The sequence below is a fragment of the Cannabis sativa genome, unplaced genomic scaffold, assembly GCF_029168945.1.
Source record: "Cannabis sativa cultivar Pink pepper isolate KNU-18-1 unplaced genomic scaffold, ASM2916894v1 Contig3, whole genome shotgun sequence".
NCBI lineage: Eukaryota > Viridiplantae > Streptophyta > Magnoliopsida > Rosales > Cannabaceae > Cannabis > Cannabis sativa.
This window is the reverse complement of record NW_026870039.1, coordinates 4,343,867-4,467,439: the sequence shown is the minus strand read 5'-3', so window position 1 is coordinate 4,467,439 and position 123,573 is coordinate 4,343,867. Positions and strand designations below refer to the sequence as shown.

Below are 123,573 nucleotides of genomic sequence, written 5' to 3'. Positions count from 1 at the left end.
TGAGTTAAGCGTGTGCTTTGGGCCCCCGAACACTCAGGATCTTGAAATTATGAAAAAAAAATATTAATATATAGATAAAATATTAAATAAGAAGAAAACATAACAAACATTATTTGGTGTAGTGTTAAAGGGAATTACTTTAAGTCAAGAGGTCAAGGGTTGAATTTCCAACCTAGACTTTTCTATTCTTTTTTTAAATATTTAATGTGTAGTTATGAAGGATTGAACCTTGGAGCTATTAAGAGTTTTTAAAAGATTTACCATTACACTAAAGCACTAGAACTATCATTTTGATAATGATTAAACTATATATAGGGGTCCCAAAATTTTATTTTGTCTTAGGCCCCATATATCTTAGGACTGGCCCTGCATGATTTGAATGTAGCAATACTTTAAGGCTATAAGTAGTTTTGTGTTATAGCTAGTCTCATTATAAACTTTAGTTATTTTTGGTATTCTTAGTTGTTGTTTGTCTCTGTCTAGTGTTGTTTGTGTTGTTCCTTTTCTTAGTGTCGTATAAGCTTTTATTAGTTTAGCGGCAGGTCATTTACTTGTGCACAAACGGTACAGTTTAGGTATTACATATATATATATATATAGAATAATTAGTATTTTTGTCAATGAACTTTCCGATTCTACCTTAAAATATACGGTTGGTTAAAATTTCTCCTGAAATATAATAGATATATAATTATGCCCCTTATACTAGGTTCTGTTTCTTTTACCGTTAAAAATTAGCATTTTTACCTTCTGACCAATATAAAATTTTGCATTCTTTTATTAAAAAAAAACAACTTTAAAAATTATAATGTTTTATTAATTCTGAAATAAAAAATATAAATTATTAAAAAACCTGATAAAAGTATTTAATTAATTATAAAAATATTAAGTTTACTTAAAAAACTTTGAGGGGTACGATTTGATAGTTGTCAAAGTTTAAAAGGAAAAATTGCTAATTTACAAAAATACGTGAGTATTTAAACAAAATGATGAGACACAACCTAATAGAATGACTAAATTTCTATAAATGTAAAAGTTCAGGGGGAATTTTTAACAAGTCGTATATTCTAGGGGACATAATCGTTTTTGTCGAAAGTTCAGAGGGAAAAATTGCTAATTATTCTTATATATATAATTGTTATCCATGTTTCTAGATGGAGAACACGTGTAATTTCGAGATGGTTTTAGCTCAGTTTCTCCAGGCCCAATCGTAGGCCCAACCAAGATAATGGATTGACACCACTACAAAATTAGCCTTTAGAGGCGGTTATTTTAGCTGAGTAATATAAAAAGGGTAGCCAAAGCATTTTGTTCTCATGAAAAAGCCTATGGAGTCGGTTTTTATGAAATAACCGACTCCATAGAGGACACGTGTAATTTTGAAGGGCCTACGGAGTCAGTTATTATGTAATAACTGACTCCATAGGGGACACGTGTATGTGTACCCCTATGGAGTCGGTTATTACATAATAACCGACTCTATAGGGCCTTAAAATCCCTTCAACCAACCCTAATGAATCACTTCGTCTCCTCCAACATCAATCTCCTGCCCAAATACCCAATCGAAACCCTCACCAACCATCGCCGATTCAGCCCTAAATTCCCATTTCTCCACCATTTTTTTTTTTTCATTTTTTTCCAAAATTTATCATTTTCAACACCCAAAAAGATATTACTGGTATTAGAATAACAATATTTAGTCTTATAAGTGCAAAGTGAGTGTGTTGGTGCGGTTGTGTTGGTTGTAGCTCCGACGACCGAATTTGACATAAAAATATTGAATCTCAACGTTTATTAAGGTAAAATTTTGATCTTTAATAATTTTATTGAGGTACAATGCATTATTTTTGGTTTAGTAAATTTTATTAGGGTTTTTCTTGTTAAGCTTGTGAGTTCTTTGGGGGTTGCGGTGGTGGCCGAATTTTTTATTGGTGTTGGTGGCAGATTTCGGTAATAAGGTAAAAATTTAATCTTTGATAGTTTTATTATAAATTTTTTTGGATTGGAATGATTTTTGTATTAGTGATTGTGTTTGTGTTATACTAATAGTTTTGTTACAAATTTATTATTTTCCTTTGATATTAATATGTTAAATATTGTGATTGAAAGATGAAAAGTGAAATTGAGAATGAGATAGGAGAGTATTAAAACAAATTTTAGAAATTAGGTTTTAAAAAATATGTTAGTGAGATATAATCTATTATAAATGCCCAGGTAATTTAGTTTTTTTTTTTTTTTCAAAATAGATGTAAATATAAAATGAGAAAAAAATTTAACTCTTTTATCCATTTTTTTTATGTTCATATTAAATTAAATTAAATTTTATTTCTTTCTTTTAATTTTCTATTTTCATTACAATTCACGTGTTTTTCATTTTTTCACTAGTAAATAGTTAAATCTTTTTATTACTAACTGGTTACTAATTTTACTAAGTAGTTAGTCATTAGTAATTAGTTAGTAATAAATTACTAACTTAATTAATCAGTAACTAGGTACTCATAAATTATATAACTACTAAGTAGTTAAATAATTAAATTTTTAATTTTGTATTATTTCTTTATGTTGTAAGTTATGTGGTCGATTTGCAAGGATCCGACTTATTAGGTGTTGATTGGTTTCTAGCTAGCTAGAGGTATACATTCACTAACTTTTGTTATTAATTAATTATGAATGCTTAGAAGAGTTTTAATATCTTAAATATTCATTTGTAGTGAAGTAGGTTCTACGATATATTGTACTGTGGTCGCATGGGTGGAATAATATGTATGTTAGATGAGTTAGAATATCTTAAATATTCATCCGTAGTGAAGTAAGTTCTGCGAATACATGTACTGCGGTCGGATGCGTGGCAAATTTTTTATTACAATATGTTGTTGTGATTATTTTATATTGTTTTGGATTGTTTTAAATTGTTATTAGTAGCTTTAAATTTTTTTGAACTTTAAATTATAGCCGTTATGCTGCCAAAATTTCGGTGAAATTAGGACTAGTTACTAGTTAGTAATTTAGTATACTATAATTAGTTACTAGTTAATAATTTAGAGTAAGATTAGTTACTAGTTAGTTACAATAGTTAAAATAACACAAATAATCCTTGAGTCGTAAGCCTCACAAATTATAATGAAATAATAATTTAAAATACCTAAGGATCAATAATATGTCACATAAATTTAAATTAAGAATATTTGAAATAGTAATTTCATTGAAAAGAATATTTAATTTAACTAATCTTATTCTAATTAAGAATTTAAAGTTATATTCCAAATATAAAGGAAATACATGTATAAAAAGGAGGTTAATAGTGACATAGAAAGAGAGAGAAACTAAGAATAAAAGTTGTATTAGTTTCTTGTTCTTGTTATGATGCAAAAGTTATCACAGCAAAAAGAAAAATATATATTTTGAGAGATATCAAGCGAGAAGAAGAAACCATAATCATGTTCACTGCTCGCTCGATTAATAAAGAAATATCTAAGCGCCATATAGAAGAGATTATGCCTCAAAAGTTCTTGGTTGGTAAGAAAGAGTCAAACCCATTGAACCAAGATCTCCATCATGCAATTACAAGTTTATCAGCTAAGATTTACATTAAAGATGTTCACTTTCTCATTGAGTTTATCACGCTGAGCTTATCCAAAAAGGTAATCAAAGGACAATACTCAAATTTTGTTATATTGGATTTCTGTTTTTCTACTAAAAGCTTAAGCTTTTCTTATCATTTCATTACATATAACTTATTGTTTTTCTCATCATCTCATCATTCTCGGGAAAGATGTATAACATGTGACGTTATGTGAATTTTTTGGAAGTCAAGGATATGCTTTTTCATTTGAGGTATGCTTTTTTTGACCTACTTTTATAAGAATTTTTTTTTCTTTCATATATTTAGATAATTCTTAAATACTTAGAGTAATTTTAGAATAATATTAATGTAATACATTTACTTAGAGTAATGTAAATGTGTATTTATTTAACTATTCAATTTAAATTTTATCTATGGTTATTATATATAATTTAAACACAATTAAATATATTAATAATAAAATAATATATATAAAAAATAGATTTAAAAAAAAAATATGTTATCACATAAAATTCTAAAGATGAAAAAAAACTATAAGAATCCCCTATGAAATCAGTTATTATGAAATAACTATATCCATAAGGTCCCTATAGAGTTAGTTATTTGATAATAACCAACTCTATAGGGACCTTATGGATATAGTTATTTCATAATAACTGACTCCATAGGCCCCTTACAGAGTAGGATATTTCATACTCTCTTTAGCGTCACCTGAAACAGTGTTAGTCGTAAATTTTCTCAAAACCGACGCCATATGCGCAAATAAAATGCCTCTAAAGCTTTTTTGTAGTAGTGTGGATCCATTAGCGAAGTCAAGCCTTCCAGATGTTGGACAGCTGACTCATCTAGACAAGGTACACCTTCGGCACAGTGTGTCTCCGGATGGCATTGAACAAATCTTCCGGATGTGTAATTAATGGGCATCCAGATATCTAGCTCTATATCACATCAATTTATTACTAAATCCCTTAATATCAGGGCTTTATTACCAAGATCATCTCCAAGATTCGTGTTTTCCGAATAAGGAAATAAAATAATTATCAATCAAGCATTAATGTGTCTTTATTATCCACAAAAGTAGGATTCAGTTTGACACCTATCAACATGATGTGGTTTCCACATCAGTAGAAGATCAAAGTCTCACAGACTGGGCCTCTCTTTCTCTCTCTCACAATAAAGATCGTTGGAGCACCTCTTCTCCTCACACCAGCACCAATCGTCGGACTTGAGCCCATCACACGAGGCGTACCTCAAGTCTCTCTCTCTCTTGTAATGTTTTTCTCTCTTTCCTGATTCATTATTTTTTTGCAAGTTGTTGTGTTCGATAGTCGGTGGAGCCTCGTCATTGGAGGTCCCAAGTCACGTCTCTCTCATGTTGTCCTCGCTTATATCTCTGATCAATGTCCTCAAGTATCTTCGGTGTTCATCCAGTTATACATGTAAATGATTTAAATACTAACATTTGGAAACTATTAAAAATCTTATTGTAATCACATTTGAGAATTAATGACACTTGATTTATATATATATATAATATATATTGTTGTTTATTTGGTTTTGTTCTTTTAAGTTTGGACTCTCTTTGTGGTGGATTATTTCTTAGGTTCAAATCTGAAAAAGTAGATGAGTTCTAAAAATTTATTTTATCTTATTTATTTATCTTAGCATCGGCTTTAAAGGGTCACTATTGGTAGGTTACCTTTAGGAACAGACAAGAAAAAGGTTAGTGACCATTTAAAATAGTCAGTTATAGTCCCTTGTATTGTCGTTAGTTTTTAACAGTCGGGAAACTTAATACCCGACTATCTATGACCAATGCTTATTCCATTCTATTTTGTGTCAATGGTATAGGCATCAGTGCAACGTCCCTGCTTCAAGCCTCCATTGGGCCCTTACACCCACGGACTGATGGCTCTTATACACGAGTACGCCACTCTGGCTGCTTCCTGGATTGATGACTGACCCTACAGACCAACACGAGTGTTTTCAGCGTGCTTTGTCCTCACTCGCACGCTTCCTGGGAAAACTTCCCAGGAGGTCACCCATCCTTAAAATTGCTCCAGGCCAAGCACGCTTAACTGTGGAGTTCTTTCGAGATGGGCTACCGAAAAACAAGATGCACCTTGTTGATATAGGTAGTACCAATCAATCCATTTAAGCCCTCTTCAACTGTGTAGTCCCATACCTACACAGTCTCAGAATCATCCCACTTGACCTTCCCCAGGCGGTGTGGGACTGCACAGCTTACCCAGTGTTTCCCCTTATGGATCACGGGACTACTGACTGTCACAATCAGTCTTACGAAACAACGGTAATAATATACTTGATTGTTTCAAAGAGTTGCTTAAACCCTTTTTTTTTGTTTTTACAAATCTACTAACAAAATAGCATGAAGATCACACTGACGTGATAATCACCAATAAAGTTTACACCTTCGATAAGTTGTATGTCCTTTCCAGGGCATTGGTAAAGTATACTATTATCGGATGTATGGAGTATACATCGGACTGGACTGAACTTGGATAAGACATCATAAACTTACCGTTATATCTTTCTATGTCAACATCACTTAGTTGATCTTAGATCAATAGATCTTAATCCTGAGATGGTTTTGTTCAAGCTTAACTGTATTATTTATGTTTTGACTTGTTCGTTAATGTTGAAAAAATGGATCAGCCCAATACTTACATCTTGGGAACGTGATAGTACAATTGAGTGGAAGATAGGGATCTATAGCTTCTATAATGACATAGAAATAAAATGATGATTTTCTTTGAGCTTGGCTTAAAAGAGATAAATGAAAGAGCTCTTATTTCAGTAATTATATTAGTTTACTGAAATATCATTTATAGGAAGCTAAGTGTTTTAAGGATTAAATACATTGAAGGGTAGATCGATAAATTTTTCCTTTCTCGATGTAAATCATCTATAGAGGATCTTTGATTATTTGGATTATAACAATGGATAATTAATAGTGTCTTTTTATTTGAAACATATAGAGTGTTTTATATAATTAAAAGTGCAATTCTAAATCTTGGAGTCAGGAGGAATTAATAAGTTAGGGAATTTACTCGATAAATTCTAAACTACTTATTGGAAGCTTGATTATATCGGTCTATGGTCCTCGCACTAGTTGAGATAATATTAGCTTGTAGACTCATTTAATTGGTTTTAATTAACCAATTAGAATTTTAAATTAGACTATGTCTTATTTATGAATTTTCACTAAGTAAGGGCTTAATGAGAAGAAAAGAGGTTTTAGGTTTTATTTGTTAATTAAGTGACTTTATAAGGTCTAATTAATAAATAAGTTAAATGATAATTTTATTTGATAATTAATTATAATTATTAAATAAATAGATTTGATATTTATAGGATTAAAATTAAAATATGGCATATATAGGTCTTAAATAAATGGCAAAATTGAAACTAGTGGGGCCCATTACATGGTCGACCACTTACGGGAGTTGTTAGCCATTATTTTATCTTTTTTTCATTCCATATAATTTAAATCCTAACCCTTGAAGGAATTCTATAAATAGATAATGATAGGCTTATAACCTGATACCCATTCATTAGTCTATTCTGTCAGGTCATTGAAAATAAAGAGGCTCCTCTCTATATCGAATTCTCTCTCTCTTATCTCTTCATAATTTCAAAGTCCCTATAGTGAAGAGTACCTTGTCCACTCATATCAAGTCAGTACTCAATCATAGTGTTGAAGATTGTGATGAATTCCATCAATAGAGAATATCCAGGTTCAGATAATACTCTGCGACAGAAAGGAACAAGGGTTAGAGTTTGAACAGAAGGAGCCATAATATTCCACTGCCACCAATGTAAGATGTTGTTACTGATATTTCGCAACACCAAAAAGTACAATTTAACTGGAAAAGGAGAGAATTATTTGAGAGATGACAAATGCGAGTATTCGACCTAGAATGGCGAGTACTCGAATTAGGAATGCGAGAGTAAGCAACAAAGCTGGAAAAATAGACGAGAAGGTGAATTATAGTGGTTCAGTCAGATTTCGTTCTGCTTAGTCCACTGTAGCAAGGGATTCGTAGGTCCATTTTCACGGTGGATCACCCCTTTATATACAAAGCAGGTGCCCAATCGGTTACAAGAGGATCACATTTATTGTTAATCCATTATTTACACATTGAATTGCAATGACTAAACTCAAACAACGTTAACATTAATAAATGTATGACAGTTACTGAATTCATCAACGTATGCGTCTTTCGCATCTACGAGTTGACCGTTCATGTTCCGTCTGTTGAGCTCGTAGGATCGCACATACGTTTGGAACGCCTGCGTCCTTAAGTAATCGCCCGTTGTAGACGTCGCATATTGAAACTGGTAATATCTGAACATGCGAACTTATACTGGTCTGTTAGGGCTGTTGGGTCGCTGAGACCAAAACTACCTCATAGGGCATCGGTCTCCATACTCGTCGCGGAGGTATAGAGGGGGGCACTCGCACATGTTCTGACATATGCGAGTTGGGTCTACCCTGCATGATGAGGATTATGGTTATGCGGTGTGAATTAGGTCACACCCGCAATATGCTCGCTGGTTTTATCCTGGGCGAGGTCTAAACTTCGAGAGGTCTCTCACGGACATTTCAGCTTTCATTGGGAATCTGAATACACGTGTCCTTTTAAAAAGGAGTCTGGTCTCGAGTTTCTAGGTGAGAGAAATCTCACTATAACACATGCCCCTAGTTTCGCGATGTGACTAGTGCGGTCACTGAGGGAAACTATTGCTCGAGAGACAGGTGAAAGGTTGTCACGAGGAGGTGACCTTTTGGTTGTCCCATCGAGGGTTTCGAAAAATGACGGCTGTAATGATTAATTTTCATTATCTCTAGGATGCCACGTCACAAAAACCCTTCGGTTTTCGTGTAGGCGTGGCCATAACTGGCCGTTAGATTGGGCGACCTTAGGCATTCCGACTGCCACGTGTCACGATCCCAATTAATAAGGGATATGGGTATTTAAACGCTTTGATACGAATCAAATTTCCCATTTTTCCCTCTTTTCTCCTAACTTCCCTCCAGTGCATATACTTCAGACAAAATCCACTCCTAGATTTTCTGCCATTTTCCACAACACTTTCATCCTCAGAAGTGATCGAGAATTACCGCAGGGATCAAAACTAAAGGTTAGCTTCTAAATCACTGCATTTTCGCTTTCTGTTTTTGGAGATAATGTGCTTTGTTTTCTGGATTAGGATGTTTTTGAAAACTTTTAGGAGTGTATGCTAGTGGGTATTTATGTGTTCTGGGTTCATAAAACTGGGCAACATTCATAGTGTAGGACCTGTAAACTGACATAACCGTATACAATTCATAGGCACTAATCCACGCCTCGAATGCTCGCGGACATTCGGATGAACAACTTGAATGTTCGCGGGTATTCGGTTGAACAGCTTGAATAATCGCATCTTTCCAAGACTTATTTCCGCTTTAACTGTTGACTAGACTTTTTAGAATCTTTACATTGTCGCGGGCTGAGTGGTGAGAGCATTAATTGCCATTCCAAATGGTGGGTGTGTCACAGTATTCTAATGGCTATATATGCGGATATATGTCCCTTGAGATACTGAGATACACCCAGCCATTTGTTGACGTGCGTTAATACTCGAATGATCGTATTCTTTGGTTGGTAGGTTGTCTCGAAACGGTGGGCGTCTCGCAGTAACTTCAGGGTTATGCTCGAAAATGCATACTTCTTGAGTCACTGTGATACGCCTAGCCGTTTCTGGAGGTATACCGCGCAACCAAGGATGCGTGAACTACTCGCCCAAAGATAGTTACATTTCTTCTCGCATGCTGATAGGAGGGTCAGTGTTCGCCTGACTTTCTTGTCGAATGCGACTTTTGTACTCTACTGCGGGTGAGATCACTTACTTTTATTTTTTCACACATCCATCACGCTGAAAAGATCTTCTATCTTTCAGATGAGCGATCTATCGGACAGCCAGCAGCTCGGCTCAGGAGGTCGCGCTTTTGACGGGGAGTCGTCACAAGAGAGAGACAGTTTTCTCCCTACGGACATCTCCGAAATGGAGGCTGCGGAGATAGAGTTAGGTCCGATGTCTTCTGTAGACATCGAGAGGATGGTACAGGAGCTCGCTGAACCTGGGACAATCGATATCCGGGATAGCGAATCCACAGTGTCAGCACGCGACTACCTCATCCATACGAGACACGCTCCCGACATCGAGGTCGAGGAGGTGGAGGAGGAATGGACTACTCCGGTCCGCGAATCAGGTGAGGAAGAAGAGGAAGCGGAAGGGAGTGGGACGGACTCAGTCGATGACTCCCAATTGAACGAACCTTTCTCATGCGAAGACCTAGTCTCGAGAGTCGTCAAATCTGACTTCACTACCTTTGTGAGGTTGAATTTGCTGCGACTCGCGTTTCAAAGTCCCAAACCCTCTCAGAGAGCGCATCTTCCGTTCACCAACCCTGCGATCATCCCTACGGAGGACGTGGTCATCTCAATACCCATTCTTCGATGTGGTGTATCGGTCCCGTTTCATCCTTTCGTCGCAGCGATTCTCAGACGTTACGACGTATCGCCTTTTCAGCTGACACCCAACAGTTATCGCACTGTTCTAGCATTCTATGCGATGTACATGGAATACGCCCATAGGGCTCCGTCAGTAGAGGAGTTTAGTTACTTCTATGACATAAAGAGCGTGGGTCTTCATAATGGCTTCTTTTGCTTTAGTAAATGGGCGACTTCTGAAATAAACGGTATTGAGGGGATGGTCTCGAACATGGGCGATTGGAAGTCGAAATGGTTTTATATTTTTAAGGTTCCTGGGATCAGGACTGACTTTAATCGCAGACCCAGTATGTCGCATTTTTGTTGACTTAGATAAAACCTGCTATTTTGCTTTTCGAGATCTTTTGCTAACTCGTTTTTCTTTGTTGTCATCGCAGATAGACCAGCTCGACCAACGCTTGACGTGAATAAGAAGGGGGTAGCTGAAATTCTTGGGAGTCTTCCGGTACAAGATCGCGACTGGCGATTGCTGTGTACGACTGCCAAATTGCGAGAACATAAACTGATCCCTGAGAACGCGAGTCTTCAACGGGAGCCAGTATATAAAGAACCTTCTGAGAAACAGCAGGAGCGGATAGATAAACGTCTTTCTAAGCAAACTCCTCGACAAATTTCAGGTAACTCGTCCTTTTGCTATAAATTGATGGGTAGGATTGTTATTTTTACTTATATGTTCCTTGTGTTTGTAGACATGACTTTCTTGAAGTCTGCCCCTGTCCTGAAGATCAAGCAAAAGGGTGGAACACCAGCGACTTCGCCGGTCGTTGCCCAGAAGAGGAAGAGCGATGTGATGACTTCGCTTGCTGCAGATTCCTCCAAGAAGTTGGCTAAGACTACTCAGGACAAAGGGAAGAAAGTCGTCATCGACTCTCCTGTTCGTGCTCGCGATTTTCTGGCCATGCAGGAAAAATTACTGGCTGAGATTCCATACGAGGATCTTGCTTCTCGATCTACTGAACTGGCCGTGCAATCCATGGCTTTGTTTATGAAAGCCGCGGCTACTCCTTCAAAGGAAACTGATTCGCTGAAGAGGCAGAACGTCCATTTTCAAGAGAGCATAAAGAAGCTGAAGCAGGAGGTGGCGAAGATGGAGGAGCTTAACAAGGCCAAGGAGAAGGAGCTCGAGGAAGTCAACAGGGCCAAGGAACAGGCGGAGCTCGAGCTCAAGAAGTCGCAGGACACGAACGCTGAGATGGCTCGCGACTTGGAGGCTGAAAAAGAGAGTGGGAAGAAACAGTACGATCAGGCTGTGTCTGACTATATTTACACTACTCTTTCCAAGGTCCCTGACTTCGACTTCTCGCTGCTTGGAGCCGAAGCTGCGGAAATGGCTGAAGCTTTTCGCGCGATGTCTCCTACCCAGACTCAGGGTAACCTTCTTGATGAAACCGAAGGAGTACAGGCTGAAGAGGTCGAGAATGAAGTCGTGAGCAAGATTGCAGACGAGGCTGCTCCTGATGAGACTACTCCCATCGTTCCAGGCGTTTGATTATTTGCTATCTTATGTTGTTGTTTAATTTCACTCCTACTCTTTCTTTTTTTTTATATATGCGGTACACGGGTACTCGCACTTCTGTACTTAGAGAATTTTATCTTACTTTTGGACAACTTTCTATCCTCGCAGGGATAGCTTACGTTTTAATATTTACGCAGTACACGGGTACTTGCGATTTTATATATATTTAACTTTGATCACAGCTTGGTGTGAATGCAATTATATTTAACTTTGATCACAGCTTGGTGTGAATGCGATTATATATATGCGACTTTTAATTACAGCTTGGTGTAATAAAGTAGGAAAAACTCGGTAAATTAAATTACTCAAAAAACTTAATAAGTGATTTTATTCAAGCAATCAGTAATACATGCGGGTACCATGCCCCTATACTTAGGAAGTATTTTGAATAAAAAATATCTAAGTATAAGTACTCGAATTATCATAACTGAATAACGCGAATATTACTGATAATAAAATTTCAAGCTCTCGCTATTCCATGCTCGTGGAATCGCGGTTCCATCGAGTGTTGCGAGTCGATAAGTGGCATCACCAATTTGATCTGCGATTTTGTATGGTCCTTCCCAATTGTCTCCAAAGACTCCGTGGGCTGGGACTTTGGTATTTGGCATTACTTTTCTAAGGACCAAATCTCCTACTCGCAGAGGCTTTATCTTTACTTTCGAGTTAAAGTACCTTGCTGTTCGTTGTTGATAAGCCGCGTTTTGTAGTTGCGCTTTATTACGCTTTTCTTCTAAAAGATCAAGGCAAAACAACTGATTCTCGCTGTTCCGCGAGATATCGAAAGCATCTCTGCGCAAGGATCCTGCCCCAACTTCTACTGGTAACATGGCCTCGCACCCATAAGAAAGTGAGAAGGGTGTTTCGCCAGTTGTAGATCGAGGGGTTGTATTGTAAGACCATAGGACTTGCGGTAATTCATCTGGCCATGCCCCTTTGCGGTCTTCTAATTTTCCCTTTATGGTGTGCTTAATTATTTTGTTGACTGCTTCTGTCTGCCCATTGCTCTGCGGATAAGCGACTGCAGAAAAGGCTTTTTTAATTCCTAAATCATCGCATAGCTGTCGCATCTCTTTACAGTCGAACTGTTTCCCATTATCTGAAATGAGCTTGTGCGGAATGCCAAAGCGACAGATGATGGAAGTGTAGACGAACTCACGCAACTTCGTTGCTGTGATAGTCGCGAGTGCTTTCGCTTCAGCCCACTTTGTGAAATAGTCAACCGCGACTACAGCATATTTGACTCCGCCTTTTCCCTTGGGTAACTCACCAATTAAATCAATTCCCCATATTGCAAAGGGCCAGGGACTCGTGATAAAATGGAGGTTACTCGGGGGCTGGTGTGTGTAAGTGGCTATTCGCTGGCATCTATCACACCTTTTTGCAAATGCGAGGGCATCTTGTCGCAATGTTGGCCAGTAATACCCTTGTCGCATAATTTTTAAGGCAAGGGAATTACCGCCAGTATGATTGCCACAAATTCCCTCGTGTACTTCACGCAGTATGTAACCGCAGTCTTCTCCACTGATACATTTGAGAAGTGGCTGACTAAAACTTCTGCGATACAAGCTCTGGTCATATATCACATAGCGGGCTGCTCGTTGTCGCAATTTCCTTGCTTCTATTTTATCATTAGGTAAGAGCCCCTTGTCGAGGTACGCGAGGATAGGGGTCATCCAGGTAATCTCCTGAATGTCATCGATCTCCATGATTGTTTCTCGATCTATGGTTGGATGAGTCAATACGTCTACCGGAATTACATCGAGTAATTCGGCTTCTCTAGTGGAGGCCAGTCGGGCCAAGGCGTCTGCATGGGCATTTTGAGTACGCGGTACTCGAGACACAACTACATGCTTGAACTTCTGCATGATTTCGCGAACGTTGGCTAAGTATTTAACCAATCTTCCGCCTCTCGCTAGGTATTCTCCACTTACTTGACATACCACGATTTGAGAGTCGCTAAATGCTTGTAGGTATTCGACTTTCATCTCGAGAGCCAATTTCAGACCTGCGATTAAAGCCTCATACTCGGCTTCATTGTTAGATGCAGAGAATTCGAAACGTAGAGCAGCGTGTACCTTGAAATTATTGGGACTGATTAACAATATCCCACTGCCAGAACCTTCACTATTTGAGGCCCCATCGACATACAATGTCCATACCTCTTTGTCCATCACGGCGATATCATTTCCACCCTCTACAACCGCTACCTCTGTGCTCGGGAACTCAAGTATAAAATCTGCTAGAGCTTGCCCCTTGATCGCGGTTCTTGGTTTATACTTGATGTCGAACTGACTCAATTCCATAGCCCACTTTAATAATCTCCCCGATGCCTCTGGCTTTGCCAGGACCTGTCTTAAGGGGAAGTTTGTCAAAACTTCAATGCTGTGAGCCTGAGAATAAGGTCGCAATTTTCTTGAGGATATTATCAAGGCAAAAGCTAGTTTCTCCATCTGGGGGTAACGCGTCTCGGCGTCCAATAACCGCTTACTGACGTAATACACCGGGTGCTGACGTCCTTGGTCCTCGCGAACAAGTACTGAACTGATCGCATACTCGGAGACTGCTAAATAAATAGACAAGATCTCTCCGGGCAACGGTTTTGAAAGAATTGGAGGTTGCCCCAGATGCGTTTTTAACGCTTGAAAAGCCTTCTCGCATTTCTCGTCCCATTGAAACCTCTTGTTACCCTTCAGGATCTGAAAAAACTCTTTACACTTGTCAGAGGATCTGGATATGAAACGGTTTAAGGCCGCGACTTTACCTGTGAGGCTCTGAACCTCCTTTGGCTTAGTCGGAGACGGCATTTCTACCAACGCTCTAATCTTCGCGGGATTGGCTTCTATTCCTCGCTGATTCACCATAAAACCGAGGAATTTTCCGGAACCCACCCCAAAGACGCATTTTAATGGGTTTAGACGCATCTTATATCGTCGCAATATGTCGAACATGGCCTGCAAGTGCGTGATATGATCCTCCGCATGTTGCGACTTTACGAGCATATCGTCAACATATACCTCCATTGTCTTTCCAATCAAATCTGCGAACATCATATTCACTAGCCTTTGATAAGTCGCACCTGCGTTTATTAAACCAAAAGGCATGACCTTGTAACAGTATAATCCTCGATCAGTAATGAACGAGGTATGTTCTTGGTCTGGTTCGTACATCGGGATTTGATTGTATCCCGAGTATGCATCCATGAAGCTTAAAAGTGCGTGGCCTGCAGTGGCATCGACAAGCTGGTCGATGCTAGGAAGAGGAAAGCTGTCTTTGGGACAGGCTTTGTTCAAATCTGTAAAGTCAACGCATGTACGCCATGAGCCATTGGGCTTTGGCACGAGTACCGGATTGGCTAACCAGTTGGGGTAAAATGACTCCCGTATAAAGCCGCAGGCAAGGAGGCGGTCAACTTCTTCTTTCAGCGCTTGGTACCTCGCGGGGTCCATTTTGCGGCGCTTTTGTCGGACACCTCGCACTTCGGGGTCAATGTTCAAGCGATGACACATGACCTGTGGAGATATCCCGACCATATCTCAATTGTGTCTTCTGCGGCTTGGGCTGCGGCGGTGTGATCAAGGATTCTCGGATCCAAATCCGGCTTGTCTATGTGCGGTACCTCCTCGATCCTGAGGATCTCCTGGCGAGGTGGTGGTGCGTCCAAAAGGTGGATAACATTCACTGTCCTTTTTTCTGCGAGCTTGACAGCTGCATTGTAACATTCTCGAGAGTCAGATTGGACTCCCCTTACTGACCCTACTCCAGAGGGAGTAGGGAACTTCATGGTTAGATGATAGATCGAAGTCACGATCTTCATCTCCTTCAGAATTGGCCGTCCAATTACGGCGTTATATGCTGAGTATTGATCAATTACTGCGAAGTCGGCCATCGACTTGGCAGTTATTGGGGCAGTTCCCAAAGTGATTGGGAGTTTGATCATCCCTTTGATGGCTATGACATCTCCTGTGAAACCGTAGATGCTCGATGTCATTGGCCGCAAATCTTTTTCTTGCAGCCCCATTTGCTTGAAGGCTTGGAAGTTCAGTAAATTCACTGAACTTCCATTGTCGACCAATATGCGATGGACATTGTCTCCACCTATATTGGCGACTATCACAAGTGCGTCAGAATGCGGGTGGTGGACCCATCTCGCATCGCTCTCCATAAAGACAATGTCCTCGCATTCTCTCTTGAAGAGCTTCACTGGCTGTTCACCAAGATTGTTCACATTGGTAAGCGGCTTCTCTTTGGCTTCTCTGGCATATCGTTCTTGTGATTTGCGAGAGTCGCCTGCGATGTGAGGTCCTCCGATTATAGTCAGGATATTGCGAGGTGCTCTGGAGCCACTTGCATTCTGGTTTTCTTCCTTGTCACCCGCTCGGGGGTGACTTTCCTCGCTCCTTTTATACTTGTCGAATTTTCCCCTTCTGATCAATTCTTCGATTTCGTCCTGCAAGACCCAACACTCAAGGGTAGTGTGGCCGATATCCTTGTGGTACTTGCAGAACTTTTTGGGGTCCCTTCGGTCGCGATTTCCCCTGATGGGGGGCGGCTTCTTGAAGACGCCGTTCCTTTCCTCAACCGCATAGATGTGGTCTCGAGGTACGGCAAGTTCGGTATAATTGACGAAGCGAGGTCCTCCTTTTCTTTTGGGCGAGGACTCCTTTTTTGGAGGCGACTTGGCCAACTTCGGGCTCCGCGGTTTGCGTGGGCTGCGTCTCCTGGGGCTTCGGCCCCTGGAATTCTTTCCTCGCGGGCTGCGGGACCGCGACCGCGGTATGGGTGATCGCCGCTTGTTCTTGCCCTTCTCCAATTCCGCCAAGGAGTTCTCGATCCTCTTATGAGGTTCGGCCATGGCGAAGAATTCTACCAAGGATTCTGGCCTGCGGGCCTGTAGCTCTTTCCAAAAGTCGGTTCTTGGCAAGACACCTGTTATTAACATACAAACAAGCGAAGACTCGGGGGCCTTCTCAACTTTTGTTACTTCAGCGTTAAAACGCTTGAAATAATTCTGCAAAGACTCACCAGGTTCTTGCTTGATGTTCGCCAAAGTCGTATAGGGTGGCCTATACGTCATTGTGGCCTGGAAATGTGTGAGAAACAGATCGACGAAGTTCTCCCATGTCGATATTGATGCCTCTGGTAATTGGGTGAACCAATCATGGGCATTTTCCTCGAGTGTGGCCGCGAGAATGCGACACTTCGCGAGTTGTGGCACCTGGTCCACTTCCATTATGGTGTTAAATTTTTCTAGGTAGTCTAACGGGTTAGAAGTACCTTTATATTTGAGGGATTCGGATAAACGGAACCCCTTTGGAAGTTGGGCCTGTCGCACTTCTGCGGTGAAGGGCGAGGTGCCGTGCAGCTTGTATATGGGCTTACGTTGCTGCTCGAGCATCTTCAAAGCTTGCAGAAGCATACTTTGGTCGATTCCTCCTGTCGCAGGAGGTGGAGTTGCTACAACAGTGGGGCTCGCAGCCACTGCGGCAAGGTTCGAAGGGATATTAATCCCAGTGGTCGCGATCGGCGCGATGGGCGGGTTGTTGACTGTGTTGACACCCTGATCGCCCGTATGGGGATCATGGAGCGTCTCCGTGTTATGCGGACCGCGGGAGCGCGCCCTAAAGACTGCATTGAGATGATCACGCAGATCACCTCGGTGTACACGGTAGCGTCCTCCTTGCTGTGTCTGCACAGAGCCAGACCTCGTATACCTGCTTGGAGTACGGTCATGCGAGGAGGAAGAGGCTGACTCTGCGTCGTTATCCCGAGGGTGACGACTGCGAGGGTTGCGGCGCTCAGGATCCTCGTCGGTTTGTGCGCTCTGGTTAGGTAACCTTGCGTATTGGTCTCTTGACGTCGGGTGATTCAAGTCCAAGACTTCAGGATCAGTTCGTCGTTCCCTGCGTGCATGGTTAGTTTGACGTCTAGAAACCGTTACCTGAGGATTTTCGTTACGAACGGCAGGGACCCGAGGAGGGCGTCGAGCTCGGCTCTGTCCATCCACCTCGGCTTGTAGTGCTCGCAACTGATCCTGGATTGCAGCGTATTGATCAGTCGTGAGCTGGACCACTCCTTCGGACACGACCGCCGGAGTGACAGGGGGAAAGTGCATGGTTGCTGGTGGTGTGGACGTGCCTCCGACTTGAGGACCAGTCGTCTCTGGAAATAGGTTGAGTGGTCTGATGTTGCTCCTCCCTACCCCGCCGTTGATGACGTCTACAGGTGGCACTCCGGTTCCATGCAATGGTACGCTCATCGTTCCAATGTTGATGGATTCATTGTTAGCGTGATTTCCAGCCATGTTGAGTGACGTTCTTTGAATGTGAATAGAATCTTACAGTCGAATTCCCACAGACGGCGCCAAATGTTGTTACTGATATTTCGCAACACCAAAAAGTACAATTTAACTGGAAAAGGAGAGAATTATTTGAGAGATGACAAATGCGAGTATTCGACCTAGAATGGCGAGTACTCGAATTAGGAATGCGAGAGTAAGCAACAAAGCTGGAAAAATAGACGAGAAGGTGAATTATAGTGGTTCAGTCAGATTTCGTTCTGCTTAGTCCACTGTAGCAAGGGATTCGTAGGTCCATTTTCACGGTGGATCACCCCTTTATATACAAAGCAGGTGCCCAATCGGTTACAAGAGGATCACATTTATTGTTAATCCATTATTTACACATTGAATTGCAATGACTAAACTCAAACAACGTTAACATTAATAAATGTATGACAGTTACTGAATTCATCAACGTATGCGTCTTTCGCATCTACGAGTTGACCGTTCATGTTCCGTCTGTTGAGCTCGTAGGATCGCACATACGTTTGGAACGCCTGCGTCCTTAAGTAATCGCCCGTTGTAGACGTCGCATATTGAAACTGGTAATATCTGAACATGCGAACTTATACTGGTCTGTTAGGGCTGTTGGGTCGCTGAGACCAAAACTACCTCATAGGGCATCGGTCTCCATACTCGTCGCGGAGGTATAGAGGGGGGCACTCGCACATGTTCTGACATATGCGAGTTGGGTCTACCCTGCATGATGAGGATTATGGTTATGCGGTGTGAATTAGGTCACACCCGCAATATGCTCGCTGGTTTTATCCTGGGCGAGGTCTAAACTTCGAGAGGTCTCTCACGGACATTTCAGCTTTCATTGGGAATCTGAATACACGTGTCCTTTTAAAAAGGAGTCTGGTCTCGAGTTTCTAGGTGAGAGAAATCTCACTATAACATAAGATTTTCTAGATCTTTATATGTGTTTAATTCATTGTTTTAGGAAATTCATATTTTAGGATGTTAGATTATAGTGTATAATCAAACATACATGTTAGTAAATTTAGATCCTGGTAAAATAACTTCCAACAGGTAAGCCTTACAGAGGTAGCCAAATATAAAAGAGCTAGTGCCCATCGCTTTTTAGCATGGCCTCCCATCGCTCTTCAGCGATGGCCTCTGCTTGATATCTCAGGTAGTGTTAGCCAAAACATGATTTTAAAAGCAAACACTAAGTTGTAAGCTTTTGTTACACGAAAGATCAATTATGTCTAAACCACTTGCTAACAAAGATAACTTCTTAAAGTTATTCTTTTTCAGTTCCACAAGCATACACCTGGTAGCACCCCTAAGAAATTTCCCAAGCAAGGTCTATGAAACTTGGTGAATTGTAAGTGACTAAGAGACTGTAAGTTTGTGTGCTCACTTGGGGAGCACCCACACTGTACAATGCATCAAACTAGGACAGAGAACTTATGCAAAGGAATTTTAATGCTTAGTATAAGCTACCAAAACTGCCTCTAAGTCAAGTGCAGGCATACTTCAACTTGGCATAAAAAAAAGTAAATCTAAATACTTACATGTCAAGGCAACAAGAAGATAACCAGGATAATCATATGTCCATAGTAAAAGGCTTTAAGGATAAATAAAAGTAGTATTCGAAAATAGAGTGCATGTAGGCTAAAAGCAAGAACATGAAAGCCTTGAGGCCAAATTTGAAAAAAAAAAAAAAATTGGTTCAAATGCATAAGGCCAAGGCCCTGCAAGAACCATACTGCCAAAGAAAAGCCGAACAGAGTTCCTATAGGAACCACATACTGGGCAAAATCTCTAAGGCAAGGTAGAGTTCCTAGCAGGTTCCAAGCCAAAAGGCAGAGTTCCTTGCATGTTCCAAGCCATAGACAAAACTCTGGGCAACCGTAGCCAAGGGTACTTGCCAGATAATGTCATTGTACAAGGCTGGGTAACAGCGAAGTACAAGTCTCAAGTATAACAACTGGGACAAATGTTGAGCTTAAGTTGAACATTTGACTGTAATAGACTCACTATTATGTTTCCTACAGAGCTTCTAAGGAAACCACACATGAGACTAAGGTTGTATATGCCTACAAGGCCATGATAGGATTCTTGACGAGGTCAAAAGAGGAGCAAAAACTGGTCACCCGCTTGGAAACAAGGCCTAGGTCAAACAAGGTTCCCAAGCCTTAAGAGGGTTCGCCATGGTCCCACGGCTCAGCCAAGAACTGACTAGGGCTACCGAACCCAGGCATGAATAGGCTAGCTTCCTAAGGTGAAACTCTAGAGCTGGCCAACTCCCATGACTGAATCCTAGGGCTAGCCAGATCTCAAACAAGACCCCCTAGGGCCATCCAAGGTTAGTTTTGAATCGAAATGTGTGTTTTTTTAGAAAACTCAGATGTGTTCTTCGTGTTCTCCATGACTCAAAGAGTTAAGAATCACAGGAAAGGCCAAAATTGAATCTTTTTCATCAAGAGATCACACATTATGCATTCTAAAACTATCATGTGAATCAAAATACTAAAAAAAGATTACAATCTAACGTGAAAATCAAAAAATTTGTAAAAGCTTAAAAAGCTTGAAACTTATCAATAGAAAGTTCAAAGAAGAGATGTCAAAGAAAATAAGATGAGGCATATATGGAGAGAGAAGATCAAAGATCTAAAAGCATGCCATGCAAAAAGCCAACACTTGGCTAGACAAGGTTGCTCGACAGAGGCTAATACAAGCAAGACGAAAGCTAGAAAGTCCCTATCCGACCAGATGCTCGAACAGGGACTTGGGGGAAAATGTTATCCCAAATTTTGTCCACCTGACATGGCACGTCCACGTAAGGCGAGACTGAGTACACATGGAATACAGCCTTGCCAATAGCAAGACAAAGTCTCTTTACAAGGCATGGCAGAACCATCAAGCAACAAGCGATAGGAGCTAAGCAAGCCGTCAAGAAGCTGCACAACCATGTTTGTCCATCCAAAGGGAGTACATAGGTCGGCTAGGAGGAGCTTGTATGGTCAGCCAAAGTTTGAGCATAAGCTGGCCGGCCAAAAGGTGATTATCAGTTTGCGAATGAAAAGCTGTACTGGATTTCAGTTTGGTACCCATAGCCCGTTGAAGACTCTGCCAGAACTTCGAAGTAAATTTTGGATCTCTATCCGATATAATGGACTTTGGAATGCCATGTAACATCACTATCTCTTTCACGTACAAATCTGCCTACTGATCCACTGTAAAAGGTTGTTTTTACCAATTGAAAATGTGCAGACTTTGTGAATCGATCTACCACAACCCAAATCGAATCGTACATTCCCGTGGTTCAAGATAATCCAACCACAAAGTCCATGGTGATGTCCTCCTACTTCCACTCAAGAAGTGTCAGTGGTTGCAATAAACATGTTGGTCTCTAATGTTCAGCCTTGATCTGTTGACAAATTAAGCACTAGGATACAAATTCTACCACATCTTTCTTCATTCCACTTAGTAGGCGGCGTAGGGTCCGAATTCCCAACTTTTCTCATCATAGTCATGAATAATGGCATAAATCTGTGTTTGACATTGTTGCCCTCATCTCTAAGAACGTTCTCAGTTTCATAACCTCTGGCGGAACCATTTGTCCCTTCATGTACAAGGAACAAATCTCTAATTTTAAATCATATGCCAAAGGATCAACCTCCAACTCTTTATATAAAATTTGGCGCATTTTCTGTATGGTTGTGTCAGTTCTAGCTGTCAACATCAAACAACCTTCGACTTTATAAACCCAATTAAAACCCTCAACACACCAAACACCATCGTACGATACAACAAGAAACACAGTCGATCATGCAATTTCAAACAAAAAAAGGTAAGTTAGGGAAAAATACCAAAAAATACTAAAAATAAAAATATCGACATCATATCGATATACCATCGATATTCTGTCGATAAAAACATCTACAATTCGGGTAGCAGTCTCTATCGACAAACTATCGACACACTATCGATATAGACTCGACAATGCACATCGCATGTCAGACACGTGTACAATTAGACATTTAATACTAATTAATTTTTCCTGCCTTCGCAACTATCGACTTACTATCAACATACTATCGATATAGACTCCACAATGCATATTGCATGTCAGACACGTGTACAATTAGACATTTAATGGTAATTAATCTTTCCCGCCTTTCCAACTATCGACATTGTATCGATATTCAATCGACAAATACACATTGCATGCGTTTCACTTGTACAATTACTCATTTAATGCTAATTAATTTTTCCCACTTTCCAACTACCACTCTATCGATAAGCTATCGACATAACATCGACATCATATTGATAATTTGTAGACTGATTTTCTTTTGTTCAAGTTTTATCGACATTGTATCGATATTCTATCGATAAATACACATTGCATGCGTTGCACTTGTACAATTACACATTTAATATTAATTAATTTTTCCTACATTCCCAATAAGTATTCTGCTTTATAAAAGCAAATCCCTTTCTAATTCATAAGTGTTCTTATCTTATACTTTTCTTATACTTCAAAATTAAAGGAAAATTTCTCTTATAATTCTCTTAAGTTCAATATATCTACTAGAAAGAACAAGGGCAAATACCCAATTCTAACTCCCGAAGAGATCAAGAAGGTGCCTGGTTGTGGAGAAATTACTCCTCAAATGCAAAAAGTTCTAAACGACTATAAACGTTTTGAAAAAGAACGGGTGGCGAACGAGTGGAGGTACCTACAACTTGAAAAAGAATTTCACAAAACTGTTGTATGGCTGGCTCTAGCACCAGGGTTCCCCGAAGGGTGTCGTCGTTGCAAATTAGGCTATTTTAATGGTAAACCAGTGAAGCCTGAATCTTTATGCAAGTATTGCAAGTCTCACCCACAAGACAAAGAATTTAATTTGTTATTTTAATATTTTAATGTTTGTTTTTTAATGTTTGTTTTTTTAATGAACTTTTTAGTGTTTTTTTTTTGAATGACTTTCAATGTTTTAATGCTTGTTTTTTTCATTTTTTATCTTGAAGTCGACAATATATCGACATTCCATCGATATATTGTCGACAAACATGGTCGACTTAATGTCGAAAATAAATTATGTTAGTTAATTTACTTTTGAATCGACATGACATCGACAAACTGTCGAAATCATGTCGATAAGGGTCATCCCTGACCTTTCTTCGTATAATATCGACATAGCATCGATATTCTATCAACAAACTGTCGATAACAGCTGGAAAACCCAGATTTTGATAGAAAATCAGATCTACCAAATCTCTACCATTTTAGGCTAAAAAACACCAGTTCCAACAAATACGACACATAACAAAAGCAAACTACATAATGTCTAACAAAATGCTTAAAACACAACTTACCTATTATAATTGTGTATGATTATGAGTGATTGGGGTGTGCTCCGGTTTTCCACCACCGCCCACCGAGAGAGAGAGAGAGAGAGAGAGAGAGAGAGAGAGAGAGAGAGAGAGAGAGAGAGAGAGAGAGAGAGAGAGAGAGAGAGAGAGAGAGAAACACGAGAGGGAAGAGAGAGAAACACACGAGAGGGAAGAGAGAGAGTGGTGGTAGTTTTCAGTTTTTTCTAGAGAGAGGGGTGCACGAGAGGGAAGTTTTTTCATATTTTAACAATTTTTTTTTTTTAAAAAAAAAAGTGTAAAATGGGAAATTCATATAATCAATAAAATTAATTTGTACAAATTAGTGGAGGGACTAAAATTTGATATTGAGAATTTTATTAGGGGCAAAAAGTAAAATTTCCCTTTCACTTTAATGAATACATGAAAAGCCAAATTAACAAAATTTATTCATCCCCATAAATAAATTTTATTAATGGGAAGAAATTCATACTCTTTCTCTTCTAACATCAATAAGAATAAAGACTATCCCTAAAAAGATAAAAATCAGTTTCATTACACATTTTATGCAATTTTCAATGTATTGAACAACAAATAAATAAAAATGTTAATTAATTATGAATAAGTTAGAATTTTTTATTGGTGGCATATGAGAAAAAAGAAATAAAAAATAGGAGAACAAATTATACCTACAAAGCTACAAGTCACCTCACCTAATTTCCCCCTCCCTCTGAGGTTACCTGCTTGTCCGGTTCATCAATTCTAGTAGGACTGATTTTGTTTGTGGTACCTAAAATGAAAAAAAAAACATAGATTCTATTTTAATAGATATTAAATTAAAGTATAGACTATAGACTATATAATATAATAATATGAATGACTATATACACTCATTATTATCAACTAGTGAGCTCTTTCGTTTCATTCGGTTTTCGTTTCGTGTCGAAGTAAGGACCCGAAGCTGGCTCTTGGGAAAGAAAAAAATAAAACTCTTCTCTGGTTAGTCCACTCTTGCATAAATAAATAATAATTAATAAATGGAATTGAGATTTGATACAAGATTTGTTTCAGTAAAATGCATGCATGTTTTTCTCTTGGTTGGTTTGATTTGGAGTATTATTATGGCTGCTACTGACTCGTTCTTGATCGGATCTTGAGTTTTTGGTTTTGTTCTTGTTTGGTTTGTGTGTTTTGGTGTTCAGATTTGAGTTTTAATTTTCTTAGTCAAAATGTTATTTTAATTTGCTACTAAACGATTTTGTTTGATTATGTGGCTTGTTTTGTTTTCTGTTTGGGTGGAAAAAAGAATGATAACGGAACTGAATCCTTTGAATGTTTGGTTTATATCTAAATGGGTATTGCTAGTTTTATTCTATGGGGGGAATTTCCATGGTTGAATCTTGTTTGATTATATATGGTTGAACACTTGCAGGGTGGTGAAACATTGATCCACCATATCTGAAATTCCCAGAGCTTATTATTATTAACCATGGAGCTGCCTCAGAATGGAAGTGCAAGGAGCAATGAATCGTTATGCACTGTGGCAGAAATCGAAGACATTGATTTCTCAAAATTCATGGATAGACCACCTAGACCCTTGAATATGGATAGGAAGAGATCTTTTGATGAAAGGTCGATGAGTGAATTATCAATTGGGTTCTCTCCTCGGCACTCCTCTAGAAATGCTGACTTTTCACGAAATATGGACCATGCTGATTTTGTTTATTCACCTAGTAGAAGGTCAGGGATTAACACTCCAATGTCACAGCATAGTTTTGAACCACATCCCATGGTGGGTGAAGCTTGGGATGCTTTGAGGCGTTCTTTGGTTCATTTTCGAGGCCAGCCTGTTGGGACGATTGCTGCTTTGGATAACTCTGAGGAAGAGCTTAATTATGATCAGGTTCTTTTTAAAATTAAAGTGTGGTTTTCTTTGGAGGGTGTTACTTGATTGTTTGTTGGTATGTATTAAAACTAACTTGGCCTTTTGTTTATGTCTTAAAGGTGTTTGTGAGAGATTTTGTTCCGAGTGCATTAGCTTTTCTGATGAATGGTGAGCCTGAGATTGTTAAGAATTTTATCTTAAAGACACTTCGCCTTCAGTCATGGGAGAAAAAGATTGACAGGTTTCAACTTGGAGAAGGAGTTATGCCAGCTAGTTTCAAAGTACTCCATGATCCAGTAAGGAATACCGAGACTTTGATTGCAGATTTCGGAGAGAGTGCAATAGGAAGAGTTGCTCCTGTTGATTCTGGATTTTGGTGGATTATATTGCTCCGGGCATACACGAAATCAACAGGAGACACTTCCTTGGCTGAACTGCCTGAGTGTCAGAAGGGTATGCGTCTTATTCTAAGTTTATGTCTTTCAGAGGGGTTTGATACATTTCCAACTCTTCTCTGCGCCGATGGATGCTGCATGATTGATCGTAGAATGGTATGTTCTTGCTTTTCCCATTTCATGCTTTCATTGTCTACCACCTTAAAAACATGCTGCTAACTCACGGATTCATTAATCTTGTGGTGAGGGTCATCAATAATGTGTGTTCTGCAAAAAGAAAAGTGTGGTTTCTAGTGTTGGAGCCAGAAATTTTTCCAGTGGTGGGGACATGGACTAGGAAATATCATAACAAAGTGTTGGCAAAATTTTAATATTTCACACCCAGTTGAGACATATGCCCCCACTGGGCACCAATGGGTCCGACACTGGTGGTTTCAGAGGGTATCAAACATCTTAGACAAGTACTTTAAAATTTAAATTAATTTCTTACTGAGAATGCTGACCTCGTTCTCTGTAACCTAACCACTAAGAAGTAGTTGGATGAGTTGTTTAGTGTGTGAGGCTCTCGTGGCTCTGTAAGGCCAAGTAGTTGAAAAGTATTAGTTGATGAAAACAAAAAGTGGTCACGGTTTCTTAGTGTGAGCTTTTTTCACTTTCTTACCTAAAAAATTGCCAGCCATACTCTGATTCACATTCCAGAAGATTTATTTGATGAATACAAAAATTTACTGATTGAAAATAAAGATTGTTGATCTCAAACCCACTTAGGCTGATCATTAGTACCGGTAGAATTTGATTTCCCTTAAAATTTCTTGTGGTTTCCTGCTGAATATAATTGTTTCAATATCTTTACTACAATTTTTTATTAATTATCTAAGTACATGTTTTCAGGGCGTTTATGGGTATCCCATTGAAATTCAAGCTCTTTTTTTCATGGCCTTAAGGTGTGCTTTAGTTTTACTTAAACAAGACGAAGAAGGTAAGGAGTTTGTTGAGCGGATAGTTAAACGTCTCCACGCCTTGAGCTTTCACATGAGAAGTTACTTCTGGCTGGACTTGAAACAGCTTAATGACATATACCGATATAAAACAGAAGAGTACTCACACACAGCTGTTAACAAATTCAATGTCATCCCAGATTCACTTCCGGAATGGATTTTTGATTTCATGCCATCACGTGGTGGCTACTTCATTGGGAATGTCAGTCCTGCCCGAATGGATTTTCGCTGGTTTTGTTTAGGCAACTGTATTGCTATTCTGTCGTCTTTGGCAACTCCTGAGCAATCCACTGCAATTATGGACCTTATAGAATCAAGATGGGAGGAGTTGGTTGGAGAAATGCCTTTGAAGGTCTGTTATCCAGCCATTGAGAGTCATGAATGGCGAATCGTCACCGGATGTGATCCTAAAAACACAAGATGGAGTTACCACAATGGAGGATCTTGGCCAGGTCAGTTTCCTTCCAAGTTTCAAGGAACTATATACATGTTGAGGGCGTTTGACAAAATGACATTTTTAATCACTTAAAAGGGTCTCTTTTCGATAATTCATTTCAAAATGAGTTTACTGACAAACTGTCTAACACTCACTTTGGCACTTTATAAGACCATCTGACAAAATGACAATATGTATTTTTCCACAGGTTTACTCTACATGTATATAAATGCAACTCTCTTCTTTCAAAAGAAAGTGTCATAATTTTAGCTTCCATTATAACCGAAACTAATGAACTTTTTACATACAGTGCTGTTATGGCTTGTTACTGCTGCTTGCATCAAAACTGGACGACCGCAGATCGCAAGACGGGCCATAGAGCTAGCAGAGACGAGATTGCTTAAAGATACTTGGCCAGAATACTATGATGGAAAGCTAGGCCGGTACATTGGGAAGCAGGCTCGGAAAAACCAAACGTGGTCCATTGCTGGTTACTTGGTGGCCAAGATGTTGCTTGAAGATCCGTCTCATTTGGGTATGATCTCCCTCGAGGAAGACAAACAAATGAAGCCACTTATGAGGAGATCAAATTCGTGGGGTTGTTGATCAATTTTTCTTAGTTTTCTTTCCCCCTTATTAAGAAAAAAAGAAAAAAGAAATTTTAGACTGAATTTCTTGCCTAACATTACACAAGTTTTTCAAACCAAGCTAAAGTCAGGCTTAGTAAAATAAAGGTATTTGTTATTCTGTGCTTACAAGTGCAAAACTATCCAACTATTTTTATTGTTAATTTCTTTATGAAGTTTTGTCATTTTCTAAATTTTTTAATGGTTCTTGCTTCTTCATCCTTATCGTTGTTTTTTTAAAATACAAATCCGACACACCATCCTCGTGATTATTGTTTATTTGATTTTAAGAAACGCCGTTCTATCTTTGTTCTAACTTCTTTCTAATAATTCTAATTGAAATAAAAAGCTTTTTTAAATATCATTTTAAATATTGTATTTTATAAAAAATTACAAATTGAACTTTTTATTTTATTAAATAATAAAATAAATTATGTATTTTTTAAAATAGTATAAATAGAATTTTAAACTAATTTTTTTGTCAAAATAAAACTTACTAATATTCCAATATAGAAGTGTTATGATAAAACTAACTATATTTTTTGTATCTATTCCTATTAAGAATTGTTTTTAAATTGGTTGTATTTAAAAAAAATATTAAAAATTGAGATTAAGGTTCTATTTTTATTATTTTGAAAAATATAAGGTTTATTTTATCATTTAACAAAATACAAAGTCCAATCGATAAATTTTGTAAAACACAAGGTCTAAAATGATATTTACCCTTCTAATAATTCTCATAAACCTAAGAAAAAAAAAATTAAAAGGTTTTAATTTTTGTTTTTGGTACATTATCGCATTCTTGATTTGTGTTAGACCTATCCATCAAATAATAATAATGTGATTTACAAAAGTTATCGATTGGACTCTTTATATTGTTAAATGATAAATTGAACCCTAAATTAATTTTTCATCAAAATAAAAAATAATAATCCGATCTAGATTTGTTATGAGAAAACTTGGTACATTTTCTGTATCTGTCCCTGCTAGAAATTGTCTTAAGTTGGTTATATTAAAAAAAAAAACCAAAAATTGAGACCATGGTACTATTTTGTACCATTTTGGAAAATATAGGGTCAGATTTGTGATTTTATAAAACAAAGAGTTCAATCGGTAACTTTTGCAAAATACATAGTCCAACTTGATATTAATCATGTTTATCGAGTTTTTCAAAAACCGATTTAAAAAAAAATAAAAGCTAAAGAAAATAAAAAATATATATAAGATCAAGACGAGAGTACTTTTTGGTGGGATATGGTTGTTGTCGCCAAAGTCAAGAATCTTAGGCGCTAGTGTTTGGACCATTGCCCGCTATTATTGAGTTTCAATATCATTCCTCCAAAGTAAGTGGTTAAGGTACAATGGGGGCATTGTTTTGATTATGAATAAACTTGGTCTAAAAATAAAGATTTCCATCAGTTGATTTCTGTTGTTTGGAGTCAAGGAAATCACATCAGTACACCCATGGAGCTAGGAAATCATTTTCAGACTTGTGGTACTCGTTTGGCTCGCTAGAATAACATCCAAAAGAAACAATATCAGGCTTAAACAAAGGAGCTTAAAGCACAAATGGAGTTTCTTTTAGGTTGTAACTTGATAGAGGCTTTGATTAATCTTCGTGGGGTGAAAAAGTAGCTTAATCTATTGCTCATTAAGGATGAAAGTTTTTGGACACAGAGAAGCTGAGCTATTTGGTTGAATCATGGGGACCGTAACACTAGATGTTTTAAAAGGCTTCATCTCGCCAAAAAAAGAATCATATTAAGGGTCTATTTGATTCAAATCTGGTGTGGTAGAGTTCTAAACTAGCAATAGAAAGTATCATTTGTGGCTAATTTCAAGACCTTTTCACCTCTTGAGAGTCTCATCGCCAATTGATAACTCACCTCTAACATTTTGTGCCATATCATCTCAGTCGCACTCAAAATGATAGGCTTCTTCAAGAATTTACAGTAGCAGATATCAATATGGCTTTGTCTCAGATTAGCACATTTAAATCCCTAGGGATTGATGGTCTTCCTCGCCTCCTTTATGATCACCGCTCAAACATCATTGGTCTAGATGTTAGCCAAGTTCATTTGAACGTTCTCAATCATAATATGGACTTCATCGCTCTAAATAAAACTCTAATTTGTCTCATCCCTAAAGGCCCAAACCCCACAACTATCTCAGTATTTTGACCTATTAGCCCTTGCAATGTCAGCTACCAAATCATCGCCAACTACTTGGCTAATCGAATGAAGGATAATCTTCATGAGGTAATTAATGAGAACCAAAACGCCTTCATCATGGGATAGATTATCCAAGACGAGGCGATTTCAGGTTTTGAGAGTCTCCACTGTATGAAAAAGGGTCGCTTTGGGAATGGCCAAAAAATGGCTCTCACATTGGATATGTTCAAAGCATACGCCAGAGTTGAATGACACTTTATCGAAGAATGATTATCTATGTTGGGTTTGATTCAGATTGGGCAGCTAAGATCATGAATTGTGTCTGAATGGTCTCTTTTTTGGTGCTAGTAAATGGGGACATTTTTGGTAATATTCTTACAGAGTAGGGGTAACTACGAAGAGACTCTTTCTCACTTTACCTATCCCTCATCTGTTCTAAAGGTCTTTCTTGCCTCCTTCAAGAGGTAGAGTAGGCTGACCTCCTCCATGGAATACGTTGTGGCTGAAATGGCTTAACTTTGTCTCACCTTTTTTATGTAGATGATAGCCTTGTGTTCATTAATGCCAATGCAAAAGAAGGTGGCTACCTAAAACAAATCCTAGATGAATATTCTGCTTTGTCGAGACAACGTATCAATCTTCAAAAGTCAGACCTTTGTGTGGGTCGTTGAATTTAATAGGCCGAGAGATAATTTTTGGCTAATCTTATGGGTGTCAAGCAGGTTGAATGTCATCTCGTTCCTTTGGTATGCTAGCCTATGTTAGAAAATGGAAAAAAGGAAGTATTTTATTCTCTTTGCACTAAAATTTGCAATTTTCTTCAATGATGGAAAGAAAGTCTTTTTCCCAAGTTGGGCAGGCAACACTTCTTAAGACAGTCATACATGTCATTCCTTGCTATATTATGAGTTGCTTTAGGCTTTCAAAAGAACTGATTATGAATATTCACTCAATGATGACCCGATTTATGTTGGGATCCTTAGAAAACAAACATAAAATTTATTGGGGGCGATGGGATTAATTGTGTAAAACTAAAACTAATGGTGATTTGGGATTCTGAGACTTACAGAAATTTAATCAAGCTCTCTGTTGAAATAAATCCCCACATGCCCTGTACACTGTTCAGATCTACATATACAGTTAAAAGACTAGGTGGCCTTTGGCCTTTAAATTCCTAGGATAGATCAGCAAGTTAGTTACAAAGTCTGTTAAACTTTGTAAGTAACTCTTTTTCTCTACATTCCACTACAACATATATAAAGCCAAAAATCTCAGAACAAAAATAGAAACCAGATCAGAACTTAGAAAATCAGCAGTACACACAGGAAAAATAAGATCAGCCTTGAGAATTGGAAGAGACTTACATTGGGTAAGTTTTGGAGCCCTAGGGTTAGGGCTCGGAGGTCCAACATCATTTCCAGGAAGATTGTACATGCAGAAGGAAGAAGAAGAGATTAATGTGGGCAGAGAGAAAAAGGTGAAAAATAAATACTGTAAACACCAAAACATTACCAATCGTATATGTGATTTAGAATCTACCATTGTAACTCTTTGATCTTTGAAGATCTATAGTGGAAACGAGCAATCTAAGGCGAGCTCGAAGAGGATGTACCCAACAACAATTTTTGGGGAACCTCTATAAATTCAGTGCACTCTTTCCTTTTTTTTTTTTTTTTCTTTTCTGCATTTCTATATTGTGTTTGTTGTGATTGTATTTTCTGGGGGGTTTATTTCAATCTGGTCTGGGAAGGGATTTACTCTTGGGTTTTTCTGGGTAATCGATGCTGCTCTTTAGAGAAGAACCACGAAGAAGTAGAGTTCTTTGCTAGGGTTTATTTTGTGGTTGTGCCATATATGTGTATGAATGGAAAAAGGGATTATATATTGTCTGATTGGAGTCTAGGGTTTCTTGTGTGTATAAAACAATTTGTAGTTCAATGGGTTAAATGGGCTGTCGTTTTTTGAAGTTTAACTCTAGGGAGTCAACATTGGGTTTGATTGGGTAAAAGGTCTGTTTTGACCTTGGTCTTTGATTATTTCATTGTTGTGTGTAAGGAAAAAATCCCTACAGTAGTATCAGAGCCAAACAAGGCATACATCTGCAGCAAAGATTAATCAAGAAAGCATCAAGAAACACATTCATAACAGCAAGAATTCAAATGCACATAAACAGTTCACAAAGATCAATAACAAGATTACTCTAAACTCATTATCTATATAATTTCTTTGAAATAATTTTATACATATATGATTATGAGTTCAATGAAGGTTGATATTGATAGGTTTGATGGTTCAAGTGATTATTGGATTTGGAGGAAGAAGATTAGGGCTTTATTGGCTCAAAATAAACTATTGAGGGTTCTTAATGATCCTGTGGAATGGCCAGCAGATACAACCAAGGCCCAGCAAGAAGAGTTGCTGGAAACAGCAACTGGTTTAATCATCTTCAACCTATCTGATTCTATAATCAGATTGGTTGACAATGAAGACACACCTGCCAAAATTTGGAGCAAGTTGGAAGAGCAATTTCAAAAGAAATCATTGATCAACAAGATCTACTTGAAGGAGAGAATCTTTGGATTTAATATGAGTCCAACTAAATCTCTAGAACAGAATTTGGATGAGTTCTTGAGATTGCACATTGAGTTAGCAAACTCAGGGGAAAATGAGGCCTTAAGTGATGAGAATCATGCAATTATCATTCTCAATTCACTACCGGAATCCTACAGGGAGGTTAAGACAGTCATTACGTATGGGAGAACTGAGATCACTCTTGAGGAAGTAATCTCAGCTTTTAAATCAAAAGATTCGAAATTAAAGGTTGAAAGATCGGGGCATACTAATGGGGATGTTAACCTAAGTAAGGGAAGGCATACACAAAAGAAACCATGGTAAAATAGGGGTAGAAGCACTAGTAGGGGTTCACAAAAGGGCAGCAATCATCATCACAAAGGGAGATCAAATTCAAAGGGCTCTAAAGATCCTAATGGGTGTTATCATTGTGGAAAGCTAGGGCGTTTCAAGAGAGAATGCTACTTTTACAAGAGAAGCAATGGGAAATCAAATTCAGATCATCAAGAAGAATCAAACAAGCAAAACAAGAGTAAGAATGACTATCAAAATGCAAACCTAAGTGATGGTTATGATAGTGGATGTCTATGTAACTGCATCATCTTTTAAAGATGATTGGATTATTGATTCGGGTTGTACATTTAACATGACTAACAACAAGTCTTATTTGTTTGATTACAGGGAATCTATAGGGGGCAAAGTCATTCTTGGGAATGATCAAATACGTAACATTGAAGGTTCAGGTTCTATAAATTTTTGAAATGTTTGATGGCATTATTAGAATCTTAACTAATGTTAGATATGTTACTGATTTATCTAGAAACTTAATTTCTATTAGTGTACTTGATGATCTTGGTGTTGTTAGCAAAATTGAGGCAAGTACAATCAAATTGGCCAAGGGCTCTATGACTATCATCAAAGGACAGAAAAATGGTGGTTTATACTACTTGCAAGGAAGCCCTGTAGCTTGCTGCCACAATACTAAGGAGCATGTCACAGAAGACACTAAGGCTGTCCTATGGCATAAGAGATTGGGACACATTAGTGAAAGAGGGCTACAACTCATGAGTGAACAAAAGCTACTTGGTAAGGACAAGGTAACCAAGGTAGATTTTTGTGAATTTTGTGTACTAGGAAAGCATCATAGACTTAAATTTCAAATTGGCACACACAAATCACAAGGTATTTTAGATTATGTTCACTCGGATTCATGGGGTCCTGAGAAAACCCTAACTTTTGGGGGTAGTGCCTATTTCTTATCTATTGTTGATGACTATTCTAGGAAAGTTTGGGTTTATCTGTTAAAACATAAAAACGAGGCTTTTCAAAAATTTGTGCATTAGAAATTACTTGTTGAAAACCTAACTAATAGAAAATTAAAAACCCTAAGGACAAATAATGGCCTAGAATTTTGTAATGATGAGTTTACAGGTTACTGTCAAGACAATGGAATCCAAAGGCACAGGATAGTGAGGAAAACCCCTCAGCAAAATGGTGTTGCTGAGAGAATGAACAGAACTATATTGAACAAAGCAAGGTGCATAATTTTCAATGCAGGGCTTGCAAATGGGTTTTGGGGAGAAGCAGTTGTAACTCCTACATACCTAATCAACAGAAGCCCCTCTAGTGCAATTGAAGGTAAAACCCCTGAAGAAAGGTGGATTGGTAAACCACCTGACTTGTCTAATTTGAAAGTTTTTGGATGTCCAGCTTATGCACATCAAAGTGTAGGAAAGTTAGAGCCTAGGGCTCTAAAATTTGTGTTTCTGGGTTACCCCAAGGGTGTAAAGGGCTATAGATTGTGGGTAAAAAGGAAAGAAGGTTTTAAAACACTCATTAGTAGAGATGTAATTTTTCAAGAAAATAATTTTCCTTGTAAAAATACTAATGAGCTTGATGCAGGTTCCACAGAAACTAACCCTGCAGGTACATCTATTGGACTCACTCAAACTGGCCCAACTGAAGTGGAGCTAGATCCAGATTAGGTGGAACCAATTCAACTGGAACCTCATGAAGCACCAAATCAGGTGGAACCAAATCAGGTGGAACATGAAGTTCAACATGAAGAAGACAGGAATCAGGAAGACCTCACAGAGTATCAACTTACAAGAGATAGAGCCAGAAGAGTTGCTAAACCTAACCAGAAGTACAGTTACAATGTGTGGGATGAGAGTATTGGCTATGCCTATATGTGAAAACTTGAAGCTGAGATCTATGAGCCTCAATCATATGAAGAAGCTCTTAAAGACAGAAATTACAAGGCCTGGTTGAAAGCAATGAAGGAAGAAATGTACTCTCTCATAAAGAATAAGACTTGGAGAGTTGTACTTAGACCCGATGGCAAGAGTGTGGTATCTTGCAAATGGCTTTTCAATGTCAAGGAAGGGAGGACTAAGGATGAACCTATAAGGTTCAAGCCTAGATTAGTGGCAAAAGGGGTTTACACAGAAAGAAGGGGTAGACTTCACAGAAATATTCTCACCAGTGATGAAATATAAGACTATAAGGTTGATGTTATCACTAGCTACTCATTTCGACATGGAGATTGACCAAATGGATGTGACCACGGCTTTTCTACATGGGGATCTAGAAGAAGACATCTATATGGAGCAGCCAAAAGGATTTGTGGTTAAAGGCAAGGAAGACCATGTTTGCAAGCTTGACAAGTCTCTATATGGACTGAAACAGTTCGGAAGACAATGGAACAAAAGGTTTGACACCTTTATGACCAAACATGGGTTCAATAGAAGCTATTATGACCACTATTTGTACTTTAAAGGTTCGAAAATTGCTAAAGTTTACTTGCTACTCTATGTGGATGATATGCTAATAATTACTAAGGAGAGGTCAAATATCAACAAGGTCAAGGGTTTGCTCAAGTCAAAATTTGAAATTAAGGATATAGGTGTGGCAACTAAGATTTTGGGGATCAACATTCTAAGGGACAGAGGCAAAGGGAAACTCATGCAACATTAGGAAGACTATATCAACAAGATCATAGAAAAGTTTTCTATGAAAGATGCAAAGGCTGTTTCACAGCTGATTACCAACCAATACCTTATGTCTAAGTCTATGTGCCCTAAGACCAAGTTAGAGCAAGAACAGATGGCTAATGTTCCCGACTCTAATGCAGTAGGGTCCATAATGTACTTGATGGTTAGTACTAGACCTGACCTTGCTTATGTAATCAGTGTGCTAAGCAGGTTCATGTCTAGTCCTGGAAAAGAACATTGGAAATGGCTTATGAGATACTTAAAAGGTACATCTAAGATGGGATTGGTCTATCAGGGTCACCAAACACATCAAATATTGAAGGGTTCATAGATGCAAATTATGCAAGGGACAGGGACACTAGAAGATCTACTTCAGCCTACTTTGGAATTTGTACTAGTTGGATGGTAAAATTACAACTAGTAGTGGCTTTGTCCACTACTGAATCTGAATATATAGCTACTACGAAAGCTATTAAAGAGGCCCTATGGTTAAAAGGACTTATGGAGGAACTGAAGTTAACGAAAAAGGTGCCTATAATCTACTCTGATAGTCAGAGCAGCATTTATTTGTGCAAAAACCCTGTATTTCATGACAGGATAAAACACATTGAGATAAAATATCACTTTATTAGGGATAAAGTTACACAGGAACAGATCGAGATAGACAAAGTGCTTACTGAAGTGAATCCAGCAGACATGGGCACAAAGGTTGTGTCCCTCAATAAGTTTAAGCTTTGCTTAAGCTTATTGGGGATTGACACAGGTTGGTAAAACTGTTGGAAATATTTTACCAGGATCTAGATTTACTACCATGTATGTTTCATTAACATCCTAATATGAATTCTAAAACAATGAAATAAACACATATAAAGTTTAGGAAACCTTACATTGGGTGCAGCGGAATATAATGACTCTTTCTGTTTAGATCTTTAGCCCTTGATTCCTTTCTGTAGCAGAACATAATCAAGATCTGAACCTGGATCTCTTTCTCTCCTTCCTTGATGCTGATTCTCCTTCTTGTTGTTTGGATTCTTCACAGTCTTACACACTATGATTGAGATACCACTTGATGTGTGTGGACACTACTCTGAAATGAACAATATGCAAGTCATAGTTTCCTGAAGCCAACACTTTCTATTTATAGAATGTCATCTAGGTTTAGGTTAGAATTGTATGACATTAAAATAATGGAAAAATAAATGGTAAACCTTTTGCATAGTGGCCGGCCATATAAGGGAAATGGGCCTCACTTTGCAACTTTCCCATTTTGTCATTTTTCAATCCCATTTTCTCAAAAATGCCAATTTTCCAATTTAACCATTTAAATGCCAATTCTAATTATTTAATAACTAAAAATTAATTATTAAATAATATTGTCATTTAATATATTTATTAATTTAGACACATAAAGTCTCTTGATTAATAAATAAACCTAGAATCTCTTTTCTTTACAATTTCGCCCTTGCTTAGTGAAAATTCATAAAGTAGACATAGTCTAACTTTAGAATTATAATTGATTAATCAAAATCAATTAACTGAGTCTTACAAGCAGTATGGTCTCAACTAGTATGGGGACCATGGGCCTATATAACCGAGCTTCCAATAAGTCGAACCGAATTTACTAAGTAAATTCCCTAACTTATTAATTCCTTATTGAATCCACACTTAGAACTTGGAATTGCACTCTTAGTTATATAGAACGCTCTATATGTTCCACGATATAGATACGCTATTAGTTATCCCTTGTTATAATCCTAATTTGATCAATGACCCTCTAATAGATGATCTACATTGAATATGAACTAAACTTACCGTTACACCTTCAATGTATTTTATCCTTAAAACACTTAGCTCCGTATAAATGATATTTGATGAGTCCATATTTACCTTATAAATATGATTAATTTATTTATTAATATTCTTAAATTGATTCTTTAAATTATTGATTAGTGTGATTTTAATTTGTTAGGTTATTTTAAATACTATTCATCCATTTAGAGTCTTTTCGAGGGATTTTAACATATTTTGGTGGAAAATAATGGAAGTCGGCGAGCTCGATTGTACAAGGCGGAACTTAATTGCGAATTCGGACGAACTTAAAGGCAGAATTAGACTTGGAGCTCAACATGAAAAATTTAGATCTCGTTCTTAGCTTTCCAGAACATCTTAAATCGTCCAATTCTGAGTAATATTGAGAGAGTTATAGCCAAAATACTATCAGTCGTCGCAGCAGGAAATTTCTAAAAAAAAAGATAGCGAAAATAAAGATAAATTTTCAAGAAGAGTTGCGATTTTTATCTTTTGTTTAAAAGATGAGTTATCTTTATCCGAGATATTTCCTAATACTATTATAAATAGAATCCTAATTCTAAGAGGATTTATCTATCCACTATAAATACAATCCTAATTCTAATAGGATTCAACTAACTTTCCCATTACTATAAATAAGACCTCTTAGACTACAAATGGAGAGGAGAATCCAAAAACTACAAATTAAATATTATGGTTTTTATTAATGTCTAATTCTGAGTAGTTTTCTTTTAGTTAAGGGTTATTTCAAAACCCCGAGACATGAATTCTTAATTTTATTATTGAATGTTAATTTTTAGTTTCCATTATATCAAATTGCTTCTATTCTTCTATGTTCAATGTCATGATTATTGTTTAAATCTTGTTTAGATGGCCACTAAATTAGGTGTTACTTTAATCTACCGTCATCTTAGGATTACTATTCACCTAATAGTGTAGGATTCTAAGTGTTTGTGGCAAATTACAATTTGTGATGAAGAATAGAACCTAGGTTAAATGAATTATATGCTTCATTGATTTGTTGCCTAGATTAGTCTATCTCCATAAATCTCGATGCTCTATCTAAGTTAAATAAGTTGCATGCTTCATGGATTTACTGCTTTAGGTAAAAAAGTTAATTATTGAGCGCTTCGCCTTGATTACATACAATAGGGAGATTGGGATAATTGACTGCTTCAGCGTTATCTGCGGGATTAATAGTTTGATTGGAAACTGAAAATTGCATTCTTTAATAGGAATTAGGAATGATTGTTAAGGGTGGCGAATAACCTTTAACTAGTTTCTCATATCGTATTCTTTACTTTAAATTTGTTCTTTTCTTTAATTTTTATTCTAATCTTCAAAACTCCCCTTTTCCTTACTAATTTGTGAATAATTGAATAAACATAGTCCTCGTGGGATCGACCCTTACTTACGATTATACTAAAATAATTGGAAGTATTGGAATAAAAAAAATAGTAAATTTGTTGTGGCTTACGACACGCATCAAATTTTTGGCGCCGTTGCCGGGGACTATTATTTTATTTTATTATTCATATTTAGTTTTAGTATTTTTAATTTTTTTTTTAAAAAAAATTAATTAGAAGAATAAATTATTAGATTTTTTTTTAAAAAAAAATCAAAATAAAAGATCGATATTTAACGAAAAATTTATTAGAAATTTTTTTTTTATTTTTTTTAATTTTTTTATTTTTTTTACTAACTTGTGCTTCTAGTTGTGGTCTTAATTTTCAGATCTTCCTTTAGAAACATGGCGATGTACAATCAACAATACTATGATCCTTATTATACCTCGCCACAAGAGTATCAATATAATTCCTACTATGACACTTACACATACAATCAGCAATCGGGAGATTATTCTCGCACTTCCTGCAATGAAATTAATCAATATTTTCAACCAACTTCTTACTATCCTCCTGTACTATCACCAGATCTAGAACGTGCTCTTATTGATATGAGCAACTCTTTGAAGGCTGCTACTTTGGAGATTAAACAAAATATGATACAGTGTCAGCAAAACTTTCAGAAAAATATGCAGATCTTTCAACAATCTCTACAAGAGTTAGAGAATCCTGCGGAGTCAAGGGAAACATCTACAAGTGAATATGAAATTCAATGTTCAAATATTATACCTTCACAAGTAAAGAGTGATCCAATAGAGAATGTCAGTGGCATCACTGTCCAAAGTGATATACAACTTGAATCACCACACCAAGAAGTTAATGATTTGATTCCAAGTCATGAAGTCAGAAATTCATCCCTTGAAGAGTCATCTCCACCAAAGGTTGAATCTCCTATTTTAGTTGGTCCACCATCACCGAAAAAGTCATACAAACCAATTGTACCAACTTATGTCCCTCCTCCACCTTTTCCAAGTAGATTGAAAAAATCAAAGAAAGAGGAGCCCATTGAGGAGATCCTTGAGACTCTTCCTAATATTGAGGTAAAAATTTCATGTCTTGAGGAAATCAAAGAAGAGACTCATTGTGCTAACATTCTTAAGGAGTTGTGTCCAAATGAGAAAAAGTTGAATGAAGGTGAGAAAGTAAGTGTGGGGCAGGATGAGAATGTTGCTGTTCTCAAAAGAAAGTTGTTGCCTGAGACAAGTACAATTCCATGCACAGTTAGTAAAACCAGGTTTGATCATTGCATGATAGATTTAGGAGAAATTATTAATAATATGTCTTATTCTAATTTTGCTTCTTTAAATCTTGGTCCATCAAGAAAAACTCAGGTTTTTATTCAATTAACTGATCAAACTAATGCTTATCCTTTAGGGATAGTTAAAGATATTTTTGTGCAGGCTTATGGACTTGTCATTCCAGGTGATTCCTACATAATTGAGATGGAAGATGAGGGTGATCCTAATCTTACATCAACTCTATTTGGGAGACCCTTCTTACTCACTGCAAATAAGAAGTGGAATACAAAAGCATGGATACTTAGAATGGAATTTGATGGTGAAACACTCAAATTCAATGTGTTAGATTCCATTCATAAATACATAAAGAATGTGTCTTTGTTAGAAGACCCAACGTGAAGATCACATGAGCACAACATGTAGTCGAGCTAATGACGTTAAACAAAGCGACCTTACGGGAGTTTTTCTTACCCTTTTCTTTTTATTTTGCATTGATTTTATTTGATTGAGCATTGAGGACAATGCTTATATTAAGTGTGGGGGAGATTAACTGTCGTGTCTATCCAATTTTTTTTTTCTTTAGTTGTTTAGTTGTTTATTTGCTTATTTTTATTGTTTTTTTTAGTTTATATTATTTTCTTGCTTTAATTTTAGTAAGTGTGGATTGAATGAAATTCTGTTGACAATGATTGCTCGTGTTTGATATGTGTTTTTACTTTGATATCTTATGCATGGTCTTAGGGAAAATAATTTTGTTGATGATGAAATTCTAGTTATAATTTTAGGAAAAATGATAGATTCTCATGATTTGTGTGCTTAACTCATGATTAATTACTGCTCAAACTTGATTTTTTTAAAACTTTTGCACATCAATTGAATTATCATATTTGCTAATGTTTGGAAAGATGAATGCATGTTTGACTTTTCTTTTAAAGTCTCAACCACTCTAGAACTTGTTTAATAATCATTTGAGGCGAAATTAATAAATTGTGCATGATTTTAAGATATGATATAGGCAAATTTTTTTTTTTTGGATCAATTTAGCTTTTCAAGCCTACCCTATTTGTTAAATCCCTAGTTTTACCCAATTCGAGCCTAAATGTTGACATCTTTGTTTTTTCTTTTTAACCCTATACAATAACCTTTGAGCCTAAAAAAAATCCTTATCCATCCTTTTTCACACCATAGTATATTGATGATATATGTATTTGTAAAGGTATGAGAGTTTTGTTGATGAAAAAGAATTATTATTCCCTTAGAATGAATGTTTGCAAGTTGTAAGTATTTCATTAAAAAAAAAAATCAATGAAAAAATAAATGAATACTTGCAACAATTTAAGTGTGGGAAAATAGTAAGTTTTATATATATAAAAAAAAAAGATATAGGATTGAATTGTTAAGGGAAGTGATTGAGGAATACGAATAGAATTTATTTGAGAGAATGTTGTATATGTATGCTATGGTGTGATTTGAGCCCAAATTAACCTTTTTTTTATCTACCTAGCTTTACATTATAACCCCCTAAAGTCCTATTGATTTTTAAATTATGTGTGATTACATTAGTGGAGAATGGTTTGATAATTAAGCTTATGGAGTGGATTTTGTTGAAATACACATTTATTTTGAGAAAAATATTGATTGTTGACATGCATGAATTAATTTGAATGTTAGTAGTATGATGATTTGATTGCACACACACACAAAAAAATTGGGTTTGAAAAGTAATTTATCTTGAGTTGAAATTCTAATGATTGAAGAGTTTGGATTTTCTTGGCATTATAAGTGGATGTACAATTTTTGAAACTAAAATTATTTTTCATAAAGACCGATTTGTTTAAGTATCATTCATTAACTTACTCGAGGACGAGCAAGAGTCAAGTGTGGGGGAATTTGATGAGTCCATATTTACCTTATAAATATGATTAATTTATTTATTAATATTCTTAAATTGATTCTTTAAATTATTGATTAGTGTGATTTTAATTTGTTAGGTTATTTTAAATACTATTCATCCATTTAGAGTCTTTTGGAGGGATTTTAACATATTTTGGTGGAAAATAATGGAAGTCGGCGAGCTCGATTGTACAAGGTGGAACTTAATTGCAAATTCGGACGAACTTAAAGACAGAATTAGACTTGGAGCTCAACATGAAAGTTTTAGATCTCGTTCTTAGCTTTCCAGAACATCTTAAATCGTCCAATTCTGAGTAATATTGAGAGAGTTATAGCCAAAATACTATCAGCCGTCGCAGTAGGAAATTTCTAAAAAAAAAGATAGCGAAAATAAAGATAAATTTTCAAGAAGAGTTGCAATTTTTATCTTTTGTTTAAAAGATGAGTTATCTTTATCCGAGATATTTCCTAATACTATTATAAATAGAATCCTAATTCTAAGAGGATTTATCTATCCACTATAAATACAATCCTAATTCTAATAGGATTCAACTAACTTTCCCATTACTATTAATAAGACCTCTTAGACTACAAATGGAGAGGAGAATCCAAAAACTACAAATTAAATATTATGGTTTTTATTAATGTCTAGTTCTGAGTAGTTTTCTTTTAGTTAAGGGTTATTTCAAAACCCCGAGACATGAATTCTTAATTTTATTATTGAATGTTAATTTTTAGTTTCCATTATATCAAATTGCTTCTATTTTTCTATGTTCAATGTCATGATTATTGTTTTAATCTTGTTTAGATGGCCACTAAATTAGGTTTTACTTTAATCTACCGTCATCTTAGGATTACTATTCACCTAATAGTGTAGGATTCTAAGTGTTTGTGGCAAATTATAATTTGTGATGAAGAATAGAACCTAGGTTAAATGAATTATATGCTTCATTGATTTGTTGCCTAGATTAGTCTATCTCCATAAATCTCAATGCTCTATCTAAGTTAAATAAATTGCATGTTTCATGGATTTACTGCTTTAGGTAAAAGAGTTAATTATTGAGCGCTTCGCCTTGATTACATACAATAGGGAGATTGTGATAATTGACTGCTTCAGCGTTATCTGCGGGATTAATAGTTTGATTGGAAACTGAAAATTACATTCTTTAATAGGAATTGGGAATGATTGTTAAGGGTGGCGAATAACCTTTAACTAGTTTCTCATATCGTATTCTTTACTTTAAATTTGTTCTTTTCTTTAATTTTTATTCTAATCTTCAAAACTCCCCTTTTCCTTACTAATTTGTGAATAATTGAATAAACATAGTCCTCGTGGGATCGACCCTTACTTACGATTATACTAAAATAATTGGAAGTATTGGAATAAAAAAAATAGTAAATTTGTTGTGGCTTACGACACGCATCAATATTTCAGCGAAGTGAAATGAGATCTCCACCATTTATCTCTGTTTAGCCAAGCTCGAAGGATATCATCTTTCAAATTCCTATAGAAGTTATAGACTCCATATTTATGTTAACGCTCCCACTCAATTATACTATCATGTTCCCAAAATATACGTATCACCCTAACCCAAAAGTAGGCTTAACTAACAAATCAAAGAACATGTATAATACTCTTGAGATCAAACCTAACCATATCAGGATTAAGATCATTTGATCTAGGATCAACAGGTGATATTGAATTGAATAGATATTACGGTAAATTTTAACAAATCTAATCAAAGTTCAATATCGGTCCCTTCTGATGTATACTCCATACATCCGATACTGGTAAACTTTACCAATGTCCTAGAAAGGACATAACACTTATCCAAGGTGTAAGAATACCTATCGCTGATTATCATGTCAGTCTAAATCCAGTGAACTGATAAATCAGGGAATAAACTTTCGAACATATAATTAAGATTATATTCCACTGTGCTGACAACACTATAATCATTAATAAATTCATATGTTCTGGACTTAAATAGAATTCATACATTACATATATGTAACCATGAAATAAATCATGTGAACCATGCAACATAAAATGTTATTTCTGATCTTTATTAATAAGTAAATCTGATTATATTGAAATGGGTTTTATTTAGGGCACAAAACCCAACAAAAACCTCTAGTGGGTTCAAGCTAAGACCCTCAGATACACTCAGAAAACAACAAATATATCAGTGTACAGCACATATGGGGATTAAGGTGGAAATTGTTGAAATAAATCCCCACATGCCCTGTACACTGTTCAGATCTACACATACACAAAGAGTACATACAGTTAAAAGACTAGGTGGCCTTTGGCCTTTAAATTCCTAGGATAGATCAGCAAGTTAGTTACAAAGTCTGTTAAACTTTGTAAGTAACTCTTTTTCTCTGCATTCCACTACAACATATATAAAGCCAAAAATCTCAGAACAAAAATAGAGACCAGATCAGAACTTAGAAAATCAGAGCAGTACACACAGGAAAAATAAGATCAGCCTTGAGAATTGGAAGAGACTTACATTGGGTAAGTTTTGGAGCCCTAGGGTTAGGGCTCGGAGGTCCAACATCATTTCCAGGAAGATTGTACATGCAGAAGGAAGAAGAAGAGATTAATGTAGGCAGAGAGAAAAAGAGAGTGAAAAATAAATATTGTAAACACCAAAAACATTACCAATCGTACATGTGATTTAGAATCTACCATTGTAACTCTTTGATCTTTGAAGATCTATAGTGGAAACGAGCAATCTGAGGCGAGCTCGAAGAGGATGTACCCAACAACAATTTTTGGGGAACCTCTATAAATTCAGTGCACTCTTTCCTTTGTTGTTATTTTCTGCATTTCTATATTGTGTTTGCTGTGATTGTATTTTCTTGGGGGGGTTATTTTCAATCTGGTCTGGAAAGGGATTTACTCTCTAGTTTTTCTGGGTAATCGCTGTTGCCTTCGTGTTCTTCAGAGAAGAACCACGAAGAAGTAGACTTCTCTGCTAGGGTTTATTTTGTGGTTGTGCCGTAGATGTGTATGAATAGAAAAAGGGATTATATATGGTCTGATTGGAATCTAGGGTTTCTTGTGTGTGTAAAACAATTTGTAGTTCAAGGGGTTAAACGGACTGTCATTTTTTGAGGCTTAACTTTAGGGAGTCAACGTTGGATTTGACTGGGTAAAAGGTCTATTTTGACCTTGGTCTTTGATTATTTCATTTTTGTGTAGGGCAAAAATCCTTACACTCTCCTTGTAAAATAAGGATGGAAAATCCTTCAATCCCCCATTTTATGTTGGCTAGGGTTCTAAATGAGTGTTACTTTGTTAATTGCTTATTCTTGGAGGCAAAACCAGGTGGGTATAGCTCGTTCATGTGATGTAGTATCCTTTGGTGGAGGAAATTGATCAAAAAAGGGGTTCACTGTCGAATAAAATCTGGCAACCAACTTAAGATTAATGAAGATAAATGGTTCCCTCACCTTATGACATTCACCCTCCGCTCTCTTGGTACGGTGGCCCCCAAAACAACTCTTATTACTCTTAAGAATGCAAATGGCACCTTGAACAAAGCGCTAATACGCAATAATTTTCATGGTGATGATGTCCCTCTTATTATGGGGCTGGCTCTGTGTGTTTCAAGCATTGAAATGATATAGTCTGGCATTACACTCCTCGTGGCCATTATATGGTTAGTAGCAACTATAAAGTGGCAGCTCACAATGAGTTCGCTCCTAGTAGCTCCTCACCTGAGATCTTAAAAAAAAATAGTAGAGTACCATTTGGCATCTAGAGCTTCCTCTTAAAGTGAGTATGTTTCTATGGAGAGTCTATAAAAGCTGGCTTCCAACGGGGTCTGTCTTGACTTCTCGAGGGATGAAACTTGACCCATTTTGTAGTGGTTGCGGTTATCGTGATGAAACGGTCCCTCATGCTCTTTGGTGTTTCCTAGGGGTGATCCCATTTTGGAAGAGTTTCTCTTTGTGGAAGTGTTTTCCCCTCCTCACTTAAACCTCATGGACATTTTATTTGACACCTATAAAAAAAATAGCCAGAGATGAATTTCATACTTGTGTGATTCTCTCCTGGCTAGTTTGGAAGCGTAGAAACAAGAAACAATTTCATTTATCGGTTCAACGTGATGATCGATGGATCGGTTGGGCGCAAATGGAAATAGTTGAGCTACTCCACCTGGTTCGATCAGGTACTTCTTTTTCTCTTCTTACTCCTACTTCCGTTTCTCGGTGGCTTTCCCCTTTTCCTGGTATTGCGTGCATCAATTGCAATGCTTCTATTCTTACCAAGGGCGAGGTCTATGGGCTGGGAGCTACAATTCGAGACCACCTGGGCCATGTTATTGCAGCCGAAATCCAAAGTCGCAAAGGTCATTTCTTTGTGGAGCTAGCTGAGTGCATTGCTATCCAAATAGGTATTCAACTAGCTTCCCGGTTACATCTTCAAGCTACAATTCTTCAGTCCGACAACCAACGAGCTATTAACTATTTGCAGCAGCTCGCTTTTATAGCCATTTATTGGAGTGCGTTGCTTGATGAAGTGTCTTGTCTGGCTGGTTCCTTTTATTTCATTTCCTTTATTCATGTTAAAAAGTTATGTAATTCTGTTGCTCATTGTTTGACCAATTTAGTTGTGGTCAATGGCTGTAACCAAATTTGGTATGGGGACTTTCCTGATTGTGCTTCTTCCTTAATTAGTGTAGAATTGTCTTCCCCTCTTTTGTTGTTTTCTTGTAATAAAACTCTATTTCAATAATAATAAGAGGTTTTTTATTTTTACATTTCACTTTTTTTTTTTTTTTGTATATTTTTAAGCGTAACTTAAATCCACATAACAACTCACATAACCACTAAAGCAACCCAAACTGTAAATTTAAAAAAAAAGTTAAAAAATAGTATATAAAAATTCTTTTAATAATAATAAATTGAATGGAATAATAATATTTCATATTTAAATTTTTTTAAAATGGAGTGATATAGGTAGAATTTAAAAATGTTATAAATTATATACTATAATATAATATAATTAATCAAAAATAATATAATAAGTAATGTGAGAAATATAAAATTCTCAAAAAAGAAATCCTTTTCACTTTTAGTAGTTGAAAGTGGAAAGATTAAAAGAAAAAGTGAAAAAAAAAGGATAAAGAGGACATCTCAAAAAAAAAAAAAAAAAAGGAATGTGAGTGTGATAGAATAAAATGGTATTGTGTGATTAATTTTTATAGTCTTAATTCTTAAATAAGTAAACACAAGAATGAATGGATAAGAAATGGAACACTTTCCCTATTCTTCATTTTCTTCACGACTTATTACTTAACATTATTAGAAAACACTGACTTAATTAATATCACACATATTATAAATTTGAGTAAAAAAAACAAAATTATATAATTGGAAAGAAAAATTATCCAAAATTTTCTTCATCATCCATTTCAAAAGAAGTCCAATATAGATACTAAATATATAACATTTTAGAGCTATATAAGGAAGGGAATGCCTCTAATTTGTTTGAAAGTTGAAATGCATTAGGTTGACCATTTTGGACCCAAAAATCTCTCTATTTCGATTTTCTCTCCCTTCATTATTATTATTATTATATCTCTTAGGTAGTCCTCACCCGTCATCCGCTTCATCTAATTTTTTTTTTATTATTTTTTTCCCATATTGTCCCTGTCTCTCTTTCTTTTCCCTTTCTATTCAGAAATTTTCTAGGAAAATCAAAATACTCCGAGAAAAATAACCTCATGAGGGCTCCCAAGAGACCGATCCACGCAGTTTCCACATGGGTGAGGCGGCAGCCCCCCAAAGTGAAGGCCTTTTTGGCTGTGATTTCGGGTATGACTGCTCTGGTTTTGCTCCGATTTATCGTTCACGATCACGATAACCTCTTTGTTGCTGCGGAGGCTGTGCACTCCATTGGGATTTCTGTGCTCATCTATAAGCTTATGAAGGAGAAGACTTGTGCTGGTATAACTTTTTTGACCATTCTTTTGCATGCTTTTGTTTACTCGAATAGGTTTCCGCTTGGTGAAAATCGTTCGTCAGGATTTAGGGGAAGTAAACTTTTGGTCTTTAACGATTATGATTTTAATTCGGTGACTATCCCTAAAAAATCTTTTTTTTTCTTGGGTGAATTGGGATTCATTCGATTATATCGAGATGAAATTTTAGATTTGCTTTCTTTATCAGTAATTTATTTTCACTATTTTTATCAATAGTTTAAAATTTTAATTTTTATTATTTCAGAAATCATTAGAACAAAGAACCCTTTTCTTGTTAGATTTTTTAGGTACTTTTGTTTTCTCTGTCCTCTCTATACTATTAGATTTGGATATTGTTGATAAAAGGCACTCCAACTTTGATAATTAGGATGATTTATCACACATATCATAGTATTATTTGCTGTACTGCATTTGATGAAAGTATTCAACTTAAATTCACTAAGTATCAGAGGTGTTAGAGTCTCGCTGTGTGATGTTATAGGACTTTGCCCCATATTATATTTACTACCAAGAAAGCGAGAGAGAGGGAGTATTCTTCAAGTGAATTCCCACTCTTTGTTCGTTAAGTACTAAAACTTTTTATCTTGTTACATGGATGTTTGTAGCTATCTGGTATTAATACCTTCTTTTCCGTATACTTCTCTTGGATACTTGAATTTCAGAGTTCAAGGAGTATTGTGCTTAATAAATAATGATGCTAAGAAAAGTGACCCCATTGTAACTTTTGAATTGAAGATTTATTGTCTGAGTTTGGTAATTATTTGGCTTTCAGCATAATAGAGCTTAATGAAATAACTTTACGTTAGATATCTGTTTCCTATTTGTTTTTATCATTGTATTGGGCCATGAGATTCTTTTTTTTGTCTTGTTTTGTGGATTGCACATATTTGATCATTTGGATTGGTTGAGTATGATATTTATCATCAAGTTCAATTTTGGTTTTATGCCTCTTTATATAAGTAATGGCTTTAGATCTCTTATTTGAAACTGCAAAATGACACGTCTACCAGTAATTGACTTTGTAAGAGTTATATGTTGCTGCAAATATTTGTTTCCTACACCTTACATAGTGCACAGTTGAAAGATCTTCTTTGGATCATGTGCAGGGCTATCATTGAAGTCCCAAGAACTAACAGCAATCTTTTTAGCTGTTAGATTGTACTGTAGTTTTGTGATGGAATATGATATACACACACTACTTGATCTAGCAACCCTGGGAACGACCCTGTGGGTTATTTTCATGATCCGTTTTAAATTGAAATCTAGTTACATGGAGGATAAAGACAACTTTGCAATTTATTATGTGGTGAGTATTTCCATCTCTTGTTTAAAAGATCCACCTTGGTTACTGCAGCACTGGGATTTCGCTTAGTCTTTTGGAACAACGTGAGGTTGTTTGATGTAATATGCTTATTTGCTGTTTGGATGCAGGTGGTGCCCTGTGCTGTATTAGCTTTGCTCATTCACCCATCAACCTCTCATCATTTGTTGAACAGGATTTTCTGGGCTTTCTGTGTGTATCTTGAAGCTGTTTCAGTGTTGCCACAGTTGCGGGTCATGCAGAACACAAAGGCATGATTTTACTGAAAGAAAAAGAAAATGTTTGATCTGAATTGTCAAATGGAAAGAAATAATTTTATATTCTTTTTTTTTTTTTTGCTTTTTTCCAGATCGTTGAACCATTCACGGCTCATTATGTATTTGCACTGGGTATTGCGAGGTTTCTCAGCTGTGCCCATTGGGTTCTCCAGGTTCGATTTCTCGTGTTTATTGTGTGCATTCTACTTTTATGTTAGGTTGTTTCTTGTTAGTATAGTATACAAGTGACCATACTGTTGCACGTTCTGAATATTATCTTTTATATTTGGTGTCTAGGACACTCATTGAATGATCTAGATAAGTTGATTTCGCATCTAAGGTGATAAATAATGATTACAAATTCAGGATTAGATGGTCCCTAGCAACAGCTATAATTACATATAAATTTCCTGAAAGGTTAAAAAGATAAAACTTCATGATAAAGTAGCTCTACTGCCATACTGCTTATTTATGGTGGGAGTGACATTTTTGGTGATGAATGAGTTGCAATAATTGAAGCATCTTTACACAACCAGCTTGATGTTGATGCTAATAATGAAATTAATTGCTATTTAAATTTCTGAAGTTTCCTGCTTATCACAACTAATGGTATAATAATATTGAAGATATCTCTATACATCATAATCCACTTTTTGGGTTTGTTGTAAGATTGGATTCTGTAACAGCATTCTTTCCATAATATGAAACAGGTTTTAGATACCCGAGGCCAGTTGCTCGTAGCTCTAGGATACGGACTGTGGCCCTCTATGGTTCTTATCTCAGAAATTGTTCAAACTTTCATCTTGGCCGATTTCTGTTATTACTATGTGAAGAGGTTAGTTACTGCAGCTATCAGAATTTGGTCTAAACATTCATCTTTGGCCAACCTTCATGTGTTTTCTGGAAGATGTATCGTTTCAACTCATTACTGTTGTCTGTTCTTGCAGCGTTTTTGGAGGACAGCTTGTTCTGCGACTGCCCTCAGGAGTGGTGTAAACCGATGTTTCGCTGCAGCTGTAGCCAGTGAGCAACAGTGCCGCCCCATAATTAACTTAGCTAGGCACAATGTTGCTTCTCCATGTTTAGTGCCCCATTTTGCACTCAACACAGGCCTAATTCTCTTTCATGTATCTTGGTCGAAATTGAAGTGGGGGATTTAAATTTGATATTTATATATATCGAACATGATTTACACAGTTAATTTAACACTTGCGTTGGTGTCATTATTCCGCACCATGTTTATTTTGGACATTTTGTAGTCTCCACTTTATAAGATATTGCTCAAACCACTAATTAGATTATAACAATATAGTTGGTGACCGTACCAAAACAAAAAAAAAAAAAACAAAAAAGTCTCAACTCAAGAGGATGCATATCAACACAGGTATTATTGGTCAATTAAAGTAGGGGATCAAATTCTGTACCTACCATCATCACCATGGTAGCCAGTACCCCACTAGACTTGCAACCAGCGTTTAGTTTTGCATGCTAGGAACCAACACTCTAAGCTAAAATAATAATAAGATAAATGAATATTATTATACTATTTAAATTATTATATATAATTAATATGTAGTGGTTAGGACACATGATAAATGCACCTATAATATATATATATATTTTAATATTACGTTACGAGATTTGAACTTGAAATTTTTTTTTGGTGTGAAATACTAGACTATGTTTTATAATTACAAATGTACTTATAATATTAGTTGACACTAATACAACGTTTTGTCATTAGTTAGTCATGTTATTTATTGAATTAAAATGTATAGAAACTAATATTAAAATAATATATCACCACTTGCCACTTAGCATTTCTCAACTTATAAAGTGTTGGAATTTTTTACATAGTGAATTTTTGACAAAATATGGTCGTACTAGTGTGTGTGACATGGAGAGAGTTCAACATGAGTGAGGACTAGAGATAAAAATTTGACCCGCGGGAATGGGTACCCGTGGATATCCACTCCGAATGGGGCGGGGAATACCCGCTCTGGTGGATTATGGAGCGAGGTGGAGGACAATTTTACCTAGACGAAGTAAGTTTGGGTTAGAGTCAAGGGTGATACTACCCACCTTATATTTGACCCTAATATAATTTTCATATAATTTTTTAAATATTTATTCCTATAATTATATTAAAATTATTGACTACAAAGTTAATTATTTATCTTTCTTATTACTATTATAATAAATATTTTAAATTTTAATATCTTTTTAAATTTATTACTACTTACAAACTTAGTATGAATATATATAATTGATTATGTTTCTGATTTATTTGTCTTTACAATTTTTATAATATAAATTATAAATTAGATAGAATATTTATTTCAAATTCAAAAACTCTTTAACTTTATTTTGAATTACTTTATATTATTTTATTATTATCATTTTTTAATTTACTCAATGGGTCCCCAAACTCATTAGGGATTAAGTGGGGTGGGGGCGGGGATAGGCACATAAATGGGGAGCGGGGACGGAGTTAGGAGTGCATTCCCCGCTCATTACCCACTCAATCTCCATCCCTAGTGAGAACACACACTTGATTTTATTATTTTATTTATTTGAGAAATGTGTTTAATTAAAACTAAATATTTATTTTTTTAATCCATTAATTTCTATATAATGTGATTGAACTGATATGAGAATTACATCTTTTTCATACTAAAAAAATAAATACAATTCTCAAAAACTAAAAATAAAAGCCTCCATGTGCGATATTATATATTGAAAGTGTATTTGATGATTCTGTACATATTATTTGAGATCTGATACAGTATATGAGTGAGCTTTGCATGGCAGGAACCAACACTCTAAAGCTAAAATAAGAATAAGATAAAACCTAAGGTGGTGTTTAGTTGAAGGTAATGAAATAGAAAATAAATAATTTTTATTTTATTTCTTTGTTTGGTTGCGTATTAAAATATTGAATGTCATTCCAATGAAATAATTTTTCTATCATTTTGGTGGAATGACTATTCTATTTTGAAATAGAAGGCAAAACTATTCAAATGCATGATGAGAAAAAATTTCATAATTTTTTATTAATTTTGTATGCATTTTAAATTTTATTACATTCTATTCTTATTCATATTCTTATTCACATTTATATTCCTATATTTTTATTTCTCAAAAATAAATACTACCTAAATGGTTTAAATGAGTATAGGAGCTCCACCAAAAGAAAGAAAATGTGTTATCTCTAAATTGGTGTACTTTTCTTGTCCTACCAATTATTTTGGTACATATCATTTATACTTATTTAACATATAATAAATTTATTAACAAACTCTAAATTAAATTAAAACAAATTAATATATGTAAATTAGATATAAATAATGTGTTTTATAATAATTAATGGGGACAAGAAAGACACGGGACAAGAGATTTTTTTTGCAGGGGTTAATTTAAATTGCATCTACATTTTGTTACCGTTGTTATCTTAACTTTTATCAGGTAAAAAATATAGTGTATCTACATTTTCATCGTTATCATAACTATTTAAATTATTATATATAATTAATATGTAGTGGTTAGGACATGTTTTTTTTTTTTTGAGAGGTGTGGACATATGTTAAATGCACCTATAACATTAGTTTGCACTGATATAATATTTTATAATTAATTAGTGATTTTTATGTTATTTCTTAAATTAAAATATATAAAATTTAATATTAAAAGTAATATATTATCACCTTCCACTTAGCATTTCTCAATTTATTAACTCTTGAAACTTTTTATAAAGTAAATGAATTTTTAGCAAAATATAAAAGTGTACTAATGTATGTGTGGTGTGGAGAGAGTCCTACATGAATAAGGACACACAATTAATTTTATTATTTTATTTATTTGAGAAATATATTTAATTAAAATAGAATAATAATTTTTTTTTCAATCCATTTATATCTATATAATGCAGTCGTATACTCTATCTGCAATATTATATTTTGAGAGTATATTTAATGTTTCTTAACATATTACTTGGAATGTGATATAGTATACAATTGTGTTGTTTTATCTTGGGAACAACCGATAATTTTTCAATTGCTTGCACATTCATGAATAGTATTGCGAACGTCTTAAAGAGAGCTACCTAATCTGCGACTCAACCGAGAAATTTTATTTCAGTAATATTGTTACTCTTTTATTTTCAGTAGCAGCGTTTACAACAATTTGAAGATGTTATTACTGCCATGACTACTGCCGTTGATTTTTTTTGGTTCTATTGCTGAAATGAACAAGTATTTTTTCGTTTTGAGGGTTTGCATTTTAAGCATTGAAGACAGAAGATATTATTTTTTTTCCACTATGAAAAAGGTTGCGTTTGTATTGACTATTTTGAAATCAGTTGTGTCTGAGACTCCACCTCCTGCAGAGAAAAAGGATGAACTCGAGAAACATGAATCGCAGGTTAAGGAAAGGGACTCTTGAGTAGAGAATAATTTTCTTTTAAGAATTTTATTTTGAATGGTCTGTCTGATGATTTGTATGATTATTATAATTTTAAAACACTTCCAGTTGCCTCCAAGATAAAACAGGCCACTTGCATACTGTATTAGATCCCCATTGAACTGTAGAGAACCGTTGAATACACCCTCAAAATATGATATCACAGATGGAGTTCTTTGTTTTTTATTTTTGAGGAAATTGTGTTTGTTTTTTAGGTATGAAAATGATGTCATTCTCCTATCAGTTCAATCTCATTCTTGGGCAGTGTCACGAATGTCTAAAAGAGAGCGACCTAGTCTGCGACTCAACCTAGAAATTTCATTCGGTAATATCATTGCACTTTTATTTTCAGTAGCAGTACTTACAACAATTTTAAGACATTATTATTGCCATGACTACTACCGATGATGTTAACTCGGAAACTTTCCATGGTGACATGGACATCAATGTTTGACACATGGCAAGAAGGATGACACAGAGTTGAGTAGACCTGAATCATAGCAGTTGACCTGGGAGAGAACCCTAGCCCTGCGCCCATATTGACTTCGAGAGCTCCGGGATTGAAGTTTGGACTTTAATAACTTGAATCCAACTCATTATCTTTGATTATTCTATACCATTAAGACATGAAGCAACCCAATCCAAGCCCCAGGAGCTAAAACTACACAAACCTGCAACCCAAAAACTAACCTGGGCACCTAGAGTTTCACCCAATGCCCAAGTTGACATTCCAACTAGGGTTTCAGTTTCTGGGACTGTCTTAGTGCAAATGGGTTAAAATTTGCATAAGGACATCAACTACACACACCATAAACATATTTGAGGCATTAGAATCAAATTCAAAGTAAGTTAATTTTTGAGCACCCGGTGCTCGAGAACCTAGCGCCCAAGTTGATAATTTTTCAATCTGGGTGCCTTCCAAGTATCAAATTAATGATTCGACTTTTGCATCTTCATCTTCTTATCAAAAAGGAGGAAATAAGTACTTTCAAGGAAGAAACAACACTTCCAGGGTGCCAAAAGTAAGGCCCAATGCCCAGGTTGACATTTTGTCAACATGAGCATCTTCTTTGCTTTTAGAAAAGATTAAGATTCGACTATTTCTAGGGACCAAACACTACATTTGAAGGGCCATAACTAGGACCCAACGCCTAGGTTGACACCTGGTACTAGGCCCAGCGCCCAAGTTGACACCTGAAATTGGGCCAAACGCCCAGGTTAACACCTGGCAATGTCCCAACGCCCAAGTTAACATATCGTCAACCCGGGCTATTTCTAATCAAGTTCACGAAGAAGTGTTTTAGGCATTTTTTTTCTTCATCAGAAATAATAAAGATTCAAGCAAACTCAGGGTGAAAACTACAAGCATGAGCTCCTGGAAACAGGGCCTAGCACCCAGGTTGACAATTAACCTGGAGCATTGCTTTCAATTGCTCAAATGTCGAATTTGATTCAACCAATGGATCCATATTGGTCAAAAATAGGGTAAGAGACCTCGTCCTCAAGTTCACGAACCTTGGAAGTATCATAACGAGATCTCAGGAATGAGTGCTCAGTGGCCAGGTTGACAAATGGTCTAGTGCGCTAGGTGTTGGTTTTTATGGTCTATATTAGAGTTATAAAAGCAAAAGCAAAATTTTGATAAAACAATTTTTATCTAATATGAACTATAAGTCCAAGGATCTTAACATAATGTACATAGATTAAATCTAAACTACTGAAAGAAAATTAATTACCGCTTGATACCTATCAGTGTATCCTTTATTCTTTTTGTATAACAATCAAACATCCAATCCAAGAACTTGATTGAAGAATCCAAACCTTGATCTTCCAAGTTAGCCTCAACACTCAAGAATAGAGTGGGCTATTAAATCTTATAGGATGAACATATTTGGGTATTACAGTATGTATTCAATTCATGAGACACTGTAATGAGATTAAGGTTTTTGATCTCACACATACTTTGAGTAGTGTGGGCATGTGAGAAGAGAGAGAGAGAGAGAGAATAGGGTTGAGAAAAAACCAATTCTATTTTCTCTTTAATTTTTCTATTTATTGGCTTGTTAAACTATTTAATCGTTGTTATTTATGATACTATATATCCTTATATATAGTTGTTTACCGAGACTTTCAAAAACTAATAAACCCGAGCTTAAGAAAGAAATAAAATAGCAAATAATAGACAAATAACTTTTACGTGGTTCGGGCATTAATAATCCCTGGTCCATGAGTCAGTTGTATTGGCCCTTTGGACAAGTATTAGGATAATACAAGTGTTTACAATATAAACCCAATGACCTTGATAACGAGTTGGAGCTTTTTCTCCCATCTTTTTGAGGTTGATGACGTGCACCTCGTTGTTTCTTTGCTTGAAGGCATAACACTTCATTTTGACAGTCACAGTTCTTTACGACAAAAAGAGTACTTCAGCGGCCATCATTCGAATGTCAGCTTCTGACTTGTCAAGACTATAAGTCTCACTGAAAGGTGTGAAAATGATTGGTGAAAGTAACAGGAGCATGCCCTCCTATAGCGAGATAGGCACCTCGCTATTAGTTATTTGGGTTCACCCAACTGTTATACGTAGTTTGCATATTATACGCTAAGTGTTTTCATAGTCATTATACCTTGCTTTCGTCTTCCCAGGTGTAATAGAGTTGATGTCTCGCCTTGCGCATCCAATGTCGTATGGTTCCTGGTTAACACATGAGGCAACAGTTTGTATATCTTTATCTCGTGTAAGACTTTATAGTCAGCAAGTTACCAATATACTCTGTCACTTCCGCATCTAATGAGTTACTCCATTAAATGTGATTACCGTTACACGCATCGATCTATCTTCCCCTTAAATGGACATGTGTCCTCCATTAAAATGGTAGCCGAATTTTGGGTATTACAATTAACAACTTAAAAAACACAAATAACAATCTTGAGATCGAACCTAACCATGTCAGGATTAAGATATTTTGATCTAAGATCAATCAGTGATATTGACTTAGAAAGATACAACGGTAAGATTATAATATCTTTACCAAGATCAATATCGATCCCAGCCCAATGTATACTCCATATATCTGATACTAGCATAATTTACTAATGTACTGGAAAGAACAGAACACTTATCCAAGGTGTAAGTAAGCGTTATCGCTGACTATCACATCAGTGTAAATCTAGTGCACTAATGAATCATGGGACATTATCTTTTGAAGCATATAATCACAATCACCTTCCACTGTGTTGACATCACTGTAATTGTAAATAACTATATGTTCTGGACTTAACAGAAATTGTATACATTAAACTATAAACATGAAAACTACATGTAAACATAAATGACTTTTAATCTTCAATTGATAACAAATCAGGTTATATTGAAATAGATTTTATTTAGGGCATAAAATCTCAACATATCAATAGTTATATTTTTTTCAAGATAGTAACGATTACAAGTGAGATACAGTGATGATAACTTTAAATATAGTGACAAGTGAGATACATAGATGACAACAATTTTAAATTTGATGAGTTTCCTATAGATTTATCAATTATTATATTTTTTTTCCCCTAATTCTATTTTATATATAAATTTAATCACACAAAAATAAAATTTATCCAATTACTAAAATTCTATAATCTAATTTAATTTATGGAAAAGATATATATTTAAAAACCGACTTTATAGACATATATGTATATTAAATTGATTAATAATTATTATTTATTGAGTTTAAAATAATTAAAAAAAAGGGAAATTTGAATTAATATGCTTACATTACCTTATAATTTTTCCCCTAAACTTATACTTAACATAATTTGTTATATATGACATTTTTTTTTGTTTTCCCCATAATACCCCTAATTACATGTACCCACCCCAATCCTCTCTTCTCATCAATGCCTTCTCCACCCAAACTCCTACCTTCATTACCACCAAATTTTTTTTTCTTCTCTTCACTCAGTAATACACTAAACCTACAACCTTCCACACTACAAGGCACCACACTAGGGATCCCCCACACTAATCCACCACGTTAGAACCTAGAACACTACAAGCTCCATTAATGGGTAAGTAATTAATTTTTTTTTTAAATATTGTTTGTTGTTGTTATATTTAATTAAGAATGTTATTTTTGTTGCTTGATCTGTCTATTGTTGCTGTTATTTGGGTATTTTTCTGTTAAAATGTTTGTTGCATGTGAAAACTGGAATTTTGCTGGTTTTCTGCATTTTTTGCCGTCGGGCCCGATGGGGTCTGATGCTGGGCCGATGGGGGCCCGATGTGTGGAAAAATTTGGTTGGCAGGGGTAATGGCCCGCTGGGTCCGATGGTCCATCAAGAGGGTCTGATGGTCGGACCCCATCGGACCCGAGGCTATTTTTCCTTTTTTTTTTATGTTTTTTTTTATTTTTTGATCCTGGCCCGAGTGGGTCCGATGGTCGGACCCCCATCGGGCCTTATGTCTATTTTTAATTTTTTTTTTTGAACATGGTCCGACGGTCCACCATGTGGGTCCGATGGTCGGACCAATCGGACCCCCATCGGACCCGACTTGTTTTTTTTTTGTTTATTATTATTTATTATTTATTAATGTTTATTTTAGTTAATGTTTTAAGAATTATTTTATTTATTATTGAGTTATGAATTTAATAAATTATTGGATTATTAATTGTTAATTTTTTTATTTGTTTTATCAACAAATGTTTTATTAATTTTTTTATTAATAATTGTTTTATGATTAATTATTAATTATGAATTATTATTATTAATTATGAATTATTATTATTAATTATGAAATATTATTATTAATTATTAATCATTATTAATTATTAATTAGTATTAATAATTTTTATTTTATTAATTATTGTTTTATTAATTTTTGTTTTATTTTTTATGGTTTTAGTAATAATTATTAATTAAGATTTTTTTCCGGTGAGATTTTTGTTGTAAATTATAACTGTATTTTTTTTAAATGTATGTGACAGGTTCAACTGTAAATGCGTGTGTTATGTATAATGGTGTTTGGGAGTTTGATGGTAGAGATTGGGTTTATAAACGGGGTGACAATTTGACATTTGACATTGATCCGAACCTAAGCTACTCAGGTTTGGTTGATGTTTTGTACGAAGAACTGGATGTCGACAAAGTGGAGTATGACTTGAAATTGGAAGTACATTACAAGTACAAGAAAGGCTTTGAGTATCGCCCTGAAGTTATTGGAAATGATAAGCGTGCAAGGTACTTTTTATCTACACTTGCGAAGAAGCCAGATGAATTTACTCCTTTGTTTGTGACTTTGTTAAAGAAGAATGTTTGCGTCGATCCTAGTCCCACACCAAGTTCTGTTAAGGATAATCGTAGCGAGGTTGGGAGTTTTGTTCCAGAAACAAATCCAGAGGTGTTGGTGGCGGATGTATTACCTGAATTAAACAATATGATGCCGAGTGCTGATATTGTAGCACAAATGCCGTTCATCGATGGTTTTTTTAATGGTCCAGACCCTGAATGTTATGTTGAGGGCAATGAGGGCGTAAGAGACGACCAAGGTACAGAGGCCCCTGCTGCTGTACCTTTGAACTTGACTCCACTATCGTACCAAATACCACCGAGGCCACCGACACGGAAAAGAATGCCCCGTAGAGAAAATTACCAAACACCTGGTACTAGTAGTAGTCGTCCAGGCGAAACCAGTCATGCTAGAGGAACTACAGACAGTACAGGTCCTAATAATGGTAGAGAGACCAATGATATTAGTGGTCTTACTGATGCTCGAGGTACGAATGTGACTGGATGGAGCGATCCATTTTCTTCTTCGACAAGTTACGGTAAATTCAAGGAGAAAATGTATACAAGAGAAGACATCGAGGATCATAGTCATTATATATCAACGGGTGGCACACCAGGCGGGGAGTTACATGTGGGAAAGTTTTTTAGAGACAAAGAACATTTAAAGATGGTTGTTGGCCTGTATGCAATGAAGAAAGGGTTTGACTACTACGTTAGGAAGTCCGGTACTGATATTTGGTACGTCACATGTAAGGATACAGATTGTGGGTGGAGATTAAGAGCGAAGAAGAACGTACTTTCTAACATGTTTGAGGTGACTACATTTCATAATGTACATATATGTTCCCTTGATCTTCGAGGAAAAGATAATCGTCAAGCATCACCTGTAATAGTTGCCCATCTAATTAAGGATAAGTTCGCAACTGACGGCTCGGATCAGTTGTCCTCTGATATAAGAAAAAGTATGCACAAGGATTACGGGATCCAAATGAGTTACGAAAAGGCATGGAGGTGCAGAGAGAAGGCACTACACCTAGCTCGGGGTACACCTGAAGACTCGTACTCGAAATTACCTAGTTACTTGCACATGCTACAGTTGCGGAATCCAAGTACCATCACGGATTTTGTGGTAGAAGATGGTCGCTTCAAGTATTGTTTCTTCTCTCTGGGAACTTCTATTCGGGGGTTTAGGTTTTGTCGACCTATTGTATGCGTTGATGGGTCTTTCTTGAAGACTAAGTATGGTGGGAAAATGCTGTGTGCAGTGGCTTTGGATGCAGGGAGTCATATCTTTCTGATAGCTTTTGCTATAGTTGACAGTGAAAACCATAATTCCTGGACCTATTTTATGAGAAAATTGAAAGAAACGATTGGTGATGTTGAGAACTTAGCTTTTGTTTCGGATAGGCATCAAAGCATTGTTCGTGCTTTAGATATCGTGTTCCCTAATGCACACCACGGTGCATGCTACCACCACATTATTATGAACGTCAACCACAAGTTCAAGACTGACGTCTTCACGAATCACATGTACATGTGTGCCTACACGTATTCAAGATCAGAGTTTCACAGAGAATTTGAGAACATTCGGGCCATGAATCCAGCGGTTGCACAATATCTTGAGGAAATTGGATTTGAAAAATGGGTCCGGTCGTACTTTCTAGGGGTACGTTACAATGTAATGACGAGCAACTGGGCTGAGAGCTTCAACAACACAACTAAGGATGAGGCTTCCCGATCACTGCTGCTGTAGCATTCCTGAGGTCCAAAGTCCAGAAGTGGTTTGCTTCACGAAAAGAAAAAGCTGACAAGTGGACAAAACCCCTAGCACCAGAAATGGAGGACTTGACATTGCATTTTGAAAAAGGTCGGTATTTGAACGTTGAATCATGCGGGCCTTACACGTTGCAGGTTCACCGTGGAGGAACAGTTATGACCGGTGGCGTAGTGAACTTGCAGGAACATACTTGCACTTGCGGCTTGTTCCAGTGCATGAAGTTTCCTTGTCCTCATGCATGTGCTGCATCTCAGGAGCGAAGTATTAGCGCGTACACACTATGCTCGCCATATTACACGACTGAATATTGGAGGAGGACATATGAAGGAACAATTATGCCAGTTGGTGACGAGGATGATCGGGAATTGCCTGATGACATCAAGAACATGACAGTTGGAGTGCCTGTTGAGAAGCAACAAGTAGGGTGTAATATCCCGAGAATTATATTGATATTTATTTGGCCATATTTTATTAAATATGTGATTAAGTGGGTATTAGAGTAGGATTATAATCCTACTTAAACTAATCCTGAGTTGATTAGGGAAATATGAATTAATGAATAATAAAGCGTAATTTATTAATTACGGAGATTGTATTGGAATATGTGGGTATCGTAGATACCATATGTAATATCCCGGAAAATAAATAATATTTAAATAGACATATTTTATTAAATATGTAATTATTTTGGAAACGAAGTAAGATTATGATCTTACTTGGGATAATTATTGAGAATTTATTTAATGAAATAAAATATTTTCGGGCCTAGCAATTGTGGAAATTTAGCGATGTGGTTAGTAATGTCACGACATTAATGGAAGAATTATTTTGGGAATATTTCGGACTAGGTTAGAAATATTAGAATGTCGGTTTAATAGAATTAGCAAAATTACCAATATGTCCCTAGGTTATTTTGGAGATTATTTAGTTGTTGAGGGTAATTTTAGTTACCTCTTTTATTTTATTTAGGGGGGCTGTAGCTTTTTTAAAAAAAAAAAAAAAAAAAAAAAAAACAAAGAAAAGAAACTTTTCTCTTCCTATTTAAGTTACTTGTGAGTTAAGTAACTTCATTTTTTTTCAAGCTCTTCCTCCTCCTCTTCCTTCGAGCAGCTGGAACCAGCCATTAGGGGGACTATTTCTCTTCAGCAATCTTCTATTTCAGAGCTAAACTTAATCCCCAAGCTAACCTAGATCTTGAGGTAAGTTCCTCCTTATGTTTTGTTGGTGAAATCCTAAGTTCTAAGGCTAGGTTTTGATAATTTTTGTAAGTTTTCAGGGCTGTAGATTTAGTTGAGGTTTGAGTGTGATATTCTAGTTGAATTAAGTCTAAGTGTGTATGTTTTAATTGAATTCATGGCTGTTGGGATAGATTTGTGAATGAGGAAGCTAAAGGAACTTAGTTTTCTTCACTTGAGCATGTGAATTTGAGCTAGAGATTGAACTACTGTAATTTGCAGCTTGGGATATGCTATATTTATGATATTATACTGTTCTGGAAAGTTTGGTTAGGTTTGGAGGAGTTTTGGGTCGAATTTGAAGGAAAGAACCCAAGGGAATCTGGTCTGCCAGAACCGGTCGACCGGTTGGTTCTGCTGTACCAGAACCGGTCGACCGGTTGCTTGCAGGGGAATTTTTCCGGGTTTCCTTCAGGTTCAGTTTTGGCCCGGGAAGTTGTGTATCGTCTGTTTTAAATTTAATATGGAATGCTTGATCTATTTTGGAGTTGTTGGAAGTTAGGTTATGTTTGATTTTTACTAAGGTTTTAATCCAGAATTTCGAGTTAAGGTATTTATTAAGTTTCGATTTGTCGTGACATAGGACTGGGATCGCCTAGCTTGTTTTCCACCCAGGACGGCCCGTACACTTAAGTTCTGAACCAAGGTAAGAAAAGTATTAAATACTGTAAAAGATTAATGTTTTGATTGTTACAGATTCGATTAAGATCGAAATCTTGTTAAACGTTGTTGTGACTTAATCCTAATCGAGGTTAACGATATGTACTGGATGTGACTCGATTATGATCGAGGGAAATAATAGGAAACGATTATTATCGTTTGACTCGATTATGATCGAGGGAAGTATTATGAAACGATTATTATCGTTTGACTCGATTATGATCGAGGGAAGTATTATGACACGATTATTATCGTTGTGGCTCGATTATGATCGAGTAAAAGAAACGGTTATTACCGTTATGAGTAATTACTCCTGAAACCGCGGATAGGTTTCTTACTTATCGTTTGTTGTATCGGACAACGATAGTGACATATACAGCTCGTGGTTAACGAGTGGTAGGGGTACTTTATGAAGTACCTAAATTATGTGGTTATGAAGTTGTGGAACGATCAAGCGTGTTATTATGTGATGAGTTGTAACTAAATTATTGTGTTATGGTATGATTGAATGAACGTTACATTATTTATGAAATTAGTCTCTGTAACTGTCGGGGGTAAAAAAAAAATACATGTTGTAGGGATGTAAGAATTGAGTGCTTTATGAAACAATAAGATTATGTGTTTGAGTGCTTCATTAAGCACTGAGATTATGTGGTTACTGTAATATATGAATTAGAGTGATTTATGAAGTACTGAAAGTGAGTGTTTATAATGATGTGTGATTAAGGTACTTAATAAACCACTGAGATGGTTGATTATGAATAGCTATAAATATTCTTTATTATGTATTAAATTTGCTTACATAAGCATTATGTTATTTTTGTATATGTAGATTGACATATGTAAGACCTATCGGTATGTATATTATATTATTATGAAATCTGCCTGCACTTTCCATAAAGTCTATTTAGTAGCTTTTCTTGCTGAGTCATTGTGACTCACGGGTGCTTCGTGGTGCAGGTATGGAAGTTGGAAGCTGTGTTCGGCCATGAGTCAGAGGTCTCCAGCAATGTACATATCAGCCTGGGGTCTTGGCTTCTGGGAAGCAGGATCGAAATTCCTTTCTATGTTTGGAAATGTAATTTATTGTAAAAGAATATTTTTATTTTATAAACAGGGGATCCCTATATTACGACATTATTTAAAATGAAAGTCTTTATGTTGAATTTAATTAAGATTTAAATTAAACCACACTTTTCTAAAATTTATAGATTAATAATAATAAGTTTATAAAAGCACACACGTGGCGTTCCTGAGGGTCAGGGGGTTACAACATGGTATCAGAGCGACCAAGGTTTAAAGATCCTGAAGACTGGTTTGATATGTACATTGGCTGCGAAGATTCGTTCGACTCATGGCTTAGTAAGTGTAAATTGATAATTGATTAATACAGTAATTGTTGATTGTTTGAATTGCATGCTTATTTTAAATGTGTAAGCTATTAGAGAAGCATGAGAAGTTTGATATAAAGTTGTTAATTATGTTTATGCATGCGCGGTAATGCTTATTAGCATTAATTCTAGTTAGAAAGATTTTAACTATGAGAAAGGAATGATCACAAATGTACTAGGAGGTGTACCTGAGGTGATCTAGTAAGTAAAATTTAGAGCCTGTTAGGCTCGGGGTAGGTGGTGTGGGTATTAATCTTCCACTACCTCAGGGCTGAGAGCAAATGAATGCTATGAGGCAAGAGACTACCTGAGTGGCCAGGTAGTAGAATTTACATAATTGGTCCCGGGCAGCGCGGTGATGGAAACTGACACTAAGCTGGACCGATTGGCAAAGTTTCGTTTTGGATGGAGTAGTTGCTAAGGCTGCTAGAAGGGTTAAATCTAATTGAATGTGGAAAAGAGTATATCATTCAGAATGTAGATATAATGGCGAAGCAACTAGAAGTTGTCTGGTTTTATGCTCAGGTGGTTGAGCTAAACCTTACTTCTAAGGGTGCAAGAACTAGATCACGAAAGACATAATATGAAAGGAGATTCATGAAAGTAAATGTCTAGTGTTGGAGTGGGTAAAAGGTGTTAACCCTAAAGATTTTTAAATAAAAGAAAAAAAAAGTTACCAACCCACCAGTTATGGGTCCTAGTGGGAGAATTTAAAGTAACCAAAGTTTCCGACATGGTGGGAACAAAAGATTTGTAAACCCATATAGAGGGTTGAGATGCAAGGGACACCAGTAAAATGAACGCTACATGAGAGCCTACATTCAATGTGGGGTAGTAGGTCATTTGAAAAGAAACTGCCCATGGTTACAGTAGCGGGAATGGAAGAATGATTAAGAGTTTGTGTAAATTTAATAGTGTGTTACTGAGTAGTTCTGGTACCTTTTCGTTTACTGGAAAACTGGTTATTTTCCAGTATGTGGTCTGAACCCTTCCCAGATCGTGAGGGCAAGGAAATAGTTTGTTGTTTCAGTTGTGCTGAATTTAGAGAAATCTAATACTATACTAGGGTTGAACTAATTTGCAAGGTATAATAAAACTATCGATTGAAAAGAAAGGTGGCAAACTCTTGAATTTAAAAGTGAGGACCCATTTGTGTTCTTGAGCAAGGTTCAAAGGTCCTAAAATCCAATGATCCCGGCGTCTAAGGCTGAAGGGATTATTATGGGATGGATGTATTAACTTTTCAGTTAATGGCCAATACTATAAAGGGAACATTAATAAAAGTGGGGATACAATCTTGTGGTTCAAGGTTTCTAGATGCATTTAGAGGAGCCACCAGGGTTCTTGGTTAAGCAGAAAAAAAAAATTGATTCTGGATTGAATGTTAATTGTAGAATTGAAAGGAGTGAAGATTCAGTTGTAGGAAAGGTTGGGTTTGAAATTATTAATCTAAGTATTTCATTCTGGAGTACACCAGTTTTATTTGTGAAGCATAAGTGTCCTTTAATAAGGACAGATGTTATGTTGAATAATTTAGGGAAGGATTACTTTTCTCTAGGGTCGGTCTTCGATCTGGTTATTACCATTTAAAGACTCCAAAGGAGGATGTTCCTAAAGCAGTTTTCGTACCAATGACTTTGTAATTGTTTTCATTAAAGGTATTATGATTTCTTTGGATCCAAGGGAGGCAAATGAGAGACACCCTTGGATGATTTTGTAATGTCCCTAGAAGCATAAGTTTTATACTAAATGTAAGAAATGTGAGTTTTGCTGATCCTAAATTTACAATGAAGGTTAGAGATTTTCCAGAATTAACAGGATACTATAGAATATTTGTTGGGGGTTGTCAACGCCCTTAGTGGAATCAAATTGAAAGAATTGAAACATAGATTAACCCTTATACCAATTTTAATGTTGTTAGTTAGTGAGGGAAAAGTGATTAGATGTGATACTTCTATACAAGGATTAGATTGTATTTTGACACAGCTTAGAAGAGTTGTTGCTTAATTACTTAGACCAATTGAAGGAATATAAGAAGTGGTATTTTAGTCATGATATTGAATTGGCGATAATCGTTATGCACTGAAAGTTGGGCACCATTTTCTATATGGTTAAAATGTGAAATTTATACAGATCATAGAAGCCTCAAATACTTTATCTTTTGGAAAGATTAATTAGGAGGCAGTGACAATAGTAAGTGTTGATTGAAGATTATAACGGTGTGATTCCTTATCACTCTAGGAAGTAAATTAGTAGTAGATGATGTAAATCGAAGAGGTCTAGGACAAGTTTGTAAAGAGAAAAGATCTCACCAAAGGTTGTTAAAGATATAACCAGAACAGGGATTGAGTTCGTGGTTAGAGAGCTTATTAATATCACATCGTAGCTTGTAACTTGATTTACTGGAAATAATTTAAAATGGCCCAGCAGATTGACTCTGAACTTTAGAAGTACGAAGAAAGGTTTGGAACCGGCTTGGCAAAGGACTTTTGATTTTGTGAGAGGGAAATTTTATGATATAAATTAAAATTAGTGTATTAGTCCGATAAGGATACTGAATGGAAGGTTTTAAATGAGTTTTCATGTAATAACAGTTATTAGAATACTGTTAATGTGGTACTGATGCAGATTAAAGATTCAAGTTTGTATATTGCTTATATAATGGATGAAAGAACTATGCTGATCTTAAGTGTAGAAACATTAATTTCAAGCCGGGAATTTTATCTTTCTTCAGGTGGTTCCAATGAAAAAAAAAAAAAAATAATTCAGAAATTGGTGAGAAAAGGGAGTTAAGTCCCAGGTTAATCAGTATGTTTGAGTTTTCAGAAAGGGAAGGTCGGGTAACTTATTAGCTAGCCATACTCCCTGTTTTATTTAGAGTTTACAACATATGCTTCAAGGTTTTAGAAATACAAAGTGGAAGAAATCCATATACAAACCTGGGAGAATATTGAATTTCAAACAGATTTGTTATATGAGGAACAATCGGGACAGATTTTAGAACAGAAAAGAGAAAGTGCTGCGGAACCAAAACTATAACACTAGTTCCAGTGCTGTGAAAGAACAATAAGATTGAAAGGCAATTTGAAAGATGAAGTCACAGTTGCGAGAGCTGTGTCTCGAGTTGTTTGAATAAATTTCGAGGACGAAATTTCTATAAGGAGGGGATAATTGTAATATCCCGAGAATTATATTGATATTTATTTGGCCATATTTTATTAAATATGTTATTAAGTGGGTATTAGAGTAGGATTATAATCCTACTTAAACTAATCATGAGTTGATTATGGAAATATGAATTAATGAATAATAAAGCGTAATTTATTAATTACGGAGATTGTATTAGAATATGTGGGTATCGTAGATACCATATGTAATATCCCGGAAAATAAATAATATTTAAATAGACATATTTTATTAAATATGTAATTATTTTGGAAACGAAGTAAGATTATGATCTTACGTGGGATAATTATTGAGAATTTATTTAATGAATTAAAATATTTTCGGGCCTAGCAATTGTGGAAATTTAGCGATGTGGTTAGTAATGTCACGACATTAATGGAAGAATTATTTTGGGAATATTTCGGACTAGGTTAGAAATATTAGAATGTCGGTTTAATAGAATTAGCAAAATTACCAATATGTCCCTAGGTTATTTTGGAGATTATTTAGTTTTTGAGGGTAATTTTAGTTACCTCTTTTATTTTATTTAGGGGGGCTGTAGCTTTTTTTTAAAAAAAAAAAAAAAAAAAAAAAAAAACAAAGAAAAGAAACTTTTCTCTTCCTATTTAAGTTACTTGTGAGTTAAGTAACTTCATTTTTTTTTTCAAGCTCTTCCTCCTCCTCTTCCTTCGAGCAGCTGGAACCAGCCATTAGGGGGACTATTTCTCTTCAGCAATCTTCTATTTCAGAGCTAAACTTAATCCCCAAGCTAACCTAGATCTTGAGGTAAGTTCCTCCTTATGTTTTGTTGGTGAAATCCTAGGTTCTAAGGCTAGGTTTTGATAATTCTTGTAAGTTTTCGTTTGTAGATTTAGTTGAGGTTTGAGTGTGATATTCTAGTTGAATTAAGTCTAATTGTGTATGTTTTAATTGAATTCATGGCTGTTGGGATTGATTTGTGAATGAGGAAGCTAAAGGAACTTAGTTTTCTTCACTTGAGCATGTGAATTTGAGCTAGAGATTGAACTACTGTAATTTGCAGCTTGGGATATGCTATATTTATGATATTATACTGCTCTGGAAAGTTTGGTTAGGTTTGGAGGAGTTTTGGGTCGAATTTGAAGGAAAGAACCCAAGGGAATGCAGTGCCGGAGCCTGGTCGGCCAGGTTGGTTCTGTGCACCGCAACGGGTCGGCAGGTTGCTTGCGGGGAATTTTTCCGGGTTTCCTTCGAGTTCGGCTTTTGGCCCGGGAAGTTGTGTATCGTCTGTTTTAAATTTAATATGGAATGCTTGATCTATTTTGGAGTTGTTGGAAGTTAGGTTATGTTTGATTTTTACTAAGGTTTTAATCCAGAATTTCGAGTTAAGGTATTTATTAAGTTTCGATTTGTCGTGACATAGGACTGGGATCGCCTAGCTTGTTTTCCACCCAGGACGGCCCGTATACTTAAGTTCTGAACCAAGGTAAGAAAAGTATTAAATACTGTAAAAGATTAATGTTTTGATTGTTACAGATTTGATTAAGATCGAAATCTTGTTAAACGTTGTTGTGACTTAAACCTAATCGAGGTTAACGATATGTACTGGATGTGACTCGATTATGATCGAGGGAAATAATAGGAAACGATTATTATCGTTTGACTCGATTATGATCGAGGGAAGTATTATGAAACGATTATTATCGTTTGACTCGATTATGATCGAGGGAAGTATTATGACACGATTATTATCGTTGTGGCTCGATTATGATCGAGTAAAAGAAACGGTTATTACCGTTATGAGTAATTACTCCTGAAACCGCGGATAGGTTTCTTACTTATCGTTTGTTGTATCGGACAACGATAGTGACATATACAGCTCGTGGTTAACGAGTGGTAGGGGTACTTTATGAAGTACCTAAATTATGTGGTTATGAAGTTGTGGAACGATCAAGCGTGTTATTATGTGATGAGTTGTAACTAAATTATTGTGTTATGGTATGATTGAATGAACGTTATATTATTTATGAAATTAGTCTCTGTAACTGTCGGGGGTAAAAAAAAATACATGTTGTAGGGATGTAAGAATTGAGTGCTTTATGAAACAATAAGATTATGTGTTTGAGTGCTTTATTAAGCACTGAGATTATGTGGTTACTGTAATATATGAATTAGAGTGATTTATGAAGTACTGAAAGTGAGTGTTTATAATGATGTGTGATTAAGGTACTTAATAAACCACTGAGATGGTTGATTATGAATAGCTATAAATATTCTTTATTATGTATTAAATTTGCTTACATAAGCATTATGTTATTTTTGTATATGTAGATTGACATATGTAAGACCTACCGGTATGTATATTATATTATTATGAAATCTACCTGCACTTTCCATAAAGTCTATTTAGTAGCTTTTCTTGCTGAGTCATTGTGACTCACGGGTGCTTCGTGGTGCAGGTATGGAAGTTGGAAGCTGTGTTCGGCCATGAGTCAGAGGTCTCCAGCAATGTACATATCAGCCTGGGGTCTTGGCTTCTGGGAAGCAGGATCGAAATTCCTTTCTATGTTTGGAAATGTAATTTATTGTAAAAGAATATTTTTATTTTATAAACAGGGGATCCCTATATTACGACATTATTTAAAATGAAAGTCTTTATGTTGAATTTAATTAAGATTTAAATTAAACCACACTTTTCTAAAATTTATAGATTAATAATAATAAGTTTATAAAAGCACACACGTGGCGCTCCTGAGGGTCAGGGCGTTACATAGGGCGACCCAAGAAGCAAAAGGTTGGAAGAATTAAGAACAACCGAACTGCTTGTAACGGTGAAAGGATTATCAAATCACGAAATTGTAGCATGTGCGGTGCCAAGGGGCACAACAGAAGCACTTGCAACTACCGAGGTTAAAAATGTTATTTTAGTTTATTTGTATCGTGATGTGTTGGACTATTATGTATTGTTATTGAATTAATGTTGGACTATTTTAAACATTAGAATTTGTGATATTTTATGTTTACATAATTATTATAATTTGTTGCATGAAAGAAAGGCGTAAAATTTGTATGAACTCTTGAAAAAACATAAACATACCAATAAAACAAACCAGTTACATTGTTATCTTAATAAATACCAAATAAAAAACACATTTGTTCATGCTAAATTCTGGTAAAACAAATCTACACACCACCGCTCTCTAAATTTCTTCATATTCTCATCGTGCACATTATCAAACGTAGTCTCCAGCATACTATGCTCGATGTGCTCTATCACGTACATCCCGCAGTTACCGCTGTATGAGACAATAAAAAGTAAATAAATAAAAGTATGCAAATTAAATTCAAGTTAAATAAGAAAAAAATCAATTGTAATTAAGTTACCTTGTCTTTGTCTGTGGAACAACGACCCGATCCATGACTTTTGAAGTGAAATTTCTGACCTGGCTCTCTGAGGCGGTAAGTTGAGGCACGAGGATCATGTCATGACTCTCGAATGGGCCAGCCTGCAGTAGCAAATTTGGTAGTAATTTTTCCCACATTGTCAGGTGACGGTTCAATTCGTTCGGGGAAATCGATCCGAGGCTCGAGTCAAATATGTTCAACAACCAATGATCCAGATCTACCTCTAGTGCCACCCAATGCTTTGCTCCATCGAAGAGGAGGGCCATATATATTCTCTCCTTGTTCTTCCAACTGGCCAAGAATTGACTTTCATCCCCTCGAATCAAATCTCATATGCTCTCGTCCCACTGATAGTTAGCCTGCCCATCACCCGCAGCTTCCTACCGAGCAATAACTCTTGCTGGGAAAATACACGGCATTATGACACATCTACTCGGGTAGGACTCGGGATAAAAGTGTTGCCGCCTCCTCATCAAATGGAATGCCGCATCCAAATGCTAAAACATGAAAATTAAATATGTCAGAGATTAAATAAAAAAGAGTTAGATAAAGTCTATAAAAGAAAAAGCAGTAAAAAAATCTTAAAAACTTACATCGTTCCCAAGCTAAAACTTCGGAGTATGCAGTTCGAGGAACCAAGACGAATGGTATCGACCGGTGAAGCACTCTCTCGGGTAATTGTTCCCAATCTGGCCGAGTACCCAATTGTGAAAAGTCTTGAGCAGCTTCCGATCAACCACTCTAAGTGGGTCCGCATTCACGAGTGTCGAAGTAGCCCTAGCCTTCTTCTTCATTTCAGTGTACTCAGCGAACCACCTAGGCCGCCTTCTCTTCCTCCGGTTCTCCATGACTTCTGGAGCTGTCTCTAACACCTGCACCTCAGAATCCTGAGTATCCCCGATGCTGGTGATATTCGTCTTCTCAGGTGTACAGAACATGTCATCATCATCCGGTTGGTAATCATTTGGGAGAATGAAGTCATCTTCCGGTGTCCGAGCCTCCTCTTCCGGTTGTGGGTGTGGGTGTGGCTGTGGCTGTGGCTGTGAATCTGCTGCCGGCCTTCCAGGATCTTGTAGGAGCGTCATTATGGTCTTCAACTGATCCATAATCGCTGTTTGTCCTCTTAGCAGAGCGGCCTTCCCCCTCTCCACAGTCTCCAACCTTGCCAAAATGGCAGGGTATACTGGATCGCGAGCCTCCAAGGTGTTGGGAATAGAAGCTAACGGGGGAATAGGAGGACCCTATGACGCTGCAAGTGGGTCAACACCACACTGATCTGAAACTGAAGCTGCAGATGGGTCAACACCAGACCCATCAGGTTCTAAAGCTGGAGATGGGTCAACACCAAACCCATCTGGAACTGCAGGCGGTGCACGTGGAGGAGACGGTGGAGGTGGTGTAGAGTCTTTAAATATTCGGGCTGCCTCCGCTCGTTCTTCCAATGTGGAGGCAAGCTTTTCGGCCTGGCTTCGCAAAGCATCCCGTGTTGGTTGCCCATCCTCACCCAACACAAGTTCCTCCAAGTCAACAAATAACGGAGGCTGACCCCCGATTATGTAACTCACAAACTCAATCTCGTTCGGCCGAGGACATAACATGGAGTACACTGTCAACTGAAAAATATAACAAATATATTAATATAATATATGGAAATTAACATGAGTTCAACATAAAGCGTAACAAACTTACATTTTTAGCAAATAATCTGGTCACTTCATCCTTCCTGAGTGTAGTGTTCGGCTTACTCTCCCAGTTGACCATTCTCGGAAAGCGATGCGACCTCCTCACTGCATACTCGTTGCCCAGCTGTAATATGGCCTCGTATGCCCAATACTACAACGCTGCAGCATAGCCGTAGGCTGAGTATTTTGCCTCCTTCTAAGTGACTCCCTTCTCAATCTTTTTCAACATCTTATTCTTCACATCCAAGTAATCCTTGTTACAAGTTTCCATCAGCTTGGTGTAAGAAATCTTTCCCCATGGGTACTCGTAGAAGAATGGAAGGTTATCAACCATTCTTATCACAAAAGGAGGAACGACAGTCTTTTCCTCCTTACCAGTGAGGACGCCCATTACAAACAAGGCCATCCCCAACTTGTAGACATCATCAGCTTCTGTGCAGCTCTCAAAAACTCTGCGCAGTTGGCCGAAGGTGATCGAAGCACTACCGTTGAAATATTCCTGAATCAACCGGTCAGAGCTTCCATTTTGTTTGATGTCTTCCTCAGTAGGGCCGGGCAACAAGTTTAACCCGGTGACCAAGCCGAACTCCACCCTCCCAAATCTACATCTCTTCCTTCCCACATAGAAATGCACCTCGTCCAGCTTGTCAGATTTTATTTTGTGAAGCATTAACTGATGAAAAAATGCTCCAGAAATTTTTTTTGAAAGGGGATTCCCTCACCCTGTCCAATAGGTTGAATTCTTCAAATTTAGCCTTAATCTTCGGGTAGTAGTAACTACCCCCGCCCCATGTGACACGGTCAGTGTAATGGTCTGACACTGGAATTATAAGATGTGTAGTTCCCTGAAAAAAAAAAGCAACAACGATAAATAATTAATAATAAAACCATAACCAGTAATTGATAAAACAATAAAAAATAAAACAATAATTCATAATTAATAATTAATAATTAAACAATAATCAATAAATCAATAATTCATAACTAATTTATACTAAAATAATAATTCATAAGTAATAAACAATATAAGATAAAATAATGATTAATAATTAATAAAACAATAATTAATTATTAAAAAAACAATAAAAAATAAAACAATAATTAAAAATTATTAAAACAATAAAAAATAATACAATAATTAATAATAAAATAACAATTAATAAAAAAACAATAATTAATAAAACAATAAAAAAATAATAATATAACAATAATTAATAATTAATAAAACAATAAAAAATAATACAATAATTAAGCATTAATAATAAAACAATAATCAATAAATAATAAAAAATTAACAAGACAATAAAAATTAATACAAAAATTAATAATTAATAATAAAACAATAATTAATAAATAATACAAATTTATAATTAATAATTAATAATTAGTAAAAAAATAATCATTAATAAAACAATACAAATTAATACAATAATTAATAATTAATAATAAAATGTTAATTAATATTTATAAAAATTAATAATTAATAACTAATAATTAGTAAAAAAATAATAAATAATAACACAATACAAATTAATACAATAATTAATAATAAAATATTAATTAATAATTAATAAAACAATAAAAATTAATACAAAAATTAATAATTAATAATAAAACAATAATTAATAAATAATATAAAACAATTATTAATAAAAAAAAATAGAACAATCACTAAATACTTATTAATAATTAATACTAAAACAATAATTAATAAAATAATTAAAATTAAAACAATAATTAATAATTAATAATAAATTAAAAATTATTACTTACCAATAATTAATTAAAAAATACTTATTAAGTCATTAAAAATAAATTAATACCTAAAACAATCACTAAATAATATAATAATAAATTAATACCTAAAACAATTACTAAATCATTAATATTAAAAAAAAAATTAAAAAAAAAATAATCTCGGGTCCGATGGGTCCAATTGGACCGATAGGGTACCCATTGGACCCATCGGTCCAATCGGAGCCATAGGGCATAACTCCCTGCCCATACAGAACACTCCGAGCCCCCACCCCATCGGACCCCTTAAATCGTACCATCAGACCCGACCCTAAAGGGACCATCGGACCCATACTCGAACCCACAATGGGACCATCGGACCGACTGCACCCCATCGGGCCGGCCTTCTTCCCCAGATCCGAAGGCCATTTTCACAGTCGGAATCTGAATCCCATTTTCACAGTCGGAATCCGAATCCCATTTTCACAATAAAACTTAAATCTAACCAATAATATCTCACAAACAATCTCAAACAAAATAAATCTTTAAATCCTTTCTAAAAAAACAAAAAAAAACCATACCTTTGACATTTTCGGAGTGGGTCGATGTTGAGAGTTCGTCGGAGTGGGTCGGGGTTGCGAGCGTTCGGGTTGTGAGCGAGTTGGTCCGAGTGTGTGCTCAACGTTTGCGTGTGACGGGCCCGGCGACTGTGTGGGTTTTTTGGTTTTTGGGGGTGTGGGTTTGGTGTTCGGTTGAGAGAGACGAAGAGAGAGGAAGAGAGAGGCTGATTACAAATGAGAGGGGTAGTTTAGGAAAATTGGTAAAATGGTCATATATTACCAATTTTAATAACTTTGCATTTAGGGGACAAATTTTTAGGTAATGTAAGTATAGGAATTCAAATTTCCCTTAAAAAAATGAAGATTCTAAAATATTAATTTATTTTTCTTTTATTATTAAGAATTAAAAGGAGGTAAGTTCCGAGCCAAACTCTTTTATAACATGCATGTGGAAGCTCAGGAAGAGAAACATAGTAGAGCTGTCTGGAATAAGCTCATTGTTCCAAAACACAGGTTTATTCTTTGGCAGGCTAACAATGCTCAACTCCTTACCCGAGATCAATTGAGCAAGTTTCTAAGTTTACTCTCGAACCTTTGCCCGGTTTGTGAGAGTGACATAGAAACACACTCCCATCTCTTCTTTGACCGTGTGTTAGCCAGGAAAACTTTTGTTGAAATAGGAAGATGGTTGGGATTTGTGGATTGGCCGATTGATGCTGAGCACATTCAGCAATGGTGTATCTGGGGCCCCCTTGATTTCAAGAACCGAGTGATAAACAGTGTTTTTGCAGCAGCGATTTACTTGTTGTGAAAAAGTAAAAATGGTTGTATATTTGATTTAGTTTGTACTTCTCCTTTTAAGGTGAGCATGGAGATTAGGAAGATTTCTCAATCTAGAATCTTAAGTATGACTTGTACCACCCTTAAAAAGCAGGATAAATACATTATTAATGTAATTAGGGGCTAATAGCTTTATCTTTTGGTCGCTGCCTTGCTTGCAGTCCTGTAGGCTCGTTGAACCTTTGTTGTGTTTTGCCTTGCTAGTTTTGAATAAAGCTCCATTTTGTTCAAAAAAAAAATAAAAAATAAAAATTTTAATAGCTACTCACATTATATAAAAATGTCAAATTTTAAATTTAATATAATATTATAATTTAATTATCAGTAAATAAAATATAATTATAGTTCATACATAAGAAGAATTAATTAAATCTATTTATACATAAAAAAAATGGTATAAAATAAAAAAGTAACACCTACTAAAAAAAATATCTCTATGTCTATATTTTGCGGTGACTCTACTTAACCATTTTCTTAAATTTTTATAATATAAATAAGAAATGAATGACTCACGAAGAGCAAAGTAAACAAAATGACTAACATTAATGTTTAAAAAGTGAGTCTGTTAGGTGAATAAATGAAGGAAAAGGTGGCAATCATCTTTTGGAGAGACAGGGATGGGAAACCAAAATTGGGGACACATGATTTTTTTCTCGAATTATAGCAATGTTAAAACCGGAACTGAATTTTCTTTTGGGCATGAAACAAATCAAACCTTTGTCCTGACAAAAAATAAAAACAAATCAAACCTATTGAAATTGCAAATAGAAAGAAAAAAAAAAGGAGAATTTTATTTCCAACTGACTAAGTCTCAAACAAAAGAAACAAAATGTCCAATACACTTCATTTGTCTTACAATTTATTTATTGTTTTTTTCATGAAAATTGTACGTATAGAATCATTGTGTAATAGTAATAATAGGAATAATAGGATCATATTATGGTTGGAAAGAAGTAAGATTCCTAGCTAGAATACCCTCAAAAGTAATGCCTGGTCCAAAAGCCAGAACCAAACCCCATTCATTCTGCTCTTCCTGGGCAAGGCCAAGGCCATGGCCATGGCCATAGCCACCCTGCTGCTTCTTCTTCATCATCATCATCTTTGAGCTCTCTTCAATCATATATTCCAAAACATACACAATAGTATTACTACTGGCATTCCCATAATCCATCAAAGCCCTTCTACTAGCAACCAATTTCTCCGGCACCAAATCAAGCCGTTTCTCTATCCTATTCAGTATAGCCGGTCCTCCAGGATGAACAGCCCAAAACATCTTATTATAGTACTCTTTATCAAATCCAACCACTTCCATTAATTTCTCACAAAACCCTTCAACATTATCTTCGATCACTTGGGGAAGCTCCCTATCGAGCTTGAAGCTGATCCCCTCTTCAGTCAATCTTCCATCAATGGCTTTGTCAGTTCCAGGTAAGAATTCCTGTGCAGCAGCATGAAGCTCGAACAGAGGCTTCTCTATACCCAAGTCAGGGTCCGACCCGATAATCATGGCTCCAGCACCATCTCCGAACAGAGCAACGCCAACCAAATCGTACGGCCTATCTGGGCTGGGAGGTTTGTAGCCAATAATTGTGGTTTCCGAAGTGGCGAGAAGAACACGGCTACCTGGGTTGTTCTCGGCAATGTCTTTTGCGACCCGGAGACCGGCGACGCCTCCGGAGCAGCCGGCGAAGTTGAGCATGAGTCTCTGGGTGTGGCGGTTGAGGCCGAGTCCGGCGGCTAAGTAGAGGTCGCCACCGGGGAGTCTGACTTCGCTGGATGAGACGTAGACCAAGTGGGTTATGTGGGAAATGGGTCGACCCCATTGATTGATGCAGGATTGGGAAGCTTCTATGGCCATCTCTGTTACGGCGTCGTTGCAAATGTCGAGCCTTTGTTTGACGGTGGGTTTTCCTTCGAGAGCAAGCTCTGGGTATTTTCTTAGGATCTCCTCCGACATTACTACGTATCTGGTTTTCACTGTCGTTGTTTTGCCTGTAAAACCCATCAACAAAACAACTCATCATATTCATTCAATTTCAAGGTACATATCTTCGTACACACTTAACACAGTACACAAAAATCACCGCTCAGCTACTCATTTCTTTTATTCTGTTTTTCTCAAGTGTAAAAGTTATAGACAAAATTCTTTTATATGAAGTATGAACATGTTGATCCTAATTATTTATTACATGACTTCATGCAAGTTTTCATGACATTTTAAAAAATCAGGGTATCATGTAAGAAAAATCAGAAGTTTTCTCTTTTTGGAAGTTGCACCTATTATCCTATCATTATACAAAATGTCATAATAATTCTAATTAAACCTAAACAACAAAATGAATTTCTTTTTTCAAATATTTTAAAGCTCCTATATAATTTTTTTTTTCTTTTTATCAAAAAATACAATCTCTCAAATTTATATTTAATATATACCAAATTTGTACTACATAACACCAAACTTAAAAATAAAAAAGTGATAATGAAAATAATTACTTAAATATATATATATATTTTAATAAATTCTTAATAAAACTCATACTAAATATAGTTTAAGGAATTATTATATAAGACACCATTTTTTTTTGTAAAAGATTTATATTTTTACGTTCAAAGAATGTTTTTTTATGTTTTTACGGTGTTCCAAAAATTAACACGAAAACAACATAAAATTAACAAGAAAACTACATAAAAGTAACATGGAAATAACATCAAAATAATAACAAAAAATAACAAACAAATAACAAAAAATCAACAACAAATTAACAAGATTACAACACAAAAAGACCGTATTTTCCGTAAATAAAATAAAAAAAAAAATCGTAAAATGTTTAAAATTTCGTGAAACTGTATTTTTGTAAATTTTTTTGTTGTTTTTATGTTTTTGTGAAATAATCCCTTATAATAATTCATAAAAAATATAGTTTATAATGATTCATAAAAAAATATAATTTATAATAAAAAATTATAAGAATATCATATTCATTGACTCAGCACCAATACTAATGCAATGTGAATTGAAAGCATAAAGGTTTAAGGTAGTGTATTGTTGATTGAAAAAAAAAAAATCAGCACTGCATATGTGATGTGAATTGATATGTAGATATGTTGAATTTTAGTGTGTTTGGGGTTATAAGTGTTTTTAAAACCGAAGATGAACAAGGGAAGCGAAGGACTTACAAAGTCGAGTGAGTTTTCTTTTGAGGTCAAGATCATCACAATTGGTATCTCTGAAATACCCATCCACCAAATATTCTTGCATCACAAGTTGGTGAGGGAAGGCCTTGCCTAGTGCCAAAATGGTGGCTTTGCCTGGGTTGGCCTTTTTTGACAAAATCACTTCCCCATTATCTTCGCTGCCCATTATTAGCTTTTTAGTGAAAGATCGGCTTAATTGGAAAATGTGTTTGTTTCCTTGCCTTGAAACAATGAAAGATTGGGTTGTTCTTATATATATATAGTTTTGGTTCAATGCTTCTTTCTGGGCATATCAATCAAGTTCAAGAAGATGAGTTATATTGTATTAAAGAGATAATATGAAGTGGGCAGTACTTAAAACAAAAAACAAAATTTTCAGTTGAGAAACAAGCTTTTCATGAAGGTATGTAATGTTTAAGGTGCAGTGCTGGTAGAGATTTGTTGTGGGGTTTGGGTGAGATTATCTGTCTGCATTGATAGCATGAACCTATACCATTTTTATCACTAGTCAAATATATCTTAGCTAGCAATATCTGAATAATATTGTATTTTATAGCTAAATAGTAAATATGTAAATCAATTTCTAGTGTTGTATACATTATTATGTCATTAAACATAATAGCCATTTCAAATATGAGGGCTGGTTCATGTGTTACGTTCATACTTATTACTTGTCATCAATCTCTCTTCAACCCTTCACCAGTCCAAAATTTCAGCCAAAAACAGAATGAAGAGTTTATTGAAAGAAAAACACCTGTTTGCAAGGGAAATTATCGAGCACCCCAAAATTATTGCTATCATGGCAAACAGCCTCAAGCACAAGGGGGCAAAAAAGATTACAGAGTTTAGAATCGGCTAAAAATATGTCAATATACAGATTTTGAAGACTAAAACCACATAGTTGTGAGTTGTTTAAGAGATGTGCCACTGAACCATGTTATTATTTTGGCCTGTTGGACAATATGAAAGGACATATAACCGATCAATTCTAATATTTTTGGAACTGAATGTGTATGAAACGATTGCAAGTAAGACACCCATCAAAGTTCACAGAGGCTCTTTCCATTGATAAATTCAATTACTTGGGTGACTGACTGCTCAAGGGCTGCTGTAACTGCGGCCAAATTCTGCAAGAATTCTTCTGCAGTTGGCTTCTCTCCATCCACTATATCAGTCACAGCCTTAACAAATATTGTAGGAACCTTGAAAATATCAGCTACGTATGCAACAGCTGCACCCTGAAACCCCATTGTAGAGAATGAGAGGACATACTAAGGGGGAAGTTGATATGCCAATTGAAAAAGCTAAAAGAAAAACTTACTTCCATATCTTTGATTGTAGCATCATTTGCAGTGATTGATGCTTCATCGTGTGGGCACATGTCTAAGGAGTCACCAGTAGACAACTTTCCAACCTGAAGTGAGCAAATGTAATCAATATTCTCAATAGTGTTCATCAAATGAAATTTACATCAATATCATGAGTCATGACTCAATAGAGGAGGGCTTGAGGTATCAAAGAAAGTAGTTCAAACTTCAAACTTCCAAGTTTAGGGGTCAGAACAATAGTCACCTTTAGATTAAGCTCCTTCAAAAGTTTGGGTGTTGAGCAGGCCTGCCGTAAACCAACTCCATAAAGATCAAAAACCTGCAGGAACGGGAGATAGAAAATTTCAGTGTTGCACACGTCTAAAGCAGCAAATAGATACATCAATAACGGTGACAATTAAATTATAGGTATATCCGTGTAGTTATAAAATATAAGATTTCATTAAACAGAAACCTTGTTGAGATTTGTGGGATCAACTCTCAAAGCCACATGCTCTCATCCTATAGAATCTTTAAACATATAATGTGGTGTGAAGATTATGCAAATACTCACACCGGGTAATTTTGTTGTCTCACCTACTTAAAGCTTTTGTCCAAAAAAATAACCTACAATAGGAAGATCTACTGAAATACTTGGAGTCGTGGAACTTATTCAACATTCTAAGCACATAGTCGCAGAAAATGTCCATTTTCCTAATACAATTCATTGCAGTTTTTGGCCTTTTAATTGGTAAAGGAAACAGGTACTAGCTTTAATCTTCTGAATAACTCTCTGCAGCATCATGCCTAGAAAGAGTTTAGGCTTCTATATAACATAAAATCACTCTTCTGAGTCCCGCCAGTTAAGCACATATTTACAGAGACTTTAAAATATAGACTGCTTAATGTAAGTATGTACTTTCTTAATAAAGCAAGATAAGTAGAAGCATGACAAGCTAACAAAAACTCACAGGAATAGGGATCCTTCTGTCATGGAAAGCTACATCAGATGCAAGAAAAACATCACCGATGCCTGCTCCTTTGGCCTGAAGCAATCCATAATATATCATTATTATAAGTTGGAGTCTAACACTATAAAGTAATCATAGCAAATAAACTTTGATTTTTATGAAACTCATACGTCCTAGTATACATCAATGATTATAGTAATGAATCAAATCAACACAACTAGTTTTAGTCAATAGTCGATAAATGAACTTTCAAAACATATACAGAAAAACTAAGGAGAAAAAAATGGAAGAAATATGGTGACTAGGAGATTGGATCACAGTAATTACAATGTTGAAACTAAACTGAGTATGAGAGGCATACTTTAAAGCCACCAGCTGTTCCAGCATTTATGATAAGGTCTGGCTTTAATGCTTGGACAGAAGCATATGTCACAAGAGATGCTGAAATAGTGCCAACACTGTCAACCCCTGGAAATAAATTGCAGGAGTCAGTAACAGAAGTTTGGAAATGAAAGTAATTATTTCATCTGGAAAACAGGCCAGTCAATTTTTTGCGATAATAATATAACAAACACTCTAATAGGGATGATCAGATCTAAGAGTAAATCTTTATTACGCTAGAGTCTAGAAACAGGCACATTGGAACTATATACATCCACGTAAATTGATGTGAATATGAATATACAGTTGCAACAAGAAAGAAAATTCCTAGATTATTTTTGGCATGAGATCAGGAGAGAATTGCACGGGAAAAATCATAACTCGGTGCGCTCTTTTGATTTTAAAAATGACTTATGTATAAAACGGACCAATATCAATTATCAGAATGTGGGTTGCTACATGGCTAGATAGACTTTTCTTATATTAAAAATAATCTAACAAAGAATTCAGCCACAAATATTGAAATCCGACCAGAAAGTTTTTATTAATTATCCAAGATTTACACAAAATAGCTCTTGGAGAGGCTTTCTCTCCTATTCTAACCTTTCAAGAGGGCTAGATCTCTCCCAAGGAATTTCTCTCAATTCTAAACTTTCTTCAACATATCTCAAACTGAGTTCGACTTCTCTATGTATAGAGAATAAAGCTTGCCACATCAGCAACCTAATTAAAAGTTGCTAACCAATACAAACAGAACACCTCAGCCAAAAACAATTAACCAGCTAGTACAAATTACATAAAATAAAACTCTCAAAGACTAATCGTTTGGTAAACAAACTGAATAGGAGTCTTATCATGGCTGTTCAAAGTTAAGGGTTCAAAGACATTTTCTTTGCTGATCTTCCTCGGAATTAGCAGAGTATTTTGTTTCTGAACTTTCTACTGAACGCTTTGCCTTTCTATCAGTTTTGTTAGCAGGAAAATGGTATTTCTTTTTCATGTGTATTTTAATTTTTGAGGTGCAAGTTTCCTGCACCCTTCTTCAATACTTGTAGCTTTGTTTTGATTAAAATATATAAGTAAATTCCACTCGCCAACCTATTGGTATCAAGGTCACACAATATCAAAGGGAAAAGGTTAAATACAGAGTGGTTTTATTGCTTTGGATAGCAAAGAATTTAAAGATGTCATATTCTCATACTTATGCAGATATTGGCCTTTTTTCATGTAATGTGCTCTTTTCCTTTTCTTTTCTTTTTTTTTTTTTTTTTTTTTTTTTTTTTTTTTTGAGTGGTAAGTACTAAGTAGTATGGGGTTCCATTCCATCTCCGGAAAAAAAAAGGAAGTGATGAGTAGAGTAGCACATTATCATATAAACGGTATTAATGTGGACCCTCTGAAGCTAGAAGGCACAGGTGATAACATTTCATTTAAAGTAAATTCGACAAACAAAAGCGAAACTCAGTTTAGTTGAGAAACTTACCCAGAGATAAATCTTTTCCTGGCCAAACTACATTAATATGAAGATCCTTGTAAATACCATGATATCGGACCCAAGGTACCCCTGAAGGGAAGCTGAACCAATTTCAAGGTAACATGTCAAACTCAAGACCAAGCAATATCAGTGGAATTTGTTACAGCAAGATGCATATGAATTTCGATACATTATATACCAAACTAGTCAAAATCAAAATGCATCACTAGTAATTCAGTACAAACCCAGTAAAGAAAAGAAACAGTACTTCAAAAAATGAAAAGAATCGGTTGGTATTCATAAAAGACCGTTCACTACTACCATGGGCATTTCATAGTCAAAATTAATGACGGAATTAAATTTAGACCAAGTACGCACACAAAATACTCAAACTTAAATTGGGTGATCCAAGAGACCTGGTCAATGACAATCCAAGAAACCCAAGAAAAACTCAGAATATTGAGAAAGAAAGTAGAAACTCACGCCGAGCGGGGATCTTCTGTAAGCTGGAACTTGTTCACCACAGGAAGCGCTTCAGTTTGCATAGCTGTGAATTTAATCCCAAATCAATAACCACAAGAGCCCAAGAAAATCAGAACAACACAAATATCAATATTGAGAGAAGGAATACCGATGACGATGAGGATTGTGGAAATGGGGCTGTTTTCAGCCTGAGAAACTGCGGCTTCCTCCGCAGCATGAGATTTGTCGCCATGAGGAGCCATTAGATTTCTCTGTTTACCGTAACTTTTCCAGGAAAATATAAAGGCAAGCCGAGAAAATGAGAGTAAAAAGCGAGAGAATATGCTTGTTTGTCTTAACCAAAACTCTAATTTCTTTCCTTTTCTTTTCAATTGTTAATTTGCAATTAGTTGTGGGATAATAATGATATTATTGGTATAAACTTATTATATAGCTCTAGTCTAAGCTATTTTATTTATTTATTATTTTGCCCGAAATTAGAAAAGAGAACTATTTATAAAATTATGTAATTAATATTTCCATAATTGGAGTGTTAAACTCGTAAGAAGAAAAGTTGTGATTTCATTTTAGGCGCATGGGATTTTCCAATCAAGTATGCTAACGTGGGGTTTATTTATTTATTTATTTATTTTATGTCATTGTGTGTTGATTGATTGTTGGCTTGATTGAATTGTTTACTTAGAAAATCTTGCCAAGATTAACTTATTTCATATGTTGAATACTTGAATTTTCTTAGTGGCACACACAAACTTCACAAGAGAAAATTAGAGCACTTGACTAGAAGAAGCTTCAATATATGTGTACAATTATTTCAACATTAGCTTTTTAGATTGTAAATTTTTCAAAATTTGATAAGATATATTAAATAACTAATATATACAAATATATATAAAAAAATTAAAATATTCTTTTAAATAATAGATAAAAGATGCATCTTTTAATTTATTTTTTTTTCGTAACATGTGTTTTAATATATATATATATACTAGATGAGAGTTACGTGGCGAGCCACGTAAATATTAGTTTTATATAAGTTTTAGTAGTTTTTGTTTAAGAATCCAGTAACTGAGCAACGGCAACAACAATGGTAGATAAATCTATTTAAGTTTTTCATATTTGTAAAGATTATAAATCTAAACTTTTAATTTTCTTGATTTGAGATTTTGAATTGTTCTGATTTATTTGTTTATGAATTTATTGAAATACTTGAATATTTATTGGTTTTGATTTTGAATTGTTATGATGTATTCATACTTGAATATTTATATTAATGTTAAATTTAACAGAATATTCTTTTATTTTTAAGGTATATTCTGTTAAACCAAGAAATGCCGTTAAATAGGCACTTTTAATATATAAAGATATAAAAAAAATTAAAATATTCTTCTAGATAATAAATAAAAGATGCATCGATATTTCTTTTAATTTATTTTTTTTTCGTAACATATGTGTTTTAATTTCTTAAAATATTTCTGTAAAACTTTAAAAAGTTTTAATAAAATTCACACTTGATATAGATAAATGAGTATTGTTGATCAAAAGAAACTATAACAAATTAAGTATTATTAATAGAAATAACAAATTCAGAACTTTATAGTAATTCCTCTTTTATAATAATTTTTGTTCACTATTGTAGTTAGATAAACTTAGGAATTAGAAAAGAGTAAACTCTTATAGAGAAATCAATCCTTTGTAAAGATTGAAAATTTGGATAGACGAACCTTTCCAAAGTTCAATATTGTAATTTTTTTATTGTTTTCAAAATATGTATAAATTGAGAACTTTATTGCTGTATTTATTTTGAAAAATAGCTAATAAAATACTTCTACTATTAGATTATTATATCAACTTATAAATGATATTATGACATGAATATGCCAAGAATATATGCTTTGGTATTTGTCTTGTATATTTTGGTTTCTTTTTGACATGTTTAACTTACTATGTATAATAAGTGCATGTTCACCCGTTCACATATATCAATAAAAGTTGGACCAGTTCATATGAGTTACAAATTGTACAGGAGGAATCAAGAGATGAAGACTATCCAAAAAGAGAAAAGAAATAGAAGCTTGTGTTGCTTATGGTTAATTATTCATTAAAGATGTGTCCTGAAAGCAAAAATAATGAAAGGAAGGACCAAAGAGAGCAATGGTTTATGTTTGGAGCTACCATTTGGCAATATTGGGAAGTCATCTGGTGGGGGCATTTGACAGTTCTCACCATTGAAGTATATTCTTCTAGGGAAAGCCCATCCATTTCTTAAGGTAAATGATTCAAAGTCTTTTCTCAATAGAATATCTGTACTCACTGAACCCACCTGGTTTTTTTCATCAGCACTCAACAATAAATCATTGTAGTACTTTTGTCCCCAAAACAGGCCCACCTCATCTGAAACATCAAAAGCTTAATTAACATTAACATTTACAAGAATGAGTGAACTAAGCTAATATTTCAATATTTGTTGGAACTAAGAAGTACCTCCCAATCCAACAGCTGGAAGCAAAGTACTATTGAAACTATAAGCTTTTTCCAATTGTCTGAGACTTGGATGCTGAACTAGTACATTCCAATCTGTGTAGTTTCTTTGATAGTTGTAGTTTGAAACTGTAAGCTTTACCTTCCAATGGTTCATGTAATTTGTTTTAACATGCCAATGAACTCTAACTGGGCACATATGATCACTACATTTCACTATGTTATTTACTGAATTTGAGCTTGATAGATGGCTTCCTTCTCTGTTATATATCATATGACATTAGAAAAATTCTTTATGAGACAAAAGAAACTTTTATTAAACTTGAATGAATCAAATGAGTAAACTTGATTGAGATTAAAGAAAGCTATTCATAGAGTTATTAAAAGAGACCAATCAACCAACCAACCAACCTCATGCTCATGCAAGAATCAGTACTTTTGTCAGCCTCCCTACATCCACAGCTACAAGTTGGACATGCAGTGATGGTAGGATTGTAAAATGTAGAAAGTGAAACACAACACATTGGTGTTTTGTTAGCCAAAAAGCTCGAGTAAGTGCAGGTTGATTTCCATGTTCCTGTGAGCCATGATAAAAAGAAGAGCTTAGAAATCTTCATACTAAAATTAAGCTTCTTGGCAGCTGCCTAACTCTACAATATTTAGAGACCATGAAACTATAGTAATTGACTCGAACCTTAGACTTCACTTGGGCTTTTTGTAACACTTAATTTGGTACAAAGTACTTACTAAAAACTTGGACACGTCTTCTGCCTCCAATATCTGAAGAAACTGTGGGATTAACATCTGAAAGGGGGCCACAAGTGTAGCCAGGACCCGGTGCAAGTAAGATAAGATTCTTAGGTGCATGTGCAGAAGAAGCATGCCCTTCTGGAGTGCCAACTTGAACTTCAAAGGAAGAGAATGAGTTTGAAGGACTAATGGTTTGAGGGTAAAGCGTGCCACCTCTACAGCAGCCTGCCGTCATGCTTTCTGGCGAAGCCTGTTCAAGCAGAAGGTCTGCTATAACAGGGTCTTTCTTGCAGGAGTGTGGTATTTGGGAATTGAAAGATGAGCAGTTTCCCATATCTGTGGCAAAAGCACCCCTCATTGACCAAATCACTTCATTATTTGCCCATGTCCAGCCTATATTCCAACCGGGTTTGTCCACATGGCGATACTGATAGTAGTTTTGGATTGTCACCCTTGCCTGCAACACAAAATTGCTTATGATTTTGTATTGGATAAGGTTTTTATCACAGTTGTTATTGACATATTGTACTAACCAGATAGCCACCTGGATTTGATGTCCATTGGAGAATATCAAAAGTGACAGTAATGTTTCCATTAGGATCCATTGGATCATAGCAATCTAGTACAAAGCATAGAAAAAAAAAACATAAATTTAGCAAACACCAAAAACAACATCTATTTTCTAGGGGAAATGGAAATGAAAGAAAATATTAGGAAAAGTGTGGTGCCTGATAAGCTGCAAATTGCAAGTGACACTACTGATATCAGTTGAAAATACCATACTAGAGAAAGGGCAGTTGCCATTTTTATTGGAGATAAGCTGAGTAAAGAAAAAAAAATACTTGTAGTAGGAGGAGACAAACCTTGTAAATTTCCTTTACTTATGAATTTTATTATCAAGAAATGATTTTTTTGTATCATTCTAGATTAACCGACTTATGCTAACTCATTCATCATTGACATCCTCAAATCAAACAAGAACCATTGGAAATATCAATAGGATAGGAGCAGACAAACCCAAATGATTAGATTCTTTAGTGACTTAGTCTAAGTAATCATATGATGCCACACAAAATGAAAACAAACACAATATGTTTGGAATTACCCTTTGTCTTATTCCACATCTTTAGTGTATGAGAATGTGAAAATCGGCTTGAAGTAGTTTCACTTACATATGGAAGAAAAACTCAAAATGTTTGATTCTTATTTAAATAAATAATTAACAAGATAAAAAAATTGCTTTTACAATCATAGAACAAACAAGATAAAGTTATTACTTGGGAAATTGATAGCTGGGATCAGTGGATAACAACCTCATTTTTAACATTAAACCAGTAAAATTTTGATTTGAGAAAGCAGTATGTTTTCTGGGGAAACAAACGGCTAATATATGAGACAAACACTTAGTAGCGCTAAGAGTTTAAGAAATTTGGTCTCTTCTCCTCAACACATCCCATGATGCAAGAAAATATTATTTTTCCTAGTCTAATTCATCATAAGTTTCTATTAATCTAATCTGACATGACATTTTTCAATCTGGCATTGTTCTGTGCTATCTTAGATTGCATAATTGAGAAGCCAAATGGTTGAAAACCCAAGAAAGAAAGACTCAACTTAGGGACAATGCTGCTATGTACTAAATAACCCTCAACTAATTCAGTTCACATTGAAGTTTTACAGAGCTGGACAATTTTTCAAATTTTGGAGAATTTGACTTCTCAAGTGACTTTAGCTCAGTGTGAATCCCAGATTTAGTGGGTGCTGACTTTCATTACTACACAATAACATTAGACATATAGGCCAACTAGGCTTCCATCAACTTGGAGATACCATTTTCCTGACTATGATGCATAGAGATCATGTTATCCTGTCCATTTAATATTCCTAACTTCCCAACCATTATTGGAGGGAGACATGGTTTTTCAAACTTTAATATCTTTGCTCAAAGAGTCAACTCTTGAATAAATAAATAATAAAAATGATTCATATCATTTGTGTATATTTTACCCTCCAAATTATCAATCATCAATCAATGAATGTACAATCAATATCAATATCAATATCAATATAATTATATAAAAGAGAGTTTAAGAATAATAGAGTGACATATTATATTTTTTTAATGTATTTTTATAATTTTTCGGGAGTTTCAAATTTTCACTAAATAAAATGGTCATATGTTTTGGTTTGCGAAAAGCAACCCTGTTCTCGTTTGCGAGGAATATATTTTCACGTGTTTCGTTCAGCTCGGTATACACAGTATAAATTGAGATGTACTTTTTATATTTTTTCTCTTCTTTTTATCTTTGGATGATTCCTTAGATTCATTGTTTCTCTTCCCATGTGGCTCATGCATGGATCTTGCTTGTGTTTGCAACGTTTCTTTCTGCATTGCTTGAGCTGGGTTTATTCCTTGAGCTATCTTTTAATACCTTTAGTTCAGACTGAGTTTCTTCCTTTCGAATATATATAAGTGCCATGTCGTTAAATTATCCCATAACTCGCCTCCCGCAGTAGACGAGTTAGTAGTTATTCTAGCCTAGAGCGCTGTCAATTGGATATTGTCATTTAGGTTTTTCACCTTTGCCGTGGTTGTGCTAAAGCGACTCAAAAAAGCCATTAGGGATTCCCCAAGTTGTTGCTTGATATTCGTCAAAGATGACGCTTTTGGTCTTCTGTTCCTCGCTGCCTGGAATTACTTTTTGAATTCTTTAGATAGTTGCTCCCATGAAGTAATGGAATGATTTGTGAAATTATCAAACCATCTACTCGCTTTCCCTATTAGGGATGTAGGAATCAATATGCAACACAAGTTATTAAACACATTACTTGATCGCATTATTGTGTTAAAGTTATTTTAATGTGCAACCGGGTCTGTGGTCCTATTATACTGCGCAATAAGAGAGTTCTTAAATCCTTTTAGAAATTACGAATTCAATATATCAGGGTGGAAAGGTTATGCATCGTCATTTGAGTCGTACCCTAGAAGCTTCTCATACTCTCCATCCTAACATTTCCTGAATTGATCTTCCTGCTGAATTATCCTTTGTTGAATGGAGTTATTAGCAGGTTGATTGGTTTGTTCATTTGTCCGTTGAGCATTTTAATTTAATCTTTCTCGAAGATCTTGTGCATTCCTATTTATCTGCTCGTGTAGGCCAGGATACCTTTGATTTAGATAGTCTTTTCAGATCAGGCTGGTCATGCATGTTTTGGTGTCGATCTTGTCTATTATTGTAATTATACTTACTGGCCGACTTGGGAAAATACTTTTTGATTGGTAACTTTGAAAGTTACTCGTATTTTCTTGCTCACCCAAATATTCATATTGTGGCGTTCTTTCCCCTCACGATGGGTTTTCCCATGTGTGTGACCTCAAGGATTGAGTTTGCCCCTGACTCCTCAACCTACTTTGGGTTGTATTAGTCTCTGATTCTTGTGGTGAATCTTAGGCTGGTCTTCGCCTTTCAATTAAGTTAGCGAATCTTCCTCTGTTTAAGTATGTAAACATACTGTCCCTTTCTTCCCTCCTAGGTCCCCATGGTGGACGCGGAGGGCGAGCGAATTGGTTAGGTGGTTGATCATTTATATTTTTGTTATTTCTTTGTCCCCTTGGTTGCATTTTCCGTGAGGTTGTGGCACCCTGATTCTGGGGACCTTGACCATCAATAGGAATGTCCCTTATCTCCTCTAGTTGTTGTTCTTGGGGGCGAGTGGGATTATTTGGCTCATGTTCTTCGATGTTGGGTCCTTGTGCCCTTCTGGTTCATGAACCACGGGGTTTTCCTTGTGGTCGCTGGACAGGTTGCTCTTTCTTTACTGGCAGTGCATCATTTTGAGTCGTTTTGGCTGTAGCCATGGCCCGTTCCAACTCCTCATTTCTTCGGTTGGACTCTCTGAGCCTCTGACGGAGTTGTCGATTTTCTAACTCCACAATGGGACGTATCTCATGGGGTCGTATGCATTAGACTCTCTTCTCTCAGGAACTTCTTCCTCAGGGTCACTTCTCTCGAAGTTCTTCTCAGTAGGACCTCTTCCCTTGTTTGGTCTAGTTTAAGTTTGTGCTCCCTGGGGCTCTTTTCCCGGTCAACGTGTTGTCTCTTCTTCCACGACTGGTTCATCATGTTGAGTATTTTCCATGACGAAATGGTCTGGTTTAAACAGGAGGAGATGTGCTTCAAGTTCTTTTTCCAAAAGCTCTCAATGAAGGCACCAAACTATTAACTCTGATTTTTGTTAACAATAAATGAAGCCTTGAAAATAAAAATTAATTATTTATAATTAATAAATATATGCAAAACATTAAGAACTTTTACGTGGTTTTGTAGTTAAAATCTACATACTTCACGAGTTATTATTATTTATGAGTATTCCCTTACAATGTGTTTAGATTGTAAGAGAATTTCTCAAATATCCACTCAATCTCACTAGGTCATTCCTTCCCAAAAATGATCGATCTATTTTCCCTTAGGTTCTATCCTTATTTATAGATTTTATAACTGCTCATAAAATGTGGACAATTCCCACGTTTCATATTTACAATATCTGGATAATATGAAATAATAGTTGATAACCGCCTCGTTTTTATAGTTTTCATTGCCGAGATAATATATACAAAATATAGCTCGCATTCTTCAAAGATTTTTGGGAATGTCTAGTCGTATTCTGCGAGACACTAACTAGTCAAGATATTTGTCCTCGTTGTTACTATGTCAACTCCTAAGATTAGTCTTTTAGGAATCCTGATATAAGTCACATTTTGCGTATTTCCCTTAGTCTTTCACCATACTCACGAGTATATGGGTTAATGAGTTGCAAGCTCTTAAAGAACTCGTTATCTACCATTTCCAGTGATATTGTTTCAGTTCTTGTATGCTTCTGAGTGACCCCAATTAGCTCCGAGATGACCTCTGAAAGTTGTTATCTCGCAATATTGTGTACTTTATCATCGCCATGTGTGTTAGTGATGTTGTAGCATAGCACGAGGTTGGTATCTATTTATGGTTGCTTCTCTCGAGGCAAGATAGGCATTGTAATTATGATCCTCTTTTAATATTTGAGAATAATGTTCACGTGTCTTGTCCATATTTATGGCTCAAAATATGGACATAATATTTTTTATATGACTCTAATACCATGATAGAATTTAGGATGGAAGTGAATATATCGTAAGGTGTCTAAGGTTCCATCTCAAAGTGAATTGACAATGAAAGGAGTAGCACATGTATCTATATAGTATTATCTTTCTACACATTAACAATGTGAGAAAGGTATTATTTATTTCAAAAATATAATTAATTTAAAAGGTAATAAAATAATATTAATTAAATAAACTAAAAAATCTGTTCATTTCTCTGTTAATATAAATAAAATTAAAAAAATAAAGTTAAAACCAAAAATTCTACTACATAGCCACTTTTGGATCATATTTTGCTCATAGTGCACCTGATTCGCACTAAGTGTGGATTTTATATTTTAGATCCAATCCAATCCGCATAATAATTTAAATCTAATCCAATCCAATCTGTAAAAGTACAGATTAGATCGGTTATTTTAGATTGGTTACTTTTCGATATTAAATTATTTAATATATGTGAAAAAATACATTTTTTTCACATAAATATTAATAAAATAAAATAAATCATTTTTATTTTATATCTCCAACAACAAATTAAAATAAATAAAATAACAAATAACAAATTCAAAGGAAGAAAAAAAATTATATGTATAAGGAAATGTTTAATTTTATTTTAAATTATATATAAATATATATATATAAGAATAGAATATACATTTAATCTATTATGTTTTGAAATATATTTGTATCATATGTATTAAATTTTTAAATTACTATTTTCTTAACATTAAAATGTTAATTGTATGGATTGGATTAGATCGGTTACTTTTACATGTCAATCAACATCTAATTTTGAATTTTTCAATCCAATCTAATCCGCACAAGTGCAGTGATATCCACACTTTGCAGATTAGATTAGATTGGATTAAATTGTGCGGAATAGATTGGATCATCTACTTTATAAACACCCTACACTTACATATATTTTGTCAAATGTGATTTTGTAAAATATTATGGAAAGAAAAAAAAAATATCATATGATTGATTGCCTATATAAGATTATCTCCGGAAGATGTAAAACTTATGCTATATTTGATACAAAATTAAGTGACTGTGTGATATATTTACATTAATTTTTAGTATTGTGCTCAATACACAATTATAAAACTTGATGTAAAATTTAATGTTAAATTAATGTTTTTATTAAAAGCATAAAAAATAATTTTATTATTTATTTTATTATATAAAGTAATAAAAAAAATGTATAAGATTTGAAATTTTAAGCAATAACTAAATTTAATAATAAGATATTAAAAATGACATAAACATAAATATAAAAGAATGGGTAAAATACCATTTTAGACCCTCTATTTTACAAAAGTTATCAATTGGACCTTGTATTTTATTAAATGACAAAATGGACCCTGTATTTTATAAAATAGTACAAATAGGACCCTGAATTGATTTTTTGTCAAAATAAAGTTTAATTATAATCCGATCTAAAAGTGCTATGACAAAATTGTTTATATTTTTTGTATCTGTTCGTGTTAAGCATTGTCTTCAAGTTGGTTGTATTAAAAAAAAAAGTTGTCAAAAATTAAGCTCAGGGTCCTATTTTTACTATTTTAGAAAATACAGGGTCCATTTTGTCATTTAACAAAACACATGGTCCAATTTGTAACTTTTACAAAACACAGGGTCCAAAATAGTATTTACCCTAAAAGAATTGAGTTATTGTGATATAAATTTTACATCTTATATTATTATTGTGATTTTTTTAAAAAAAAAAAAAAAAAAAAAAAAAAAAAAAAACTTATATTATTGTGATTTAAATTTGAGTGAACTTCTATTATATGACAAACTTGTATAAATTTTTGGTACATTATTAGAACAAAATTTTTACATAATGAGCTGTATTTTAGCAATGAATTGAAGATGCTATCATTTGATCAAACTTGACGGTTGATCAAAGCTTGATTGGAAGTATGTTAAATATAATTTAATAATGTATATAAAGTATTGATTTGTATCATGTTAAGATCTAAATTGGAATAACCATATTAAATGTTTCAAAATTGTAGTTTTGTGGCTATGCTCAATCCTCGTTACATCATTTGAACGTCATTGTAATTAATCAAGAGATAGTTGTAGTGTTGTAAACTCATATATACATATATTTAAAAATAATAAATAAATAGAGATACGATGTGATGTTTGGGTATCGCATAGCCAAATAAAAATAATTAAAAAAGTGTTTGGCCCATATATATTTATTTTGAATTGCAATGTGCAGTTGAAATTAAATTCATCGACCACTCTCTAGCCATAACTAATTTATATATAATAAATAATTGAAAAAAAGTACTATATAAACACACTATATAGAAACAAATAATATAAACATTAGCTTAAATTCAGTACAAGGTAGAAAATTAAGAAAGCAATAAATTAGTGGCAACTTCATGATCAATGGCCGGAAATGTAATGGAAGATGAAGAAAATGTGTACACTGGCTCTGGCAGAAGAGTTCAACCTTTCTCCACAGAAAGGTACCACAAACTTATATTATATGTTAAATATATACTAAAGTAGCCAATAATATATATGTATTTATTTACATTTTATTATATGATGATCTTCTAACAGAGGAGAAGAGTCATGGATTAATGTTGATGAGGAAAGTAAGAAGCAGTCCAACTCTACCACCCTTAGTGGTCTATTGGGTTTAAACGAGTTAGTCTCCTTGGAGGTCAGTTCTAGTTTTGTTTATTTAAAATATAATAAAATGGTTATGGTGATTAATTTAAGCTACCATCTTATTCGCCTTGTGTCTTAAATCATAACAAGGACGTTTTTTTAAAGAATTGCATTATTCGGACCCTTTTTCTTCTTTATTTTGTTAGACATGAGGGAACAAGTGAGGGAATTGTTCCATAACAATTAAAAAATAAGTTTTATGTTTAATTAATTAAAAATCAAGAAGAAATTAGTCCATTCAAGAAAAAGGGAGTAGAAAGTGGAAAATCTTATTAACATTATATTATTTATTGATACATTTAGCACGATTTTTTTTTTTAAAAAAAAAAAATTGCATTTTATGATGAAGGTAATTAATTACAAATATACAATAACTGAGTTTTTTTTAATAGATATTCACAAACATATAAAAGTTTTTTACAAACTTATGGAAATTTATGTAGTTAACTCTATGTAGACCTACATATTTATTCTGGTATATTGTTGAAAATAAAATTCAAATAATTATTTATTACGTAAAAAAATTGTACGTGCAATAAAATATTTAAATATTATTTTTAGTATTGTAAACTACTTATAATTTTTCTAAAAATTTACAGGCAATCTTAACTATAACATGCACGATTATTAAAAATATTGGACTAAAAAAGAATTTTTACACCACATACTGAAATTTCTAACTTTCTTTTTTATCGTGGGGCGGAATTTTTTCAAAAATACCGTGTAAGTTTTATACTGTGTACTGTGTTAAGTTTTCACGATTGTTCCACGGTTGTGTTTTAGTTGTTCCACTGTTGTTTTAATTGTTCTGTTTTATTATTTTACGATTGTTTTATAAAAAGAAAATATTTTAGTAAAAAAGTTTTATGTGACAGTAAAATTGTAAATTTTTGTCTAAAATTCAGTATTTTTATAAAAACCCACTAAAAAACTCTTTTGGATGCCGAAATAGATCGGCGGTCTAGTGAATCACTCTTTTAAGAGGTGTACTATAGACTTACCCAAAACTTATAGAAGTTATAAGAGTTGTACTTTTGTAAACTTATAAAAGTTATCATATTTTTAATATATTCTTTTAAATTTTGGTAATTTAGAAAATTATATAAAGTTACTTTTTGTTGTTTTTTTTTATTTACAAAAATATGGTAGTTTTATATTTTATTTTATTTTTAAAATATAAATAACCTCACATTTAAAAAATATTATTTCTAAGTGAAATATATTTATAATTGTATAACTTTTTGAGAAGAAAAAAAAACTATTATTTTCATAATTTTAATTTTTATAGTTTATATAATAGAGTTTTGGGGGCTAAACTCTTCCAACTGCCTTTTTATTTGTACTCAATCCTCCAAGTTCAAATTTTGGCAGAAAACTCTCCAAACTACTGAACTGGTAGCAAATTTAAGGTGTCATCCGGTTAAGTGTCACTATGAACTACTTATGTATATATTCTTGTACACTTAATACGTTTATATTGGTACACCTAATATTTTTATTTAAAAAATATAAAAATTATTTTCAAAATTCATTTTGAAATTAAATAAAATTATAAAAATAAAATATTTAAGAAAATAAAAAATATTACAAATTTTGAAATAATTTTTATATTTTTAAATAATAATATTAGGTGTACCAATATAAATGTGACACATGTACAAAAGTGTACATATAAGAATTCTATATTGGTAGTTAACCGTGGAAAATGGATGACACCTTCAATTTGCTCTCAGTTCAGTAGTTTGGAGGCTTTTACCGTTAAAATTTGAACTTAGAAGATTAAATGCAAGTTGAGTGATAATTGAGAAGGTTTAGCTGAAAAAAAAAACTCTATATAATATACATATTTACGATCTAACAAAATACCCATATTACTGCAAATACGGGTAACTAGTTACTTATATTACAACAACCATATAATTAATGAGCTTTGACTTTAATTTCCAAGTAACTAGTAACCCATAACTCTAAGTATGAGTGATAATTCTTCTTGAGAGGCTTTACTAGTTAATGTGAGAGAGGTAACGGTTACCCATTTTATTATACAAAATTACAAATGATCGTACTAGTTACAAAGAGAGGGGTAACAAGTTACCCATATTACTTCACAAATGAGTAAGTAGTTACCAAAAATTGTGAAAAAAATACAAATCTATATAATTGATTGATCGTGTATGTATTTAATTTATAAGTCTTTACTCATATCTCAGCAAACAAATACGAGTAACCAGTTACTGTGAGAAAGGTAACCAATGTCTTTGACATAGTAACTTGTTGCGTATACTTTCTATCAAAAAAAAAAAAAACTTGTTGCGTACACAAATTCAAGCAAAAGTAAGTAGTTACCAAACAAATTTTTTAATGGTAACTAATGTGATGGTTATAGGAAGTTTTCATAATATGAATTTATCTTTTTATTTTTTTTAGTGTTACTATGAATTTATCATATTGGCATTATTAGTATTTTTCTTTCTATTACGATTATTTATAATTTTTTATGCAATTTATTGTCAATTATTTTGATCTAACAAACTATTCAAATTATGAGTAACCAATTGCTTTTAATATTGGTAACTTGTTACTTAGATGAGAATATTCAAATTTGGACGAAAGAAAAAAAAAAAGAGATATCTAAATGTGAAAAACTAATTTATCATCTAACTAATTACTTAATAAAATTATAATGATAATAAATAATAAATTAATTATATAATTTTTTTTTTTGAACACAATTAATTATATAATATTAAAATATGAAATACTCTCTTAAAAACTGCACGTGGAAAAAGAAAATAACAAATGAAAGAGAAAGACAAAAAAAAAAAAATAGAAAGTGAAATAATAAGTAGAAAAAAGATGAAAGAAAAAATAGAAAAGAAAATAAGAGGTGAAAAAAAATGAGAAAGAAAGAAAGAAATGATGAAGTAAGAAAAACTGAGAGAAGTGCCCTTATTTTTATTTTTAACTCTCAAATTTTGTTCAATCTATAATTTTACTAACTATGAACAATATGAAAAGAATCAAATAATATTACATCACTATTTGTAATATTTGGGTTCGTATGGTGAGACATGTCACGTATCATTATTACCTTTTATATTAGCATGTCATAAATTACTTCTTGCTGTATTTGATCATGATATCTCTAAGTGTTGATTAATAATAGGTTTGGAGAGCATCATTGGCAGAGCTTATAGGCACTGCATTGTTGGTGTTTTCACTTGATACCATTGTGATATCTTCATTTGAGTCCAAAGCAAGCTCACCAAATCTTGTCATGGCCATCCTAATCGCCATAATTGTCACAATTCTCCTTCTTGCTACCCACCCCGTCTCTGGTGGCCACATCAACCCCGTTATCACATTTTCCGCCGCACTCGTTGGCATCATCTCCTTTTCACGTGCAACCATCTACATTTTGGCTCAGTGTGTTGGAGCCATGTTAGGTGCACTAGCACTAAAAGCTGTGGTCAACAACACTATTGAGGAAACATTCTCATTAGGTGGATGCACCCTCACAGTTGTTGCACCAGGGCCTAATGGGCCCATTGTGGTAGGCTTAGGGATGGAGCAAGCTCTATGGCTAGAGATTCTTTGCTCCTTTGTATTTCTTTGGGCTTCAGTATGGATGGCCTTTGATCGTCGCCAGGCCCAAGACCTTGGAAAAGTGGTAGTCTTTATAATTATTGGGTTGGTAGTGGGCCTGCTTGTTTTTATCTCGACAACAGTGACTGGTGCTAAAGGCTATGCTGGGGCTGGAATGAACCCAGCTAGGTGCTTGGGTGCAGCTTTGGTGCGCGGGGGCCACCTCTGGTATGGGCACTGGGTGTTTTGGGTTGGACCCTCTATTTCTTGTGTAGCATTTTACTTATACACCAAGCTCATTCCACATAATCATTTTCATCACTCAGACGGATTTAAGCACGATTTCTTTAAAATTGTGAAATATATATTTAAATAATTTCAGGGGAAGGTTATATGTAGTAGAAAACAACAAATAATTTATATATGTTGGAGAAGAAGAATTCGAACTTGGGGCCTCATTTTGTAAGGAATTACTAAATTGTGTCTATAACCACAAATAATATTTCTACTTGATAGGAAGGAAAAAAAGGTTAAAGTGAAAAAAAAAAATGTCATTGTAAAAAATAAAATTATTGATGGGTAATTGTGTTGGCTGTAAGAGGAAGGAGCAAGGAAATGATAATATTTATTCGAGCTGTTACCATTATTCCATATTTAGTTTATAAATGTATTTGTCATGCAATGAATTTCATGACATGCATTTTCTATGTTATATATAACACTAGAAGCTCAATTTTCTTTTGCATGTTATTTTTGAAACATTTGAATTTGATAGTGGATTTGCTTCACTTTTGGACAAAACCACCTAGATGTACATTATCAAGAGTAATTTTGGACAAATTATGTTAAATTTAGGGCTCGTTTGGAATGCCGTATTAGGTCGTATTGTAGTGTATTGTATTATATTGAATTGTATTTTATAAAATATTTTTATGTAAAACTATATGTGGTAATAACTTTTATGGACACCTAAATACATAATATTTTAGTATAAATTAAAGTTTAACATAGTATTATATAAAAATATGATATATAATCCAATTCAATATAATACAATACAATACAATACGACCTAATACGGCGTTCCAAACGAGCCCTTAGTGTGTAATTTACTACTTTATCTTAATGAGCTACATAAGGAAACAGGTTGTTGGGAGTTATGTATATATTCCAATTTTTCCTTAGAATCAATATTTGCAAAATAATATAATACAAACCCTGAAATTATTTTTCTGTTAAAGATCAATAACAAATGGAATTATAAAGCATATTCAGAGTTTTTAAATTTCTTTCAATATAAATAATTATGCATAGTAATCAAAGCACTAAATACAAGCCACTAAATTATTTTATAAAAAATAAAAATCACTATAAACCTTCTACTATAATAATAATAAGGGAAATTTCAATTTTTGGCCTTAATAATACAAGTCATATCAAAATTTATACCCTTCCTTAATTTGTACAAATTTAGTCCATTAATTACATGAACTTCCCATTTTACCCTTTTTTTTAAAAAAAAAAATAGCTAAAATCTGAAATGATGTTTCTCTCTCTTCCCTCTTCCCTCTCTCTCGTGCACCACTCTCTCTCTCTAGAAAAAAACTGAAAAATTTATCAAAAAATTTCCCTCTATCCGTCCCACTCTCTCGTCACTCTCTTTATTTGCTGTTGAATGGTTGTTTTCTCGGTGGGTGTTGGTAGAAAACCGAAGCACAACTCAATATCACTCAAGAATCTTACACCATTATAATGGGTAAGTTGTATTTTAAGCATTTTGTTTGACTTTATGTAGTTTAAAATTGTTATATGTGTGTTTTTTGTTGGAACTGCTGTTTTTTGGTCTGAAATTGTTGAGATCTGGCAGATCTGGTTTTCAGTCGAATTCTGGGTTTTCCAGTGTTATCGATGCTATGTCGATGCTATGTCGATGGTTTGTCGATGATTACAAAAGGAAAGGTCAGTGACGACCATTATCGACGTTATGTCGACATAATGTCGACATGTTGTTGACATCATGCAACCAACATGGTATTAACTATTTATTAACTATTTGTCGACATTTTGTCGACAGAATGTCGACAACAAGCATTTTTCTTTTTTTTTAGAAGTTGTCGATATTTTGTCGACATGATATGCAAATGAAAAAAAAAACCGTGAATAAAACATAAACATAACATAACATTAACATGAAATAAAGTTCATTAAAAACATAACATAACATAAAAAAAAACAGAAAAAAAAAACAGAAAATAAAGTTCATAAAAAAAAAAAACAAACATTAAATAAAACTCACCACAAGCCATAACATAAGAAATTATTTTTTTTTTAAATTCTTTGGCTTGTGGGTGAGCCTTGCAATACTTGCATAATGTTTCAGGCTTCACCGGTTTACCGTTAAAGATGCCTAGTTTGCAACGACGGCATCCTTCGGGGAACCCTAGTGGTGGAGCCGGCCATACACCAGTTTTGCAAAAATGTGCTTCAAGTTGCCTGAACCTGAACTCGTTCCCACATCGTTCTCTTTTGAAAGCTCTTTAGGCGTCAAAAACTTTCTGCATTGCAGGAGTAACTATGCCAACATCAGGCTCCTGCTTCAGCTCTTCAGGAGTTAAGATGGGGAATTTGCCGTTCTTTCTTGGGGCCATATTTAGAACTTAAGAATAAGAGAAATTTTTAAGAGTAAGAGAGAAGTAGAAGACAAGAGCACTTATGAATAAGAAAGGGATTTGCTTTTATAGAGCAGTAAACATGTTGGGAATGTATGAAAATTTAATGGTCATTAAATGCGTAACTGTACAGGTAAAACGCATGAAATGGTGTATTTGTCGACTGAATGTCGACATGATGTCGACAACATACCAATTTAGTGTCACTGCTAACACATTTGTCGATTCCATGTCGACGTCATGTCGACATGTTGTCGATAGGACATGTGTCTGACATGCAACGTGTCAGTTGGGAAGGGTTGTTGGGAACGTAGGTAAAATTTATTAACATTAAATGTGCAACCGTTGTTAATTGTCGATTGAATGTCGATGATATGTTGATATTATGTCGATGGCGAGCATGATTGGTGTGGTTGTCGACTGTATGTCGATAGTATGTCGACACAATGTCGGCAATCAGTGCCCTAATTTCTGATGTTGTGATTATCGACATTATGTCTATTGATATCGATGGGATGTCGATTTTTATTTTTTTTTTTTGGGTGTTTTTTCCTTTACTCACCTTGTTTTTTTGGTTTGCAATTGCAGGAGACAAAGTGTTCCTTGTTGTATCGTACGATGGTGTTTGGTTATGTGAGAATTATAATTGGATCTACAAAGCAAATAGCAGCTTGACGTTGAACCGATTACAACCGAGACAACCCTACAAGAACTGCGACAAATTTTATATGAAGAGTTGGAAGTTGATCCGGTAGCGTATGATTTAAAGTTGGAGATTTGTTCCTTGTACATGAAGGGAAAAATGGTTGCGCCAGAGGTTATTAAGAGAGAACGCCAACTGAGAACGTTTTTAGAGATGAGGGCAACAATGTCAAATACAGAGTTTATGCCATTATTCGTGACCAAGGTGAGAAAAGTTGGGAATTCGGAGCCTACGCCGCCTACTAATCTTCTCCCTCGGAGTGTGGTAGGGTCTTGCGTTCCCGAAACAGATGTTGGGATTGGTGTGAATGAGGAGGTTCCGGCCAATTTAGAGGTTCCGACCAATTTAGAGGTTCCGACCAATGTTGGGCAAGAACAAGAAGCGACAGGATTTCATCAGTTTGAAGAGTTCGATACACCCTTCTACAATAACGATCCTATTGTAGATTTGAATATGGACGATGAACATGATTTAGCAGTCGATGAACCCGTAGCGGGACCATTGTTGAGGTTAGAGTGTGTACCGAGTAACCAAGGTACACAGCGAGAACGACAACCTCGTAGTGAAAATTGCACTACACCTGGAACTAGCAGTAGTCGACCAGGCAGAACTGAAGAACATGCTCGTCATGCAACGTTCTCAACGTTCTCCTCTTTTGAAGTTTGTACCAAGTTCAAAGCTCCCATGTGGACAAAGGAAGATATAATGGAAAATCATGAGCTAACTACTTGTTTACAAAGTAAGGAAGCAGGGGTGATAGAGCTTGGTAATTTTTATCAAAACAAGGAAGAACTGAGACAAGTTGTGGGTAGGTTTGCACTTAATAACAATTTCGAGTGGATGGTGAAGAAGTCATCCCCTGATGTGTTGTATGTTACATGCAAGGCTCCAGATTGTAAATGGAGATTGAGGGGGAGGAAGAAGATGCATTCTGACAACTTTGAGGTCACTGTATTTCACAATGAACACACATGTAACTTGAATGCGAGACGTTCAGATCACCGTCAAGCAGCACCATGGGTAGTTGGCCACCTTATTAAGGGGAAGTACACCCAAGACGGAACTAAGTACAAGGCTAAAGACATACAGAGGGACATGTTTGACAACTACGGTATCAGTATGAGTTATGTGAAGGCGTGGAGGTGCAGGGAGATGGGACTTACGTATGCTAGGGGTACGCCTGAGTTTTCATACATGAAGCTTCACGGGTACTTGTACATGCCGGAACGAAGAATCCAGTACCATTACCGACTTGTACTTAGAGGATGAGCGGTTCAAGTACCGTTTTATATCACTCGGTGCATGTAGAAGGGGCTTTTCTTTTTGTCGTCTGTTTTGAGTATCGATGGCACCTTCGAAGACGAAGTACGGCGGTATAATGTTAGTTCTTTGTGGCATACGATGCGAACAACCAATTGTTGCCGGTTGCTTATGGTATCGTTGACAGTGAGAATAACGACTCCTGGACGTATTTCTTACAGAAGTTGAGGGTAGCAATTGGCGTGGTTGAGAACTTAGTGTTTGTGTCAGATAGGCATCAAAGCATTGATCATCTTTGTTGAACTCGTTTTTCCGAAGCAGTCCAACGTGCATGCTATCACCACATTGTTATGAACGTGAACGCCAAATTCAAGATCGATGCTTTTCACAACCAAATATATAATGTTGCTTACGCATGGTCGAAGACTGAATGCGATAGAGAGTTCGAGAAGCTTAGAAAGATGAATCCGGCCATTGCTGCATATGTGGAGAGTATAGGGTTTGAGAAGTGGGCTCACCCTTATTGTTTGGGCGATAGATACAACATCATGACGAGCAACGCTGCTGAAAGCTTCAATAGTGTCACAGAAGAGTTCATGAAATATCCAATCACTACTTTGGTTGAATTTATCAGGTTCACACTCCAATCGTGGTTCGCTGATCGCCTCGAAAATGCTGACAAATGTGCCACCCCTTTGGCCACGCTCTTTGAAAAAAACTTGGCAAAAATTCATGAAAATGCAAGGTACAGGCGCGTCCAACGAAATGGAGCCAATTTGTATAACGTTGGTAGGGGACCTAACGGTGAAAGAGGTGGTGATGTGAATCTAGTTGAAAGAACATGCACCTGCGACGTGTTCACGTTATTGAAACTCCCTTGCCTTCATGCATGTGTCGCGGCATTGAAAATGAACACAAGTGTGTACACGCTTTGCTCACCTTATTATTCAAAAGAAACGTGGAGGAAGATTTACGATGATACCATCAATCTTGCTGGTGACGAGGATGATTGGGTTCTCCCAGAACACATCAAGAATATGAAAGTTGGGGTACCTGTGGAAAAGAAGCCTGTAGGTCGTCCGAGAAAAAGCAACTTATTTGGAAGAAGACGGGAGAACCGTTTCCGTCCGAGTGATAAAAAAAGGTTCGTACCACGAGCTTGCGGCCATTGTGGCGATTCGAGCCACAACAGAGCAACATGCAAAGCCCGCATCTGAGGCGTCTTGTACGTATTCGTTGGGAAATTTGATATATTGTAATGATGCATATTTTGTCATAGTTATTTTTGTTGAGGTTGAATATTTTTCAAATATTTTAATTATTTTTAGGTTTAATAGTTATTTTTGTTGAATAATATTGATATTTTATATTTGAAACCACGAATAATTATCAAAATTTGAACGAAAAGAAAATCTATATATACATAACTGTAATGTTAATTACACAAAATATACAATGTCCCAATAATTACACATATAATCAGCCGACATTTTGGTAAAATAAATCGTCACACCACCGTTGACGAAACATAGCTATCCTGATGCGGCGTCACATCGGTCAATCCACGCTGCATCATGAGATGCTCCACATACTCAATGCAATAGATGCCACAATCACCACTAAATGCAAAATAAAATGTAAAGTCAGTCTAACGTAAAACATATTTTAATACTATAGTACTTTTTTATCGCTATGTACCTGGTTGCTGACTTCGAAACTAAGTCGTGAGTGGCTCGAGTCGCGTGCATTTTTGGAAGCACCGTGATGTCACAGTTAGCTAACGCCATGATCTGGTTGTTATGTGGAAATTCCCCGGTTGCAAGGATTAGCGAGGGCAGCAGTTCTGCCCAAACCTTCAGGATGGGTTCCAAGGCGGTCCAATGACAGACGCTGGAATCACAGTCGTAGACATTAATTTTCCACAGCTCTATGTCGACTTCAACTGTGACCCAGTGCCTTGCCTCGGGAAGGTTCAGAACGAAGTAAATAAACTCGTTACCCCTCCATCTCTCAAAGACTTGGGACTGTAATTGCAGAGAACAACGAAACAATTAACAAACCATAATAATCTTCCCAAACAATTAACATTTAAAATCTTACTAAAACAATACCTTATGAGCCCCTCTGCAGTAGTCCAGGATATAATCCTCCCATTTAAAGTTTTTCCTCGGACCCTTGTGGCTCGTCCATGCACTGCTCATCATGGCGGTCACGAATGTGGAGAGAATGATACCCTTCTGAGGAAATGTCAGTTGATAGTCAGTGCGTCGCCTCCTCAGCATATGCATTGCTGCATCTATATGCTGCATATAAAGGGAAATGTCAGTTAGACAAAAAAATATATTAATTGCACATAAAGTTGTAAAGTGAAGTAATATTATAAAATACTTTACTTACGTCATCTGTAAGCCATTCCTTTGGTGTGAGCATTATCCAAAAGAATCCTGGACCGTAATCACCACTTCTCAAATCCCGAAGTCGGTTGTTCAGAATGAGTCCAACACACCACTTTCGGAAAGTGGTTAACAATTTCTCATCCGGTGGCTCCAGGGGATCAAAAGTCGAAGATGGCCTATGTCTCCTCTTCATCTCCGTATAGTCACCGAACCATACAGGAGGCTTTCTCTTCCTCTTCCGACTCTTAACCACTGCAGGTTGTGCCTCTATGGACAGAATCTCACCCTGCGACTCGGTGTCATGTACATGGATAAGAGGTTGTGCCTCGATCGGAGTCGCTGGAGCTCCCTCATAAGGATCGTAATCGTCGGGGAAGACCTCATCCTCTTCTACTGGGGGTGAAGCAGCTGGTGCTGGGGTAGATGGATCTGCTGGGGCCGCCGGTGCTGAAGCTGTCGTTGGCGGACGATTCAACATGGCCAATATGTGTCTGAGCTGCTCCATAATTACGTTCTGACCACCCTTCAGCTCTACATGGCTGGTCTCGTATGCCTTCTTCAGCTCGACATGAGCAGCATACAGACCCTGAGTGTCAGCCTCGATCCTATCCAACCGAGCCACTAAATCAGTGTACTCGGCACCCCGAACGCCTGATGAAGATGGTGCACTGGGCTGAGGTTCTGAACCAGTGGCCTAAAAAATATCAAAAAAATACGGTAAGCATACGATAATTCCACAATGTAACAAATATCACAACACAAAAACAATAAAAAATAAAGACATAAAAAAAAAGTTCCAAAAATTGGTACCTGAGTGTCTCTTTCCTGAGTGTCTGGGACCTGAGTCTCTGGTACCTGACTACCTGCCTCAGCCTCTGTGTCATCCACAACATCATCAACCAGGTTCTCCACACCATCGTAAGATATGGTCCTCACAAATGCCTCCTCCTCTGTCCGTGGAAGTAGCCCCTTCACCACTTCAAGATTCTGTTTATGGTTCAAAAAATATCAAAATAAAACCATTTAGCATTTATTACAAGCATTTATGTTAAATAATTATTCTGAACATAAGTGAAAATCATACCCGTCTAGAAAATAATGCGCTGACGTCTTTCTTCCCAATATCGCCTTTGGTTGTCCAGCTAAGCATCCTGGGGAACCGAATCCCGTGGTTCGTGCCATACCTCTTCCCAACCTCCAAAATGGCCTCGTACGCCCAATATTGTACTGCAGGTGCGAAGCCATATGCTGTGTATTTGCACTCGTGCTGAACATCCGAACTCAGCTTCTTCTCGTAGTTGGCCTTCTGTTTCAACATGTCTTTCTGAAGCGAGTGCATGAGTCTGGCGAATGAGTGCTTCCCCCAAGGAATCCGGAAGAAGAACTCCAGGTCTTCCACATATCTAAGTATGTGAGGCGTGATCAGCGCGTTTGCCTCGCGGCCCAGAAGCACTGACTCCACAAACAAGCACAAGTCGAGCTTGTACAAGTCTTCCGGGTTCTGGCAGTTTGTGAACTGAAGTTGGAGTGCTTCTGTCTTCACACTATCAGACCGGTTGAAATATCTGTTGATCAATCGGTCTGACCCCGAGCGCGCGACCTGCGCAGCCTTCTCCTCTTCTGTTGGCCCCGAGGAGAAGTCCAAACCCGTAATGAGTGCAAACTCCAGCACCCCGAATCGGACCTCCTTCCGACCAACATAAAACCTCATCCTCAACTCCTCCTGAGCATCCACTTTCATTTAGTGGAGCATCAGCTGGTGAAATAACATCGAGGAGAACGTCAAGGGTACGACATTCCAGAAGTTCCCGAAACGGCATTCCTTCGCCGTGTTATTAAGGTTGAACTCCTCAAACCGAGCTTTGATTTTTGCAAACACTCCAGTGCCCCTATATGTGACGCGGCCAGTAAAATGCTCGGTGGCTGGAATAATGAGTCTGGGAGCCATCTCAAAAAACAAAAAACAAATAAATAAAGCTGCCAAAAAAATGTAAAAATATGTCGACATTATGTCGACATTCCGTCGACATTATGTCGAAATTATCAAAAGCATACACAACACTATTATGTCGACAAAATATCGACATCCTGTCGACATTCAATCGACAATACAAACATAAATTCAATCAAATAACAATTACACAACATATCGACATACTGTCGACATACAGTCGACATTCAGTCGACAATATAGGGCAGAAATACATTTAAACTACCAATCGACATCCTATCGACATTCAGTCGACAATGCAAACATAAATTCAACGACGTAATAACAATTACACAACATATCGACATACTGTCGACATACAGTCGACATTCAGTCGACAATATAGGGCAGAAATACATTTAAACTACCAATCGACATCCTATCGACATTCAGTCGACATTCAGTCGACAACACAACCTAACAATCAATTAGTTAGTTTAATCGACATACCATCGACATACTGTCGACAAATAGTCGACAATATAGGGCAGAAATACACTTTAACTACTATGTCGACATCCTATCGACATACAAGCGATATCCTATCGACATACAAATTACAGCAAAATTCAAACAGACACCCAATCTATCGACATCCTATCGACATCCTATCGATATGTCATCGACAACTCTGTAATATACACAGATTTCATTGAAACACTAACATCTACAACCTAAAGATCACAAAAGCTACAAAAAATCCACTAATCTAAACAACATGCAATAATTGGCATCCAAATCTATGAAAAATATATTTTTTCAAAAAAAAAAATCTTACCTTTGACTGAATTTCGTGGTGTAGGCGACGGTTTTTGCTCGTGGGTGGTGACGGCAGTTTCTCCTCGTGGTGGCGACGGCAGTTTCTCCTCGTGGTGGTGACGACAGTTTCTCCTCGTGGTGGCGACGACAGACGGTTTCGGTTCGTCGATTGGGTTCGTGGGTTTGGTTCGTGGGGTTGCGTTCGTGGGTGGTCGACGGCGGCGTTGGTTTGTTGGTTTCGTGGTCGACGCCGTGGGTACGTTGGTCTGGTTCGTGTGGGTTCGTGAAGTGAGCGAGAGAGAGGGAAAGTCTTTGAGCGAGAGAGAGGGAAAGTCAGAGAGCGAGAGAGAGAGGGAAAGTCAGAGAGATAGTGAAAATTTTATTTTAGGGGTATTTTAGGAACTTTTTCAAATTAGAGGAATCAATTTGTTCAAAAAATTAATGAGTCTAAATTTTGATATTGAGTATTTTATTAGGGCCAAAATATGAAATTTCCCAATAATAATGGGTATACTATACATTTTCAAGTTTCAGCAAATACTTTAGGAATATACATTCAAAACTCTCACATACTATTGTAGTAATTTCATCAATTATTTACAAAACATTTCTTACAATTTTTTAGGAGCTATCTTTTTCTTTCTTTCTTATATTTCTCTCACTAAGAGGTAGTTAGGACCGTGTCAAGGCTATTAGGAGGCTAGGGCAAAATTTCAAAATGGAGCCTTTTTTTTTTAAGAAAATTCAATAAATATTTAAATTTTAAAAATAATTAAAAATATTCAAATATAAAAATTCTGAATGTAATTTAAAAAAAAAAAAAACCTTAAGCAACATTATTCAAATATGTAGATCCATTCATCCAACACAAGTGACTTTTTTTCTTCACATGTTTCTCAACGAATAATCTTCAAATCATAAAACTGTTGTCGAGTGAATTTCGCAACACCAAAATGTATTATTTAATTAATATAAAAAGAGAATTTTCAGGGAAGTGACAAGTGCGAGTATTCGACCTAGAATGGCGAGTACTCGACTGGGAATGCAAGAACAATCAATAAGACTGGAAAAATATCAATAAGACAAAGAATTATAGTGGTTTAGTCAGATTGTGATCTGCTTAGTCCACTGTAGCAAAGGATTCGCAGGTGCCATTTTCATGGTGGATCACCCCTTTATATACAAAGTAGGTGTCCAATCGGTTACATAAGGATCACATTCATTGTTCATCCATTATTTACATATTGAATTGCAATAATTAAACCCAAACAACGTTAACATTAATAAATGAGTGACAGTTACTAAGTCCATCAACGTATGCGTCTTCCGCATCTGCGAGTTGACTGTTCATGTTCCGTTTGTTGAGCTCGCAAGGTTATTATCGCGTTAGGGACTGTCCGAGTCTTTAAGTAATCGCCTCTTGTAGACCTCGCATATCGAGCTGATAGAACCTAGACATGTGAGCCTATAGCGGTTTATCAAGGCTATTGGGTCGTTGGGACCAGATCGCACCATAGAGAGTTGACCTCTATGCTTTTGCAGAAGTATAGAGGGGATACTCGCATATGTCCTGACACATGCGAGTTGGATCTACCCTGCATAATGCGAATTACGGTTACGTGATTCGACTTAGGTCGTACTCGCAGTATCTCGCTGGTTTTATCCTGGGCGAGGTCTAAACTTCGAGAAGTCTCTCACGGACATTTCAGCTTTCATTGGAAATCTGAATACACGTGTCCTTTAAATAGGAGTCTGGTCTCGAGTTTCTAGGTGAGAGAAATCTCACTATAACACATGCCCCTAGTTTCGCGACGTGACAGGAGCGGTCACTGAGGGAAACTATTACTTGAGAGACAGGTGAAAGGTTATCACGAGGAGGTGACCTTTTGGTTGTCCCGTTGAGGGTCTCGAAAAATGACGGCTGTAATTATTACTTTTTATTACATTTATGGTGCCACGTCACAAAACTCCTCGGTTTTTGTGTAGGCGTGGCCATCGTTGGCCGTTAGATTGGGCGACCTTAGGCATTCTGGCTGCCACGTGTCGTAATCCCAATTAATAAGGGATATGGGTATTTAAACCCTTTGATACGAATCAAAAACTCCCATTTTTCCCTCTTGCTCTTAACTTCCTCTTTCCCTCCATTACAGAGACTTCAAAAACCCATTTCCAGATTTTCTACCACTTTTTCTACAATATTCTCAATCTCAGAAGTGGTCGAGAGCAATTGCAGAAATCAGAACTAAAGGTTAGTTTTCAAGTCATTGCATTTTCGTTTTCTGTTTGGAGAAAATATGCTTTACCTTCTGGGTTCGGGTATTTTAAAGGCTTTTTAGGAATGTATGCTTGTATGTGCTTATGAGGCTATGTGTTTTAGGTAAGAAAACCTGGGTAAATTCATAGAATATGACCTGTAAACTGACATAACCGCACACGACACATAGGCACTGTTTCACGACTTGAATACTCGCGAATATTCGGATGAACAACTTGAATATTCGTTGGTGTTCAGATGAACAACTTGAATACTCGCATATTGCCAAGATTTACTTCCATTTGACCGTTAGCTAGATCTCTTAGGATTTTTATATGTCGCGGGCTGAGTTGCGAGGGTATCAATCGCCGTTCCAAATGGTGGGTGTATCTCAGTATTCTAATGGTCATATATGCGATTATATGCCCCTTGAGATACTGAGGTACACCCAGCCATTTGCAATATGCGATGATACTCAAATGATCGTACTCTTTGGCTGATAGGTAGTCTCGGAACGGTGGGGGTCTCCCAGTAACTTCAAGGCTATGCTAAAAAACGCATACCCCTTGAGTCACTGGGAAACTCCCAGCCGTTTCTGGAGGTATACCGCTTGGCCGAGGATGCGTGAATTACTTGCCCAAGATAGTTTTATCTCTTCTCGCATATTGAGGGGATGGTCAGTATTCGCAAGGAGGCTGACCATTCTGTCGAGTGCGACTTTATAATCTAATGCGGGTGAGATCACTTACTTTGCTTTTCACACATCCATCACGCTAAAAAGATCTTCTATCTTTCAGATGAGCGATTTGTCGGATAGCCAACAGCTCGGCTCCGGAGGCCGTGCATTTGACGGTGAAGCTGACCAGGAGGAGGACAGTTTTCTCCCCACCTCACTTTCCGAAGAGGAGGCCGCTCCAATAGAACTAGGCCCGATGTCTTCTGTGGACATCGAGAAGATGGTGCAAGAACTCGCAGAACCTGGGACTATCGATATTCGAGACAACGAGTCCACGGTGTCGGCACGCGACTACCTTATATATTCGAGGCATGCTCCTGACATCGAGGTCGAGGAGATGGACGAGGAATGGACGACTCCAGTTCGAGAGTCAGGTGAGGAAGAGGAGGAGGCGGAAGGGAGTGGGACAGATTCGGTCGACGATTCCCAGCTGAACGAGCCCTTCGCGTGTGAGGATTTAATCTCGAGAGTTTCCAAATTAGACTTCACCACCTTTGTGAGGTTAAATTTGCTGCGACTCGCGTTTCAGCGACCTAAGCCATCTCAGAGAGCGCATCTTCCATATACTAACCATGCGATCATTCCCACAGAGGATGTGGTAGTCTCAATACCCATTCTTCGGTGTGGGGTATCGGTCCCCTTTCACCCCTTCATCGCAGCTATTCTCAGGCGATATGATGTATCGCCCTTTCAGCTAACTCCAAACAGCTACCGCACTGCTCTAGCCTTCTATGCGATGTACATGGAGTATGTCCATAGGGCTCCCTCAGTAGAAGAATTCAGCTATTTCTACGACATAAAAAGCGTAGGTCTTCATAATGGCTTCTACTGCTTTAGCAAATGGGCGACTTCTGAAATCAATGGAGTTGAAGGAATGGTGTCGAACATGGGGGATTGGAAATCGAAGTGGTTTTATGTCTTTAAAGTTCCTGGGATTAGGACTGACTTTAATCGCAGACCTAGTATGTCGTGTATTTCTTGACTTAGACATTTTTTTGCATTACTTTTGAGATCTTTTGCTTATTCGCTCTTTGTTGTTATCGCAGATAGACCAGTTCGACCGACCCTTGACGCGACTAGTAAGGAGACAGCTGAAATCCTCGGGAGCCTTCCAGTACAAGATCGCGACTGGCGATTACTGTGTACAACTGCGAAGTTGCGAGAACATCAGCTGATTCCTGAGAACGCAAGTCTTCAAAGGGAGTCAGTATACAAAGAACCATCCGAGAGGCAGCAAGAGCGAATAGACAAGCGCCTTTCTAAGCAAACCCCTCGACAAATTTCAGGTAATTCATCTCTTGTTACAAACTGACGAGTAGGGTTTGACTTATACTTATCTTTCATTTATATTCGCAGATATGACTTTTCTAAAGTCTGCCCCTGTCCTAAAGATCAAACCAAAGGGTGGAACAACGACGACTTCGCCGGTTGTCGCCCAAAAGAGGAAGAGCGATGCGATGGCTACACTTGTCGCAGACTCTTCCAAGAAGCTGGCCAAGACCACACAGGACAAGGGAAAGAAAGTCGTAATTGATCCACTTGTTCGAGCTCGCGACTTCCTAGCCATGCAAGAGAAGTTTCTGGCTGAGATTCCTTATGAGGATCTTGTTACGCGATCTGCCGAGCTGGCCGCGCAGTCGATGACTCTGTTCATAAAAGCTGCTGCTACTCCTTCGAAGGAAGCCGACTCGCTGAAGAGGCAAAATGCTCAGTTTCAGGAGAACATAAAAAAGCTGAAGCAAGAAGTAGCGAGGAGGGATAAGGAGCTCGAGGAACTCAGCAAGACCAAGGAGAAGGAGCTCGAAGAACTCAGCAAGGCGAAGGAACAGGCGGAGCTTGAGGTCAAGAAATTGCAGGCGACGATCGTGGAGATGGCCCGCGATTTGGAGACTGAGAAAGAGAATGGGAAGAAGCAGTATGATCAGGCAGTGTCCGATTATATCTATACCACTCTTTCCAAAGTCCCAGACTTCGACTTTTCTCTTCTTGGAACAGAAGCCGCTGAGATGGCTGAGGCTTTTCGTGCCATGTCGCCTACTCAGACTCAAGGTGGGGGAGGGAACCTTCTTGATGAGGTCGAGGGCACACAAGCTGAAGAAGTCGAGAACGATGTCATCAGCAAAGTCGCGGATGAGACTGCTCCGGATGAGACTACTCCTGCTGCTCCAGATGCTTAGTTATCCTCTAATTTATTTTAATTCTCTTCGTTTTTTTTATATGCGGTACAAGGGTACTCGCGCTTTTGTACTTGGACAAATTTCTTTTCATTTTGGACAAATTTATATCCTCGCGGGGATAACTATCCTTTAACATTTACGCAGTACATGGGTACTCACGTTTTTTATATATATATATTTGCGACTTCAATTACAGCTTGGTGTAATAAGTAGGAATATTTACAAAGCTGGTAAAATTTTTGAAAATTTAACAAGTAATTTCATTCATATAATCAATAGTACATTCGGGCATATATACCCCCCTATACTTAGGATTTTTCCCTTTTGAATGAAAAATATCTAAGTATAAGTACAAGAATGAACATAATCGAATAATGCGGGCACTATTGATAATAAAATTTCAAGCTCTCGCTATTCCATGCTCGTGGAATCGCAGTTCCATCGAGTGTTGCGAGTCGATACGTTGCATCACCAATTTTATCTGCGATGAGGTATGGTCCTTCCCAATTATCCCCGAAGACCCCATGCGACGGGTTTTGGGTGATTGGCATTACTCTTCTAAGGACTAAGTCTCCTGCTTGTAGGACTTTTACTTTCACTTTGGAGTTAAAGTATCTTGCAGTTCGCTGTTGGTAAGCCGCATTTTTTAGGTGCGCTTTGTCACGCTTTTCCTCCAGAAGATCAAGGCAAAATAGCTGATTCTCGCTGTTCTGCGAGATGTTGAAAACATCCCTGCGTAGGGAACCTGCCCCAACTTCAACTGGCAACATGGCCTCGCACCCGTAAGAAAGTGAGAAGGGTGTTTCGCCAGTTGTAGATCGAGGGGTCGTATTATAAGACCATAGGACTTGCGATAACTCGTTTGGCCAAGCTCCTTTGCGATCTTCTAATTTCCCTTTTATGGTGTGTTTGATTATTTTATTAATGGCTTCAGTTTGTCCGTTACTCTGCGGGTAAGTAACTGCGGAAAAAGCCTTTTTAATCCCCAAATCGTTGCATAGCTGTCGCATCTCTTTACAGTCAAACTGTTTTCCATTGTCTGAAATGAGTTTATGCGGAATACCAAAATGACAAATGATGGAGGTATAGACAAACTCGCGCAATTTCGTTGTCGTGATGGTTGCGAGTGCTTTAGCTTCGGCCCACTTTGTGAAGTAATCAACTGCGACTACAGCATATTTGACTCCGCCTTTTCCTTTGGGTAACTCGCCGATTAAATCAATTCCCCATATTGCAAAGGGCCATGGACTTGTGATAGAATGGAGGTTACTCGGAGGCTGGTGGGTGTAAGTGGCTATTCGCTGACATCTATCACACCTCTTTGCAAACGCGAGAGCATCTTGTCGCAATGTTGGCCAGTAATACACTTGCCGCATAATTTTTAAAGCGAGGGAATTACCCCCGGTATGATTGCCACAAATCCCCTCGTGTACTTCACGAAGTATGTAACCACAGTCTTCTCCACTGATACATTTGAGAAGTGGTTGACTAAAACTTCTGCGATACAACCTTTGGTCATATATTACATAACGGGCTGCTCGCTGTCGCAATTTTCTCGCTTCTACTTTATCATCGGGTAAGAGCCCCTTCTCGAGATATGCGAGGATAGGAGTCATCCAGGTAATCATCATCATTTATCTCCATGATTGCTTCTCGATCTATGGTTGGGTGAGCCAGTACGTCTACCGGAATCACATCGAGTAATTCGGCTTCTCTAGTTGAGGCCAAGCGGGCCAATGCGTCTGCGTGGGCATTTTGAGCACGCGGTACTCGAGATACAACTACATTTTTGAACTTCTGCAGTATTTCGCGAACGATGGCTAAGTATTTAACCAATCTTCCGCCTCTTGCTAGGTATTCTCCATTCACCTGGCATACCACGATTTGGGAGTCGCTAAAAGCCTGTAGATACTCGACTTTCATCTCGAGGGCCAATTTCAATCCTGCGATTAAAGCCTCATACTCGGCTTCATTGTTAGATGCAGAAAATTCAAAACGTAAAGCAACGTGTACCTTAAAATTATTGGGACTGATTAACAAGATTCCACTGCCAGAACCTTCGTTATTTGAGGCTCCGTCGACGTACAACGTCCATGCTTCTTTGCCTGCTATAGCAATGTCACTTCTGTCCTCTATGACTCCCACCTCGGTGCTGGGGAATTCAAGTATAAAATCTGCCAAGGCTTGTCCCTTGATCGCAGTTCTCGGTTTATACTTGATGTCGAACTGACTCAACTCCATCGCCCACTTTAACAATCTCCCCGATGCTTCTGGTTTCGCTAAAACTTGTCTTAAGGGGAAGTTTGTCAAAACTTCAATGCTGTGAGCCTGGAAGTAGGGTCGCAATTTTCTTGAGGATATTATCAAGGCGAAAGCCAATTTCTCCATTTGAGGATAACGCGTCTCGGCATCCAGTAATCGCTTACTGACGTAATACTTCGGGTGTTGGCGTCCTTGGTCCTCGCGTATTAGTACTGAACTAATCGCATATTCGGAGACAGCCAAATAGATAGACAAAACTTCTCCGGAAAATGGCTTTGATAAGATCGGAGGTTGCCCCAAATGCGTTTTTAAAGCTTGAAAGGCTTGCTCGCATTTTTCGTTCCAATGAAACCTTTTGTTGCCTTTCAAAATCTGAAAAAACTCCTTGCACTTATCAGAAGATCTGGATATAAAGCGGTTTAAAGCTGCGACTTTACCTGTGAGGCTTTGAACCTCCTTTGGCTTGGTTGGTGATGGCATCTCCACCAATGCCCTGATCTTCGCAGGATTGGCTTCTATTCCTCGCTGATTAACCATAAAACCAAGGAATTTCCCAGAGCCAACCCCAAAGACGCATTTCAACGGATTTAGACGCATCTTGTATCGCCGCAGTATGTCGAACATGGCCTGCAAGTGGGTAATATGATCCTTCGCATGTTGTGATTTTATGAGCATATCGTCAACATATACCTCCATTGTCTTTCCAATGAGATCTGCGAACATCATATTCACTAGCCTTTGATAAGTCGCACCTGCGTTTATTAAACCAAAAGGCATTACTTTGTAACAGTATAATTCTCGATCAGTAATGAACGAGGTATGCTCTTGGTCTGGTTCATGCATCGAGATTTGATTGTATCCCGAGTACGCATCCATGAAGCTCAAAAGTGTGTGACCTGCAGTGGCATCGACAAGCTGGTCAATACTAGGAAGAGGAAAGCTGTCTTTGGGACAGGCTTTGTTTAGATCCGTAAAGTCAACGCATGTGCGCCATGAGCCATTAGGCTTTGGCACAAGTACGGGGTTTGCTAACCAGTTGGGGTAAAATGACTCCCGTATAAAGCCGCAGGCAAGGAGGCGGTCGACTTCTTCTTTCAGCGCTTGGTACCTCGCGGGGTCCATTTTGCGGCGCTTTTGTCGGACACCTCGCACCTCGGGGTCAATGTTCAAGCGATGACACATGACTCGCGGAGATATCCCGACCATATCTAAATGTTTCCAGGAAAAGATATCAAGATTTTGCTTTAAAAAGTTCGTTAATTGCTCTCGCAGCTGTAAATTTAATTTAGAACCAATTTTTAAAACCTTGTTATTATCTATAGGATCTATAGGTACCTCGACTGTGTCTTCCGTGGCTTGGGCTGCGGCGGTGTGATCGAGGATTCTTGGATCCAAGTCTGGTTCGTCCATGTGCGGCACCTCCTCGATCCTGAGGATCTCCTGGCGAGGAGGTGGTGCTTCCAAAAGGTAGATAACATTTACCGTCCTTTTTTCTAGGAGTTTAACGGCTGCGTTATAACATTCTCGTGAGTCGGACTGGACTCCCCGCACCGAACCTATTCCAGCGGGAGTAGGGAACTTCATCGTCAGGTGATAGATCGAGGTTATGATCTTCATCTCCTTCAGGATTGGTCGACCAATTACGGCGTTATACGCTGAGTATTGGTCGATTACTGCGAAATCGGCCATTGACTTGGCTGTTACTGGGGCAGTTCCCAAAGTGATTGGGAGCTTGATCATTCCTTTAATTGCTATGACATCTCCCGAAAAGCCATAAATGCTTGATGTCATAGGTCGCAAATCCTTCTCTTGCAACCCCATTTGCTTGAAGGCTTGGAAATTCAGCAGATTCACTGAACTCCCATTGTCAACCAGTATACGATGGACATTGTCCCCACCAATATTGGCGACTATTACCAGTGCGTCAGAATGCGGGTGATGGACCCATCTCGCATCGCTTTCCATAAAGACGATGTCGTCGCATTCTTTCTTAAAGAGCTTCTCAGGCTGTTCACCAAGATTATTCACATTGGTAAGCGGCCTCTCCTTGGCTTCTCTGGCATACCGTTCTTGTGATTTGCGAGAGTCGCCCGCGATGTGTGGTCCTCCGATTATAGTCAGGATATTGCGAGGTGTTTTGGAGCCACTCGTGTTCTGGTTTTCTCCTTTGTCATCCGCTTGGGGATGACTTTCCTCGCTCCTTTTATACTTGTCGAATTTCCCTCTCCGGATCAGCTCCTCTATTTCATCCTGCAAGACCCAACATTCTACAGTAGTGTGACCAATGTCCTTGTGGTACTTACAGAATTTTTTAGGATCCCTCCGGTCGCGATTCCCCCTGATGGGGGTTGGTTTCTTGAAGACTCCGTTCCTTTCTTCAATCGCATAGATATGGTCTCGAGGGACTGCGAATTCAGTATAATTGACAAAGCGAGGTCCTCCCTTCCTTTTTGGCGAGGACTCCTTCTTTGGGGGTGACTTAGCCAGCTTCGGACTTCGCTGTCTTCGCGGGCTGCGTCTTCTCGGGCTTCGGCCCCTGGCGTTCTTCCCTCGCGGACTGCGAGATCGTGACCGCGGTATGGGTGACCGACGTTTGTCCTTCCCCTTCTCTAACTCCGCTAGAGAGTTCTCAATTCTTTTATGAGGTTCGGCCATGGCGAAGAACTCTACCAAGGACTCCAGCCTTCGAGCTTGTAGTTCCTTCCAAAAGTCGGTCCTCGGCAAAATACCTGTTATCAACATACAAACAAGCGAAGACTCGGGGGCCTTCTCGACCTTTGTTACTTCTGCGTTAAAACGTTTGAAATAGTCTTGTAAAGACTCACCAGGTTCTTGTTTGATGTTGGCCAAAGTCGTATAGGGTGGTCTATACGTCATTGTGGCCTGGAAATGCGTGAGGAATAGGTCGACGAAGGTTTCCCACGTCGATATTGATGCCTCAGGTAGTTGGGTGAACCAATCATGAGCATTTTCCTCGAGTGTTGCCGCAAGAATGCGACACTTCGCGAGTTGGGGTACCTGGTCTACTTCCATTATAGTATTAAATTTTTCTAAATAGTCTATCGGGTTAGAAGTACCTTTGTACTTGAGGGATTCGGATAAACGAAACCCTTTCGGAAGTTGAGCCTACCGCACCTCTGCAGTAAAAGGCGAGGTGCCATGCAGCTTATATATAGGCTTACGCTGCTGCTCGAGCATCTTTAAAGCTTGCAGAAGCATGCTTTGGTCGATTCCTCCTGTCGCAGGGGCTGGAGTCACTGCGACTGCGGGGCTCGCAACTACTGCGGCTAGGTTTGCTGGGATATTAATCCCAGTGGTCGCGATCGGCGCGATAGGCGGGTTGTTATCTGTGTTGACACCCTGATCGCCCACCTGGGGATCACGGAGTGTCTCGGTATTATGTGGGCCGCGGGAGCGTGCCCTGAAAACTGCGTTGAGATGATCACGTAGATCACCTCGGTGTACTTGATAACGTCCTCCCTGTTGTGTCTGTATAGAGCCGGACCTTGTGTACCTGCTCGGAGTGCGTCCATGCGATGACGAAGAGGCTGACTCTGCGTCGTTGTCTCTCGATGGTCGACTGCGAGGATTACGGCGCTCAGGATCTTCGTCAATTTGTGCGCTCTGGTTAGGAAACCTTGCGGATTGATCTCTCGACATCGGATGGTTCAAGTCCAGAGCTTCAGGGTTAGTTCTTCTTTCCCTGCGTACACGGTTAGTATGACGTCTAGAGGTTGTTACCTGAGGGTTATCGTTGCGAATGGCGAGAACTCGAGGAGGGCATCGAGCTCGACTCTGTCCATCTACCTCGGCTTGTAGTGCCCGCAGTTGATCCTGAATTGCAGCATATTGATCAGTGGTGAGCTGGACCATTCCCTCGGATACCACCGCCGGAGTGACGGGGGGAAAATGCATGGTTGCTGGTGGTGTGGACGTGTCCCCGACTTGAGGGCCAGTCGTTTCTGGGAATAGGTTGAGAGGTCTGATATTGCTCCTCCCTACTCCGCCGTTGATGACGTCCACAGGTGGCACTCCAGCTCTAGGCAGTGGTGCACTCATCATTCTAATATTGATGGACCCGTTGTTAGCGTCGTTAGCGTGATTTCCAGCCATGATGAATAGTGTTCTTTGAAGTGAATGAAATCTTTAGTCGAATTCCCACAGACGGCGCCAAATGTTGTCGAGTGAATTTCGCAACACCAAAATGTATTATTTAATTAATATAAAAAGAGAATTTTCAGGGAAGTGACAAGTGCGAGTATTCGACCTAGAATGGCGAGTACTCGACTGGGAATGCAAGAACAATCAATAAGACTGGAAAAATATCAATAAGACAAAGAATTATAGTGGTTTAGTCAGATTGTGATCTGCTTAGTCCACTGTAGCAAAGGATTCGCAGGTGCCATTTTCATGGTGGATCACCCCTTTATATACAAAGTAGGTGTCCAATCGGTTACATAAGGATCACATTCATTGTTCATCCATTATTTACATATTGAATTGCAATAATTAAACCCAAACAACGTTAACATTAATAAATGAGTGACAGTTACTAAGTCCATCAACGTATGCATCTTCCGCATCTGCGAGTTGACTGTTCATGTTCCGTTTGTTGAGCTCGCAAGGTTATTATCGCGTTAGGGACTGTCCGAGTCTTTAAGCAATCGCCTCTTGTAGACCTCGCATATCGAGCTGATAGAACCTAGACATGTGAGCCTATAGCGGTTTATCAAGGCTATTGGGTCGTTGGGACCAGATCGCACCATAGAGAGTTGACCTCTATGCTTTTGCAGAAGTATAGAGGGGATACTCGCATATGTCCTGACACATGCGAGTTGGATCTACCCTGCATAATGCGAATTACGGTTATGTGATTCGACTTAGGTCGTACTCGCAGTATCTCGCTGGTTTTATCCTGGGCGAGGTCTAAACTTCGAGAAGTCTCTCACGGACATTTCAGCTTTCATTGGAAATCTGAATACACGTGTCCTTTAAATAGGAGTCTGGTCTCGAGTTTCTAGGTGAGAGAAATCTCACTATAACAAAAACCTTATAAGAAGATATAGCAACAAATGAATTATTTAAAGATGTATCTTTCTTGCTTTTTGAAAGACAAATTTGGTAATCAAATCATCATAATAAAGTTTATTTAACAATTTGTTTCCGATAGACAATATAGCTAATCCACTCAATCGTTCTTGCAACATGGTTAATCTTAAATACGATTTTATCAATTCTAAAAAAATTCTCTCTACAAAAGCAACAGTTACTAGGATGGTTAGTAAAATTTGATAAACAATGAATGTATTTAAAAAGGAACAAATATTTTTTATGTAATCAAGTACTTCAATTGAGTTGCTAATTTTATTTGGAAAAAATTTCCTCGACACTTTTAATTCTGAAAACAAATCTAAACCATTAATATCAGACAATCCATTATATTTCAAAACATCCTCAAGATTTAAAGAGTGATCTTTCAAACCAACTTCATCCAATACTTTTAGTTTCTTCATATTGAACAAAAAACCAAAAATATTTTCATACACTTGAAATTGTTCAAATCTTATTTTAAGTGAACAAATAATTTAGTCAATCAAGTAAAGAAAATAATCAATTCGAAATAATTCTTTAGCGAATTTAATTATAGGTGGCACCGACTCACCATTTTGTGGCATTTTCTCCTTGCGATAGGTGGCACCGACTCACCTTTTACAGCCAATTAGCAAATGACACATGGCACTCCAAAGTTTACTTATGGTAATTGCATTTTTACTCTATGTAATTTGTAATAAGTTTTAATTACACATTAGTCATGTTACCTTCCTATAAATAGAAGCTTAGGTTTTTAGAATTCAATACAGTTTTCATATAGAAAAATTCAGAGAAAACGCTCGAAGCGCTCAGTGTTAGTTTATCGCTTTTCTTAGTTAATTTTCTTATGGGTTCTAAGCTCCCTTATTATTAAGGTGAACGATGAAACCTAGCGTATTTAATTAAGTACAATATATGCTTATGATTTTCGCTTCTTAAAATAATTTCTTTCATTTTTAATATCACGTATTTTTTATAGTTAGAAATTATTAATGATTGGTTCTACATTTTATTAAAAACTAGGTAATGATACCGCGCCTCGCGCGGTTGTTTAAATTTTTTTTATTTATATATGCTGTAAAAATAAAATTATATGAAATATATTAAAAACTTATTAGTTAATTAATATGTTAATATACTAAAACTTATAATCTTAATATGTTAAAATATTATGTCACATTATTTAATTGAATTATAATTATTATTATCATAAGTTTGTTATATAAATTACATCCTATTATAAACATTTGGTTTGGTGCTGTTGAGACAAAAAACTTTCCAAAATTTTCAACCCCTTGTAGACATAAGAATGTCCTAATAATGTTATAATATTGAAGAACATTTTTTTTCAAAAAGGAATATAAATATACACAAATAAATTACACACACTAAAAAATATTTTTGTGAGCAATACAATAATTTTTATGTAATATATAAAACTATAAATATATATTAGTGCAATACAAATCTAAATAACTTCTAAAGACGAATTTGTGGACAAAAAAGAAAAAAGAAAGATAAATTAAAGTATTTTAACAAAGACTTACTTGAATTTAGTTGGAGATGACAATCATGCAAACTCTTCACTTACATATATATACTATTGTTTTACGTGGAAATTTCCTTTTTTTTATATGTATATATATTCTGATTTTTTTAAATTTTGATTCTATTTTGTTAATTATATATGATGATTCTATGATGGGAAAATTAAAAGTTTTGAAAAAACTTATTAAAACCTTAATGTATTAATTAGACTATTAGAGGACGTGAGTTACTCAATTAAGCAATTAATATATTTGATGACAATACAAATAATTATTTTTAATTATTATTACCATTTCTTGTAACTATAGCATTTACAATCAAAATGTTATATATTAATATATAGATTATTATTATTTATATGTTATATTTAGTAGCATCTATGAAATGAAGAAATGAGAAGACAAAGCTAAAGAGAGTAACTCCACACATTTATAAATCAAAACTGAAAAATAATTATTAGTCATACTTTTTGAAAAAAAAAAACATTTTAAACTATTTAAACGGTAGAAAAATTGAAAAATTAAGAAAATTAGGAATAGGAGTAGAAGCTCATCCATAATGCCACATCACCTTGATTAGCAAGAAAATTATATATAGATAAATAAATACATAGATTTTGATTCTTTCATTTAATAATAATACAAAGCAAACTATTTGTATCCTTTGAATGTTATAAATTAATGTAATAAATTTTAAAATTAGTTCATGGGTTTAAATGGTACTAATTAATTAAAAGAAAAGAATAGACTAAATATATAATTAAATCTTTAAAAATAAGAGTAAATCTAGAAAATTGAGAGAAGAAAGATTGAAAAAAAAAATGACATAGAAGTTGCCACATCAACTCTCCTAAAATAATAATAATAATAATAATAATAATAATAATAATAATAATAATAATAATAATAGTGGGAGTTATAAAAAAATAAAAGGTCACCATTGATAATGAATGATAATTATTAAAAAAAATATTAACACAAATATTAAATTTTATTCACACTAAAGATATATTTTTTTATTAGGACAACAAAACACAACTTTTTTTCTTACACATTAAAAATAATAGAATTACAACTTAATACTAAAAATATTAAAAGTACATATAAATAGTAAAACAATTCACTAATTTTTCATATATATATTTATATTATTGCCTTATTAAAGGAGCACCACAATTAAATTAACATTTACTCCTAATAGACAATTTAGTCCTTATTTCCTCAATGTATTTTTTCTGTTTGGCATGAATCTCCATGTGTATTTTATAGAAGACTTTCAAATAGAATAAAAATATATTTAAACAATATATAAGAGAGAATTATTTATATATATAAGTTATATATATAATAGATAAAAAATAGTGGTTAAGAATACTTAATTTTAATATAAGATTGATTTGTGTTGTTCTCTATTTATATAGATACTATTTTGCATGATAAGAAGCTGAAAAACATTTATTAATTATATCAATTAATTAGAAAATAAATAATTAGGAGAAAGAAAAAACTGTAGGAATTCAATAGACAAAAAAATATAAATAGTAGTCAATAAATTTCTTATTGATTTAGGTAGAAGTTGAATATGTATGGGTGATATTAATTTAGTTAGTTGTATAAATAAAGAAGTATTAAGATCTGAGTATATATACTTAATTGGGTTGTTATATTTTTTTTTTCATGAAAAAAATTATATATTTAAGGTTATTAATAACAAAAGAAACTTTTTAAATTGATATTTTTTTAGAAAGTTAAATAATTA

General features: G+C 36.1%; 11 protein-coding genes across 12 annotated transcripts; 6 read left to right on the top strand and 5 right to left on the bottom strand.

Moving 5' to 3' along the window:
* The first annotated feature begins 23,994 nt into the window (after nt 1-23,994).
* LOC115704344 (probable alkaline/neutral invertase B) lies at nt 23,995-27,879 on the top strand. The gene is made up of 5 exons (XM_030631556.2): nt 23,995-24,344; nt 24,778-25,248; nt 25,350-25,781; nt 26,517-27,075; nt 27,370-27,879. Exons 2-5 carry the CDS (start codon nt 24,835-24,837, stop codon nt 27,663-27,665), a joined length of 1,701 nt encoding a protein of 566 aa, XP_030487416.1. The 5' UTR covers nt 23,995-24,344; nt 24,778-24,834; the 3' UTR covers nt 27,666-27,879.
* Nucleotides 27,880-34,476: 6,597 nt separating this feature from the next.
* LOC133033126 (uncharacterized mitochondrial protein AtMg00820-like) lies at nt 34,477-34,925 on the top strand. Its single transcript, XM_061107734.1, has 2 exons — nt 34,477-34,573; nt 34,633-34,925. Exons 1-2 carry the CDS (start codon nt 34,477-34,479, stop codon nt 34,923-34,925), a joined length of 390 nt encoding a protein of 129 aa, XP_060963717.1.
* Nucleotides 34,926-38,979: 4,054 nt separating this feature from the next.
* Nucleotides 38,980-40,272, top strand: LOC115702038 (uncharacterized). Its single transcript, XM_030629496.2, has one exon. It carries the CDS (start codon nt 38,980-38,982, stop codon nt 40,270-40,272), a length of 1,293 nt encoding a protein of 430 aa, XP_030485356.2.
* Nucleotides 40,273-47,218: 6,946 nt separating this feature from the next.
* On the top strand, nt 47,219-50,594 carry LOC133033196 (uncharacterized). 2 transcript variants are annotated; one of them, XM_061107832.1, is made up of 6 exons: nt 47,219-47,730; nt 48,872-49,071; nt 49,197-49,337; nt 49,436-49,516; nt 50,054-50,178; nt 50,291-50,594. In XM_061107832.1, exons 1-6 carry the CDS (start codon nt 47,508-47,510, stop codon nt 50,337-50,339), a joined length of 819 nt encoding a protein of 272 aa, XP_060963815.1. In that variant the 5' UTR covers nt 47,219-47,507; the 3' UTR covers nt 50,340-50,594. The 2 variants fall into 2 exon arrangements, with proteins under 2 accessions (XP_060963815.1, XP_060963814.1); XM_061107831.1 differs by having other exon boundaries at nt 47,254-47,730; nt 50,054-50,594.
* Nucleotides 50,595-60,920: 10,326 nt separating this feature from the next.
* Nucleotides 60,921-62,836, top strand: LOC133033125 (uncharacterized). Its single transcript, XM_061107733.1, has 2 exons — nt 60,921-61,287; nt 62,793-62,836. Exons 1-2 carry the CDS (start codon nt 60,921-60,923, stop codon nt 62,834-62,836), a joined length of 411 nt encoding a protein of 136 aa, XP_060963716.1.
* Nucleotides 62,837-71,045: 8,209 nt separating this feature from the next.
* LOC133033242 (uncharacterized) lies at nt 71,046-71,850 on the bottom strand. The gene is made up of 2 exons (XM_061107914.1): nt 71,290-71,850; nt 71,046-71,193 (listed from the first exon to the last, which is right to left on the bottom strand). Exon 1 carries the CDS (start codon nt 71,800-71,802, stop codon nt 71,302-71,304), a length of 501 nt encoding a protein of 166 aa, XP_060963897.1. The 5' UTR covers nt 71,803-71,850; the 3' UTR covers nt 71,046-71,193; nt 71,290-71,301.
* Nucleotides 71,851-76,284: 4,434 nt separating this feature from the next.
* Nucleotides 76,285-79,307, bottom strand: LOC133033194 (type III polyketide synthase B-like). Its single transcript, XM_061107829.1, has 2 exons — nt 78,690-79,307; nt 76,285-77,504 (listed from the first exon to the last, which is right to left on the bottom strand). The coding sequence occupies exons 1-2, from the start codon at nt 78,871-78,873 to the stop codon at nt 76,450-76,452; spliced, it is 1,239 nt and encodes a 412-aa protein (XP_060963812.1). The 5' UTR covers nt 78,874-79,307; the 3' UTR covers nt 76,285-76,449.
* Nucleotides 79,308-79,417: 110 nt separating this feature from the next.
* Nucleotides 79,418-83,894, bottom strand: LOC133033195 (5'-methylthioadenosine/S-adenosylhomocysteine nucleosidase-like). The gene is made up of 8 exons (XM_061107830.1): nt 83,472-83,894; nt 83,324-83,387; nt 82,850-82,941; nt 81,347-81,453; nt 80,986-81,060; nt 80,280-80,354; nt 80,029-80,121; nt 79,418-79,945 (listed from the first exon to the last, which is right to left on the bottom strand). The coding sequence occupies exons 1-8, from the start codon at nt 83,563-83,565 to the stop codon at nt 79,748-79,750; spliced, it is 798 nt and encodes a 265-aa protein (XP_060963813.1). The 5' UTR covers nt 83,566-83,894; the 3' UTR covers nt 79,418-79,747.
* A 1,466-nt stretch (nt 83,895-85,360) lies between these two features.
* Nucleotides 85,361-87,355, bottom strand: LOC115704299 (COBRA-like protein 1). The gene is made up of 6 exons (XM_061107732.1): nt 87,280-87,355; nt 87,085-87,170; nt 86,549-87,008; nt 86,213-86,378; nt 85,805-86,061; nt 85,361-85,714 (listed from the first exon to the last, which is right to left on the bottom strand). The coding sequence occupies exons 1-6, from the start codon at nt 87,353-87,355 to the stop codon at nt 85,422-85,424; spliced, it is 1,338 nt and encodes a 445-aa protein (XP_060963715.1). The 3' UTR covers nt 85,361-85,421.
* Nucleotides 87,356-93,994: 6,639 nt separating this feature from the next.
* Nucleotides 93,995-98,617, top strand: LOC133033193 (probable aquaporin TIP4-3). The gene is made up of 3 exons (XM_061107828.1): nt 93,995-94,177; nt 94,275-94,377; nt 97,552-98,617. Exons 1-3 carry the CDS (start codon nt 94,098-94,100, stop codon nt 98,344-98,346), a joined length of 978 nt encoding a protein of 325 aa, XP_060963811.1. The 5' UTR covers nt 93,995-94,097; the 3' UTR covers nt 98,347-98,617.
* Nucleotides 98,618-104,323: 5,706 nt separating this feature from the next.
* LOC133033244 (uncharacterized) lies at nt 104,324-105,998 on the bottom strand. Its single transcript, XM_061107917.1, has 3 exons — nt 105,809-105,998; nt 104,714-105,692; nt 104,324-104,626 (listed from the first exon to the last, which is right to left on the bottom strand). Exon 2 carries the CDS (start codon nt 105,501-105,503, stop codon nt 104,946-104,948), a length of 558 nt encoding a protein of 185 aa, XP_060963900.1. The 5' UTR covers nt 105,504-105,692; nt 105,809-105,998; the 3' UTR covers nt 104,324-104,626; nt 104,714-104,945.
* Nucleotides 105,999-123,573: the final 17,575 nt, after the last annotated feature.

Coding starts and splice junctions, on each gene's coding strand:
- LOC115702038 (XM_030629496.2), top strand. CDS start 38,980: ATGGCGATGTACAATCAACAATACTATGATCCTTATTATACCTCGCCA.
- LOC133033195 (XM_061107830.1), bottom strand. CDS start 83,565: ATGGCTCCTCATGGCGACAAATCTCATGCTGCGGAGGAAGCCGCAGTT. Junction 81,454..82,849: donor AGGAAAAGATTTATCTCTGG/GTAAGTTTCTCA, acceptor ATTTATTTCCAG/GGGTTGACAGTGTTGGCACT. Junction 81,061..81,346: donor GAACAGCTGGTGGCTTTAAA/GTATGCCTCTCA, acceptor GGATTGCTTCAG/GCCAAAGGAGCAGGCATCGG.
- LOC133033125 (XM_061107733.1), top strand. CDS start 60,921: ATGGAGGACTTGACATTGCATTTTGAAAAAGGTCGGTATTTGAACGTT. Junction 61,288..62,792: donor TGAGAAGCAACAAGTAGGGT/GTAATATCCCGA, acceptor TGATTGTTACAG/ATTCGATTAAGATCGAAATC.
- LOC133033196 (XM_061107831.1), top strand. CDS start 47,508: ATGAGGGCTCCCAAGAGACCGATCCACGCAGTTTCCACATGGGTGAGG. Junction 49,338..49,435: donor GGGTCATGCAGAACACAAAG/GCATGATTTTAC, acceptor GCTTTTTTCCAG/ATCGTTGAACCATTCACGGC. Junction 49,517..50,053: donor GTGCCCATTGGGTTCTCCAG/GTTCGATTTCTC, acceptor AATATGAAACAG/GTTTTAGATACCCGAGGCCA.
- LOC133033126 (XM_061107734.1), top strand. CDS start 34,477: ATGAAGTTCAACATGAAGAAGACAGGAATCAGGAAGACCTCACAGAGT. Junction 34,574..34,632: donor GTTGCTAAACCTAACCAGAA/GTACAGTTACAA, acceptor GAAAACTTGAAG/CTGAGATCTATGAGCCTCAA.
- LOC133033193 (XM_061107828.1), top strand. CDS start 94,098: ATGGCCGGAAATGTAATGGAAGATGAAGAAAATGTGTACACTGGCTCT. Junction 94,178..94,274: donor CAACCTTTCTCCACAGAAAG/GTACCACAAACT, acceptor ATCTTCTAACAG/AGGAGAAGAGTCATGGATTA. Junction 94,378..97,551: donor ACGAGTTAGTCTCCTTGGAG/GTCAGTTCTAGT, acceptor GATTAATAATAG/GTTTGGAGAGCATCATTGGC.
- LOC133033242 (XM_061107914.1), bottom strand. CDS start 71,802: ATGGATCAGTTGAAGACCATAATGACGCTCCTACAAGATCCTGGAAGG.
- LOC115704344 (XM_030631556.2), top strand. CDS start 24,835: ATGGAGCTGCCTCAGAATGGAAGTGCAAGGAGCAATGAATCGTTATGC. Junction 25,249..25,349: donor AAGAGCTTAATTATGATCAG/GTTCTTTTTAAA, acceptor TATGTCTTAAAG/GTGTTTGTGAGAGATTTTGT. Junction 25,782..26,516: donor GCATGATTGATCGTAGAATG/GTATGTTCTTGC, acceptor ACATGTTTTCAG/GGCGTTTATGGGTATCCCAT.
- LOC133033244 (XM_061107917.1), bottom strand. CDS start 105,503: ATGGAGCAGCTCAGACACATATTGGCCATGTTGAATCGTCCGCCAACG.
- LOC115704299 (XM_061107732.1), bottom strand. CDS start 87,355: ATGGCAACTGCCCTTTCTCTAGTATGGTATTTTCAACTGATATCAGTA. Junction 87,171..87,279: donor TGCAATTTGCAGCTTATCAG/GCACCACACTTT, acceptor GCTTTGTACTAG/ATTGCTATGATCCAATGGAT. Junction 86,379..86,548: donor AAGACGTGTCCAAGTTTTTA/GTAAGTACTTTG, acceptor CATGGCTCACAG/GAACATGGAAATCAACCTGC.
- LOC133033194 (XM_061107829.1), bottom strand. CDS start 78,873: ATGGGCAGCGAAGATAATGGGGAAGTGATTTTGTCAAAAAAGGCCAAC. Junction 77,505..78,689: donor AAGAAAACTCACTCGACTTT/GTAAGTCCTTCG, acceptor TGGGTTTTACAG/GCAAAACAACGACAGTGAAA.